Source organism: Dendrobium catenatum, unplaced genomic scaffold (assembly GCF_001605985.2).
Source record: "Dendrobium catenatum unplaced genomic scaffold, ASM160598v2 fragScaff_scaffold_1263, whole genome shotgun sequence".
In the NCBI taxonomy this organism is placed as follows: Eukaryota; Viridiplantae; Streptophyta; class Magnoliopsida; order Asparagales; family Orchidaceae; genus Dendrobium; species Dendrobium catenatum.
The window spans coordinates 852,158-985,997 of NW_021319725.1; the positions used below are offsets into that span (position 1 = coordinate 852,158).

A 133,840-nucleotide genomic window follows, 5' to 3' on the forward strand; every position below is an offset into this window, starting at 1 on the left:
AAACTTTACAAATACCCAAATTCAAATCCAAATTTCCAAAATCTCCAAACCCATTGCTGCTACTATATGCTAGATACACGTATTTCTATACATATCTGATTGACGACTAGCCTTAATCGAAAGTTCTCTCTCGTGATCGGGAGGGGTAATTAACTATAGGGGCTTGCGCCTATAGGAAACCAGAACTCAGATCATAAAGTCCTTGCAAATGAGGGCGAAATCTCTGGGTAGTGTCTTATCTACAAACCCATCTGCCTTCCAAAATTTACCCCGGAACTTAGTTCGTTAAAACTCCCTCGCCGAATAAGAAAAGCGAGTGGAGGCCGAGGCCGAATTTTCGGAGCCCACATAGACCTAAAAAGACTTGATTAGAAAATATTAGAAATGACATTTCTTTATTAGATTTAAATGAGAATATAACTTTTAATAGGGCACAATGGAGAAAAAGTATTCATGTAGCCGACAACATATAGTGGAATAAAGGCTTGTTGTTGTTGTTGTCTTTGAACATTCATTTATTGATACTATGTATGACTTTGTCCCACTTAGTTTAATCCATCTCTAATATTACTAAATCATAGACCCGATGAAAAAGAATTTTTTGAATAGTCTGCAAAGAATTCTTACAAGTAATTCAGAGATAAAGTAGCTTATTCTAGATAGATGACGGTGAATACCACCCCTTGTTTAATATTTTGGTCATAAAATATATGCACTCTGATTTGACGAACCTTTTCATGTTTGTGCTTCGGAATAGATGAGATGGAGCAAGTTGTTCCGGGTAGAGTATGGACAGATAAAATTGTTGCTTCCCTTGGGTTGTTTGATGTTATTGGCGGCTTCTCTTGGACTGTTGCAATTGCAAAACAAAATGCTAATATACCTTAAGATAGACAGGTTAATTTTTCTTTCCATAGATTGATTCATCTAGAATAATATATATATATATATATATATATATATATAACACAATTTGGACATTCTTGCTTCTCTGTGGGTATTTTTGTATTATTTTACAGCTTAGATAAAGTAGGGTGGAAATAACTGAGTCCTCTTTTGTTTGCTTCAAGATGTAGGAAACATGTGTAAAAAAAATGATGAATGCAATTGGAAAGCATGATTTCTTGTTTTTTGTTACTTAAACATTTTTAATTCTTGCACTATAAAAACATGTTCCGTAGTTTGCTTTCTATTTCTTTTTAAACATTTAATGACCATATTTGCTAAACATTCCTTTGTTTTTTTACTTTGTTCCGAATTAATAAAGTTATGTGCCTAACAATGATCTTTATGATTATACCATAAAATGACAATGTTATGTATTGCATTACACTTTCTAAACAGGTCAATTATTGTGTCCTTGCTGTAACCACCTAGCATTCAAGGGTTTTAAAACTCCAAAACCTAACTCATGGTCAGTCCATATGAGGCTTATACAAACAATAAAAGCCAAAAGAAAAATAAATTATTTATGAAATTGGTAACTTGATATAATTTTTTTATAACATATGACAAAATTAGTAACATGTTCTATAATTTTTTTGTTGGCTTTGTATATGAATTAGAGATTTATTGATTGAGTACCATTAATTTATAACATATGAAGCTTAAATGATTATTTTTCCTTCCAAATTCCATGGAGAGCAATTTATCATAAATGTTAATGGCTAACTTTAGCAATTGTATGCGTATAGATTGGTGCTATATATTTATGTAAATTTATTATTATCTTACGAGTACCTCGATAGTTGGTGGGTTTTCAATAAAAGTATGAAGAGTTTTATTAGGCATTTCGATTATGATTTCATCGTGGTTGATTTATGAAATTGTACAATGTATTATTATAATTAATGAATTTTGGGTTCCTATACTACGGCTTTTATTTTAGATATCTTCTAATCTAATACTTTTTTTGTCTTTAGTTGATAGCTGATAGTGGAATCAACTCATTACTGTGAAGTCTAGCTATTTGTTTGATGTTGTTGCATATGAATATGATCACTTTTTTTAGTTAACATAAAAAGCTAGAGTCATTCTGGTAATGATTTGCCCCTTGCAATAGACGAACTAAATATAATCTTGTATGTTATAACATGAATTGATAAATGGATCTTATTTATATATTTAGTTGATATAGAAAATTAATAATGATAGATTTCTTATATATTGAAGCGATCAATTCAAAAAAAAATATTGAAATGATCAATTCTTATGTATTAATCTTTTGTTATAAAGTAATATGTAATTTGGAGAAAATGATTTGTTTATTGAGATACTTTCATTTCTTAATTTTGCATGATCATTTTTACATGCTAATTGTGGAACTATTGCATAGTCTTTCTACTCTTTCCTCTGTTAATTGTGTAAGCATTTATTTATATTGTAATATAGAAGGAAGAAATCTATATTCTCTTTTTTTAAATATTTTGCCCTCGTTTGTTTTTATCAAAGTTAAATAATATATCATTTTTCGTTAATATAATTAGTTATTAGAATTACTTATAGGGATAAAATTAATAATTTTATCTTTTATCAGAGAAAATATAATTTAAATTTTGTAAATAGAAATTTGTTTTATTTGTGAGTTAGTTTTTTTCTATTTTGTAAAATAAATTACCTATTTTGTAAAAAATCTAATTATTCGATATAAAATTCTCTAATTAACTGACAATTATCTAAGCCCTTAAACTAAATTCTCACTTAGAATGCTATCGATTTTTTTTTCTTAAAAAATAAAAAGTTATGTCGTTCGAAAGCTGCAAGCATATTCTAATTTTTTAACACTCTTCATTAGCTGTTATGTTCATACTTGATCAAACATAGAGCCAAATCCAATGGCCAACACCTTTCAACAAAATTGGATTGATAGGAATGCAAATAACTTCATATCAAACTAAAACTTAAGAAAAAATTGCAAGTTGGTAAGATAAGAACAAGCCCAAGCAATAGACATTTCTTGGTGAGGAACACAAAATTGATAGAATTTGATGTTTATTGTTTATGTGAATTTATAATTATCTTATGAGTCCCTATTTTTGGAGGGTTTTCAATAAAGGTATAAAGAGTATTATTAGGCATTTAGATTTTGATTTCATCTTGGTTGATTTATGAAATTGTACTATTTTTGGTTCTAATAAATTTTGGATTCATGTATTATTGCTTTTATTTTAGATATCTTCTGATCTAATATCCTTTTTGTCTATAGCTTATACCTGATAGTGGAATCAACTCATTACTGTGAAGTCTAGTTGTTTGTTTGATGTTGTTGTATATGAATATGAACAATTTTTTTAGTTAACATAACAAAGTTTTAGTCATTTTGATAATGATTTGCCCCTTGCAAAAGAGAAATTGATGAGAGGATGGGCTTGTTTGTTATAACATGAATCGACAAATGGATCTTATTTATATGTTTAGTTGATATAGAAAATTAATAATGATAGATTTCTTATATATTTAAGTGATCAATTCTTATGTATCAATCTTTTGTTATAGAGTAATGTGTAATTTGGAGAAAATGATCTATTTATTGGGATACTTTCATTTCTTAATTTCGTATGATCATTATTACATGCCAATTGTGAAAATACTGAACAATCTTCTGACTCTTTCCTCGTTTAATTGTGTAAGAATATACTTATATTGTAATTGAAGGAAGAAATCTTATTATCATTTCTTTTCAATAAGTAACCCACATAGAGTCTTGGCAACATTGCTATGCCAGGTTTGGAGTGCAACGGCACTCCACTCTATGTCTCTAGTCTAACTGACAGCATAATAGCGTCAAAGTATAGTGTTGTGGCATTCCTCTTTCTGACTATCTCCAACCCAACTATACATCGTCGTAGTACTGTACAGAAAAAATAAAAAAAAAAGGGTACAAAACATCAAAACCCAAGCACATGGAGGACCCGTGCAACCCCTCAATGAGCTCAAACAACATAATTGAGGTCCAATACAGTAATATAACTTAATTTATCAACACAATCAAATTCTACACAAAGCTAAAAATTTGTTTTATTTTTGAGTTAGACTTTTCTATTTTGTAAAATAAATTACCCATTTTGTTAAAAAAATCTAATTATTTGATATTAAATGCTCTAATTAATTGATAATTATCTTATGCCCTATGCTAAATTCTCACTCATAATACTATCAAAAGTTTGTGTGTTCTTTTTTTCTTATTCCTTTAAAAAATAACAAGTTATGTCGTGGGAAAGCTACTAGCATATTTTAAATTTTCAACACTCATCATTAGTTGTAATGCTTATACTTGATCAAACATAGGGGCAAATCTGATGGATGACACCTTTCAACAAATTTGGATTGATAGGAATGCAAATAATTTTTAACTTCATATGAAACTTAAGAAAAAATCAACAAGTTGGTAATATAAAAACAAGCCTAAGCAATAGCCATTTGTTTCCTTATAGGACAAAACCCTTCTTTGATCTCTTCTTCCACAACCTAATCTTCCCTTAAAACAATGAATTCAATTCTAAACTAAATTCCTAATAATCCCATTATGTGCAATCATCCACTGCATATAAAGCCCCACCTCCACTTAGCTTACTCCTCCAAATTGTCCAAAGCAGAGCTTCAAAGTTCTATTCTCATGGCAATTTTTTCTTCTCTACTCTCCTGTTATATTCTTCTCAATCTCTTCTTCTTTTTTCTTCTAATAGAGAAGAAGTTTCTAGTATCAGCGCGAGAGCTTGCCGAAGAACACCATGTCATTGACGTCAAGTCACTGTTGCCGAGCAGCTTCTGCTCCATGCCTGATAAAAGTTTGGAGCATTTTAATAATTTCTTAATACCCTATTGGAGACTTTTTTTTATAAGTTAATTATAATAATAATAAATCATGCAACAATTATGATCATTTGATAGATATCACAAGCTTAAGCTCATTTTATAAATTAAATAAGCTTAATCTGTGATGCAAAAGCAAAAAAAAAAAAAAAACACACACACACAATTCGTACATTAATTAGTTGTTCCAATTATGACAGGCATGAGCTCTTCCAGGCTCAATGTGGTCCACCGGCACGGCCAGTGCTCATCTCGGGCGCGCCAGGACAAGCCGTCCCATGTGGAGCTCCTCCGTCAGGACCAAGCCCGCGTCGACTACATCCACTTTCAGGCCGCTAATGCTACCACTCGCCTCAACCCATTTGGAGGATCTCTTTTTGCAGGAGTTCCAGTAAGCCTCGGCAAAGCTCTTCGTACCAGCAACTATATCATCATAATAGGCTTCGGCACCCCAACAAAGTCCTTCTCAGTTGCGTTCGACACCGGTACTGATATCACTTGGACCCAATGTGTTCCATGCAGTAATTGTTACACCCAAAAAGACCCATTTTATGACCCAACCCAATCCTCCACCTTCACCGACATCTCATGCAACTCCGAATATTGTATCGATCTCAAAAAATTTGGTTGCTCCTCTACCTCCACCTGTCTATACCATCAAGAATATGATGACAATTCTTATAGTAATGGCTCCTTCATTCAAGACACTTTGACATTCTCCTCTGATACTATACATAACTTCCGCTTTGGCTGTGGACATAACAATAGTGGGCTTTTTGGACAAACAGATGGGTTATTAGGCCTAGGCCGAGGGGATGTTTCAATTATTTCCCAGACATCTCAATTATATGGCAAGATATTCTCATATTGTCTACCATCAGAGACCAACACAATTGGATATCTCGAACTAGGAAGCTCTGTCCCTGATGTGAAGTATACGCCGATGCTAACCAACCCAAGCCTGCCAACCTTCTACTTTCTCAAGCTCATTGCCATTTCTGTTGCGGGTGCAAGGCTCGCCCTTTCACCTACTATATTCAGCGGCCCCGGAACCATGTTGGACTCCGGCACAGTGATTAGCCGCCTGCCTCCCACAGCATACTCCGCCCTCCGTGATGCTTTCAAACAGTACATGACCAAATATCCGATGGCACCGCCACTATCAATCCTCGACACATGCTATAATATAACTAACTATGAGACAGTATATGTGCCATCGATTGCTTTGATCTTTGACGATGAAGTGACGGCAACTTTAGATTTTTCGGGGATTGTTTATACTAGCCGTAAATCTCGAATGTGCTTAGCCTTTGCTAAAAATGATGATGATAGTGAGGTTGTGATCATTGGTAATGTGCAGCAACGCAGGTTCAATATAGTCTATGATGTGGGGAACTTAAGAATTGGCTTTGGGGCTAATGGTTGTAGCTAGTGATGGATAAATCAAATTGAATAAGTTAAATGCAATGTATTGTCCTAGCTATAATGAATAGTTTTTGTCATGATGGTTATAAAATCAAAGTGTGTGGGACAATAAATGTAGTCATGAAAAAAAAAAAGTTCAAATGTATCCAAATTTTATGAAATAATTAAATATCAAATGAGTTGATGAAAACCATTAAGATGTGCTTAATTTCTTTATAATTAAGGGGGGATGATGACATTAATCGTTAGACGTTAGAATTATTAATATCAGAGGTAAAATGTAATCTTTCTGTGAAAAAAAGTTTATACTTAACACAAAAAATTTGGTCTGCACTTGCTCGATCCAAATCAAATCAAATCCAATGCACTCTTACTTCATCATCCTGTATGCACTAGTGGAGCCACGCTGGGGCACTAGGGCACGTGCCCCCACTAGCCCATTAGATTTTTTTTTTTCCAATGAAGAAATGGTAAGGTGGGCCTCTTACGCTTTACAGAAATAACAAAGTTTTTTAACATAAAAAATAAAATAGAGCTTTTTAGCATAAGAAAGAATAAAGACTCCCAATTATGATCAGTGTCAGACCCTTATAAAGTAAAATCATCACATTTTTTCTTCATCTTGGCCCTTTTGGTCCTCATTTTAGCTTCAATTTTCTTTTTTATTTTGTTTTATAAATGGAAGCATTTAAGGCTTGTGAGTTTTGTCAACCCATTGAGTTGTACAACTTAACACTTTCAAGCTTTGATGCAATCAAACTCATATTCCTTGAATATGGGGACATCTATGCCAATTTAGGTGAACTCACACGCAGTTCATATAGAGAGCCTTAGAATACAAGACCTCTGGTTGGAAGCTCCCAACCAATAAATCGATGAATTGCATAATGATGAATTATTTTATTTATATTTTTATAATTTTGAATATTTCTTTTTTTAAATATTGTGCTCCCACACGAAAAAAATTCTAGCTCCTGCACTACATCAATGCATCATGTATGCGCATGTACATCCATAAAAAAGTTATAATATCCATCTCAGGCTTCAATGAGTGGGTACAAAGGCATTGACATTGAAGGAAGTCCTTTCCAAAGTGTCTAATTGAAATTTTGCACTTCATCTGATTGGTGATAAAATTTGGTATGTTCCAAATGCATGAGCGGACAAAGGCTCTCACTCGAAATAATTTTTAAGTTTTGGTAATCTGATTGTGTTGATCAATTGCAGCGCTACAAGACGGACTGTACAATTTTCTCTCATTTTTCTCACGTCCATTGGAATTGTTTTACTTGATTTTCTCTTATATTTTTAGGGTGGAGACATTGAGAATAGTTAGGGCTGTCAATATTTGACCCGGCCCGAAAATCCGACCCGGACTCGACCCGAAAAATCCGGTTTGGATCCGACCCGTTTGAAAAACGGGTCGGGTTCGTATATTCGACCTGTTTGAAAAACGGGACGGGTTCGGGTTGACCCGACGGGTTGCCGGGTCAACCCAAAAACCCGTTTTTTTAAAAAAAATTGGATAAATGGCTCTGCCGAACCCCCCGAACCCGCGCTGCCGAACCTGAACCCGGGCTCGCTGTCGCGCTGCCAAACCCGTGCTCGTGCCGCGCTCGCCGCTCGCTGCCGCAGTGCCACTCCCGCGATCGCGCTGCCGAACCCGAAGTCCCGAACCCGAGCTCGCTGCCGCTAAGAATAGTGCTTGTGAGAAGAGAAGGAATAAGAAAGATTTGTAGTTATTTCTCCCAATTTTCAAAGTGGACTTATTGACAATTTTTTAGAATGATTTATTTAAATATATTAATTAAATATAAAATATTTATGAAATATTATATTAATTTAGATTTAATATATTAAATAATAAACTCTAATATTTACATAATATGCTTTAATTAATTATGCCCCCATAGTTCCACCTCATAATATGGGATTTTCAGTTACTTTAAAAGAAGGAAAGCTATATAAAAAATATATGGAAAATCTCACATATGATGTGGAACTAAACAACTAGTTGTGTCATATGTGTACAAGGAGGATTACTTTCAAGAGATTATTTTTTGGAAAAATTTTGTATACAACATTCAATTAAAATTGATACATTATATATAAAAGTATATGACAAAAATTAATAATAACTTATATTAAAATGGGATTTTAATAAAATTATTTTTATTATATCATCCGATTTGACCCCGGTTGAACCAGTCTAATCAGTTAAATCATGAACCTCTCCTTCTTTCGATTTATTGTTTGATCTGATTTTCACAAACTTTATACACACACAACCCTTAGCCTGGGAAGAATGATGGATTCAAATAATATGATGGTTATTAATGACAATAGAATTCTCAAAACTCTATGGGCAACCTAGTTATGAACAAGAACCAGAGGCTTGACGGGTTATTCACAGAGCTTCTCCGCTTCTCGGTGGAAATACAATGTGAACTATAGCTTCCCTAGACTTGCTCAGTGCCTGTTAGGGGTGTCAATTATTGACCCGACCCGATAACCTGACCCGAACCCCACCTAAAAAATCCGGGTTAGGGTCGACCCGTTTAACAAACAGGTCAGGTTCGGCATCGCCTCAGCTCGCCAGGACGCTGCCTGTGCTGGCAAGTCCTCTGTCCACGGTCCCGGTCCGGGTCCGCACCGCCTCAGCTCGCCAGGACGCTGCCTGTGCTGGCAAGTCCTCTGTCCGTCATGCAACATCGGAACATCCCATCACGGACTCACGCGAGTCAGTTGATACGGCGACGTCGAGTCCGCACCGACCGACGACGGCATTTCCCGTCACGAACTAGCACTCACCATAACACCCATTTTTGAATCAAACGGGTCGCGGGTCGGGTTGGGTCAACCTGGGAACCCGTGCGGGTCGGGTCCGGGTTTAATTTCTTGACCCACTTAGCTAAACGGGTCGGGTTCGGGTTGACCCATTTACACCCGGGTCAAGCCGGATTTGACCTCAACCCAACCCGTTGACCCGAATTGACACCTCTAATGCCCGTACACACTCATCTGGAAGTGGCAAAGGCAACCACACCAGGTTCTCGAAGGGGCATTATCCTACTCGATTTGCACAGAGGATCAATGCCCGTACACACTCATCTGGAAGTGGCAAAGGCAACCACATCCGTTTGTCCTGTTAAAAATTTTTCTGGTTTGGTTGTAAGGAACCATTACCTTATTTTATATTTCAAAGATTGTGTTTTTGAATTTTTTGATCAATTTTATACTTTTTTGCTAAAAAATAAATATACTTTTATATTAGTAAAACTTTCATCGCATAACTTTTTATATGTTATAAAGATAGAGATTATGAACATTTTGAATATTTATTCAAAAATTTTTGCCGGGTGATTTTAAAAAAGTAGCGGTTTTTATGTAGTCGAAAATTTTTTTGACATATAAAATAGTGTTTTAGTTCAATAAAAGCTTCATGAAATTATTATATATTATCCCTGGTAATTTGATTAATTTCTGAAAATGTGAATTTTTGCTTAGTAGGATTTTCTATTTCATGCAATTACTATATTTTGACACTTTCTGAATTAAGCTTAATTATGCTTTATTTAATACAATGCATTCAAAATGAATGTGGATATATAACTGAGTAATAGCTGGTCGTTATTACTGTTATAATATTGTGATAATAATATGTGTGTAAAAGATAAATAAAGACTATTTGACCTGTTGGTTGGAGACTGATTGATTTGTATAGGATGGTGAACCGACAAACTTTTTTAAAATATTATGATTTGGTTTTATCCTCTACTGATTCATGTGATATTGATTAGGACTTATAAGAAGATGATTACTGTATAGATAGATAAAGAGTGATGACTCTGTTTACTGAGCCAATATTTTATTGATATTTATATGATATTAAAAAAAAATCGTGATAGTCAACATTCTTACTTTTTTAGTGTGACATACTAATATACTAAATTGATACTGATCTAAAATAATTTGATAATATGTGTACACTCCTATATAATTTTATTACAGTGATATGATTTCAACAATCTGTATTGATTCTTTGATTTTACCGTTTTATGCATTTGATTTACTGACTTATTAATAGTATTGATACGACGATTATTATATAGATTTGACACCCATACTATTTTATTGGCTTCTTATTTCTATATTAATTCAATGATTATATGAATGCTACTGTTGTGGTTTGATTGTTGACATGTATATTGCTCTTTTATCATATTTTGAGTTAAATTATATAATTTGATTGTTTGTTGGGTTTGTGAGCTTATTATATATGATTAATATTTTCATGTCATGGTAGATGATCAAGAGTGTGAGATTGACCAGGATTCCTTATGTTCTATTTCTTTTTGTTTTAGTTATTCTTTTATATTCAGGAATAGTTATGATATGATTATGAAGATCCTAAGTAGAGTATATAATCTTTGAGAAATAAATACAGATGTATATATTGATATTCTGATTGATAATTTTTTTCTGCTAGTTATATTGATAAAATAAATTAGATAGCTCTCATTGTGTAAATTAAAAGATAAAAGAATAATTCTTCTAAATTATATTATGGGGCATCACATGCTGCTTGTAAGTTGAGAGGATGTGCTAGTGCTTGTTGGGCACGATTGCTGCAAATGAGACACGGAGAAGAGAAATGATGGGTTTGGAGTTGGAATAACATGTAATAGCTTTTGTGAGCTCATTTACTTCCCATTGATTTTGAGCAAATACTTTACCTAAAATATCAGCATTATGTGCAAGGGGCTCATTCTGTAAGTGAATATACAAAAGTATTCAACGGGTTGAGTGAGTGGAACAATCTCAATGAATCCCATAATCAAATTTTTCACAATATATTGGGGGCCTTAATGACATCATAAAGTATTTGAGCAATGATATTTCTCTATTCACGTTTTCATCTCCTTCCCATTCCCTTTATTCTTCTCTAGCTTTTTATAACCATGAGTACATTTAAAATTTATATCTTTTTTTTTTATAAACCCAAACCCTATGTATCGTATGCATATTGGCGGTCGTGTTAGTGATTAGGGGTGCTAGAATTGATTTAATTACACTTAGTATATCTTCCACTATAATAGTATATTCTAAATTATTTTACGATTTATTGAATTGAAAATTCAACAAAAAATAATTCCAACAAACCATAAAACATACACAAACCAAAGTTAAAAGTGAAAAATAAAATTCACTCATTAAATAAAAATAAAAGCATAGGAATATGTCAACATTAAAATAAACATTTATATACAAAATGACATACACAAATTACATAATAAATTTAAATAAAAATCATTTTCATGCAATGTTTTAAAGAACTCATACCCTTGTGCTTAACTCCTTTTAGGAAGGCAATTAGATTAAGAGGATTAATTATAAAAATAGTTAATTAAAACACACACCATAAACAACCAATCATTAATCAACTTTAACAACTAAAATACAACCTAAAATGAATTTCAAAAATGTCAAAGGCACTAAAACATAAATTTGAACATAAAATCCTCTTTATCTTTTAACAAACCAAATTAAATTTCATAGAAAACTTTAACTAATAGCAAGCATAGGATATCCCCAAGCCATACGGCCTACTACACACACCTAGATTTATTTGTTAGGGCACGAACTCTAGCTTTAAGTTAGGCTGATATTACTTTATGTTTCGTAGATGTGTTGATATGCATGTGATTGAGTGCTGGTTGAGTTTATTGTGATGGATGTTGTGACAATCATATTTTGATGTTTTTTCTTTGTGATATGTGATGGGCATATTAGACTACCTTAGGTTATGAACCATATGAATGTTTATTTCTAATCATATTTTCTGTATGTGGACATGCTTATGTAGGGTTATTATGAGGGGGCATATATTATTTATGATTTAAAGTCTAATCAAATTTTATGTAGGTGCTTCTGTTGCTTTTCCCCATAATTGTTAAAAGCATGACCAAGCTTATAGATTACTCGAAGATGAGCAAGTGATAATGTGATGTGATTTGAGATAATTTTTATATAAATTATTATGAGGGAGTTTAAAGTTTTTTTTTTTTTCAAATGTAATTCAAATAAAAGAGTTGTGAAACTCTTTAAAAAAATAGTTTGTTTATTGAATGATAAAGAAACCAAAAGCAAATAAACCTCTTTCCTACTTAAGATATTTCTTTCTTTTAAAAACCTTTCTGGTGGTTGATTGGTGATAGAAGACTATAAAACTAATAAACAAATTAGTTTACCTTTATAAAAAGACTTGCGTCATTCATAGGTTTAGAAATCTAGGCTATTATTAGTTGAGCCTGAACACTTTTACTTATTACATACCCTGAGTTGTATATTAAATGGCACTTGTCATATAGACTTTTGACATTATATTTTTTTTATTTTTTAATTGATTTGATAGATTGTTTATATTGGTTATGTAGTAGAAATTGCTGATTTTTTTCTTAGGTTTTTTAATTGCATGTGCATGTGCCTAAATTTCGATAAGGGTCTTAGGATTAATAAAAAGCTTTTTTGACTTGTGCTTTTAAAAAATAAAATTTAGGAATAAATAACATAGAAAAATAAACATTTTAAGAAAGTAAACCGGGGGTTGCCTGAAGTTGTATGCATATTAAAATATTTTTTCTATCCTTGTTTTAGACACTTTCCCGCCCGAGGGTAGAGTTCAGATAATCTGACCTATGAGGATGAGATGCTGAACTTGGGGAAGCCTAGTCTTCCAAAGAAAGTATATTTTTAAGCCTTTTTTTTTAATTCCAAGCATTCATAGTTGTCTGTCAGCTACAACATTAACAACTAATTCTACTCAGTGAGAATAACAATTACATGTGGTTTGTCTAAGACCTAGGAACATATTCATAACCATAAGGATGACCCAATTATTGTTCCTACATTGCTATTATATTAAATAATTCTTGTTTTCAACAACCTTCCCCTCAGGTGTCCTATCATCGAATTTACTCGTTCGATTCTCTCATAACTTACTAGTGTTCAAATTATCCTTTTTTTCAATGATCTTGTTGTGTTCAAAAAGAAGTTACTTACAATCGAGGTAGCTGCATTGATTTGTAAAAATATCTTTGAAGTTGCAGGAAAAATGATATCTTTAAAATTTATTTTCAGTAAGAAATTTTTTCTTTTTGGAAGCAGTGAGAAAGTCATCCCAATAGAAATCTAAATATAATACTTTTATTTGATATGGTGTGAAGCTTTCTTATATTTTAGCAGGAAGTGTTGGGTTGTTTAAAGGTTCTCTCCAACATTCTTTGTGAGATATGAGGATTCAAATAAATGCTATATCAAATTAGTCAGAATTGAATTGCTTCACAATATGAGTGTTGCTCTGTAGAATAGTAGGATGTAGACTTGGAACTATATAAAAAATTCATGCTCATGAAAAATAGCTAATATTGACTCGATCAATTTCCTACTATTTATTCCATTAGAAGATTTTATATTAATGTAATAAGCTATTTTTTATAAACTCTATGTAGACTTCTTGTGTACTTGGTAAATAAATGGAGTGGAGCCTTCTAAAACTGCCGTCATTTTTGGGCGCAATCCAGGTAGTGATGAGAGTAAATGCACTTTTCATAAGTTGCTTGCAAGCTCTTTTCTTTATTATATTTAGATACATTTTGCAAGCTCTTTATTTTATTAAGTTAAGATGTATTTTGCAGGTTAATTATCAAGTATTCTAGATGTTAAATTAATTGATGAGGTTATAAAGGTATGTTTGTTGGATTTTCCATTGCATTATCCTGTATAAACTGACAATTCTTAGAAATTAGAAAAACTAGATATATCTTAGGCTGCCATTCTTCTATTAGGGATGCTTCTTTGAACTGTGTCAGAAATGAAAGTGCCACTTGATATCTTTTTGGCATTCCCTACCTGGATATTCTGCCATCAAATTTTAAACCAAATAATATATCTTTTGGATAGAGAAACTACCCTTTGATCTTATCAAATAGTTCTGTTTCTGCTTTCTTCTTTTTTATTCAATCAAGTTGAAAATCCTGTTTGAAGCATGATACATCTTTAATGAGAGAATTTATGAAGTTATTGGGAACATGATCCTATATATTTATTCGAAATTCTAGAAAATCTTGTGCATGATACATCTTTAATTGATATAGAACTTTTTGAAATTAATGAAAAATAACAAAGGTGTAGGTAAGTTAAATCATGTGAATGCAAGTGGAATGTTGCTTACTTTCTGTCATAGCAGCTTCCATGAAGTACTATCCTTACGCCTAATCTTCTTTTTCTTATTTACATTTACTGAAGTCATTAAGCTCCAATTTATTTAATCACATTGTCTTTACTTACTTTTGCAATTGTTTGTTACTAAAGCATTGAATATCATGACTAAAAAAATTTTGCACTTTAATTTCTTAGAATTGGTTTATTAAATCTTCTCATTCAAATTGAGGTGTTTATGGCCAGTTGCCTAAACTAAATAATATCAAACTCATTGGCCTCTAAAGATTTCAATAATAATTATTAAGGTCCTTAGTTTGTTTTCGGGGTGGGATTTTAACATTATTACTAATGCTGCAGAAAAATTAGGAGGGTAACTTCCCAATATATTTGAAATGGATTATTTCAGTAGTTCTATTCTTGCTTGTGGTCCAACCGATATAGGGTTCTCTAGATCTCTTTATACTTGATCTAATAACAATATTTTGGATAGGCTTGACATAATCCTTTTCAACAATGAATGAATATCTCTTTTTCCTATTACCTCTATGGATCACTTTAGTAGAGCGGCCTCTGACCATGTTCCTTTATTAGCTAAAATTCATCATTCTCATTGTAATGGTTTTTACCCTTTTCGATTTGAAAATGTATGGCTGCAAGCTCCTGATTTTTTATATGTGGTCAAGGAGAATTGGATTGCCCTTTTAACTTATTTTCATGATAAGAATTATATGGTGTGTTTAGCCTTAAAGCTAAAAGGACTCGAGCAGTTTCTTAGACGATGAAATAAGAATAGATTTGTCAATATTTTTTATAATATTTTAAAAGTGGAAGAAGTAGTTACTAACCTTAAATAGTAATTCCATTAACCCTTCTCTTGATAATTGGGATATGTTGTGTAATGCTAAGACTAAGCTTATTAACTTGCAAAAAACTATGAAGAAATGTTACGGAGGCAAAAGGCTGCTTCTAAATAAATTTTTGAAGTTGAGAGGAACACCAAATACTTTCATTCTATTGTTACTAGGAAGGGAAACAAAACCATTATTAATAAAATTAAATGGATAATGCGAACTGGTGTGAGGACCAGGATGAGATTGGTGATTCGGTTGTTTCCTTTTTTTTCAATTACATGGGTCTTAGAAGGATGTTGAGCCTATTTCTTTTCCTTATTTCATTCCCTCTCTTATTTCTAATGATGATAACAATTTTCTTTCCAGATGTCCTGATGAGATAGAAATTTTCACTACCCTGATGGATATGAATATTGATTTTATTGTTGGGCTAGATGATTATACAACTTCGTTCTTTTGAAAATGTTGGCTTATTATTTAAGATGTTTGTAAAGCTTGTTATGCCTTTATTAATGATTTTTGTACCCCCTAAGTTTTTCTCTTACTTTTTATCTCTCTTAGTCCTAAGAAGATCTTTTTGGATTTTCTTTTGTAATTAGATGAGGATCTTTAACTTTAGAGGTTTCTATTATTTTGATTGTAGCTCTTTGAGCATTAGTGGGTTTTAAACCCCTCTAAGGACTTGTAATCTTTTTTTTATTATTAACACGTAATACTATTGTGGGATTTAACCCAAAAAAAAAAGGTGTTTATGACCAAAATTAATATGAATCATGCTAGCTAAGTAAACATCTTACCACACTTAAAGAATTTTATGTTGAAGAGGATAAGCTTTACAAGGAAGTTAATGTAATCTTCAGGTTTTATCTCTAAAAATAATAATTATTGTTATTATTTTATTTGCCTCTATAAATAATTATTGTTATTTGTTAAACTTTTTTATAAATTATTCTGAATCAATTTTAACTCATATTAATGTCTACAAATAGATGTTCTCTACCTTGATTGCCTTCCTATGTCTAATTATGAAATTGAATAATTTTTTTAAGATTCTATTGTTATTTTATACTTGGTTAAAATTTTTTTATCAAAAGTTTGAAAGCTTTTTTTTTTTGTTAAAGATATCAATTTCTTGCTAACTACATGTTATTTTTAAAAGAGTAGAAGTTTGGTTGTAGCTAATAGTGTTTAGGGGTTTACTCAGGCCCTATGATGCATAGACATGGACAGGACGACACAGATACGACACGACAAAGACACGGGACACATCAATTATTGAAAATATATGACACAAATATGGGTTGGACACGATATTATAATTTTTATGTTTTAAAAATAGTGTCTAAAGATTGAATAAGTATAATTTTAAAAATAATTTAGAATTAATAAGTCATTTAACTAGAATTTATGCTTAAAATGACTAATATTAGGATATCGAGAGTCGAACATCGATGTCATTTATCAGCCATCGAGAGATGAGATGACAATGCTGTCGAGAGTCAAGCATTGATGTTATGCTGTAAATATTGAGCGTCAATGTTAAAAGGGCGTTTATAGTCAGTGTTATGAGGATGCTGGTCGTTGATGTTGAGAAGACATTGGACAAAGATGAGATGTCAAGTTGTGGGTGTAGAATTTGCTAGCATCGAGCATCAATATAAAGACAGTGTCAGACTTTGATATGGAGATCATTTTGAAATGTTGATGTTGTAAAGACATTAGACATCAATGTTGAGATAACATCAGACATTATTATGGAATCAAAGTTGTAACCAACCAATGAGAAATGAAAATGAGAATATTTGATGCATGAGGTATTAAGTGCGGACGATTGATTTGATGTTGTGGATATATAGGAAATAAGAAATTTTGTTTTTTTTGTATTTTAAATAAGTAAAAAATTTTAAATACAATAAATTATATTTTTAAACAATTCAAAAAATATTTAAGATACGTATGTCGGACACGTGTGTCCAATTTGTATTTAATATAATTAATCAGACACATTTTTATGCGTCTGACACGTGTCAAAGGAGTGTCGAAAGCGTGTCGTGTCGGATACGTGTCGGACACTGCACGCCTCTTTGAGAAGTGTCGGTGCATCATAGCTCGGGGCTCACCTAAGGAATGCAATCATATTTCTTGGGCTTATATGACTCAAAAAGAATAGTTTGAAAATAAGAGTGAATAATATTAGGGACTATATCCTCTGCTACTAAATTTTAACTTCTATATTAGTAATCATTATAATAATCATCTTAAACTCCTTATTAAAAATAATTTATGCAAAAATTCGTTAGGGATGTTAGGTCCTTAAAAAGTAGCCAAGGCTAAACAAGAGAGCGGGTGAATTAGAATTTTTATAAAAAAAAAAAACTTTAAACAAAAGACCAACAAATATCATAAACCAAAATCACCACAGAAAAACAAGTGCGGAAAATAAAGTGCGGAAGCAATAAAAAAGAACACAAGAGTTTTATAGTGGTTCGGCCAACTCGACCTACGTCCACTCCTCAGAGGAGCCCTCCGAGTATTGCACTACAATCATGTCTCTCCTTTAGCCCCCACATCTAGGTGAAGAAGCCCTTACAAACACCTCCTTTTTGCCACCCCCGACAAGGCAGAGAACCCAACTCCTTTTGCTTCCTCCTGAAGCAGGTAGAGAACCTCGATCAATCGCTGAAGCTTAACTCTCCCAACCCCTCCAAGGACAAGAAACTCTAGTGGAAGAAGAAGTGGAACAATACTTGGAGCAACCCTTGTGAATCCCCTCACAAGCTCCCCCTCACAAGATCCTCTCTCTCTCTCTCTCTCTCTCTCTCTCTCTCTCTCTCTCTCTCTCTCTTTCTCTCTCTCTCTCTCTCTCTCCTTTAGGTTTTCTCAAGTCAAGATAGAAGCAAAAGATCTTCAAAAACGTTGGACAATAGCTCTTATCAAGAAGAGCTCAAAATAGCTCATTAATTGCAAGTTGCCGACCTTATCGTCCAGGACGATAATACTATCGTCATGTACGATCAGTTCAAATCATAGATCTTCGGCCAGAACACCGCTCTGAAAATGAACTGGGTGATTGAAAATTGGCCTGATCGTCCGAGCCAATCAGTTCAAATCAGAGGAAAATCATCCAGAGCATCACCCGAAATTTGAGTTGTCCGATCCAAATCGGCCAGAACATCGCCCGGAATTTGAGCTGGCCAATATTTATCATCCAGGAGTAACTAAAGGTTTTTGAATAGATCGTCCAGGACGATGTGATCATATCAATCATCCTTAATTACTTCCTTGATTGCTTGGTCAATTTACCCATAATTGTGTAATATCGTCCAGGCCGATCCAATATCGTCTAGGTCGATTTCCAAAAAATATAGAATACCTAAATTGATTATGACGGCTATTTCTTTCTGTTTTGAGCCTATCATCTTAGCCGATACAAGTATCGTCTAGGCCTATCGGCTAATGACGGCTGTCTTAACTCAGAAATCCTGATTAGAGTTTCTGTTTTGAACTCAATCGTTTAGGCCGATATTAATATCGTCCGGGACGATGTGAGTAAAAACAGAAATTCTAAATCACTCAAGTGTGTGTGTGTGTCAAGGGTTACTTAGTATTAGACACTTCCAACATTACAATTGACTCAAGAAAGAGAAAAGAAAAATTACAGACTGACTCAACTCTAATCTACCCAATCTTGAGCTGGCTCTGATTTCCGTCTGATCTTTGAGTCCTGAAATGTCAGTAGTAAAAGGCAGTCGAAGAGAAGAAAGAGTGTTTGCTAATCATCAAAATACAATCCATGAAACCGAATTTGCAACACTATGTTCATAGGCAATTCAGTTATATTCTTGTATGACAATATTGGATCTATATTATTTTCATGCATCAAATCATTAGAATATTTTGCAAAAACTTATTACAAGATTCATTCTTTATATGACTACTAGCCAATTCTGGGACAATAGTCTTTATACATGTTGACCTCTGTAGCACAGTTAAAAAAAAAAAAAGAGATGAATCATTACCTCTACGCAAATCCTACAGAAATCGTGACTCTTGCTACAGTATCAAGTTCCCCAGTCTGCAAATGGGCAAATTATTGCATCAGGTCACCTGACGGTTCGGATCTCTCTCTGTCTACAGTAAAGCGCAAGTGTGCTATAGTAACCTGCGCTTTACTGTAGACAGAGAGGATCCGAACGGATCTCTCCGTCAGGCGACCTGATGCAATAATTTGCCCTGCAAATGGCACCGAAGTGTTCTCATGCGTGCGAAGTGCTTGCCCCGATTGCTGCTCACGGTTGTCGTTAAACACCAGACGAACGAAACCGTCAAGCTTCTCTTCTTCTCTCACACACGTGAAAACCCAAAATGGCCACAACTCCATAGCCCTTCATGATCTTTCTCACGCTTCACAACTGCCGACCAAACCCAGGAAAGCTTCTAATAAATCCCTATCGTAGCCTCTCTTATCTCCATTGCCTCTCCTACTTTGGCATCCTACATGTGATTCCAACCCGAGCTACACGCCAAAACTTTCGGCTTCCTCCTCGACTGGAATCGCAATATCCGATCAAACCTCCTCCACTCCTCTCGATCTCGCCTGCTTCGATCGAAGCCCGACCCAAGCACTCATCTTCCCGTCTGCAGGCCGACTTCCACCTACAGTTTCCCTTAGCAAGCTTTATCCTTCCATCTTCAAAACTCGACCATGCCAGCCTTCTTACGCATGTAGTCACCGAGTCGAAGCATTATGCTACCAGATCTCGTCTTTATCCGTCACCCTCTCTTCCAATCCAGCCAGCTCCAACCCAGGTCTTTGCCTTCTTCTCACACAGTAACCAGAGACCGATCAACCTCGAGTCCTTACCAAATGAAGCCTTCGACTCCTCCCTCTTCTCTGACCCGCAACTTTATAGCCTTCAAACCAAGCTCACCTCCTCCACTTAGCCAAACCGCCACTTACAGCCATCTTCTTCTCTCTGTATTCTTATTAGTTTTAGCATTATTAATTATTATTATTATTACTAATTACTACTATTATTAACTATTATTATTATTATTATTATTATTATTATTATTATTATTATTATTATTATTATTATTATTATTATTATTATTATTATTATTATTATTATTATTATTATTATTATTATTATTATTATTATTATTATTATTATTATTATTATTATTATTATTATTATTATTATTATTATTATTATTATTATTATTATTATTATTATTATTATTATTATTATTATTGATACGTCATCACAAAATTAGTTTAACGCTCTCTCTCTTCGCTCGCCCTAGCCGCTCTGGCGATTTAGGGTTTCTTTGCTTCCGTTCGTTGCGTCCTTCGTTTCATCTGTTTTGTGAGTTATTCTCTAGCGATCTTTGAGTTTTGGCTTCGGCTGGTGATCTTTGCCCTTCTGGGCTCTTTTGGGATGGCCGGAATAGCGTCTTCCTCCTCCTGGGGGAAGATTTCTGAGCCTATTCCGCAAAAGAGCAAGGGATTTTTCAACCTCGTGGATGATTCTCCGACATCTCCTCCGAGATCTAGATCTTTCAAAGAGGTACTAGCCGGTAAAGCTTCAGCAGGTGATGATCTGCCTTCTCTCACTCAAACTACTTTTAATGGTGTTCCTGCGATCTTATTGTCGGATGAGGAAGTTTTGAAACTTGCATCTCCTTTCAAGTTCACTCTTGTCGGTAAATTTGGTCTTCGTAGACCTAATCTTGATGCTATTCGACAATTTTTTGCTTCTTTAAAACTTTCGGGATTTTATTCGGTCGGTTTGCTCGATTCAAGGCATGTTGCGATTCAATTATCGAATGATTTGGATTATAGTCGCATTTTCGCTAGGCGTTCGTATTTCATCTTCAACTGTCAAATGTGGATTTTAAAGTGGACGCCTTTTTTTGATATTAAAGAGGAATCTCCCATCGTTCCTGTTTGGATTTCTTTTCCTAACCTTCGTTTACATTTTTTCAATCAACAAGTTCTGCATGCATTAGGATCAATTTTTGGTAGACCTTTGCAAACGGATCAAGCCACTGCTTCTAGAACTAGACCTTCTGTAGCTCGTATTCTTGTTGAGATGGATATATATATATATGTTTCTTGGTAATGTACACAAAATTGATACAACTTGATGATTATTTTTTATATAAATTTATAATTATCATATGTGATCCTGGATAGTTGGTGGGTTTTCAATAAAGGTATGAATAATTTTATGAGGCATTTAGATTATGATTTCATTGCGGTTGATTTATAAAATTGCACTATTTATGGTTCTAATGAATTTTGGATTCCTATATTACTCCTTTTATTTTAGATATCTTCTGATCTAAAACCCTTTTTGTCTTTAGCTTATAGTTGATAGTGGACCAACTCATTACTGTGAAGTCTAGTTATTTGTTTTATGTTGTTGCATATGAATATGATCGATTTTTTTAGTTAACATAAAAAGTTGCAGTCATTATGGTAATGATTTGTCCCTTGCAAAAGAGGAACTGATGAGAGGATGGGCTTGTATCTATATGTTTAGTTGATATAGAAAATTAATAATGATATATTTCTTATATATTGAATTGATCAATTCTTATGTATTAATCTTTTGTTATGAAGTAATGTGTAATTTGGAGAAAATGATATGTTTATTGAGATACTTTCATTTCTAATTTCGTCTGATCATTATTACATGCCAATTGTGGAACTACTTAGTCGTCTTTTGACTCTTTCCTCTGTTAATTATGTAAGCACATACTTATACTACAATAGAAGGAAGAAATCTAATTATAATTTCTTTTCAATAAGGCCTCTGTCAAGTGTAAATTTTTATTACATTGTGTCTCATACAGTAGGATCGTTTCTTTTGTCTAAATTTTCTAATGCTATCTTGAATGTTTCCTTCCCAAATTGATTCAAGTAAAATGTCAATTCCCTGAATTGTAGTATTTGAGAATTTAATTAGCCCTGGCCCTCCTTCCTTTATTTCATAACGCATTATATTATGTCTATCCTTTTGATTATTAGAATTTGGACTATAGCTATTCTTTTTAGTGCAAATTCACTAATTTATAAGTTTTTTACTTGTCCAGCTAACTACTAGTACATAATACATATGTTCTCTGCAATATGTTCTTTTGTCACTTGCTTAAAGGAAAAGCCAATTTCCTTATTAATGAGCTTTCGATTTAAAATAGTAAGAAGATTATTTTTTATCCACTCTTTTGATCAAAGTTAAGAAAATTTAAGAAATCTATAAATCTATATTCTCTTTATTGAAATATTTTATCCTCATTTTTTCTGATCAAAGTTAAAAAACATATTATTTTTCACTAATGTAATTAATAATTAGAATTATTTAAAGGGATAAAATTAATAATTTTATCTTTTATCACAAAAAATATAATTTAAATTGTTATCATTTAATGCACGTACAATAAAACTAATTATCCATCTACGTAACAAACTCCATTTTTGTGAATTGCACTAAGTGTCATAACAATCTCTATTTATAATTAGCCTTTTCTCACATAAGTAGGCACATTTGTTTAAGTGAAATTTCGCTTCAAAAGATTCTGTTGGAAAAGTAACCCACACAACGTTTAGAAACAAGAAAGAGAAAATGCAGCGAAAAAAATTATGCCTTGATTTAATGTGGAATTTAAAAAAAAAAAAAACAAAAACTCAGAGCCACACAACACCAAAAAAATCTAGAGCGCTGAGACGCTCTACACATAATAGATAAAAATATAAAAACAAAACTAACCAAGGGGTGTACAATACTTCAAGTTAAATAAGAGAAACGAGAAATAAAATTGTCTAGTCCCACTTGCAACATTGATTTCACATGGATACTCTATGTGAACAGAATATCTCAAGTATGCTTAGCCTTCACTAAAAATAATGATGATAGTGAGATTGTGATTATTGGTAATATGCAACAATGCATGTTCAATGTAGTCTATGTTGTGGGAAACTTAAAAGTTGGCTTTGGGACTGATGGTTGTAGCTAGTGATGGATCGATCGAGTTGACTGGGTTAAATGCAATGTATTGATGTATCTAGAATGAATAGGTTTCGTCATGTTGGTTATAAAATCGGGGCGTGTGGGACAATAAATGTAGTCATGAAAAAAAAAGTTCAATTGTATCCAAACTTTATGAAATAATTAAATATCAAATAAATGCAACTTTATATGAGTTGATGAAAACTGTTAAGATATGCTTAATTTTTTTATAATTAAGGGGGAATTATGACATTAATTATTGGAGGTTAGAATTTTGATTATCAGAGGTAAAATATCATCTTCCTTTGCTGAAGAGCTTATATTTAAAAAGAATGAAGACTACTTGTTTTGATGATTTTTGTTCAGTGTCAGACCCTTACAAAGTAAAATCATCACATTTTTTTCTTTAACTTGACCCTTTTGGTTCTCATTTTGGCTTCAATGTTCTTTTTTGTTCTTCTCCGTAAATGGAGGCATTTAAGATTTATGAGTTTTGCCAACCTATTCACCTGTACAACTTAACACCTTAAAGCTTTGATGCAACCAATCACATATTCCTTAAATATAGAAACATTTAGGCTAATTTAGGCAAACTCACATATCAATTACTTACTCAACCTTTGAACACAAGTCCTCTGGTTGATAGTCAACTAACAGATCAATGAGAGTTGTGTAATGATCAATTATGTGATTTACATTTATATAAATATTATGCCCCCATTAAAAAATTTATGACTCCGCCACTATCTGCATGCATCATGTATGTGTATGTTTAACTATAATTATTATACAATTCTCAAACCTATGTTCATCCATAAAAAAGAAAAAAATCTAATCTCTAGCTCAGGCTTATGTGAGTGGGGTCAAAGGCATCAACATTGAAGCCCTTTCCAAAGTGTCTTAATGAAATTTTGCACTTCATCTAGTATTTGATCAGTGATATATTTTGATATCTTCCAAACAAATTAATCTTTTATAGTAAAATAAAGGGTCGAATTAAGGGGGCATGAGTAGACTATTGCTCTCACTTGAAATAATTTTTAAGTTTTTATATATCATATTATTTCAATTATATAAATAGAAATTTTATTAAAAAATTTTAATTTATGAACCCTCTAAAATTTTAGAATTTAAAATTATAAATAGTTATTGAAGAAATATTGATAAAAATTTTAAAATAATTAATTTGTGTGTCTGATTAAAAAAAATATGACTTTGCCACTATCAAAGAGAAACTCTATATCACCAATAAGCTCTTTGTGATATTGATTTTGAGCAATGTTATGATACCATGGCACTGATTTCATTCTTCGATGGACGTTTGCTCATCAAAGACTACTAAAACTAGGAACATGTTGTTGATACCTTTGTGTACACGGAGGTTGAACCGGACAAACGAGTGAAGTATGTTGCTTGTAAGTTGAGAGAAGGTGCTAGTGCTTGGTGGGCACTACAATTGTTGCAAATGAGACATAGAGAAGAGAAATGATGGATTTGGAGTTGGTATGAAATGAAATATATAGCTTTTGAGGGTTCATTTCCCCACTGTTTTTGAGCAAATTCTTTACTTAAAATATCAGCATTGTGTGTTAGGGGCTCATTCTGTAAATGAATATACATAAGAATTTTATAGATTTTTTTTTTAATTTTTTTTTTTTAACTCTACAGGTTGAGTGCATGGAACAATCTCAATGAATCTCATATTCAAATCATTGCACGATATATTGGGGGCCTAAATGACATCTTATATAACAAATTGGAGTTGAGCTTGGTGTGGTCATTATCTTAGGTTTTTAATTTGGCGTTGTAAGCCAAAATGCAACTCATTCGGCATTCAAAATCACTTAAGTCATCACCAGTTCACTGAATTAGCTGTGGAAGATAATGAATCCAATAACCACTGACTAAAATTTCTGCAGCTCTGCCACAACTAAATCACCCAACCATCCCAGCTGCAATTAATCAAGATAATAAACTAAACCCAAAACTTAGAGTGCAGACATGTTAAGCCCAATACACTAAAATGTTTTCAATGTTTTAAATTTGGGCATAAATTTAATGAGTTGAGTAGTTGCTGGAGGCAAAGGAAAGTGAAGAACAAGCTAACAATGACATTGACGGAAATGTGATATGGCTGGAGATGAAGTAGAAGATATATAGATACTAATTCTATTTAAAGATTCATTAAACTATTGTTGCAACAATTATTTTTCTCCCGGACAATATCATCTTCTAAGAGGCTTAAAATAACTTTTTGTTGGGTTCGAATTGGATAAGCGTGAGATTGCTGATGGCTTGATTTCTTCTTAGAGAGTTGCTTCTATTGCTTCAAATTCATCTTGAATGCTTTTGCTGGTCCTTTTTCTTTTCTGACAGATTCTCTATCTATTTACACTTGTAATTATTTCTTTTTAATGATACATTACAAGCTGGAGCTCTTTTCATTATGTTTTTTCTTTTAAAAAAACTTTCAATTTATATTGTGAAAAACTATAATCATTCAGAATTTTCATTGTCGTTTAGAAAGCATATGAATCATTTGAAATAGGCAAGAACACATTTAAAAGAACATTTTGGTTGTTAGGAAAACACTACAAGAAAAATGTCTATTTCCGACTAAATTTTCGACCGACCATAACTTGCCGGAAATAACAATGCGATTACCGGCGAATTTGATGATGGAAATATGCGCGATGTTTCTCGACGTTCTTCCTGCGGAAATTTTGTGGTAATTTTACCAGCAAAAATTCTACCATCAAATGACCCCAGTTTTAAGTTAGCTAGCAGTCTTTTCGGCAGAATATTCGCTGCACTTTACCTGCGAGAATGCCACCGGAATACCGTCTGCTTACTTAAAACTAGAGTCATTTGCTGGTGGAATTTTCTCAAGTAAAATTACGGTGAAAATTCTGCTGGAAATTAAATACCGTCGGAGAGGGCCCTACATCAGCGCTTTGCCCCCTACTATGTCTAATTAGGTGAATTTTCTCTGCTGCATCCATTCTCATGCAAAAACCCTCTCCCATTGGCCGTTCGATTTGACTTCTTCTAATCGGCCATTCGCAATGATTTTAATTTGTCCAACTTCCACTCCAAGGCCATTCATCCGCTCTCTCGTGCCCCCAGGGCCCCCGTTATAGCTCCGTTCCTGTTAATATTGTGTAATGCTAACCCTTAATGTAACATTCTTAAAGCTATTTGATCAAGTGCTATACTTGAAATTGTGTCCAAAGTTGCTAATACACATATTAATCAAATAAAATTTATAATAATTGATTCAGAAATAATGAATCATGGATGTAATTTATAATTAGATTAAGATAATCAATAATCTTGATAGAAAATTTTGTTTTATTTCATATCGACGTAATCATATAATACATGCCTTATGTATAGTATTTCTAACTGATCATCATGGAGCTTATACTTTTTTACTTTATAATAAATATCATAACAAAGTTTAAAAATAATAGGTATTATGATAAATATCACTTGACCTCTAAAATTTATAATAAGCTATCATAATATATATTTTGTATATCTAATATACTTTGGTGAGAGTGGAAAATTGCTGGGAAGTTCCCTGTTAAGTAACATTTTTATGATTATATGGAGAAAAATATTTGATTTATTTATATATAGGTCTTCATTGCTAAAGTTTGATATGGGTATTATAAATAAGAGCTAGAGAATGCTCGAAAATCACAAGCTGAAATGTAGATGCACCAAAGTTAAATATTGGAGCTGCAGAAAATGGGGGCAGTTTAGTAGAAAACAGCCAGCATTGACATATGAGAATGACGATATAGATTTTGACTAGATTATATGTGTTTAAATTTTATGTTGAGTATTTATTGTATAAGAACTGGACGTTTATTGTAGAGGTATTTGAACATTTGCTTTTAATTAAATGTGTAATTACTTTAGCATTAACATTCTAGTGAAATGCTGAAATGCAATTTTAGAAATGTTGAAATTAATTATTTTGATTGACTGTGAATGTAAATATGTTATGTTGTAAAATTATTGAGGTAAGGTGTTTTTTTTCTTACGGATTTCTGACGAATTTCTAACAAAAAAAATGTCAGAATGACGATATGCCAAGTTTGGTGATCTATTTATGGCCATCATTATGCGCCAAAATTACTGGTAGAATTTCAAAAATAGGTGTCACCAAAATTTATGGTAGCAGGTGTTGTCTGAATTTTTGGCGGTTGGTCATCGAACAATTGAACTGATATTACCAATGAAATTATGATGGATAGCTTCGTTGCCAATTCCAGAAGAAAAGTCTATCATAATTACCTACAGAATATTCGTAGGCAATTTGACTCAAAATGTGTCATTTTTCTGCCATGGTTATGTACAAAAATTCCTCGAAACACTGTTGGAAATTTTTATATCGGAAAGTTTCCGCTGTAGGCCACTTTCCGATGTGCGTTTCACTTGCAAAAAGAAACCCATTGGAAAGCTACTTTTCAGTGGATTTAGGACATTTTTGTGTGGTAAATGGTCACTGGAAATATGCATTTTTCCTGTAGTGAAAGGTAATATGTTGTGAATGAATCTACAAACAAATTGCCATGCATATATGAGGCTATCATCATCTACTGTAAGCAATTTCGACAGCTCGACTACAAAGGCATGAACCAGCATCAAGAGACTACTTCATATCTTCAATGGAGAAAATAGGAGCAATCAAGGGATTGAGATCACCCTACTCACTCACCTCAGTATTGTCAACATCAACCTCTTAATTACACTATTGAATACATTCATAGAAATATTTTCGCATACATCCACAATATCGACAAATCAGGTGATTAAAGATGGTAAGAGCTCGAATGATGATGGTTTCTACATAATATCATTTTTATCATTTTGAAGGACATTCATTAGAAAAATATTTCACTTGAATGAAGAAATTGAACACATGATTCCTCATAGATATTTGAGCTTGTACTTTCAAGACCAGTTTGACAATATCCACCCTCAAGATGGAGGGAATCATAAGAGCTAGGAATGAAGTCAATAGTGTTGTGAAAACTATTGTGAGATAATAAATATTGTTTATCATTTCGTTAGTTTTAGAAGAAACATCAAAAGATACTCAAATTATATTTGATGACTTTGGATTTGAAGTAATATGGTACACATATTAAGATTCTCTCATCATCTTAAATGGAATAGAGGTTCCTCCTACTTATAATATAAATGTTCTAATCGACAAATATAATTATGTGGACATAATAACCCTCATCAATCTTCGTTTGTCTTGAGAAGATCAGTGTTAAGCTTTATTCTCATATGTATAATATAGATAATTTTGAAGGTCAATCTACATTAACTCACACCATGATCACCCTGTTAGTCACCTTATAGGAACCATTTTTATAATCAATGCCTAATTCATGTTAGTAGATGTTGGGCAATCTACAATGCAATTTTCAATCATCTAGAGATCTCCATATTCATGAAATTTATATATATATTCCAATTAAAGTTTAAACTCTCTCAATTATAAGTTATATGAGAAATCATGGGAAATAAATCATAGGCTCGCTCCTATAAAATTTACACAAATATTTTAAAAGGTTTGGTTTGACTCTTTCATTCCCCTAATTAATTTGAGGGCAAAATGTCAAAGCTCAACTTTGATAGAGGTTTCCTCACTCACCTCTTTTTTTAACTTTTGTTTTTATTAGCCACACTCACCCAAGGAAGTAATGGGTAGAGGGACCAACATAAGAAGGGTAGACAAAACTATCGAAGTAATAAAATTTCTATATTTATTAAAGATGGAGAGATAGAGATTTATCCCCAACGGAGCCGCTATTTTTTTGTTTGAGTTTAAAAAAGAGGTTTGAAAAGTTATTTTTTTGGAAAAGTTATTTTTTTGGAAAAGTTGTTTTTTAAGAATTTTAGGTTTAAAATCAAACACAAAATTATGAGCAATATATCACCTCAGGAAGCAAAAATATCATTCACTAATGGGTTCAGATAACGAAACTGATGATAGTCAAATTCAGGAAAAAATTGCATATGACCATGAAGGGTCAAAATGATGTTATATTAGTATTTAACTATTATAATCTGGATGAAAGATCATTAATTTCATATTCAGTGTCATGATAACAAAGGATATATCTTCCCAAGGGAAAAAATATTGATTATTATCAATCGTCTGAATATGATGACAATGATTGTCGTTGATTTTAATTTTCCTAAAGGAAATTAATTGAGTTTTTAAAAAAATAATTTTAAAAATTGATCTGGGTTCTAAATCTCCTACGAGTGCAAGATCTCGTAGTTAATTACATCGTAAGAAACTAGAGTTTCTTTAGAAAACTCTCAATTAAAATAACGGATGGTTTTTTAAAAAAAGATTTTTAAGGAGTGATATCAAAGGAATTGAGGTTGGAAATCTAAACTGGGATTGGATCAAATTTGAATAATTATTTCTAGAGGTCAAAAGAGAAAAGATGGTAGGTATTTTGGGATTCTAAAATACTTCAGAAATATCGTGGCCTATCCTATATGTTGAGCTTTAAATTATGATTTGAAGAGAATTTTAATTTAAGTTGTTGATTTATTAGAATGGTGGGATTGTATTCCTGAAAGTTATGGACTTATGATTTTGAGTTCGTCCCGAATCCTAGATCTAAATTGGGCACTGTATAACAATAGCCTGAACCTAGCTACTGCAATACAAATATGGACTTACCTCGTCCTTTATTGGAGACCCAACTAACCACTTAGGTACTTTAAAACCATGAGTCTAATCTTTTTTATGAAGAATGTGTAAAATTGTTAATTAAATTTTTTAGGAGATGGGGTTGACACCTAGAGTAGATGATAATTGGTCATTTGACATATGTAGGGTAATTGATGCTTGAAAAAAATACAATTAAAATTTTTGACTCTTTTGATTTGTTTCTAATTCAATATATGATAATTGACTTGAATGCATGAAATATATATGAAGCAATTTTTTAAGAAGGCTTAAAAATAATTTTACCCTAGATATTGCACAACATCCCTTTGATAGAATAGCACCCTAATAGGTCAATTGGTCTGCGAGAACCCGTAGGCCGAAAGGTGCCTAATAAGGAGAAGAAAGTAATAATATGATGCATGCGACCTTCGAGGAGCCTGAGCTTATGCGAGTGTAACATTGATTTATTCTATATTTTACAGTAATCTGAACTTATGCATGCAACGCAGTGGCACTAAGGTCTATGGCGCCAACGCAGTGATATGAAATGCATGTAAGAACAAATAAAATGAATGAAATGATCTGCTAGATAGGACATATGAGATTGATACTTATATGATTAATGAGTCTAATGACTAATAACTAATAAGATTGATGTTGATAAGACTAATGATTAATGAGACATGACCGATGAGACTGATACTTAGTGGCTTAATCACAAGATTAATGAGATTGGTTCATGTTAGGATGACCCAAGGGTAAGTTGATACATGATATAAGAGACATGATATAAGATAAAAAAATACAAGATATGCAAGATACAAGATGTAAGACATAATATATGATACAATTCGTATGATTGATTGTTTGATTGAACGATGCCAGAAATATGACTGATGTGCAGTAAGAGTAGTATTGTGCAGATACCCATACATAGTGTATGACTGAGAACACATGACATGCAACACATTTGATCATAAGAAATGATGAGGCATATGATAGATCATTCCTCATTGGAATATGATTTCTTACTTGCATATGTTTCTATTTTGTCATTAATTTCAATTGTAGATTTTGATAACTTGCTGAACTTTGGTTATCATTATGTAATTATTATATATTTTTAGTTAAGGGTAAGGAATAAGTGAGGTTGATCTGGGCAGCAAATTCTAGTTTTTTTTTTTGTCCATGTTGATTCTTTCTGTGACCAAGATATATTCTCTGTAATGAGTTGTTTTGATTGAATATCATGACTATTATATATGTTATTTTTGGTTATGAATCAATGTATAAATATTGGACAAATAGTAATATATGTATATTTTCTACTGTCTTCTCTAGATGATATTGGTAGCTCTGGTTAATAAATTAGGAAAAAGAAAAATATACAAGTTTTTCCAATTTAGATTATGAGACATCACACCATGTCTATAAGATACCCTTGGAAGAAGTAACTTATGATTGTTGTCAAGAATCCTTTATTCATGTTAGGTCAGTATCTCTTATGTCTAAGTAGACTAGGGACTGACAATTCAAGACGACAGCATCATAAAATCTTGATTGAGTTTGTCATCATTCCTCCACCACCTGCTCTAAGTGAAAGGTGATAAATTTTCCTAAACATCAAATTTGAGAAGTAATTAATTATAAGAACTTACACCAATGAGTAACCTGATTGTAGATAATATATGTAAGACCCAACCAGGTATGCTTAAATTAACAGAAAATGATTTACTAAATGTCTACATCTTTGTAGAAATTCAAATAGATTAATATTAAATAGATGAAAAATGTCTGTTACATTAAAATTAACAGATAAAATGATTTATTAATTTAAGTCAAAGAGATAATTAGTTGTGTTTTTTATTCTGAATAGAAGCTTCGGTTTGTACATTTGCAGTTATGCAGTGGACCCATGTCCCCTATTTCATGCAAGCCAGAAATTCCGTATGCAAGAGTTCGGCACAGTGCCCAAAAATCACTGTAGCAGATTTCGGTATAGCTCCTTAGGGCTGTAAAGGAATTCACAGAATCTACTGTCATAGTTCAATATAGTGCCCGCGGCACTGTAGAGTCTTCGGCACAGTGGAATTTCTGTGAGAGTTTGGTAGCCGAGTGAGAGCAGTGACTGTAAGGGTTTGGAAGAGTAAGAAGCAAAGGAAAGTTTAGAGAAAAAGAAGAAGAAAAGTGAAATAAAAGTAGGAATGCTGAATGCAAGCTGAAGATCATATAATAGTACAGATTTTTTGGGTAAGTAAAATTATGTTTAATTGCAGCATAATTAGCAAGGAATTGTTTGGATATATTATTCACGTCTGCTGATTTCCACAGCAAGATTTGAGTGGAGAGAGTGGACTTGAAGTCAACAATTTCTATTAAAATAAAAGAAGAGAAATATAAGGGAAAGAACAAATTGACGTAAGTAATTTAGTTCTTTAATTATTTTAAAGAATTTTAATTAGAAAGGAAAATTTTTAAAGAAATATATATCAATCATAATTTTACGATTCATTAGATATATGTAGAAAAAAGGTTTTTGAATAGTTTATCAAAGGAAAAAGTTGTGTGTTGTAGAATTGGAAGAAGCAGTAATTAATCAAAGAGGTAAGTTAGACAATTATAAATTACAAAAGTAAATATCAAAATTTATTGATTCATACAATATCAGATGATTCATTTAAAAAGTTAATTGTGTTAAAATAATTCCAATTATGGAATATGAACATACATCTTTGTATGCATTTACAAGCAACTATGCATTCATATGCAAACTTGCAAGTGGAAATAAGATAAAGTATGTTTGTTTAAAGTAATGAAATTGAGCATACTCCAACTTCTTATGTATGAACAATCAATTGCATATATGTATCATTGAAGTTTAAAATAAGATTTCTGATAATAATTTAAAATCAGCTCATTAATGTAATGTTGCCAACAAATCCTGGTATGTGAGTATAGTAAGCGATAGACTCTTATAAAATTTTATACATGACAAGTCAAGTATGAATTACTATGTTATGAAATATATTGAATATCAAAAATTAGAAAAGATTGCTATAAAAATTATGTACAACTTATAATTACAGGTGGAGCGAAAGGGTCCCCATGTATGACACTGCATTGTAAGTGAGGCAAAGGGATCCCAGAGATGTTTTACCTGCATAGAAGGTGGAGCAAATGAGACCCCTAAATAAGCAAAAGGAACCTCTATGTAGTTCAATGACGATAATATCAAATTTACCTGGGTTCTATTAAATATTTTTATGAAAGTGTAGCCAAAACTTTTAATTGATATTTAATATAGACTTTAGAGGAAGTAAATGTTAATGTCAAATGTGATTTTATGATATTTTATAAATAATGTCAAGTTTGTTTTATTATAATTTCAATGTTATAAATTTAGTCATGCAATTTAACTGCTACTTAATTTGCAAAATTTATTTTGGCTCTTAGCTCACTAGTTCTTTTCATACTGATGGTTTTTATAGAAAAAGGAAAAGAAGATATCAATGCAAAATAAGTTGCAAGTTATTTCATTTTATATGCTAGTGTTTAGGTATGTTTGTAAGTCTGCAACTTAGGTATGTAGACAGTACAGTGGCGTACTCTTTTGAATTTCTTAGTGGCTCTATAAACCTTTATGTTAGGAAATTTAGATTTATTGGATGTTTCCGTTTATTTAGTAAAAGAAATAATGTTGGATGTTTTATGTAAATATTCAAATGATGAAAAGTATCTTATGTTTATGTTGAAAAATGTTATGTTTAACTATGTGATACTCTATAATAATGATAACGGGTATTATGAGATGTTACATTATAGTCCTCACAAAATATGTGCGAAATTTATGGATAATATCTTATTTTTAAATTAATTTATCTTCATAAAATTTAACCTGAAATAGAATCCATTAAAACTGTCAAACCCCTTAAGAAAATAAAGCTAAACTCTTAAATATTGAGAAACTTTATGGTGCAATTGTTGAAATTTTATCCGAAATTTTAAAGTTAAGTGTGTTCATTTAAGAGCACTCCTAAGATGGGTGATCTCCAGGGAATTTATACCAACAGGACAAAAACATGAGGTCTTGGCCAAAGTGAACAATATCTCAATGGCTCATAGTTTGGGATGTTACAATAACTCACTCGATACACAGAGGCACTGGCGCAAATTTTTTAAAACCATAAATTTCTTGTTTTATCTTCAATCAAGTCAGCCTTCTAAAAATTTGAATGGAACATATCTTTTAAAACTCTCCCGAAGCACGAAGAGATCGAGGCGCTGATTTTTTGGAGCTCACAATTTATAGTTATATTAAATTCAATTTGAGGGAGTTATCATCAAGCTGAAATGAATTAATTTTGATTTTTAAAATTAAAGAGATTATTGAGGGCATTCTGAGTTTCAGACATAATAAAAAACCCAAAATTAGATAACCTTGTCCCTAACCTTCCTGAATAATGCACCTAAACTAGGCCATCTTGAGCAACATGTGGCGCTTGGCATTGACAAAATCTTTAAGTAACAATCTAATAATGATGGATTTTTTGTTGCGATGACAACATGATCACAATGGTGCTAACAAAGCAAAGTTTCATAAAATAGATCACATAATTCCAAAAATTTCTATTGCAACTTTATTCAGATCTATCAAAATGGTATCAAAGAAAAAAAATTATGGAATTGTTCCTTCCCGAAAGGGAAGTTTCCCAAAAGGGAAGTTTGAAGACCACATCCTGTAAAGAGGCAAAGAGTAAGGGGCCACAACTTGAAGAAGTTCTAAATTAACTAGGATTGATTGGGCCCAATGAGGCCTCCCGCGCCAACAACCTCCTTGTGAGTGCAATCCTTACTAGCATTTGGTGCCAAGAAGGCTGTTCAATGGCCCATAACCAAGGGAACAAATATGTTGCTGATAGGTGGGTTCCTCCTGAACCGGCCCATCCACGGCCAATTCGTGTTAACAGGAGGCGGGCTAGTCCCACCTCCCCTATGGATGATGCCCACTATAGTGGGTCCCACTAGTCCAATTAAATTCAAAATTGAAAAGGAGGGGGCGGCTAGGGCTTGGGAGGGAAATTTGTTAAGAAAGTTATTGCATTAAATATCATGAGATGTTTTAGGTTTAGGTTATGCTTTGATTTGTTCTCTATTAGGGTTCTTTGGCGACTTGGGCTCTAGACTCTCTTATCTAGAGATTTGGGAGAGACGAACTTGTTTTCATTCTTGTTTGGCTTTGATTTTCCTATGCAATATATTGCTTTTGGGCTGATTTCACCCAAATTTTGCATTATTCTCATTGTTTTTCACCATTTGGAGATAGTTTTGCTTGCGAACTCAAGTATTACTCTTACGATTACTTGTGAACTCAAGTATTTCCTATAAAATTGGTATCAAAGCAAGTCTTGAGACCGTTCGTGGGTTGATTTTGGTGAATTCCAATTACTGATTTTTGGCCGAGAAAGGAGAAAGTTGTTGTTTTTGTAATACAAATTCAGAATTTTTGGATCTACAAAAATTCGGAACGAGATGGCGGCCAAGAAAGTAGATGCGCTTGAAGAAAGGCTTGATGGGGAGATGAACAAAATCAAGACAACGGTGGAGGAAAGGATTTCCTCCATGGAAGGACAAGTAGCCCTCCAGGACTTGATGAAAAAAATGTTGGAAATCCACAACCAAACGGCGGCTTTTGTGGCAAAAGGGGTGGATGGGAAAAGCACGAATTCTGAAATTCGTAGGGAGAAAGATAAGGTGAAAATCGTGGAAGGAGAAAGAAGAAGACCCAATCTGGAACCTGTCGAGAGGAAAGAAAAAGGAGGTGGATATGAGGAATGCCAAGAGGGATACTATGGCTATCGAGGTGCTAATTTTGAAAAAAGAAGAGGGGAATTTGAAGGGGGTTTGGGCTATGGCAGGGCAATGGAAGACCGGGAGACGTGGGGAGAGCCGAGCACTTGGGAGAGGGAGGCTACGGAAGAATAAGGGGAAATGGTGGAGATTAGAAGGTGAGGAAGCTGAAGATGCCCATATTTGAAGGGGAGATGTACTTCGCCGTCAATGGGTTGAAGGAGGAGAAGCTGACAGCGGCAAGCTTGTGCTTGGAAGGAAAGACACTGTCATGGTACCAGTGGAGAGACCATAGGAGACCTATCAGGACTTGGAAGGAATTCAAGGACTGCATAATAGAACATTTTCAAAACGACCAAGGAGGTGATTTTTATGAGCAATTCTTTGCTCTGATGTAGGAGGGATTAGCAACAAACTACCGGGAGCGGTTTACGCACCTAGCTAGTAGAGTGGAGTGATTATCAGATTGTATTGGAAGGGAATTTCATGAAGGGGTTGAAGGCAGAGATCCAAGCAGCAATGAAGGTTTTGATGCCTCGTGACTTGGGGGAGGCCATGAAGTTGATATAGCAGTTGAAAATCAATGAAATCTGAAGAGGGGAGCCAAGAGTAGCAGCACAGGGGGCACCTATTGGATGACGACCACCCATCTATCACCTAAAGGTCCTACAATAGGAGGAAGTCGGGAGACCACCCGGGAGAAGATAGTAGGAGGGAGTGGGGGAAATTTTAAGCGGCTGTCTGAGAAGGAGATGCAGGAGAAGAGGGCTAAGGTGTTGTGCTTCATGTGTGATGAGATGTATATACAAAGTATCGGTTCAATGACCAAACTCTTCAGGTTCTCACCATCTATGATGACAAGGAAATTGAGGAGGGAGGTAAGGGGGAGTTAGAGGAGGAGATGGAGGAGAAGCTACATTTGGATATGGGTGAGGTTTCCCTAAACTTGGTGGTAGGATTCACAAATAATCATACCATGAAAGTGAAGAGGGAGATAGAAAACAGGCATGTGGTGGTGCTAATTAAAAGTGGGGCTACCCACAATTTCATTTCCACTCAGGTCTTCGACCAATTAGGAGTGAAACTTGTGGATATAGATTGTTATGGGGTGATGATGCATGGGTACGGGGAAGGTGGAGAAAGGATAGGAGATATGTAGAGGAGTGCTACTGACCATCCAAGGGATTTAAGTGAGGTTAGAATTTCTTCCACTGGAGTTAGGAAGTACATATGCCATCCTGGGGATGAAATGGCTGCAGACCTTGGGAGACACAAAGGTTAACTAGGGAGCACTCACGATGGAGTTGATGGTGGATAGAAGGAAGGTGGTGATAAAGGGAGATGCATAGCTATCCAAATCCATGGTTTCTCTTAAAACTATGGCGAGGAATATACAGTTGGTGGGTGTAGGATATTTAGTAGAGCTGCATAATTTAGAGGAAGCTAGATTGGAAGAGGGATGGGACATACCCCTCTCCATACAATCGTTGATTAAGCAATTCCAAGAGATGTTTAAACCACCTTAGCGATTGCCACCATCGAGGGAACAGGAGAATGTCATCATTCTAAAGGAGGGTGTCTCACCCATCAATGTATGGCCCTATCACTACCCTCAGTTTCATAAGGATGAAATTGAAAAGTAGATTAGGTAGATGTTGGAGGAAAGAATCATCAGACCCAACGTTAGTCCCTTATATAACCCAGTTCTATTAGTGAAGAAGAAAGACGGTAGCTGATGATTTTTTGTGGACTACAGGGTGCTCAACAAGGAAACTATACCTGATAAGTTTCTCATACCAGATATTGACAAGCTATTAGATGAGTTGAGTGGATTAGTGATCTTCAACAAGATAGATCTAAAATCATGATACCATCATATCAGAATGAAGGAGGATGTGCCCAAAATTGCCTTCAGAACTCATGAGGAACACTATGAGTTACTGGTGATGCATTTTGGCCTCACTAATATCTCAGCCACTTTCCAAGCACTTATGACTAAGGATTTCAAACCTTATCTCACATGATTTATATTGGTATTTTTTGATGACATCCTAGTCTACAGCAGGGAAGAAGAGGAGCAATGAGAGCATTTGAAAAGGGTGTTAGAGTAACTATGGGAGAACCAACTGAGAGCCAACTTGAAGAAGTCCTGTTTCACACAAGCTAGTGTAGAGTATTTGGGCCATGTTGTATCAAAAAAGGGGTGGCAGTAGATCAGCCCAAAATTGAGGCAATGCTGAAATGGTCAATGCCTAAAAATCTGAAGGAGCTAACTACAGTGCCGATCCTAGCTTTGCCAGATTTCACTCAGATCTTTATAATGGAGGCAGACGCTTTGGGGTATAGACTGGGGGCAATACAGAATCGTCAACTCATTTTCTAATTCAGCTAGGTGTTGACTGCTATAGCCAGGCTGAAGTCAGTCTATGAGAGGGAGTTAATGGTCATCATTTTGGCCATCCAAAAGTAGCGAAACTACCTCCTAGGGAGGTTTTTCATTGTCAGGACCGATCAGCATAGCTTGAAATACTTGCCGGAACAACAGATGGTGATAGAAGAGCATCAGACGTGGTTGTCCAACTTGCAGGGGTATGATTTTGAAATTCAGTACAGGCTCATAGTGGAGAACAAGGCGGCAGATGCCTTGTCCAGATGCATGGGAGAGCTATAGAGGATGATAGTATCAATCCCAATGATGTTAGATTTATAGGCCATCAAAGAGGAGAGTTCTAGATTAAGGCCGACTTACTAAATGGAGAAAGTAGCCACCCAGGGTACTCACTGGAAGGGGAGAGACTTCTGTACCAAGGGAGGTTTGTAATGCCCAGGACATCAGTCCACATTCCACGCTTGCTTCAGCAGTTCCATGGAAGTGCAATTGGAGGTCATCCAGGGGTGCAGAAGACATACAGGAGGATTGCGGGGAAGATGTACTGGAAGGGGATGGATAAGGATGTGGTGGAGATTGTAGCCAGATGTGAAGTCTGTCAAAGGAATAAGTATTTGGATATGTCACCAAGAGGACTATTACAGTCGTTGACCTTACTAGGAGAAGTTTGGGAGGAGGTGTCTATGGACTTCATAGTTGGGTTGCCCCGTTCTAAGGGATTCACAACGATCTTGGTCATGGTGGATAGATTGAGTAAGTATGCTCATTTTATTCCACTACAACACCCGTACATGACAGTGACAGTAGCTTCCGCTTTCATCAGAGAGGTAGTCAAATTGCATTGAGTATAAGAGGCGATAGTATCAAATAAAGATAAGGTGTTTCTAACCCACTTTTGGAGGGTGCTATTCAGGTTACAGGGAATAGTTCTGAAGAGGAGCACCGCTTACCACCCACAGACGGATAGTCAAATGGAGGTGGTCAACAAGAGCTTGGAGACTTACCTAAGAAGCTTTGTGTCGGAGACACCTAAGCGATGAGCCAAGTGGCTATCATGAGCTGAGTAGTGATACAACACCTCTTTTCATTCTGCTTCTAAGATGACCCCATTCAATGTGTTGTATGAAAGGGATCCTCCTCATTTGGTGCACTTTGGGAGTAGTTGTACTTCAATTTCTTCAGTGGAGTACTTGAGGGAGAGGGATAGAGTGCTAGAGGAGTTGACGAGACATCTACTGAGAGCTCAACAGATTATGAAGAAACAAGCGGATGGGCATAGGAAGGACATCCAGTTAGAAGTGGCAAAGAGGTTGTTCTTGAAGCTCTGACCATACAGATAGAAGATAATCACTAATATGAGGAATGAGAAACTTGCTCCAAGGTACTTTGGACCATATGAAGTATTGGAGAAGATTAGAGCAATAGCATATCGGCTGAAACTACCATCAACGACAACTATACATCATAATTTTAATGTATCTAAGTTGAGAAAGGCCATTGGTGATTATACAACCAGCTCCGAGTTACCGGGGACACTTACTGAGAATTTATATGTGATTATGAAACACTTAGAGTTGATGGGGGGTTCGTCAGAAAGAAGATGAAACTAAGGAAGTGTTAATCAAGTGGAAGAACATTCCTGACAACGATGTCATATGAGAGCCAAACAAGATGGTGAAATATAAGTTTCCTTGTTTTCACCTTGAGGACATGGTGATTCTTTGGGAGGGAAATATTGATAGGTCGGCTCTTCCTGAATCGGCCCAATCGGCCTGTCCAGGGCTGATTCGTGTTTACAGGAGGCTGGCTAGTCTCGCCTCCCCTACGGATGCCACCCACTATAGTAGGTCCCACTATTCCAATTAAATTAAAATTTAAAAAGGAGGGGCGGCTAGGGCTTGGGAGGGAAATTTGTTAGGAAAGTTATTGTATTAAATATCATGAGATGTTTTTGGTTTAGGTTATGTTTTGATGTATTCTCTATTAGGGTTCTTTGGCGACTTGGGCTCTAGACTGATGCAGGACATATATGAAAATTTGATTTAGATAAAGAATTTGCATGCTTAATGAGTAGGAGCGAATTAATTAAAGCTTTGTGATGACTCAAACAAATAATTAAAACCAAAGAACGATAAACACAAGCTTAGGCCAAGTTACTTGTGAAAAAGTAAAAAACACATAAAAATCAATTTCTTAGACGTTGACAACAAAATGTGTTTCAACAAGAAATCTCTAATCTAACAATAAGAGTAGTGCTATGAAAGATCACTCACACAACTCCTAATAAATGCTAGGCTTTAGCGGAAAGAATTAACATCACTTTCCATTGGTCAATTAGAACTACAATTGAGAGCGAAAGATTAGGAAGAGAGACCACTCAAGTAAACATGACAAACGAAGCTCCGGTGTGGGGTTTATGTGCTTGAGAGGAAGTAGACAGGAACTAGCGGCTTATGGGGCAGTTGTTCAGCAACAAATTCCTATTGGAGTCTTTGGACAGCAGGTTAGAAGCCGAAGACAGATTCTGGCAGCACCCTACTAGGTTCGGCAAGCCTTGGACTACTCTTCTATTCTATTGGAGGCTTCGGATATCAGATTATGTCCTTTTAGGCTGCTAGATAGCAGTTCTCCTGAGTCTGAAATTCAAGATAGTAACCAGATCTTGGCCAAAATCCTGGAATCATTCTGGACAACAGCTGGTCTTCTCTTGAAAAGTAGGGGAACTAAGTCATAAAATTGAGGTTGAAAGACTATAGTCAAGTTATAGTGGTCGGAGAAACCTTAGTCGGGCTATTGTAGTTTGAGGATCATAGTCGCATGGTCAAAGGAGGTAAGAGGGGCTATAGTCGGGTGATGGAGGTCGAAGGGACTGTAGTCGACATGCTACAGAAATTGGAGGGATCGTGGTTCGGTGACTATGGTCAGAGGGACTATAGTAGTGTGACGGAGATCAAAAGGGACTATAATTGGTCAACGATTTTTAGAGGGATCGTAGTAACAAACGATTGCGATGGGAGGGATTATAATCAGGCAATGGAGGTCGGAGGGCCATAGTCGATTGGCAATTGTAGCCAAAGGGGTCGTAGTCATGCGATGGAGTTCAAAGGGATTGTAGTCGGGCAGCGGAGGTCAAAGGAACTGTAATCGGTAGGAGAAAAAGATCATAAGTACCATAATCAGGTTATTGAGGTCGAAGGGTTGTAGTTGGGTGATAGCGGTAAGAGGAACTTTAGTTTGCGAGAAACAGAGTTCGTAAGGATTATAGTTAGACGATAGAGGTCAGAGGGACTGTAATCGATGGGTGATAGAAATCAGAAGTAGCCAGTCAACGATGGTTGGAGGGACCTAGTCAGATAACTAAAGCAGAAGGAACTGTAATCATGTAATTGTGGTTAGAGGGGCCATAATTGAGGAGTAACTGCAATCGGAGGAATCATAATTAGACAAGGGGTTTGGAGGGACTATAGTCATACGAGAGAGGTTTGAGGGACCATAGTTGGGTGGCAATGGAGGCCGAAGGGACTATAGTCTGCAGGAAATAGAAGTCGAATGGATCATAGTCGTGCGATGGAGGTCGGAGGGACTGTAGTCAGGAGAGAGTGGTCGGAGAGAGCATAGTTTAGCGACGATGGTCGAAGGGACATTAGTCAGGTGAGCAATTATTGACATATAACCCACAATTAGACCCAGTCCCGCACGATCCTGTAACTCAATTCTCTCACGATCAAACAACTGTTCCCCACGCTCCCTTACGACACACAAAAACTTCCTCATATAGTATGAACAGGATTACCTGCAAATAGAAAGCTCCAAGCATTCAAACTATCACGCACAAAAAGAATTCCATAATTACATGGCTCTCACGATCTCTGTATGCTTGTCTCCTATCTGCCTCTCCATGTCAACTCAATCACATGCTCTAGTCCACCGACATAAGCCCATTTCCAAGCCCGAAGCCCTAGCCGGCCTTCAATCTTCTAATCGTGACCAAGCTAGACCCGCACAACCAACTCCAAGCCCCCTCTTCACTACCGGTTATACTCCTTCCTCCGAACCCATCTGCTCCATTCAATAAGCTGCCACTCCCGCCTTAGTACCCAACCATGACCTCAACCGAGTTGATATAAGGCTCGAAGCTTTGTAATTTTAGTATTATAGTTGTTGTGATTGCACTTCGCTGTATAAATCTTATTGTATGTTGTGTTATGGCTTATTCGATTTTAGTTCAAAGCTTTATTTGAACCTTTAAATGAATCTTGTTTGAATAATTTAAAATTTTACTCTTAGAATCTTACTTAAACCTTGTCCCAATTTTCATTTAAACCTAATTCAAACCTTTTTAGAAATATACTTAAATCTTGTTCAAATCATTTTCATTTTTGGGTAGAATTCTATAAGCAATCCATGAAGATTTATCCTAAAAAACTTCTGGCTATATATATTTTTTAAAAATAACATTGGGGATATTTGATTATTTATAGATATTACATGACATACAAAAATCAAATTTGGAGTCACATAAAGAACAAAAGAATTCGCAAGATATTAGGAACTGCATATAAAGCTACAAGAACAGAGCAGGTAAGATAATAGTTCCGCCAGCAGCCATAATGCTACGTGAGCCACATGGCCTACAACCACATAACTAGTAGAGTGGGCCGACGGCCCAACATCACTGCTTTTGTTTAAAAACTGGGGTGCCAAGTGCCGACAAAAAAAAATATGAAAATAATTACTATTGTGCCTCTTATAAAATGTCAAAATTTACATAAATGTTTATTATAAAAATTTTAATATTTCATTGTCAATAATAAACATCATAATTTTTTCTTCTAATATAAATTTAATGTGTGGGTTGCATTTTAGGTCGACTGAAATTTTCACTGGCCTAAAAACAGTGCTTCCTCGTCACAAATAAATAAATAAATAAATAAATTTACGATAACAAATTTTAGAACTAGAATCAAACAATTTAAAGATTAAAGTGAAAAATTCAACACAATCATAAAATAATAATATAACAATAATATATAAGAGTGATATATTTAATATATAGGCCAAGTGCCAACAAGCATAAAATCCTTGGCAAAATAGATTATTATAACATAATAATCTTAAGACAAATAAAATATAACTAAAAGGTGTGTACATCTAATATAAAATCCAAACATATCATTAACAATTTAATTAAATTTTTTTAAAAATTAATCATATTCTTTGTTTCCCTACTTATTCATTAACTATTGATGCAATAAAATAAAACTAAAAATTCACTCCATTCAATAATTTATGTATTGATTAAATAAACAATTTTAATATGATATTGAAACCCTTAAAAATCATAATTCAATTAAGATTCACATCATAAAAATAATTCAATTGTAATGAAATAATAATGAACATTAAAAAAAACAAAAAAAAATCACAAAATTAAAATAATAATCAATATAAAAATATAACTTCCCCCAAAAAATTTATAATCTCCCACTTCATGCTCAAATCAATCAATACCCAACAAAATACTCCAAATTATACAAAAATCAGAATTTCATACAGCTATAAGCTCCTCTACAGAAATGGGAAAATCAAATCTGCAGAGCCGACCGAAATAAAGCTTACAATTAGAAGCCATATGGCTACAGGAAGGATACGAGTCCAATGCTACAAGAACAACGATAGGAGTTTATGTCACTTGCGCTTTCCATGAAAATGGGGCCACAAAGATACGATATGGAACGATGCTGTAAAGGAGAATAATCTAGAGAGCTATGGCAATCATATTACCAAATCTGTATCCAAACTATTCGTTATCTTATCAAATTTCACCATAGATAAATTACAAAGGTCAATAGTAAACTAAAAACAATTTCTTGGTTCAGTTTTCCTTCTTCCTATACTGTTATCAGAGTTAGGTTGCGTAGATACGCTTCAACTGCACATCTCTGCAAGAGAGGAGAGAAATCTTTTTTATTATCTGTAACTTTAAGCGAGATAAGCAACTAAGGCTTCATTTCGGACGACTTTCTTGTTGCTTCTAAAAAATTGCTTTAAAAAGTAACAAAAAAGTCGTCTCAAACGAAACCTTACTGGCCTTACTGAACCAAAGTGAAGAGAATAAAGAATTTACATCAAGCACAACTAGCAGTAAAGCATAAAGAAGAAGTAGAAGAGAAGGCAGAGAAGAATGCAAATTCATGTAAATCAACAAAAAAAGGACTTCAGCTGATATTTTCAAGCTCTGAATAACGATGATGCTTCAAACAACTCAAATAAGTCTGTACTAATATGCTATACCTAAAAGATCATTCGGTAAGAACAGTTATTAGTTCTCAACTTCTCATATATTGATAAATTACAGGCGGCCAAAACAATATTTTTCCTCCTCTATTGCCAAAGAAAATCATTTGTGAGGCATAAAAAAGGGAAATTTCTATGAATCGAGCGTTAAATAGATTTGTGATCGTCTTAGAATTAGGAAGCATGAAATTCTTTTAGGTGAAAAATCAAGAGGGACAAACCACACGATCTAGGTTAGATAATAAACTTCACCGCGAGTTCATTTTACAAATAAAAGCTTTTCACTATCAAATCAGTCAGAGGGGCAAAATAAAAAGACATGATTGCGTAATGGTTATAACTGCAATGGGCACCAATTGGTGGTGATAACAGGCAATGGTGGACACGACGAGACATCAATCAATGTATGGTGTTGATTCAGGTTTCAAATAAAGTATTGGAATGCAACAATGTTGACAAATGCGAAGGCGATGACGATGGAGTACTAAAGGGTAGTGATAATGAAAGATAGACCGTGAAAGTTGCAATAAGCCCAAAGTGGCGGATACAACAGATTTAAGGACAATAGTTGCGGCAATTCAAAGGTAACAAGGTTGAAGGTGACAATAATATATAATTGATACGGCATCACAAAATTAGTTTGATTGGGCACGAATCTCGAGGCAAAAGCTAGCTGGAAACTTCAAAAATTAATTTTGGGAGCCCCCGAACTCCGATTTCAGCAAGCTTATAGTCAAATAGAGCGTCTCGGAAATACGAACCCAACGACACCAAGATCAACCCAATCCGAGCCCGAATAAGTCCGAATCAAGGGCTCAAAGCGCTGTTGGAAGGTTCAAACCGCAATTTGAGTTACCAAACGGTCTCCGATTTTGACGAGCTTATACTCGAATTGAACGGCTCGACGAGACGAATCCAACGAGCCCAAGATCGCCAAATTTCGACATCATTAAGGCCTTCAAATGCCCAACGAACGGTGCATGATCAAAGGACTCAATATCGGTTGTCCATTCAAAACACTCCTAATTCGCCCCGGATCTCACGCCTATTTACGGACTATGTCACTCTAGAAAAACTATAAATAAAGTCCTCATTCTACACCAAGGGGACTCAAGTGAAGAGAGAGAAGAAGAAGAGGAGAAAGGGGAAAAGGAGATTCCTCACCTCCTCGACCACCGTCGGAGCTCTTCCTGTAGCCTGAAGACGCCGGAACTCTGCAGGATTTTCAAGAAACACCAGGAATTCGCAGAACTTTGTAAAATTTCTGGGAGAAAAAATTGTATTCTGATTATCCCAACTTGTGGGACGAATCAGCCATTTGTAATCTACAAAAACACTAGTGAAACTTTACAACTGGGCGAGGCCCCATGGTTTTTTCCCTTTTTGGGTTTTCCACGTAAAAACTCTGGTGTTTACATTTTCTTTTCTGCTTGTGTGTTAAATTTACGTGCAACGCTCAGACGTGAATCTACAAACTCTACCGCCGCGTATTTTCTAACACGCAACAATAATCATTGCTTAAAATTGCACAATACTAGACATGCTTCAATACAATTTGAACTCAAATTTCATTGAGACACGGCTCTTGAAGTTTAGGCAAGGTTTAAAATTATGCAATTGAATATTGAGATGTTTTTTGTTCGTGAGACGAGATGTAAGACTTTAAAGTATTTTGAAACATAAGCCTAAAAAAAAGCACAAAGTGAAGATAAAGGTTAAAATAACCTAATAATATATTAAAAGTTAATACATTAATTATCTATTAAACTATGAAGTAACAAATTGGCATATATATGAAACAAAAAATTACACAATACATGAAGTAGTGAGCAATAAATTACGTGAAATAGAATTCAAATCAAAATATTATAAATAAAAATAATATTAAATATAGGAATTGCACAAAGGTATCATAGAACGTCATGTTCAACTCTAAATTCCTTCTTTCTCAGTCTCCCTGCCCATCCACATTTAATTCCTAAAAGAAACTAAAATATTTTGGCAACAACTCAGAAATCATCTGCACTAAATCTTTATTTGAGTTGTCGTCATAACAAATTGATCTCTCAACTACCTCATCCTATGGAGTTCAATGCCTCACAATACGCTTCTTCTTCATATATTTCAATCATCTTCCATGTTCATAAGTGTTTTTCATCAACATAAAGATAGATTAATACTCCAAAATTTTTAGAGCTGGTGGTAATGGTGGTGTGCGGCTTTCAAATGATCCTCAGCAGCGGCTATGACATAGGTGGTTGTGGCGAAGGCGATAAGATGGAGGTCAAGGCAATCGAGAGAATGTTGCTGCAGCTTAGGGGTGCATAAAGGCGTGATCTATTCGAGTCTTTAATTTAGGATTTAGATAATTTTAATATAAAAAATATATCACGCCAACGAGGCGAGGCGCACCTCAAAGTTGGCCTAAGCCAAGTTGAGGCACATGCCTCATAAAAAAAGCTCAAGGCATAAACATTAAAGCAATTTTCATTAGAATTACGCTGAGACGAGCCTCATATTGCGCAATTTTAAACAATGAGTTTAGGTGAAGCGTAAGCCTCACATCTTGAGAGGTGTGTCTTAAGGCACGTCTTGCCTCGTTTGCTTGAGATGTGCATCTCTTAGATTCAGGATTTTTTAATATAAATATTATTTAGATGTTAGCACAATAAATACCCATACTTTACCCTAACAACATAACACATGCACACAAGCCTAGAGGACCAAGATGTTCGTCCACTCCATCCAAGCACCTACAAACCTTCTTCAAGCTCACCGCCATCGGCCATCTCCAACGTCGACATCGCCACAACTACTATCCCATCATCCTAGCCAAGTTTGCCTCTTCCATAAGGATTCCATTCTTCAAACAAATTTTTTTTCTATCCAGTTATAATATCTAATTCCTAATTTTTTCCCTTGTGTCTATATAATTTCTTTACATTGTTAGGGTTTTTATTTCTTCGAATGTTCGCATGTTTTTAAATATGTTAGAATCAAAATTTGCATTCAAGGGGTTTGTAAGAAATTGTTAGAGGCAAGGAGAAATTCACTGCATGTCATAGAACGGACTTGGTGTCGACACATAGCATGCAAGTCAACTTTAGAGGAAGCAACATAACGTGTATTTATTTGAAGTGCAATTATTTGAGAAGGTTGTTGAAGGGGTTTTGCAAGGATGAAGGAACATATATTTGAAATAAAAAAAAAGTGGCATGAGTCCTAAAGTGCTAGAAGCAATAAAAAAGAAACCCATTCATATACGAGCAAGTTGACAATGTTGAAGCATCTAGCGCAATGATAGAGTTGACGTTAGCTCTTATTATGAGAGTTGATGTTGATACTTAACATTTAATATCTTGATTGAAATAAGATGTGGCCTCAAAATTCTAAATTTATAAGTTATGTCAATACTATTTTCTTTCAAATTTAGTTGAGTGGTTGATTAGTTTGATGATGACACTTAAGAGTTATAGCATTTTGTAGTAAACGTATTGCAACGTACTAGCCATTTGAATGTGAGCGTAACTGGAGCACATATAATCAAGTTCACATAAGAAGCAGAAATTATTTGACAACATTAAGGATAAACCCCTTGGTGTAAATCATTTACAACAAAAGATTGAATGATAGATATTTGAAAAAAAAAAAAGGTTTAAAAGATGATCGGGATCCCCTACTATTTGATGATATTCCATCATATGAAAAATGATTTGTGGATGATGATGATGAGATCACACTATCTAAATTGCAACAAGGCCTAAATGTTGATTTATTCAATAGAGATAGAAACAAGACAATTACATCTAACATAAGCTAATAATAATAATAGATAAAAAGAAAGGTATCTAAAAAATTTTAAGTATTTGAAGTTATCTTAAATTTTAATAAAGATGAGATAAGGGAGCTAGCTAGTCGTTATTATAATGACTCCAATAAAGACCCTTGAGTGAAAAAAGTGATGAGAACTTTTGATAACAGGCTATATTCATAGTATGATTATTGGATTTTTGGTAGTTGCTATCATGCTATGATGGACAATAAAAGTGAGGAAAAGAAACTTATTATACTAACCTAATACCTCACATTAATTTGATATATTATGTTACTTTTATTTTATACTTAATATTGATATAACTAGTTGATGTTTGCATTACACTCTTAGTGTTACACCACATTTCGACCCCCCCCCCCATTTCCACCCCCCCCCCCATACTCAATTTAGAGTGTAACAGAGAAGGAGAATCAGAACAGACTTCTTACTAATATCTATTTTAAAATATCTCTATCAGATCAAGGAGTAAGGAGTAGTCTATTCATAATATCTTAACATCTCAAGCTTTATACTTCATAAAAGGAAGCATACATAATATATTTTAAATAAAATATAATCTCAATTGAAATACAAAGTTTACTAAAAAATTTAAAATTTACTTACATACTCAAAAGTCTGTACAACTCCTCTGATACACCCAAAAATTTAATGCAAACAAAAGAGTATTCAATTGTCTTGACTACTACCCCACTGGCTTCTTCCCCTTGCCTGTAGTACAACCACTGCTAATGAACTATAGCTCAATCAAATACACAAATAATACATAATAAATCATAATGAACATATAGGCAATTAATGTAAAACATATGTAAATTTTCATCCTTGTAAATCACATTCTTGTTCTTATTCAATACATTTATACAAGTCATATGATGGCTATAGGCTTTTGCACTATTCCAACTTTCTAATTAAAGGTTGGGTCTGAATTCTAAACTTTTAGAATAAGAAATTATTCTCTCATTCAAGGTTGGGTATGAATTCCCAATTTTTAGAATTATAAATATAGGCTTACTTTGTCAGATCTTTCGTCTTTTCTTGTGAGGGCATATCCCCCATATATGACTTATTTCACTTTCCAATGTCATTCCAATTTAGCAATTATAAAATGTGCTAATGAAATCACTACTTAATGAATCAATAATTATATACTTAATCAAATGGGAATATGTCACGACCCGGCGCAGTTAGCTCGTAGATACGAGATTTCGAGACGAATCTAACAAAATTTATTTCGTCGAATTCCGACGACGTCGAAATTTCACTTAAGTTCGTCGCGGCGCATCGAGATGCGTGCGACGCACTCAAATGACGTATTTCGAGTTTTACAGAATAAATGTTATCTTAAACATAACAATTGTGAGGTTCTAAATATACAATTTTTTTTCATTTGGGTATCTCACCTCGTTTTCAAGAACAATTGGGTAAACTGATTCACCTAAAATACCCCGATTCCTTTTCCTTTTGTATATCACCTAAAGCATAAGTTTTTGACATTTATACATGCATTCAAATAAAATAAAATAAGCAATATAAAACTCTTACAAATTTATCTCAATTGAATTCCTCCTTATTCAACCCAAATTCTTTTCCTCCTGGAAATTCCCCTTAAGTCCTTCCTTTCCCTTTTTTCTTTAATACATTATTGATTTTTAGCACAAAGACATGAATTTCATCAACCAGATTGCTTCTTTTCTTGGTCTGTGTTTTTATTTCACTTTTAACATAAGAGATATGACAATTTCTGAGATGTTTAATATCAAAATCTAATATTTTTTCTAGTTCTCCAGTATAAGTCAGATTTTTCTATAGATGAATTTTATCGTGCGAAATTCTCCGATGGGAATCTGTAACCAATTTTCTTAGCAACGACACAAGAAAAACATGACATGTCAGATGGAAGAGCAAGTCTGTAAGCAACTTTTTCAATCCTTTCAATAATTTCAAAACGTCTTATATACCTAAGACTCAATTTGCCTCTTTGCCTAAATCTAGCTAGACCTTTCATAAGCCCAACCTTCAAAAATACAAAGTCACCTACTTCAAAATCAGCTGCTCTGTGCTTGTAGTCATAATACTTTTAAAGTTTTACTGATGATCCTAAGAAGCCTTCAATCTATCGATGATCAATCAGATTTTCTCTATTGCTCATCAAACAGCTCTAGACCTATTAGTTGTCTTTCCCCTACTTCAACCCAAGTTAAGGGAGTTTTGCACTTTCTACCATAAAGTGCTTCATATGATGCTATTTATATACATCATTGGTAACTGTTATTATAGGCAAATTCTATCAATGATATGTGATCTTCCTAGGTGCCTTTAAAATATAAAACACAATCTCAACAGATCTTCTAGTACCTGAATGACTCTTTCAGATTGACCATCAGTCTGAGGAAGTAAAGCTGTACTGAAGAGCAGAGTTGTGCCCAAGGTTTCATGAATGCTTTTACACAACCTAAAAGTGAATCTACCATCTCTATATGAAATGATAACTTTTGGAATATCATGCAATCTAACAATCTCTTTCACATATAGGCATGCCAATTTGTCTACTGAATTAGTTTGTTTAATAGGTAAAAAGTGAGCTGATTTTGTCAGTATATCAATAATCACTCAAATAATGTCATGTTCCTATCTAGATCAGGGAAATCTCATAACAAAATTCATTGTGATTTCTTTCTACTTCCACTTAGGGATAGGTAATGATTGCAGTAATCCACTAGGTCGCTGATGTTCAGCTTTCACAATTTGACATGTTTCACACTTAGCTGCATTTTCAGCAACGCCTTTCTTCATACTTGGCCACCAAAAAATTAATTTCAAGTCTTTATACATCTTGGTACTGCCTGGATGAATTGTATAACCTAAGTGATGAGCTTTCTACAAAATTTTTTTTCTTAATTCTGGATCACTAGGCACCCACAATTGAAATTTATGCATAAAGATTTCATTAATATCAATAGAAAGTTTTTATCTTTTTCCTAACTGAGCATCTTCCATCAATTTTGAATATTCACTACTAATCTTTTGAGATTCTTTGATATGATCTATTAAAGTTGGCTTTTCTATTATCTGATATAAGTCCTCCAATTGCAAATTGTTTATTTCCTTGATCAACTAAACCTCTTGAGTAATCACCAAATTCATCACTCCTATAGCTTTGCAACTCAAGGCATCAATCACAATGTTAGCTTTTCCAAGACAATACTAAATATCCACATTATAGTCCTTAATGAGTTCTAACCATCTTCTCTGTCACAGATTGAGTTCTTTTTGTGAAAATATGTATTTTAAGCTTTGATGATCAGTAAAAATTTCACATCTTACCCCATACAGATAATGCCTCCAAATCTTTAAAGCAAATACCATTGCAGCCAGTTCTAAATCGTGAGTAGGATAATTTCTTTCATGTGGTTTCAATTGTCTTGATGCATATGCAATCATCTTTTTGTTCTGCATTAGAACACATCTCAAACCCTTTCAAAAAAACAACACTATAAATCTGAAATCCTTATGTTCCTAAGGGAAGTATCAACACTTGTGTTGTAGTCATATGCATTTTTATACCTAAAAGCTCTACTCACATTCAGCAGTGCACTCAAATTTAACATCCTTCCTCACCAACTTAGATAATGGCATAGCAATTTGGGAGAATCCTTTAACAAATCTCCTGTAGTATCCACCCAACCCCAAGAAGCTATGAATCTTTACAACATTCTTTGGTGTAGGCCATTCCACCATTACTTTCACTTTTTTTGAGTCTATTGAAATTCCTTCGCCACTGATAATATACCCCAAGAAAGTAATACTTAATCAAAATTCAAATTTTGAATATTCTGTGTACAGCTGATTTTTCCTCAATGTGTCAAAAAACTATCCTTATATGTTCAGCATGCTTCTCATCAGTCTTTGAATATATCAGAATAGCATCAATGAAAATAATCACAAACTGATCGATATAGTGAAAGCTCGATTCATCGTATCCATAAAAATAGTACGAGTATTTGTTAATTCAAAATGCATGACTTTGAACTCATAATGACCATAATGGTCCCAAAAGTTGTCTTATTGACATCTATTTCTTTAACTCTCACTTGATGATATCAGGATCTTAAATCAATTTAGAAAAATAATGTGGCACCTGCTAATTGATCAAACAAGTCATCAATGCAGGGTAATGGATATTTGCTCTTAATAGTCACTTTATTCAACTCTTTATAGTTAATACACATTCTCATGAATCCATCTTTATTTTTAACAAAAAGTTTGGGTGCACTCCAGGATAAATGGCTAGCCCTGATAAATCCCTAATCAATCAATTCTTGTAACTGAGTTTTTAACTCCTACAATTCTTTTGGGGTCATTCTATAAGGAAATCTGTAAATTACTGATGTTCTTGGTTGTAGCTTTATGATAAATTCAACTTCTCTTTTAGGTGATAATCCAAGTAATTATTTAGGAAATACATCTAAAAATTTAGAGACAACTGAAACATTTTGCAATGCTTGAACATCTTTATTTAAGACCTTCAATTTAGCTAAGAATACTAACTCAACCCTCCTTAAATGTTTACTCATCTTCACTGCACTAACTAGAGATGATGTTGCATTCTTCTCACAGGAAAAATAGAAGGTATTCTCATTAAACTAAGTTTAATTTTTTTCTTCCAACATTCAACTGTAAAAAAATGTTTAACTAGACAATCCATTCCAAAAATAATATCAAAAGTTTTAATAGGTACTAAAATAAATTATGTCGGATATTTGTCACCCTGAATATCTAAATACATAAGACACATCCTATTGACAGATAAACTATCCCCCGTCAATATCATAACACATAAGGCAGGTGTAAAACATATAGACTCAACAGATAAATCGAAACATAATTCTTTAGAAATAAATGAATGAGATGAACCAAAATTAAAAAGAACTTTGTCAAATTTATTGGAAATCAAAAGTATACATGTAACCACCTCCTCTAAATCTTTGGCTTCATAAGGTGAAATAGCAAACACTCGAGCTTACACAGTTTGATTACCTTTAACATCTTATATTTCTCCTTCTAATTGAACTGGTAGTTTTCCTTACACTGTCGGCCTTCCCTGAAACTAAGGTTTTCTTGTCTGGTTACCTTCCAGATATCTCCTATGTTGTGCCTGCTCCTAATATCCTTGATATTCCTATGGTATGGCATTTGTTCTTCTCTCTTGAGGGCAATCCACCTTGCGATGACCCAACTCACCACATCTGAAACATCTTCCAGATCCCACCAAACACTAACAAGAATGCCTCTTCCCACACTGTTCACACAAGGGTTTTCCAAGCTAACACTGCTTCCGTTTATCATCAAACTTTGGCTTTTTGTTTCTGAATCGATCATCCTTTTCAAATATCTTCCTTTTTTCTTGGTTGTTGTTCCCAACTATACTTTAAAAATTTTCAACTCATTCTCAATCATTTTGGCTATTTCCACTTAAGACTAAGAATTCACTGATCAAAAGGTGTCAATGCTAATCTCAACTAATCCCTAAGACCTCTCAAAAATCTGTGGCACTTCTCCTTGGTGCTGACATAATAAAGTGCATAACGAGTTAAAGAAGTGAACTCAGCTTCATATTACAAAACTATTTTTGAACCCTGAGATAGATTGAAGAATTTGTTTTGCTGAGCTGGTCTGGCTAAAGGAGGAATGAACGTCTCTGAATACTCTCACAAAATCCTCCCACTGTTAGTGATAGGCATATGTCCAAATTTTTCTATGTTGTGCTTGCCACCATCTTTCTATTTCTCCTTCCAGAATGAATGTAGCCAATGATATCTTTCTATTTTCAGGATATCATATCATTTAGGATCTTCCCTATCACCAACAACCAGTCCTCAGCCACTGTTGGATCACTTGCACCATTGAATGCTAGCGATTTGAAAGACTGAAATAACTTTAAATGTCGATCTATTTCACTATCACTTTTAGATATGGATCCACTGCTCATAGTTGTCATTTTATCCGCCACTTGTGAGATCAGATGCACAATATCATGCAGTTTCTTAGACTTATTCTCATTATTCATTTCTGTTTCTGTATCTAGCATGAATAACTGGCCAGTCATTCTTTCTAGCAATTCCTTAGACATAATTATTTGTATGCATATATATAATTTATATAATATATGTACTCATTGTAATAAACATGATCATTTTAAAGCATTAAATAAGCTTATTATGGAAGTATACTTATTATATTAGAATGAATGCATAGTTCTTCTATTCAACTTTGATTCAACCTATAGCGTTGTATACATTATATTCATTTTATCTCATCCTACTTCATTATCTAAATCCAACTATGCTTTCATTTTATTTTTATTTAGGCTCTGATACCAATTTCTGTCACACCCTTCTTGACCCCTGAATAATCAATCTAGAGTGTAACAGAGAAAGATAATCTTAAAAGACTTCCTTCTTACTAATACCTATTCTGAAATATCTCTATCAGAATCAGGGAGTAAGGAGTATTCTATTCATTATTAAGCTTTATACTTCATAATAGGAAGCATATGTAATATACTTCAAATAAAATGCACATCTCAATTGAAATACATATGTAAATTTCCTTCATTGTCATAATAAATGCATAACACCACTTTTTTGTTCCTATTGAATATCTTTATACAAGTCATATACTCATATGATGGATATAGGTTTTTGCACCGTTCCAACTTTCTAATTCAGAATTTGGTTTGAATTCTCAACTTTTAGAAAAAGCTATTCTCCACTTTGTAACTTTAATGTTTTAGACAACATATTATAAAAATAACACTAATTTCCACTATTGTTACACTAACAAATCCCTACTCTCTGAGTCTCTCTCAGTCGTATGATCTCATCAAACCCCATGCATGCTTAGCAAAGTGATTCGGCTACAGTAATAGCAATAAAATAATAAAATAAATGATTGTTAATGATTATAATTTACTAGTTAATTAACTTAGTTTCAATTAACTACTACTGAAATTTTAACCAATTATATATATATATATATATATTGGTTATGATACTAATATATTGCTTCTTACATTCATTTTAATTGACAAAAAATTTTATAGTGAAACTTATGTCTTAAAAAATCTTGAGGCTTAGGTTTCATATCACATATGAGAAATAAATCAATAACCAATTGCGCAATTTTAAAATGTGTATCGAACCTAAGTATGGTGGTTGTAGTAAACCTTGAAGTGATGATAATGGCAAACATGAAGGTGGTCATAGAAGTAAGACCTAGGGTTATGGCTTCAATAAGGGGCGCAAACGAGTCGAGTCGAGCTTGAGTCAGGGGGTGTTCGAGTCAAGCTCAACTGTCAAATACCGAGCTCGAGCTCGACTCGTTCCAATGTAAACGAGATCGAGCCATTCATGAGCTGCATGTCGAGCCTCCCACGCCATTGTTTTAGCTTCATGCGTGCAGTTTTTTAAAAGCTAAAACTAGAGAGAGAGAAAGAGAGGGCGGTTTTTTAAAAATTAAAATTGCAGAGAGAGAGCGTGTGAGAGGGAGAGAGAGAGAGAGAGAGGGTGAGAGCAGCTTTTTTGGGTTTTGTTAGATAAAGTTATTAACATTTATTACTGTCAGAGAGAGGCAAACGAATGAGATTCACTTTGCTGGCGGGAATTTAAGTGTGATTTATACAGCATTTAGTACTAATTTTTTAAAATATTCATATTTAATAAATTTGAGCTGGCACGCAAGCTCTCGAGCCGAACCTAACGAAGCTCGAACTCGAGCCGTTTAGCAAATGAGCTCAAGTTTGAGCTCAAGCTCTACTCACGAGTTTGATAAGCTCGGCTCGCGAACCCATAAACGAGTCAAGCTCGAGCCGGCTCGGCTCACTTACACCCATAGCTTCAATAGACCTAGGGTAGCATGTGCAACTACAACAAATGTAACAGGTATGTAGGCCAAAATGTGGAAGCACCAACACGTCTAAAGGCAATGGATGCGAAGAACTTAGGGCATCAATCACAACAAGCATGGAGGTGGAGATAATGAAAAGGAACAAAAGTGGCAACAATAGTAACCTAAAGGCTGAGGAAGTAATGAACTTATGGGTAGCAGTAGGATTGAAGGCCACAATAGAAGCAAGCCTAAATGTGATGGTAGTGGAAACAACAAATATCATGGTATGAATGTGGAAGGATTGAAGATGATGATTAATAAAAACCTATAGACTACAATGGGCAAACCCATTCAAGAATCAATGTCATATTAGGAGGCATATATAGACTACAATCCCTCGAGTGGGATTGACATAAAAAGGAATGCCTTCAAACATAGTGATTAATAGTTGCAGGCATTTGCGCTAGATGCGGTAGATAACAACATGCATCAACTTTGCTAAACATCAACACACAATATTTTAGCAACAACAATGAGCATCAACACATCATGATGACAGATTGTTAGTTACACCTCCAAACAACAACATATCATTAGTGGGCGACAATAAATATTAACAATCTAAAAGGTTGTAAAGGGTTTCAAAATTGTAGGGAACTTCTAATAAACAAAATTGAGGGTCTATTCATAAACTTGAAAAAAAAACTTCCATATTTCAAACTTTATGCCAAATGAAATGAATGGAGATTGTAGTTATCAAATCACCTACAACCTAGTTCGTTGCCCTTCTTCGATCAATCCGATGTCAAATCGCCTGCCAAGCCCAGGCCGCCATCTTGTATTTCCCTTCACACCTTTGCTTTCAACTCTAACACCCTACTCACGACCTGACAATGTTTGCAACCCTCCCCCAAGCTGCAAACCACCCCTAATTGAACACCCTACCCATCAACCGCCAATAGATGTCTCCACAAGCCACCCTACAGCTTCCAAGCACCCACTCTTATTGTTCCCTCTCTCTTTTCTTCTCTACACTCTCTTTCTCACTCTCTCTATATATATACACATTCACTCTCCCTCAATCTCTCTATAAACATAGAGTGCCATCTCTCCCTCTCTCCTTCACCCTAACTCTCTATTTATCATTATTTATCTCTCTATATATTTCTCTCCTCTCACACACACACACAAACTCTCTCCCTAACCACCACTCTTCTATTCTCTCTCCCAAAGTAGAGAAAGAAATTTCTCTCTCCAATCACACTCCTCACTCTCTCACTCTCATTCTTCCTCTCTTAATATCTCCCCCCTCCCTCCCTCCATCTCCTCTCAATATCTCTCCACTTTCTCTCTATCATTTCTTTATCTCTCTAAAGAGAAAACAGAGAACCAAAAGAAATGAAGAAAAAAGCAAAAAAAAAGTAAAAAGGGGTTCAAAATTAGAAAAAAGGTGCTCTAGCCCTCATCACTGCCTCATGCACCAAGTTATAAACTCACAAACCCGTAAAAATCTCCAAAAACTTGTTGGTGATGCGCCCAACGTGACGAGCTGGCCTCTTATGATCTTTTCCTATTATGGGTCTTATTTGTTAACTCATTTAATTTATCGGGTTGGGATCGAGTCGACCCATCAACCCAAGATTGACCCAATTTCAACCCACTAGTAGCATAGTAAATCACATGTAATCGTTTTCACATATCACAGTTGTTCGTCTCACGCCTCCCAGTCCCTCTCAGTCTCAATGTGCAACTAGGTTTTCATTTTCCCATTCAAGTTTTTATCTTTCCCCTTTAAGTTTGTGCCTCAGCACACGATTCCTGTGACTACATCATATACACGAGCAACTGTTGCTTCACTTTGTCATTCGATAATGGATAGCTGACGATCCTTGCCTTGTTCTCCTTCGCCATCTTCATTCCTCTTGATACTTGGGTAAAAAAGATAAACTGTAAATTTGTAAATCTAGTTTTCTCATTTTTCTATTTTGAGATGATGATTTTGTTTCATTTTGACTTTGGATGTTATTGAAGGGATGATTTTGATTTTTCATTTAGGGTTGTGAACCCTAACCTTAGGCCAAATGGTGGTAAAAAGGGTTGAATTTTTTTTAATTGATGCCTCAACTCCTAAAATAACTTATTCACTCTTTCATTTACTAAAATTCTAGGTGAAAATAATTTGTATATAATATATACGTATTTATATATTATATATATTATAATATATATATATATATATTATATGACTAGTCATTTATTGATATACCAATCATATGGACAAATATTCTTGGATGCATGAGGAAATGTTAGGAAGCTGAGAATCCTTGATTTATTTTAGTTTAGGTACATTGAGAAATGGAGAATTCAAAGACGAATTTTACCAGTTAAGTGCAATGAGACTCCACTATTTTTTCTAAAGGGTGGGCTCCACCGGAAATATTGGCCCCGCCTCCCCGCATATGCGCACTGATTGTGTTGCTTTTGCTTTTTCTGTTGGCAAGGGAGTTTTTAACGGAATAAATCCCGGATGTAGTAATTTTGGGAAGGCAGATGCGGTTTTGTAATAAGACACTGACCAGAGATTTCGCCCTCATTTTGTGAGACTCTATTGATCGAGTTCTGGTTTCCTATAAGGACGCAAGCCCCTCTATAAGTTCTAATTACCCTCCCAATAATGGAGGAGAGAACTTTTCCGATAAGGCTAGTCGCTCGGATCACAATATGGGTTTGGGAAGAGTTGGAGTTTGGAGATTTGAGTATATTTAAAATTGAAAATTGCACCATCTTGCACTTAGGCAGGATGGTGTGAGGGAATGAGATGATAGAACCCGATCAATCCCATCCATTGGTTCGTCGTCCCGGGCCAATCGTGTGGTCCTGGTACCCTTAGTCAGAGGAGGTAAGTCGACCCACCTCCTGACAGAAGGATCCTTGTCGTGCAGCATGGGTTGCTTTCGTCCAATTGAACTTGTAACCTGGGTGAATATTATCTAATGGGTGGCACAAATTTGAATCCACCTTAGCTTACAGAGGGCTTTGTGCCCTATCAACTATATCCTATTGATTCATATCTCAAGGATTTGATGTCATTAAGGAGCGTATTGGCTCTGGCCATAACCGGTATTTTGTGGTGCCATTTGGTGGCAAAACCACTTGGTTCAGAGGGCCCCGGGTTATAACCGTTTATCATGCAGTGCCATTTGGCGGCAAAACCATCGGTTAGAGGACACGTACCACGTCCTTATTAGCATGAGATTGTTTGAGAATGGATCCTAGTGATATTTTCGATTAGGCATTTGGCTCTTTGTGAGCTGAAGTAGTTTGTAATTTTTCCGCCCTGGCAAACTTTTGCGGAGGGTGGATGGATTTTGATTTATGTGTTTGATGGATTGATTTTTTTATTTTAAATATCTTGGAGTTTGAGATTTTTGGAAGTTTGTGGGTATTTGAGTGGAGCTTGGATGACATTTGAAAAATGCCCGAAATTAACCCCTCCGGTTGAGATTTACATTCAACACGTCCATCATCGGGGTGTTTGGGGGCATTTCCACTTTCTAGATTGAACCTTGTCGACTTTGTCTACTGGTCGACAGAGGATAGGGTTTCGTAGGCTTTATTCCTTTGTTAGTGAATTCATATTGTTATAGACTTTGAAGGCCTAATATGAATGTATTAAAACAAATATTCTGGTCGTCACGGTCATGTATTTCTTTAAGAGTTTGAAACTTGTCGACTTCTATTGATCCGTATAGAAGGATCAGGTTCGAACTTGAATTTACTTATCGACCCGCGCAGCATTCCTATAAGTCACGTGTGTACCAATAAGACGCTCGCCGGGGCCTATGCGGGTGTTTGGGGGCATTTTATAATTATTAATCGGACATTGTCGACTCCAATTTATTTGCTTAGGAGGATAGAGTCCATATTTAATAACCCGCGCAGCGGCCCTAGACGTCACGTGTGTACCAATAACACGCTCGTCGGGGCCCATGCGGGTGTTGATTGTATACCCTCTTTTAGTGTACCTAAGTGTGTACAAACTATTGTGCATGTGCGAGAGTATTTTGGAATATTCGTGAAACGCCTTCTGTCCGCTTTCAAGAACGTCGCGGATCCGGTGGCGCAAAGTAGCAACTTCTGAATGGAGTTGTTCGCTGCTTCGTACAGGTAGACTGTCATACACTACTCGTTGTCTTCTGCAGGTGGATCGTAGTGTACCAACTAATCTTCTGCCTTTGGTTGTAGATGCCTGTATTTGTTGAAGCCCTTTTGGCATTTACTTGTAGATTGTGTGTGTAATAGATCTCCTACGGTAGCTCGTAGGAGCTCGCTTTTCATTCATCACAAATACCCCACATCTACCGCAATCATTTCAAATCATCAATTTGCATGATTGGGATGAACATTGTGAATCAATTATTGTACTCTATATGTAAGCTTCATCGTTCGTCAAAGGCATTCTATGAAATCATGTGGCATCCTCTATAACTTTCGTATCGCTTGTAAGCAATTTGTGTTTGTAGTTTCATTGTCCACTGCGAGTCATTGTTTATTTGCATGATATTTGAATAACTCAAACATTTTCTTAATTAGGATTTGTATTCAAATTAAAGTAATAATTCTTTATCATTCCATTGGAGATTTCTTGTATCAAGAGTATGGACGATACCATTTCCACTTCTTTCTTGCATTGGTTTGTACGGTGCTACATTCATTGAATGTGAATTGTTGGTATCCATGAGGCTCTACCATTATATCCAGTGTGTACCTCTTGCATTTAGACTCATAACTTCACTTTAAGCATGATATCAAGCTCCTTTATGCTTGGTTCCAACTCTACATTGCCAAGAGAATGGTTTTATATGTTTTGTTCATTCAAGTTCAAACGTCTTATGGTTCATTTGAATTCCTTGTGCTACGGTTCAACTTGAATTCTTATGGATCATTCAATTCATAGTTCATTGATATTACATGGTCCAAGTTCACTATCTTCAAGCTCACATGCACTTAAATTTGAGATAGGTTCATGCTCAATTCAAGTTCTTACTCTTTTCAATTGAGTTTGAGTTTAAACACATCCTTTGTAATCAAAGTACAATTTCTTTGCTTGAGTTCAACCATTCAAGTCAAGCTTGAATGAAGTTCTTTTGGTTGAGCTTTGATTCAAGTCCTCCTTGGTCAAGTTACAAGTCCCCATGATTGTTCAAATCATGATCAAATGTGGTTCAAATTATAGCATATCCTTTTGTATTTTTTTTTATTTAGACTCAAATTGAATTAAAGCTCTTTATGACATTTTCAAGTTCATGAGTCCCTCTCACTTGGTTCAAACCAAGTTCAAATGCATGTCCACAAGTCCTCTGTTGTTCTTGTAGAATTCAAAATGAGTCCTTGTTCATGTTCATTTCAATTAGAATTAAATTCATTTGGGTTCAAGTTCATTTAAGTAGATTGAATCAAGTCCACAAGTCCCAATTTGTTCAAGTCCTTGTCTTATTTCAGACAAAAATCCGACAGCCTACCGGCGTCTCCCCCGTTTAGGGGAAAAACCAAGAGGCCGCCTACCCACCACGTCAACAAAGACATGCACGGTTGGTGTTTGTGAGACACCGCGGCGGTGATTTTTTTATTTTTCTCACACCACGCCAACAAAGGCATGCATGGGGTTTTAAAGGTATTTTTTGAAAAAGCAGTTTGATTTCCCCCTGCTCTGAGGTACTTATAAGCGACCCCGCCTCGCCGTAGGTGACTCACCGGGGTCCCATCCCACCACGCGCAATAAAGGCGTGCATGGGGCGGTTTTCCGGTCCGCCACGAACATTGAAGTAGGGTTTTGAGTTGATTACCTGCCTCGTCGTAGGCGCCGCACCAGGGTCCCATCCCACCACGCGCAACAAAGACATGCATGGGCAGTTTTCTGATCTGCCGCTAACTTCGAGAGCGAGAATCTGAGTTTAGGGAGTTTCGTACCTTCACGGGGTTGTAGATGTTGGCACGTGGTTCGAGGGAAAACTCGCCTACCTTGTCGTAGGTGTCGCACCGGTATCCCTCCTACCACGCTCAACAAAGGCGTGCATAGGTGGTTTGCCGGCCAGACATGAACATCGAGGTAAGAGAGGATTTTTATTAATTATAATTAATTAAAATTAATAATAATTCATTATAATTTAAAAATAATTAATTATAATTATAATAATTAACCATATTTAATTATAAAATAATGATAATTAATTTAAATTAAAAGTTCTCTCTCTCTCTCTCTCTCTCTCTCTCTCTCTCTCTCTCTCTCTCTGTGTGTGTGTGTCTGGATCGGAAGGAGTAAGGGCGTCGGGATGGAGATCGGAGCTTTCGGCCGAGAGAGGAGAGGCGTTGGGTCGGGAGCAGATAGAGGGAAGAGCGGCTTGGAGGTTTGCGGGAGTATCGTGGGAGAGCGAATGGGAGAGAACTGAGTGTGTGGAGCAGCCCTGAAGGTGTCCGCTCGGTTGGCTTTTAAAGGCGTCAAAAATCAGCAGTCGAGGCTACCATTGTGGGATTCGCGGGGAAGCGACACGAACGGCACCGAATCGGCGCAATTTCGGCAAGATTTTGAGGATCCGACGGGTATGAGGTATGTATGCGGGATTTTCATTTTTGTTTCTTCTGGATTTTATGCAAAGGTCAACAATAGGCACATTTTTTTAAATAATCGAGTTTGTGAGTCGTGTCGGGTCAATCGAGTCAGGAACGGGAATGGTTTAAGTTCAAGATTTTGACCGTTAAGATAAATGGGTCACGTTGGTTCGATGCAGTTCATTTTCGAGTCGGACCCGAACTCGACCTAAAAACACGCTTTGACGCCCCAAATAACAACCTCATAAAGCATACTACCATCTCAAAAAGTGAGCCATAGCTTTGAAAAGTGTGTCGACACCTTGAGAAGAGAGTAATAGCCTCAAGAAGCATGTTATCACCCTGAGAAGCTTGCCACCGCATCGAGAAGAGTATAGTTACCAACAAAAATGCATCATCATTTTTTCTAAATAACAAAATTTAATAAATATTGTACATAAAAAAGCATGTGAATATATTATGTAAATGTATTGAAATACATGTAAATGCTTTGTGTGAGCGCACTGAAAAGTGCATAAATATCTTATAAGTGTGCGAACAAGCTATGTAAATACACTAAAATATTTGCAAGCACACAACATAAGCTCATAGAAAAAAGCACAAATACAATGAAAAAATGCATAGATGCTATGTAAACTCATTAAAAAATGTATCAACACATTCAAAGCACAAAAACACACTGCAAATGTATTTAAAAGCATGCAAGTGCACCGTGCAAATGCATCAAAAAACATGCATGTTACTTAAAAATAAATTAAATTTCTCGCATGTGCTCCTACAAATATGTTTAATGCTAGAACACAAAAATTGAGAATGTTGTGCAGAGTTAAAAGAGAGTTATATAAAATATAGTTTTTTTTTTTAAGTATATACTTGAATGCGCTCCAATCAATACATTGAATGTCAAAACACAGTATCCAAAAATGCTACAGGAATCAAAATATACAAGAACTTAAATTTGAAGTCAAATTCTCCCTCGTAAAAGATTGAAGTCGTGAAGACTTAAATTAATAAATGAATATAAAATCATGAAGTTTACAAAGAAATTTGATTTTTTACATTCACGTCGGGCTTCAAAAGACTCTTCGAAGGAAATTCGCTACAAAAATTCAAACACTTGATTTCAACTTTCGTATAACAATTCATGAAATTAATGGTTAAATCCAATCCTTTAGTGGAGGGCAAATAGATTCGATAAAGTTTTAATGAAAAAATATAATTATTTAAACCCTCCCGACAATAGCCGAGTTGAAAGAAAATCTCAATCGAAGGGAACTACATGAATTTAAAAATATAACTTCAAATTCTAAAAGATAATCATTTGGGGTTCAAATTCCAACAAATTTTAAAATTTAACATCTATCAAAATTTAAAGCATTTAAAGAAAAAATCTCTCTTCTACAACTTCAAATAAAATTGCACCCACCCTCATTTATTGGGGTGATATATTTATGAAAAACATTAGCTTACATGTTTAGTTAAAAATCTCACTAAGATTCATCATCAAATAATCTCCAGCTAATAAAGAACATGGAAAGTATCCTCTAAACGATGATTTTGCCAATGGCACCGAATATAAATGGTAATAACCGGAGTCATCTAACTAGGTGGTTTTGCCGCAAAGGCACCATAATATTACATTCATAATCAAAGTTCGTATGTTCCCCAATAGCTAACACCATTGGCATTGAGTAATGAATCATAAGGTATGCTTGATAATGCATAAAATTTTATTTAGCTAAAGTTGGCTCACACCAGTTGTAATAACTCGAAATTTCATAAAATAAATTAATTTGAAAATATGAAAATTTAATCTTCAATGCTGCAGCGCTGAGTTTGCGAGCGCGACAGTGATTTGTTCTCGATTCTACAATAATCTGAACTTATGCATGCAACGTAGTGGCACTATGGTTTATGTCGCCAACGCGGTGAAATGAAATGCATGTAAGAACAAACAAAATGAGATCTGCTAGATAAGACATATGGGATTGATGTTGATATGATTGAAGAGCCTGATGAATGATAACATATAAGATTGATGTTGATAAGACTAATGATTGCTGAGACATGACCAATGAGATCGGTACTTGGTGGGTTAATTACAATACTAATGAGACTGGTTCATGTTAGGATGGCCCAAGGATAAATAGATACATTATATAAGAAACAAAATACAAAATATACAAGATATAAGATATGGAAGATACAAGAATTGAGACATAATATATGATACAATTCATATGATTGATTGTTTGATTGAACGATACCAAAAATATGACTGATGTGCAGTAAGAGTAATATTGTGTAGTTACCAATACATAGTGTATGATTGAAAACACATGATATGCGACACATTTGATCAGGAGAAATGATAAGGAGGCATATGAAAGATCCGTCCTCATTGGAATATAATTTCTTACGTGCATATGTTTCTATTTTGTCATTAATTTTAATTGTAGATTTTGATAACATGCTGAATTTTGGTGCTCATTATGTAATTTTTTATATATTTTCAAGTAAGGGTAAGGAATCAGTGGAGTGAGGTTGATCTGGGCAGCAAATTCTAGTTTTATTTTTGTCCATGTTGATTCTTTCTGTGACCAAGATATATTCTTCGTAATTAGTTGTTTTGATTGAATATCATGACTATTGCATATGTTTTTTTTTTGTTATGAATCAATGTATAAATATTGGATAAATAGTAATATATGTATGTTTTCTACTTTCTCATTTTCTCTAGATGATATTAGTAGCTCTGGTTAATATATTAGAAAAAAAGATAAATATACAAGTCTTTTCAATTTAGATTATGAGACGTCACACCATGTCTATAAGATACCCTTGGTAGAAGTAACTTATGATTGCCGTCAAAAATCCTTTATTCATGTTAGGTCAGTATCTCTTATGTCTAAGTAGACTAGGGCTGACAATTCAGGACGACAAGATCATAAAATCTTGATTGAGTTTGTCATTATTCCTCCACAACCTGCTCTAAGTGAAAGGTGATAAATTTTCCTAAACATAAAATTTGCTACTACGATACGCTAGGTATTTAATCAGTATAGCCTTAATCAAAGGTGATCTCCCATTTTTGGGAGAAGTAATTAATTATAAGAGCTTACACCAATAAGTAACATGATTAAGATATTATAAGACAGACCCAAGCAGGTATGCTTAAATTAACAGATAAAATGATTTACTAAATGTCTACATCTTTATAGAAATTCAAATAGATTAAGGCCTCGTTTGATTCGGCGTAATTACGCCTTCTCCGTTTTGAATCGGGGAAAACAGTTGCAGTTTTAGGTTTGTTTAGACAGTTTTTGTAAAAATCATTTTTCTAAACCTCCGTTTATTTGCCGATCTGAAATGACATAATTTAAAGCTTATTCCTTTCTAATACCCGAGTTCCGAAACAAAAAAGTCGACTTTGCCCTCACCACGTTCGCACGTCCCCGAGCAGCCTTTACTTTCGCCTCCTCGAGAACGAATTTTTCCTTGTCATTTCTCCATTCCCTCCATCATTTCGGAAGCTATTCTCTCATTCCAACTTCAATCCTGCTCCATTGCAAGATTTTCGGCCTGCGACTGTTTCTATTCTCGGCAGTGAGGAGGTACGTTTTAGCTAACCTAGGTTGGATCGATCATCGCCTCCCTTTTTCTTTAATATTCTCATTCTACAATTACCTGCTCTTAAACATCTCACAACTGCTCTTAAAAGCTTCTACCGGTCAGATAGCAGAGTGTGCAATTGGGAGTTACAGAGCTAGTGATGATTCGTGCAACAGAGGAAGGTAAGTATTATTCTATTTGCTTTCAAATTTTTGTATGATGCATATTTTGTGGTGTTGAATTTATGTTTTCCGGGGAACTGGATGAATCTCGAAATAGGGAGAAGAGAAAAATGAATTACGTCAACATGGATGAATCATGGCTGCAAATTCAAAGTGAAATATCGACCTAGAGACGGAAATACTGCAGTCGCCTATTGTTTGCGGAAGACCTCAGAGATTAGTGATGCGGAAGGTTTATTGGAGTTTGGACTCGAGAAGTGGCCTCGTTAAAGTCCGGATATACTTAATTTAAATAAGAGGGTAATTTTGTCTTTTGTCATTAGTACATTGGAGCGGAGAATTGCGATTCAGCGAATCAACCAAACAACTTTCAGTTTTTTAAAATAAATTTCTTTAAAACTCGGTTTCTTCAATAACTGTTTTTTACCAACTTATAGAAAAGGAGGGTGGAAACCAAACGAGGCCTAATATTAAATAGATCAGCTTAATACTAAATGTCTGTTACATTAATACTAACAGATAAAATGATTTATTAATTTAAGTCAAATAGATAATTAGTTGTAATTTTATTCTGAATAGATGCTTCGTTTGGTACATTGGCAGTTATGCAGTGGGCCCATGTCCTCTATTTCACGCAAGCCAGAAATGCCGCAGGCAAGAGTTCAGCACAGTGCCCAAAAATCACTGTAGCAGATTTCGGTACAATTCCTCAGGGTTGTAAAGGAATTCATAGAATCTACTATAGCATAGTTCGGTACAGTGCCCGCGGCACTGTAGAGTCTTCGGCACAGTTAAATTTCTTTGAGAGTTTGGTAGCCGAGTGAGAGCAGTGACTGACAGGGTTTGGAAGAGTAAGAAGCAAAGGAAAGTTTAGAGAAAAACAAGAAGAAAAGTGAAATAAAAGGTGGAATGCTGAATGCAAACTGAAGATCATATAATAGTACGTATTTGGGTAAGTAAAATTATGTTTAATTGCAACATAATTAGCAAGGAATTGTTTGGATATATTATTCAAGTATGTTGATTTCCATAGCAAGATTTGAGAGCGGAGAGAGTGGACTTGCACTAAAGAATTTCTATTAAAATAAAAGAAGAGGAAATCAAGGGAAAGAACGAATTGAGGTAAGTAATTTAGTTCTTTAATTATTTTAAAGAATTTTAATCGGTAAGGAAAATTTCTAAAGAAGTATATACCAATCATAATTTTAGGATTCATTAGATATATGCAGAAAGAAGGTTTTGGAATAGTTTATCAAAGAAAAAGGTTGCGTGGTGTAGAATTGGAAGAAGCAGTTCATCAAAGAGGTAAGTTAGGTAATTATAAATTGCAAAAGTAAATATTAAATTTATTGATGCATACAATATCAGATGATTCATTTAGAAAGTTAATTGTGTTAAGATAATTCCAATTATGGAATATGAACACACAGCTTTGTATGCATTTACAAGCAACTACGCATCCATATGCAGACTTGCAAGTGGAAATAAGATAAAGCATGTTTGTTTAGAGTAATGAAATTGAGCATACTCCAAATTCTCATGTATGAACAATCATTTGCATATATGTATCATTGAAGTTTAAAATAAGATTTCTGATAATAATTTGAAAACAGCTCATTAATTTAATGTTGCCAACAAATCCTGATATGTGAGTTTAGTAAGCGATAGATTCTTATGGAATTTTGTACATGACGACTCAAGTATGAATTACTATGTTATGAAATATATTGAATATCAAAAATTAGAAAAGATTGGCTATAAAATGATGTACAACTTATATTTGCAGATTGGGCAAAATGTTCCCAATGTATGACACTCCATTGTAAGTGAGGCAAAAAAGACCCCAGAGATATGTTACCTTCATAGCAAATGGGGAAAATGGGTCCACTAAAAAAACAAAAAGGACATCTATGTAGTTCAATGGTGATAATGTCAAATTTACCGGGCTCTATTGAATATTTTTATAAAAGTGTAGTCAAATTTTTTAAAGATTAAAAATTGATATTCAATATAGACTTAAGAGGAAATAAAGGTTAATGTAAAATGTAATTTTATGATATTTCATAAATAATGTCAAGTTTATTTTATTATGATTTCAATGTTGTGAATTTAATCATGCAATTTAATTGCTATTTAATTTGCAAAACTTATTGAGCCTCATAGCTCACCAGTTCTTTTCATACTGATTGTTGTTACAGGAAAAGAAAAAGAAAAGGTTAATGCATAATAAGTTGCAAGTTATTTCATTCTATATGCTAGTGTTTAGCTATGTTTGTAAGTCTACAACTGAGATATGTAGACAGTTCAGTGGTGTACTCTTTTAAATTTTTAAGTGGCTCTATAAATCTTTATGTTGGAATTTTAGATTTATTGGATGCTTCAATTTATGTAGTAAAAGAAATGTTGTTAGATATATTATGTAAATATTCAAATGATGAAAAGTATTTTATGTTTATGTTGAAAAATGTTATTTTTTAATTGTGTGACACTCTTACTGATAAGGGGTATTATGGGGTATTACATTATAGTCCTCACAAAATAAGTGTGAAATTTATGGATAATATCTTATTTTAAACTAATATATCTTCATGAAATTTAACCTGAAACATAATCCATTAAAATTGCCAAACCCCTTAAGAAAATAAAGCTAAACTCTTAAATATCGAGAAATATTTTGGTGCAATTGTTGAAATTTTATCAGAAACTCCAAAGTTAAGCGTGTTCATATAAGAGCACTCATAAGATGGATCTCCTAGGAATTTATACCAACAGGACAAAAACATGAGGCCTCTTGGCCAAAGTAAACAATATCTCGATGGCTAAGAGTTTGGGATGTTACAAAAACTCACCCTATACACAAAGAGGTAGTGACGCGAATTTTTGGAAACCTACGTTGAACCGATACACCTATTTATGAAGGTGTGTTGTATCCAATACACTGATACACGGATACGCCTCCGATACTCCACCGATACATGTCGGATATGCCAAAGACGTATCTAATTAAAATACTATTTAATTTCAAAAGGACACGCGTATCCGATAAACGTGTCCGTTGAAAAACAAAAAGAAATCCGAAAAAAAAAATGCGTCGTATTTACTTCCGCGGCTGCGAGCAAAATTCTCTCATTTCCGAGATGGATTTGAGTCTCTTGATGATATAAGAATATTATAAATTACTAATCTTTCACTTGATGAGCCTGAATTAAAAGCTATGATATTTATTGAATATGATATAGAAGTTCAAAGAATAAACAATAAAGAAGCTAATCATATCATTCCTTCTATTGAATAGTTGAAACTTTGTGCTAGACAATTTATGTTTATGCTTTTGTTGTTGTACTAGACATTTAATGCTTACTTAATATTTTGATATTATAAGCTACAAGGCTACAAATGATGTTGTTGTCATTTTTTTTTTGTAATTTCAAATATTATGCTTTGATTGATTTCTTAATTTTTATGTATGATTTATAAATTATGATGCCATGTCCGCGCCGTACCCGTATCCGGCATTTTTAAGAATTGACGTGTCCCATATCCGTATCGTGTTGTATTCGTGTCGCCGTATCCGTATCAGTGCAATATAGTTGGAAACCATAGATTTCTTATTTTATCTTCAATCCAATCAGCCTTCTAAAAATTTGACTGGATTAAAACTCTCATGAAGCATGGAGAGATCGAGGCGCATAATTTTCGGAGCTCACAATTTATAGTTCTATTAAATTCAATTTGAGGGAGTTATCATCAAGCTGAAATAAATTAATTTTTATTTTGAGTTAATTAAAATTAAAGAGATTATTGAGGGAGTTCTGAGTTTAAGACAATAAAAAAACTCAAAATTGGACAATCTTGTCCGTAACCTTCCTCAATAATGCACCTAAACTAGGCCATCTTGAGCAACATGTAGCGTTTGGCATTGACAAAATCTTTAAGTAACAATCTAATAATAATGGATTTTTTGTTGTGATGACAACATGATCACAATGGTGCTAACAAAGCAAAGTTTCATAAAACAGATCACCGAGAATTAATTCCAAAAAATTCCGTTGCAGATTCATTCATATCTATCAAAATGTATCAAAGCAAAAATTTCTAGGGAATTGTTCCTTCCCGAAAGGGAAGTTTGAAGACCACATCCTGTAAAGAGGCGAAGAGTAAGGGGCCAGAATTTGAAGAAGTTCTAGATTAACTAGGATTGCTTGGACCTAATGAGGCCTCCCGCACCAACAACCTCCTTGCGAGTGCAATCCTTACTAGCATTTGGTGCCAAGAAGGCAGTTCAATGGCCCATAACCAAGGGAAAGGAATGTGATGCCCCTTCGCTTAAAAGGTTTTCAAAATTGACTTTTGCTAGCATTGAGGAAGAAGACAGTCCAATCCATATGAGGCTAATTCATATTGATTTGATAGATTCGTGCATCCGGGGATTTTGCTTGATGTTAGAAAGTTCATTTGAAGATCAGACAAATTAATTTAGGCTAATGTTCACTTAAATAAACTCAAAGTGGACCCGATCCAATCTTGTTTGAGAAACAAAAATAACAACACTTTGTGTCAAAGTTTATGTTTGATCAGATAGGGATTACAAGATCCTAACATTTAGAAAAACATGATGCAAAGTGTGTAGTCGCATAGCATGAGAAAATACAAACAAGTTAGATCCTGAAGATGCCTCTGTTCTTTTTTTCTGTTAAAACTGAAAAGATTATATAGATGGATTTCTTGCATGTTCGACTACAGCAACAGTTACTATGAAAAACTCCTAAAGACACCAAAAGAGAGAGCATAAGACACAGATTATATAAACAAGTAGCCTGATTCACCAATTTTAAACGATAAAACACAGAAGAATATAAAAAGATAGCTAATATCAGCTAACCAGTTAATATCATCTCTGTTAGGATTGTTTGAACAAGTGGTGTGCCAACATCTTGGAAACCCCTGAAGCAGATATGCTTTCGCATGCAAAGAGTCGCTGAAGCTTTGTGTCACACATTATCATGCTATTCCTGTGGTCCTGAATGAGTTTCAAAAAACAGAACTGTTACTAGAGGCTGAGAAATTGTTAAAAACAACATTAGCGATAGTGATAGCTACTGCCTTGCTTTTGTATGCTGGTTTTGGCATATCACAATAACCATTTACAGGCAAAGGGATACAATATAAAGGAATAGAGCTAGGATTGCTCACAAGATAAAATGTTCAAACTTTTCAGCAATACGTCAACCAATATTAGCTGCTTGGGGGAAAGATAGAAGGGAGGGAGGATAGAAAGTTTAGCGCTAAGTTTATTGCTCTTGAAAGATCATATAGCAGAGAGGTTTTAACAGAGAATCTAGCATATCTACAAAGCTTATTAATTTTCTTCAAAAGATAAGTTTCGCCCTTTGATCCAAGACAACTGCAACAACATGTAAAAGGAAAAGCCAAATTTGTAATTGGTCAATATAATTGGCCAATATAATTTACTTCGTAGGTACTATGTGCTGGAAAAATAATCGATGCTAATGTAGCTCTGAGATAGCAATGTACATGTGGTGTGGAAAAAAGAGAAAAACTGCTGCAGTAACTATAGATGTAAGAAACCATAAGTAAAACTTGGAGAAACACTCAAAGATGAGTACTGAAGACAATCTCAAGCCAATTTGATTCATCGAATTACTACAGAAAGAAAATAGTTACCGAATTTCATAGACACTAATCAATATAATTAGATTACTTGTAAAGAGGAATGGGGCTTGGTTGTGGCTAGAAGACTTAAAGGCATAAAAGCACTATAAAAAAAAGTCAACGAATTTAGAACACCATATGAAAAGGTAAAAGCATATCACAGCATAAACATATTGTTAGACCGGTCCACTGGACCGGTCTAGCCGGTCCGCACGGGACCGGCATTTCGCGAACAGATGCGGGATCTCCGCCTCCTGCGGAGATCGGGCGGCCCGTTTAGGGTTTTGAGAGGGAAATTTGAATGTAGGGACTGTTTAGGGATTTCCTTTTGATTTGTATGCATTAAATAGTGGGCTTTGCTAGGGTTAGGGCATCTGGAATTTGGCTGAAATTTGAGATCTCTTAGATTTAGGTTTTCTTCGGGCTCTAGTGGCATCTAGAGATTTGGGAGAGATCGATCCTCCTCTCGAATTAAGGATCAATTGTATCTTGCTATTTTCTGTTTTCCTTTCATCAAATAACACAAATTATCTACTATTTTCGTGGTTTTGTGCAGACTTTTGTGATGAATTATCGCTGTTTTCCAAAGATTGATAGGAAATACTTGAGATTTATAAGTGTTTCCTATCAAATTGCTATCAGAGCACGTCGATCGAAGGGGAAACAACGGCCGGAAGAGAAGTTGAAATTTTGGAGGGAGAACTTGGTCAATTCAAAGCAAATTTTGAGGAAAAGATGACTTATTTTCAAAGTCAGATTGAATCCGTCAATGAAAAGATGGAGGAAAAGTTCGCAGTGGTGGAAGACTTGTTGAAGAAATTGCTTGAAGTCAAAACCAAACCGGTGACATCCGAAGCAAAGGAAACTACCAGCGGCAATGGAAGAGATGGGAACCCTAACACGTCTAGGGGAAGGGAAAAGCCAGAAGTGGAGATCCTGGAGGGAGAAAGACGGAATGCCTCCTCTAGAACCACTTTCTAGGGAGGAGATGAGCATTGGCTACACAAGAAGGGGTGCTGAATTTGTAAGGTGAGGAGATGATTTTGATTGATGGGGTGCTGATTTTGAAAGAAGAAGATGGGATTTTGATGAAGGTTGGGTATGATCGCCGGAGGGAAGATAGTGACAATTGGGGAGCACCTCCGCTTCGAGGAATGGGAGGTTATGGAGGATTTAGGGGAAACAGATGTGACCCGAGGGTGAGGAAACTGAAGATGTCAATCTTTGAGGGGGAAGATGCACACGGGTAGATCTACAAGGTAAAAAGATATTTCGCCGTCAATAGGCTGACAGAGGAGAGATTGACGGCGGTGGGCCTATGTTTAGAAGGGAAGGCTTTGTCTTGGTATCAGTGGAGAGACATACGACGACCCATACGAAGTTGGAGAGAGTTCAAGGATTGTTTGGTAGAACGTTTCCGAACTGGCAAGGGAGGAGACTTCTACGAGCAGTTCTTTGCCTTGACACGGAAGGGCTCAGTGACGGAGTACCGGGAGATATTCGAATACCATGCTAGCCGATTGGACCGCCTTTCTGAGACTGTGCTAGAGGGAAACTTCATGAAAGGATTGACACCAGAGATCCGAGCAGCAGTTAGAGTAATGAGGCCTCGTGACTTGGGAGAGGCTATGGAGCTAACTCAATTAGTAGAAGATCAGAAGCACTTGGAAGGAGAGACGGGAGGTGGTAGCTCAGGAGGTTCGTACAAGATGACCACTACTTTATTGAAATCCAAGGAGCTAACACAGGATACTCTTCGAGGGACTTCGAAGGAAAAGACTGCATGAGGAAGACCTGGGGACAACTTCAAGAAGCTCACAGAGACATAATTACAGGAGAAGAGGGCAAAGGGGCTTTGTTTTCAATGTGACGAGAGGTATACACCGGGGCACAGGTGTAAGAACCGAACTATTCAGGTTCTTACCGTTTGTGATGAAGAAGGAATGGAGGGTGTCATCTTTCCACCTTGCGGACAAGGTGGATCTTTGGGAGGGGAGTATACAGTCTAGCCGGTCCGCAAGGGACCGGCATTTCATGAACAGACGCGGGATCTCTGCCTCCTGCGGAGATCGGGCGGCCCGACCGCCCAAGCGGAGTTTTTTAGGAATTTTTTGAGGGTTTTGAGAGGGAAATTTGAATGAAGGGACTGTTTAGGGATTTCCTTTTGATTTGTATGCATTAAATAGTGGGTTTTGCTAGGGTTAGGGCATCTGAAATTTGGCTGAAATTTGATATCTCTTTAGATTTAGGTTTTCTTTGGGCTCTAGCGGCGTCTAGAGATTTGGGAGAGATCGATCCTCCTCTCTAATTGAGGATCAATTGTATCTTGCTATTTTCTATTTTCCTTTCATCAAATAATATAAATTATCTACTGTTTTTGTGGTTTTGTGCGGACTTTTGTGAAGAATTCTCGCTGTTTTCCAAAGATTGATAGGAAATACTTGAGATCTATAAGTGTTTCCTATCACATATCTGATGTCAGAGTGCAATCAAGAAACCTGAAGGTGGAGTAACAAATCGGAACTAGAATTTGAATTTAAGACATGGTTGCAAGTTATCAAGTTACATGAATAACTAATTTCAATACTGCTTAAAGAGCTTTACCCTAATCAGAATAGTACAAACAAAGGGCATAATAACCTCTAGGTGGTTAGCCTCTATGTAATCCCAGACACGCTTCAATGCCTCAGACTGAAGTATCTCCCTTTCACCTGTTCCAAGAAATTCAGCTAGCCCATCAGAAATAACCAGAAGATACTGTCCACCTTGAGATTCTGGTTCAACACCCACTTCCCTATCACTTTTCTTTTGTCTTTTAGAGTCTGAACCAGGTTCTTCTGTAAAAATCCAAGAATTAGATTGTGATCACGAATTAAATGGATTGGTTTAGTAAACAAAAATTGAGAGTTACTAACTTGTATGTTCAAGTGGAATTATATGTTTAGCCAATAGTTTATTCATCTTGAACATGTCAGTGGAATCTGTTTCAAAAACTAGACGTAATTCATCATTACATATGATCTTCCTCTTATTATTAGGATCTTGCAGATTATTTCTTCGGATGTAAGCCCACAATTGCTTCACAATCTGACATAAAATATAACAGTACAATAGAAATTTTGGTTTGTCCCAGAAAACAAAGCATGCATTGCCATGGAATCTTGCTTCAAAGATTTAAAGAAATCTAATGGGTTAGTCAAATAAAGAACCTCAGTCCTTGCCATGGTTGGTTCACCAACAATGGTCTGCAGCTCAGGTGTAACTCCACAAACTTTGCTCAAACCACCTGGGCCACCTCGCCTTTTAGGTGCAGCAGGGGCACTGCAACCAAACCATGGAAGCATGATCAGGTTTAACATCAGAAAGCAAAGCATTCATTAACCTAAAAAGGCATAATTTACAAAAGGAAATGTTTCTCACATGAACCCACAATTCCTTGATTACAGCTATGCTTGCAATATTTGCCTTCTTGAGTGATAATAGAATGTTTTTGACAAATGAAAGAGGGAACAAAAAATTCCTTATAAAACTCATCTTAGACATATACTACTCCAAAATGATAAAATGTCTACTATAGTTCTTTTACCTTTCCCCGTCTTTTATCCATCTCTAACAACAATGGCAAAATATTAGGCAAGTACCCCAAGCTAGATAACCCGTGCAATTCAACACCCACCTCCTCCCTCCCCACTTTACATCCCTGGCTAAAAGAAGGCGGTGGGACAAGAAATCCAAATTAATTATAGGATTGTATCTTGATCAATACTAGTGAAAATGCAGATTACTCCCCGGCTCTCCCAACAAAAAATATATGGAAGTCTGACTAAAGGTGGAGCCCGATGCTGGCATAAGGGCCTAGGCGGAAAAGGGGGAGGCCAAAGCACCTTGCACGCCTCCTAGACTGCTACCATCACTAATGCATTGCCAAGATGAGCACCTTGCCTTGAGGTACAACACGATGCAGTAAGTCTTGCCTTAAAAAGGACAGAATATTGGTAATACTTCACATCTGAAAGATGAGCTAGGCTTTTACTATGATAATTTTATATGAGTGATGATGTGAAAAGAGAATCAAGAGTTGGGTAAATAAAAATGCACACCAGGAAACAAGTTCGAGAAATATATGGGCAATAATTTCAACTTTTTGCGTGGAAAATATTGCGAAAGAAGACAAGGACATAATGAAGTGATGGATGGTTACAACTTACAAATCAAATGATGAAGATACGGTAGATAATAGTTAGGGTGAGATTATAGAGAAACAATGCATGCCACAAGGTTTAGTTTAAATGTGCCTTCTATGTTCATTTTTTAGGACAACTGATTTAGCAAGATTTTAAGAATTTTGACATGCAATCAAACTTAAAAATATGTTTCACCTAACATAATAATAAAGTGGTGCTGCGAGGAGATGACAGCCTGTGCATAATCATGATTTCACTCAAAATCATGGTCAAGGTGATACATGGAGCAGGGTTGGACTACTAGATAGCTACAGAGCCTGGAGGAGGTCTGAGAATCAAAGCCGGTCGAGATCCCTGATTGTGTACAACAATTTTTACAATAGTTATTTGAGGACTTTCAACAACCTAACGAACTACTGTCTCCCAAAAAGTATGAGCACACCATTACTTTGAAGTATGGAACATTTCCTATAAGTATCAGACCATAACGGTACCCAAAGATTCAGAAGGATGAGATAGAAAAGCTCATCATAGAGATGCTTGAGGCAGGATTTATCAAGACCAGTGTGAGCCCTTTTTCCAGCCCCATGTTACAGGTAAAAAATAAAGACGGTAGTTGGAGGTTTTGCGTGGATTACAGAGCCATAAATAAAGAAATTATGTTGGACAAGTTTTCTATCCCTGTAATCAATGAGTTGTTGGATGAGCAGTTTGGAGCGATCATTTTTTTAAAGAGTGACCTAAAGTCAGGGTACCACCCAATCAAAATGAAGTCAGGGGGTGTGCACAAGACAGCTTTTAGGACTCATAAGAGTCACTACAAGTTTTTGATGATGTCTTTCGGCCTTACCAACACCCTAGCCACTTTTCATTCACTCATGAACCGGGTTTTCCAACCCTAACTTAAAAAGTTCATCTTGGTATTTTTTATGACATTTTGATCTAGAATCGTATCGAGGCAGAGCATGCGGGTCACCTAAGGACTTGCTAGAGATTGAGGGAGCACCAATTATATGCCAACCTAAAGAAATGTACTTTTGCACAGACACAAGTGGGGTACTTGAGATATTTGGTGAGCAAAGCAGGGGTAGCAACATACTAGTCCAATGGATTGGCCTTAACCTAAGAACCTGAGGGAGTAGAGAGGGTTCTTAGGCTTCATTAGGTACTATCGTAAGTTTGTGCGAGGGTGTGACACAGTAACATGGTCACTGACTGAGCAGCTAAAAAAGGATAGTTTCAATTGAGGGGAAGCTGAGAGAGGATTTTGAGCAGTTGAAGAAAGCCATGACCAACGTGCCATTGTTAGCACCTCCTGACTTCAGCAAGCCATTTGTGGTGGAGACAGATGCATCAAGATACGGATTGGGGATAGTGCTCATGCAGGATCATCGGCTCATTGCTTATTTCAGTTAGGTGATAGCTACAAGTGTGAGGCTCAAATCTGTATACGAGCATAAGTTGATGGCGATTGTCTTAGCCATCCAAAAGTAACAACCCTATTTATTGGGACAATATTTTATCTTCGGGACAGATCGGAGGAGTGTGAAGATTCTATTGTAACAAAGAATGGTGACTGAGGAGCATCAGAGGTGGTTGTCCAAGTTATTAGGATATGGCTTCGAGATTCGGTATCGCCCAAGATCGGAGAATAATACCACAGATGCACTATCATGGAAGATGGATGAGCCACAATGAACAGCTTTATCAGTACATATGGTCCTAGATTAGGAAGCTTTGAAATATGAAAGTGGAGAGGACGAAGGGATTAAAGAAGATCAGAGCCGACTTGCTGCAAAACCTAGACTGCCATCCCGGTTACACACTAAGAGGAGCCCAACTGCCACATCATGGGAGATTTGTTTTACCAAGGGAGTCTAGATACATCCCTAAGCTATTGCAGGAGTTTCATGGCAGGCAGTTGAAGGACATTCAGGAGCTTATAAAACTTATAGCTAGCTGTCAGCATAATTATACTGGGTAGGGATACGCTATGATATAGAGGACTGGGTAGCAAGATGTGATATGTGTCAGAGGCACGAGTACTTAGCCATGATACCAATAAGGTTACTCTAGCCTCTAGTTCTATTGGAGAGCGTATGGGAGGAGGTGACGATGGATTTCATTGAGGGGTTGTCACGTTCGAAGGGATTTTCTGTGATACTAATAGTAGTGGATCGTCTGAGAAAATACAGACACTTCATCCCTCTGAAGACCCTTACACTGTGATCTATGTGGCTGTTGTTTTCATAGGAGAAGTGATGCGCTTGAATGGACTCCCAAAATCCAATGTATCAGATAAAGATAAAGTGTTTATTAGCCGCTTCTGAAAGGAGTTGTTTTGTTTACATGGGACAATCCTAAAGAGAAGGTGAGCATTTCATCCCCAGATAGATGGCCAGATAGATATGATCAACAAAAGTGTAGAGACCTATTTGAGATGTTTTGTATCGGATACTCCAAAGAGTTGGGCAAAGTGGTTCGCTTGGGCCGAATATTGATATAACACCTCGTACCATTCAACAGTGCCAACTGCCCCTTTTAGAATCCTTTATAGGAGAGATCCACTTCATTTGATTCATTATGAAAATAGCACTACATCGGTATCCAGTGTAGATTAGACTTAGAGGAGAGAGACAGGGAATTATCTGATCAAAAAAGGAAGATTGAGGAGCACAAGAGGGAAGTGCACTTTGAGCCAGGAGACATGGTTTACTTAAAAACTGAGACCCTACAACCAGAAGACACTAGCCAGAAGGATGAATGAGAAATTGTCCCCACAATATTTTGGTCCTTATGAGATTTTAGAATGCATTCGAGCAATGGTCTATCAATTAAGGCTACCACCATCTTCAACATTGCACCCAATATTTCATGTCTCAAAGCTAAGAAGGGCAATAGGAGATCACACACCATCTTCACTACCCCCAACTTTGATAGAAGACATGGAAGTCATTTTGGAACCCCTGGAAGTAGAAGGGGTGCGTCCAGGAGAGATAGGAGCACAAGAGATACTCATCAAGTGGAAAGATTTGTTAGAGTACGAAGCCACATGGGAGCCATAAGAGATGATCAAAAAATAATTCTTATCCTTTCATCTTGAGGACAAGGTGCATCTTCAGGATTACAGTAGAAGGATGGGGCGAAGAGGGGAGCAGCTCGGTTCAACAAGAACCAAACCAACCCAGGTGCTAGGTGCAACCAGAGGAGGTTTTGGCCCTCCTTATGGGACTCAGGAAAAATGTAATTTAATATGCAAGAAGGAATAAAGGGAGAGATAATTACGAAGGTTTTAATTAAATTTGATAGAGAATTATTTAGGGAAAGAGATCCAAATTGAATTTAAATTGGAGAAGGAGCCATTTAGGGAAGGAAGTTGATTTAGGAGAAAATTAGAAGAGCCTATTAAGACCTAACTATGTTGTTAATTCATTATTATGCAATTCATTTATGTTGTATCTTTTTCTTTGTAAGTTTTCTAGCGGCGTCTAGAGCTTACGGGAAAGCTGATCTGCCTCTCAAATAGTAGATTAATTGTATCATTCATTATTGTTTAAGTATTAATAAAAAATCAATCTCTATCTTCAAATTCCTATAGTTTTCTACTTGTTGCCTTGTTGTTTTTACTTCCAAAACGCATAAACATGTTTAGAATACAATAAATGAACTTCAACTTCAACATTTACCACTGAAATGTTTCTATATAAATGTAATACCCGAATGGACCGATTCAACAGAGTCGGTCCAGTATCAATTTCAGCGGACAACTATGAAGGAAACAACGAATCAAGCAAGCGGGCTAGGGCGAAGCGAAGCTAACAATGGTGAGCAAAGAGTGATTGATGTGACTTCTTGAGAAAACTTAGAAGGAGAGAAAGAGAAGAGTTCGGGTGACGAAGAAGAATATTTTACGTGTAAGAGGAGTTTGTATTTTTTTTACCACAAATAGGTGAGTAGTTCATTGTTTTTTTATTGTTCTAGGTGAAGGAGAAAGATAGAGAGAAGAGGGCGGAGGGAGAGCGGTTATGGAGAAAGAGAGACAGAGAGAATTGTTGTGATATTAAAGTATTTTTCACATAATTCAAGAAAACAAGTTTAGAATACAATATGTGAACTTCAACTTCAACATTTAGCATTGAAATGCTTCTGTAATAATGTAACCTGAATGGACTGATTCAACCGAACTGGTCCAGCGTCAATTTCAACAGGCGAGTGTGAAGGAAACAACGATCGAAAAGCGGCTAAGGAGAAGCAAAGCAAACAATCATGAGCACAGAGTGATCAACGCAACTTCTTGCATGGGTAAATGACCGATTTCATTCAACTTTGAGAGAAAACTCACAAGGAGAGATAAAAGAGTTTGGGTGAGGAAGAAGAATATTATATGTTTAAGAGGAGTTTGTATTTTTATTACCATATAGGTGAGTAGTTCATTGTATTTTTATTCTTCTATGTGAAGGAGAATGTTGGAGAAAGACTAGTTCCTGGAATATTTTATGCAATATGATCAGAAATATATAAACGAAAGAGGAAGAGTAAGAATTTTTTTTTTTTTTTGAGAGAAGGAATTTTTTTTATTTCTTCAAGGGTTCCCACATCAATGACGGATGTGGGCAAAGAAGCTAGTATATGAAATTAAAATTAGGATAGAAACTAGTAATATAGGTTCCCTTACAAGAAAATTAATGGAATTAATAAGTATTATGATTCATAGGAAGTTAAATATTGTGTATTCATGAAACTAAATGTGTTGGAAAGAAGGCTAAGGAAATTGATAATTTATGTTTTAAACTTTAGTATTCGGGTTAGAGTTGTACTAGAAATGGTGTAAGTGTGATAATAGATAAGAGTTTGAAAGATAATGTTATAAAAATTAACAGAATTAGAGGTAGAATTATAGCTTTAAAGATTGTTGTTGGTGAGCACAGAGTGATCGACGCGACTTCTTGCATGGGTAAATGATCGATTTCATTCAACTTTGGGAGAAAACTCACAAGGAGAGAGAAAAGAGTTTGGGTGAAGAAGAAGAATATTATATGTTTAAGAGGAGCTTGTATTTTTATTACTATATAGGTGAGTAGTTCATTGTATTTTTATTCTTCTATGTGAAGGAGAAAGTTGGAGTCGTACTAGAAATGATGTAGGTGTGATTATAAATTAGAGTTTGAAGGATAATGTTATAAAAATTAGCAAAATTGTAGATAGAATTATAGCTTTAAAGATTGTTGTTGATGCTAAGATTGTTAATATTATAAGTCTTTATGCTCCTCAAGTATGTTTAGATATGAGTTCAAAATTAAATTTTTTTAAAGATTTAGAAGAATTAAAACAAAAGATACCTCTTGAAGAAAGAGTTTTTATTGGAAGAGATTTAAATGGCCATGTTGGTAGAGAGGAAGATGATTTTAAAAGCATTCATAGTTGTCATGAGTTTGGAACGACAAATAAAGATAGCAAGACCATATTAGATTTTTGTTTAGCTTATGATTTTTTAATTGCTAATATTTTTTTAAGAAAAGAAATAAGCATATCATCACTTATAAAAATGGATATAATACAACTCAGATTGACTATTTTCGTATAAGAAAATTAGATCGTTTAGATTGCAAAGATTATAAAGCTATTCCGAGTGAAAATTTATGTACCCAACATCATTTAATAGTTTTTGACTTTAAGATAAAAGGGCAGAAAATAAAACAATATTCTAGGATCAGATTGGGGCATTTTAAGAATATTAACAAAAATATTTTTAGAGTAAGATTTTGTTTGTGCATGAGGATGTTAATGCTATGTGGGAAAAAGTAGCAAGTGATAATAAGAATATTGCAAAAGATGTGATTGAGTTTCAAAGAAAAAACCTCCTAATAGTAAAAATAGTTGGTGGTGGAATCCAATTGTACAAGATAAGATTAAAAATAAGAAAATTTGTTATAAAATTGGTTTAATTGTAAAAGCTCTGATAATTGGGAAAGATATAAAGAGGCACGTAAGGAATTTAAGAAAGCAATATACGATGCAAAGACCTTAGCTTTTAGTGATTTATATAATAAATTAGATACTAAGGAGGGAGAAAGATATATGTATAAGGTAGCCAAATAAAGAGATATAAGTAATAAGGATTTAATTCAGGTGCAGTGTATTAAGGATAAAGATTAAAAAGTGCTTTTCTTATAAAATGATATTCAACAAAGGTGGATGAGATATTTTGCTGAACTTTTTAAAGAAGAATGTAAAAATACGAATGATTGTAGTGACCTTAGCACCCTGAATGAAAATAAAGATTTCTATTTTTATCAGCATATTAATAAAACTGAAGTTAGATAGGCTATAAAAAAAATGAAGTGTGGAAAAGATGTTGGACCTGATGATATTCAAATAGAGGTGTGAAAATGCTTAGGAGATGAAGGAATTTCTTGACTTACTAAACTTTTTAATACTGTTTTGAAGACTAAAAATATGTCAGATGAGTGGAGAATGAGTGTGTTAATTTCTATTTTTAAGAATAAAGGAGATGCACAAATTTGTGTGAATTATAAAGGAATTAAGTTAATATGTCATACTTTAAAACTATGGGAGTGAGTTATGGAGTTTAAGTTGTGGCGTGATACTAATGTTTCTCAAAATCAATTTGGATTCATGCCGGGTATGTCGACTATGGAAGTCATAAATTTATTAAGAGGTTTGATGGAGAAATATAGAGAAAATAAGGAGGATCTACATATGATATTTATTGATTTAGAAAAAGCATATGATAAAGCTCCAAGAGAAGTGCTGTGGAGAGTTCTTGAAAAGCAAGGAGTTAATAACGCTTATATTCAAATCATTAAAGATATGTTTGCAGGAGCTATTACTTGTGTTCAAACACAAGGTGGTTTGACCAAGTATTTTCCTATTTCGGTTGGGTTACATCAAGGATCAGCCTTAAGCCCATATTTTTTTGCTTTAGTCATGGATGTTCTCACTAGACATTTGCAAGAGAATGTACCTTGGTGTATGCTTTTAGCTGATGATATTCTTCTTGTTGATAAGACTAGAAAGGGAGTTGAAGGTAAACTTGAATTATGGAGGTCAACTTTATAGTCTAAAGGTTTTCGCTTGAGTAGATCTAAAACGAAATATATGGAGTGTAATTTTAGTAGTAATAGACCTAGTGATGGGATTGTGACTTTGGGCGATCAAGTCATTAATAAGAGTACACGTTTTAGATATCTTGGATTTATTGTTTAGAGTAATGGTGAAATAGATGGGGATACTATCAGTATAAATCAAGTTTGATGGTTGAATTGGAGGAATGCATCGGGCTTGTCGTGTGATAAAAAAGTACCCCTCAAACTTAAGGGAAAATTCTATAAGATGGTGGTGAGACCTGCAATGATTTATGGTGTCGAATGTTGACCATTAAAAGAGAAACATAATACTAAGTTAAGTGTGGCAGAGATGAGGATGCTCAGGTGGATGAGTGGCTTTACCCTTAAAGATAGGATACGAAATGAGCATATACGTGAAAAGGTTGGAGTAGCTCCAGTAGAAGATAAGATTAGAGAGATTCGCCTTAGATGGTTTGGTCACATAAAACGGCGGCCTTCCGATAACCCGGCTAGGAAAGTAGAGGTATTAGATTTAACTTATGTTAAGAAATGTAGAGGCAGACCTAAAAATACTTGGTTATAAAATATTAGAAATATCTTTCTCTATTAGATTTAAACGAGAATTTGACTTTTAATAAGACGCAATGGAGAAAAAGGATTCATGTAGCCGACCCCACGTAGTGGGACAAAGGCTTCATGTTGTTGTTGTTGTAGAGAGAAGGAAATTATGATTGCTAATTTTGTTAAAGCAATTTGTTACTTTTATTCAACAGGAAGGAAGAAATAATAGACCACATCTATACAATTTCAACTAAAAAAGGAAGAAGAAAATTCGAGATAAATGATTCAAGTTATTTAAGTTAAATTTTCGACCGATTTCATGGAATATTTTATGCAATATTATCAGAAACATAATTAGTTAATTTAGCAGAGTTTGACACATTCGACATTGTCGTTGATGACACTTTATGTGTTCAATGATAATTAGACAACACTTAAAATCTTCAGAACTTGGTGTAACAATATGTAATGCAAATAAATGTTATTTTAAAGCACTTAAAGAATTTAATTGTTGAGTTGGGACAAAATATAGAAATTAAGCTAAGATTTTCAAAGCAAAGTTAGATAAGATTTAAATATGTTAAATAATATTTAATTTGAAGTAATTAAAATATGGCCCTAAAATAGTTATGTGAATTTACATAATTGTGTTCTTAATTTTGGGTGTTATACTAAGGAGGGTTATTTAAGAACTAAAGGAATTTGGAAGGGTTCCAACACACGAAAAGAAGTGAAGTAGGTGATTACATTTACTTTATAGCAATTATATTTTTGTTTTGTTTCAATGCAATTATCTGATATTGTATCATATATGTAGACATGTTGAATTTTCAAGAAACTAACATACGTTAAATTAAGGAAAACTAAATAAACATAGTTATAATATGATATTTATGTAAATGTGAAAACTACTTATTTAGATTGATATGAATATGAAAAGGAAATGAAAGAAATATAATAAACAGCAATATGAAAATTAAAAAAAAAATGTTGAAATGGAAAAAATAAATATATGCAAATACAAGAGTTCACCCCCTTATAGTATTGGTTGGAGACACAACGTACATGTGCACGATAAATGAAGAAAATGATTGTATCTTTGTTGGTAAAAAATTTAGACAATGCTCATATAATAAATGAATAATTAAAACAGTAAATTAAAAAAAAAATAGATTGTGAAGAACATTTTATCAATGAATAAATTACAGTATTTACATCTATATTAAATATGTATATGTATGTTATATTAAAAGTACAATATAAATTAATATGACTATTTATATGCATTTGCTACTGCTATACTATAAACTATAATTGACTACTGAGTTTGTTATTGAAAACTCTAATTATTAAATTAAAATTTTTCAGATAAATGCTCTATTAATTAAATGGTTGATTGTGAAGATTTCGTGTATAGAAGAAGAGGTTCAATTGGCAGTGTTTTATCGCATGTTTAGACTAAAAATTATTTTAGTGGCTCTTCAGTTACATTTGAATATTAGTTTATTGAATAATTATTGTTATTGAAAGAACTCTAATATCCGTTCGACTATCTATTCTTGCCTCATTAACTTGAGTTTCCGAGTTTGGCCATGAGAACCTATCATGTTTTAAAATACGCCCATTTGCAATCAACATACACAATATACAATAATAATAGTAACAAAAAATTATCTAAAAATGTCAAAGAAACCACCAAGCATTAATTCATAATGTTAATCTAAAAAGCATTAATTCATTAGTTGGAGGCAACAAATGTCCCTTCATCGGGAAGAATATAAACACTATTGACACTACAAATGCATGATGGAGGGCTTTATACTTTGTAACCCTTTAACTGTTCATTGGACCTGCCTACCTCCTGCCACTTTCATATTCTATATCATATTGCTTGTAACTTGCCATGCTCAATCATGCATTTAATTTTTCCTTGCAAACTGTTCCATATAAGATGGTTGAAAAATGTTTTAAATATTACATCTGCAACATTAATTTAGAAGGATCTTTCTCCTCACATTCACTCTCATGTATATCCTGCTAAAACTCTAGGATCAGCAATCATCTTATAATTCTTTATTTTTCAGCCTTCTGTGTCCAAGTAAATAGCACTATAAATGTCACAAAAAAACGCCCAGCAATCCTGGTGCAAAAATATAAATTTTTGACCAAGCTGCCACCACTTATGCCACATTTCCATGTTTGCAAATAAAACCTAAGAAGAAAAGCAACAGCTATTTAAAAAAAAAAAAGGCAAGATTTTTTAATAATCCATTAATTGCGTTTAGATGATGCTATCTAACAATCAATATGAAATAACAGAACTTCCTACAACATTAGTTTGGTTTGATTAACATAAAAAGAGAAAGGGACATGATTTTCTAGGGGGGAGTTAATCTCGAGTTCACATTAGGAGAGGAGACACGTGATTCTGTGATTGATCCACTTAGGGGTGTAAACAAGTCGAATCGAGGTTGAGCTTGATTAATTAATCAAGTTCAAGGTTAATTCTACAAGTTTGGGCTAGCTTGTTTAAAATGAAAGTGAGAAAATAATTATAATTCAAGCAATTATTTTAATAAAACTATAAAAAGAATGAGAAACTAAAAGATAAATAATAATGAACCGGTTAATATAAGAAAATGATAAATAATTTTTAATTGTTTCTAATAGCTTTATAGTTGAATTTCTGAGTAAATTTTCTATTAATATTTTTTAAACGAAAGAGCTTGTCAGCTAATGAGTCGAGTCAAGAGTAGCTGAAGCTTGGTTCATTAGCTCATCAAGCTAAGCTCAAGCTCGCTCACGAGACGGCTTGACTCACTTACAACCCCAGATCCATTTTATGATTTGAAGATTAAACGTTAGTTTGCCTTGTCAAAAACTGAAAGCGTTCATGAAACATAGATGCTTATAAGGAGGATACATTTTGATAACCACTGATGGGGGTTTTTTAATAACAAAAAAAATCACACCCAGTTTCTTAGTATTGTTATACTTGTTTAGACTTGACTTAGCAGGAGCTTCATGCATTGGTGCTTCTCAAATACTTAAAAAATGGATAGTGATGGAGTTGAAGGTGCAAAATAATTTAAATTCATAGGTTATTACCAACTTTCTTTCCTTTATTTTTAAGTAAAATAAACCCATAGAGACCACTCTTTTATTTCATTGAAAAAGGAATAGTTTAATCCTAATTTGTTTTTTTCATATGTTTTAATAAATAACAATGCATAGACCGCTGATTTATAAGTTTTTTAATACTTCTACATGAATGAATCATTCATTAGTCATAACATAATATCTGCAACAAACACAATAACAGCACAGATATTTAAACAGCCTTGCCATTTAGTTAGTTAAAGCATAACTGTACTAAACTTAGCATCCATGTAATGACAAACTTCTTCATGGGTTCTCTATATACCTAATTTCACATAATGAATTACAATTTTAGCAACTACTACTCATCATTAAGCTTCATAAATTCTCTATATTAAATTTTAAACTTTAAAAATAAATAATAATATAATAAACAATTAATATAATAATATAATATTGTAATAAAAATTAACAATAGCACAGATATTTAAAAAGTCTTGCCATTTAATTAATATTTAAATGAAATAACAAAATAATTTAATTAATAATGAATTACAATTTTAGCAACTACCACTCATCATTAAGCTTCTTAAATTCTCTCCATTAAATGGAGCATTGGAAATGTACCAAAACCAACAAAAAAACAAATGAAGCTTCAATGTTACTATCCAATTGTCACCTTTATTTGACACTCTTTTAATCATACCAAAATTAAGGCATGTTTTAGCAAAAAATAATCTATCTCCTTTCACTAAAACCATGTTCTTTAATCCTAAACAGAAAATTGAAAGCATTGTGCAAGTCACCGTAAATCTCACACCTACCATCAACAAAAAGGAGAAGCGAAATAAAATCAGGTTCACACACTTGATACAACTGAACGGCTTCCTAGACAACAACAAATCTGTCATTTTCTACGCAAACTATAGCTTAAATATCAGTTTTGAAATTACCATTTATATATGTTATCAAGCCAAACAGCTAACATTATCTAAAACATAACAAACAATCCCCCATCTCCATGAATTTCCATTTCTCCGCTTAACCTTTTTCACATAAACTAAAAATATCAAACATCCGAAAAGTGCTTAAAAACGATTAGAAGAAAAAGGTAAGAAAACATAAAAGCTTACCGTACCCCCTGAACCTCAATTTTAAACCCATCCATAAATAAAATCGAGAGATGCTGGCCTAAAGGTCAACTAAGTCACGACATCATAATTCCATGGGTAAACTCACCTTCCACGTAGCCAGATCAAGGCTTACACGCAAACCAGAAAACAGGAACAACAATAATAACATAAACAAAAAACCTAGCAACCCGTTGTTTTTTTCAATCCCAAATGTTTTTGCTGCAATGGCCCAATGCCCCAGTCTAAAATCCTTCTTGCTTGAAAACTACTTATAGCATTCCGAATCAAGCCCCAGTAACCAAAGAACGCCCGCCAACATCAAAAAAGGGGGCAAAAAAACCCTAATTTCAAACCAACGGATAAAGATCATTAAGAACATAAACAATATACCTTTCTTTAGGAGAAGCGACCGGAGCCCGCGCAGGAGCAGGATCAGGCGCCGCCGTCGTCGCCGGATTATACTGGTGGTGAGTGAGATGCTCCTGGTGCGTTGCGGCTACTAGCGCCATGGGAGCGGTGAAACGGAAGGAAGGAACATTTGGCTGCCGTGGGATGTGGTCGAACAGACAGGACGCAGCAGGAATCTGTGTGAAATGGCTGCTGTCGGCCGCATCGATGACGGAGGAAGATGTTGGAACTTGAGGGAAATGAGGACCAAGGAGGATATAGATCTGTTCATTGATAAAAGAGGCTTTGCTGGAGAGATCCATTCCGAGCTTGGCTTCGAGCTGGCGGATGAAGTTTTCAAGGGAAGTGATAGAAGCGGCGCCGCCCTCACGGACAAGAGACTCTACACAGTTGGCGAGTACCTGGTCGGAAACCATGGTAGCCAGAGGACATCTAACGACCAGCTAGCTCAAGAAGATCTAGAGGGACGTAGGGGTCAAAAAGAGGGAAAAGCGAGGAAATTAAATTGATCTTCTTCCCCGCCTTCAACCTCTTCCCAGTCTCTCTCCCTCTCTCTCTCTCTCTCTCCCGTCTGTTCTCTCTCCTCTTCTCTATTAAATAGGTCATTAAGATAACGAAAATACACCCGTTACACACGAGAATCAGATAAGCAAAGCCAGCAGTACCTCCGTACTCTGTTGTTGAATGTGTTTGAAATTTGAGATTTTTTTTTAACCCAATTACACTTAGGGCATCTCCAACCGAACGGCAAATACTTGTTTGCCGTTCTTGCTTTGCTCCAACCGATCGTCATTTTTGACGCCATTTGATTGCGGATGAACAGTGCGACGCCAATATTGGCGTCGCACTATTTATCTGCGCCATTTTTTTCTCTCTACCGAACAGGTTGGGAAGAAAGGCGCGAAAGAAAACGACTGTTTTAGCAGCAAAATGGCGTTGAATTGGAGATGAAACACGGCATTTTTTTATTTCCCTGCATTTTTGCGTGAAAAATGACATTTTTCGGTTGGAGATGCCCTTAGTTTGTTCATTGCCAATTTTGATTATCAACCAAGAAGTTTTATATTTAAATTTTATGTATTTGAGGCGTGTGTGAGTTTATCTTTATTGATCTAAATATCCACCAAAAAAATGTTGAGACTTTTTTTAAAATATATATATAATAAAATTAATTTGGATAAGAAAACTCTGAAATTTGAAGAGGAGCTAGAATCTTATATAAATAAACTTTTGAGCAAGAAGTTGATCTAGCCAAAATACTTGTTTATCATCGGCAATTACCGTTGGCAATTTATGATTCTGCGATAAAATTTCAAAGCACTAATTTTTCAAGTTAAAAAAGTATGTTTGATTATCTAGCTTTATAAACTCCATTCGCACTTTAAACTCTAAATCTAAAATAACATTAGACTTTGAATTATCAGCTTCAAACATTGATTAAACTTATTTTGATCTTGGTCAAAATATGTTAAGGTCATTATTGAATATATGTGAAGCTTATTTGAATCTTATGCATATTCATGAATAATGTTTGAACAATAATATTATGGTACAATTAAAGTTTTAAAATATTGTTATGCACGATGTTCTAGTAATTTGGTTATTAAAAATGTGCATTTTGAATTTGTAGGATTTGCCTATCCTTATAAAAAATTATATAATTATGAAATGGGCTCAATCATATTTTAATTGTTGAAATATGATGCAATATGCATTTATATGATTGAATCGGGTAATATCGAATAGTTTTGCATGTTAGGAGATATAACTGACTACAATCATTTTAGATTTTGTCTGTGGCCGGGAATATGAATCTGAAAAATTCTGAAAAATGTATATGTTGGAAGTTACAATGGGTCAGAATCCTTTGAGATTATATCTAAAAGAGAAAAAAAACTTATTATGAGCCAGAATCCTTTGAGATTATATCTAAGTCTAGAGAAATTTAATAAGAACTATTTTATTATATGAATTTATATTTTCATTACATGCTCATTTTTATTATTTGAATTTTGAATATGGAGCTTTTATTATTTTGCTAAGTACAATGATTTATTATACTGCTTTTAACTGCATTTAAGTAATATGAAAATATTTTATAAAAGAATCTTTTAAAAATTTAGATCGGTGTTTGTGGCCTATTGAGTTGTTGTAGCTCATTGTGATTTTGTTTCTGATTTTTAGGATATGAAAAAAGAAATGAGCCGATTGATTTGTAGTTCATGATCTGATCGGAGTTGTTAGGTATTTCTTTTATTAATTTTTGTATAGTCATGACTAAATTATTATTCAACTCTATAGCCTCTATTTGTAGTCATATATTATAGTATAAATATATTTTGATGAAATGAAAGCAATTTTGTGGATGAGTTTATTTTCAGTACATGAATGTTTTAGTAGCTATGCATTCTATTATTTAAAATTTAAATTGGAAGAAGAATTCTGAAATATTTTTGAAGTTAGATCTTGGGATTAGCCTGTCACAACTCAATATGAGGACATGTCTCATTAGTTGATATTGTCGGGTTGGGTTGTGATAGGAGAGATTGTAGTCGGCATGTAGTGAAGTTCTGAAGGATCGTAGTTGACATGCGATAATAATTTGAGGGACTGAAGTCGGTGGGCGACTGAGGGACCATAGTTAGCGGCCTGGCGGAGGGACCGTAGTCAGCGGACTACGGAGGTCCCTCCGCTAGCAGGCGACAGTGGTTTAAAGGACCGTAGTTAGTATACTACGGAGGTCGAAGGGAACGTAGTCGGTGAGCCATTGAAGATCATAGGGGCTGTAGTTGATGGGTGATGGAGGTCGGAGGGACCATAGTGTATAGGTGACAGTGGTTTGAGTGACTGTAGTTAACGGGCGACGAAGGTCATAGGGACCATAGTTGGCTGGCTGTCGGAGGTCAAAGGGAGGTCCATAGTCGACAGGCAGGGAAGGTTGGAGGGACTATAGTTCATAAGATATGGAAAGCCATAGGAACCGTACTCGGCGGTCGATTGAGATTGGAAGTATCATCATTGAAGTTACCGTAGTTAGAGGGACAATAATTGGCGGGCAACGGTGGGCGGATGGGCAGTGGTCCGATATTGGTCCAAGGAATTAAGTTCGTCAGTGGTGGTGTCTAGAACTCTAGGATCCTTGAAGCCTCAGAGCTCTCTCATATCTCCAGCAAAAAGTCCCTTCATGAAGAGAGCATGAGCCTATTTATAGATTTTTTTTTAGTGGTATGCTCGGTAAATTTGGAGAAGATCCATGCCAAATTTGGAGTGCTCCATTCGACAACTCATATCGATTACCCTGATCATATAATTATATTTATTCATACATTTAAGTGCCTTAATGATGTCTAAATTAAGAAATCTTAGGCTCATTGGATTCGTCTCATCGAGCCACCCAATTTGACTATAAAGCATGCCAATTTGGAGATCATTTGGTTATCTAATTTATGTTTTGAAGTTTTAAATATGCTTTAGCCCCTTGATTCGGACTAGACCGATTTTGTTGTCATTTAGTTTGTATCACTGAGGCATTCAATTTGACTATAAATTTGCATAAATCGAAGTTCATATGGTCCCAAATTTCAATATGAAAGTTGTCAACTCATATATGCTTTAGGATTTGTGTCTGATTAAGGTAAATTTTGGTGATGTATCAAGGAAAGCAATTCAACTATGTGGTGTACATTTATATTGTGATTATTTAGTAGTATCAAGTTTTTATCTATTACATTAAAGCTTTTGTAATTGTACTCTTCTTGTTGCTATAAGAATATTATAAATATTCTAATGTAGTATGGAAATTCGCATTGTAATTTTATAGATGTTATGTTTTTCATTGTGATGAGTTGCAGTTATTAGATAATATTATGTCGTGTCTAACATCGTCGAATCTTTTTGCTAACCTCATTTGAACTATAGGTGAACCAATCCTCAAATCAAAACATATGATCAAAAAGGATTCTAATAATATTCAAAGAAGGCTAAAAATTTTCTCTTGTATGATCTAAACTTTGATCAAAGCTTTCAAATCATATTTGAAGTGTAATCTAACCATCTTTATTGTGGTCTAAAAAGAACTTTTTGAGATACTTTCATAAGAAACAAGCAGTGTGCATATTTCATCAATTTGAGTATTAGAGGGCATATAAAGCTAAATTTAAATTTTTTTACAGCTTTTTAATGTAATTTTTTAATAAAAAATACTTAATAATAGGAATATATATATATAGGATTTTTTTTTTTTTTGGATTTTTTATTAGAACTTATGGAAGATATTTTCTTGAAAATATTATGGCTGCACTATGCATCTTAGATATTGTTTAGAACGACTTTTTTATTGCTTCTTAAAATAATTTTTGTACAAAAATTAAAAATTTTGACTAAAAAACTATTTTAAGAAGCAGTAACAAAGTAGTCCCAAACGAAACTTATGATTTCGTTTGGGACGGTAGTTTCTTAAAGTAGTTTTTTAGTATAAAAATTAAAATTTATATATTAAAAAGATATTTTAAAAAACAGTAAAAAAGGCGTCCCAAACAAAGTCTTAGATTTCGTTTGGAATATCTTTCTTACTACTCTCAATAAAATTAAATTTTATTTTGAAAGTATTAGTTTTTTTATTTAAAAAATCAAACTTCAGATTTACTAAACCCTAAAATAAATGAAAAATATTTTTCATTTTTTAAGTTTAAAAACTCTCTTAAAAAATAAATCTATCTTTTAATTTTTAATAAAATATCTCAAATTTTAAATTACAGAATACATGCAATAAAATTAAAATAATTCTGTCATATTTACGATTGTGACTTTTGCTCTCTTGTAGATTCATGAGGTCTTGATACGATTTTTTTTATATATATATTAGTGACAAAATAACTTACAGAGCTACCGGAAATTTGTTTCTAAACCTTTACATTTGTACTTCAAGATGCATATGTTGTTATGATATAATATATAATCCTAATGATAAAAGGAATTTTAAAGGTTTATTTGTGACAACATTTTTAAAGCTATTTTGAACTAAATTTTTTGTACTAAACCTATTTTATAAAGTAGTAAGAAAGTTGTCCCTGACTTTGTTTGGAATAATTTTCTTATTATTTATTTAAAGCAGCTTTCTGATACAAAATTTTTCTAAAATCAGAGAAAAAATAGTGGTTAAAAAAAGATGAAGCCTAAGGCTTGGGACAGCTTTCTAATACAGAAATTACTAATTCGGAAAAAATTATGTTAAAATATTTCTTTAGAAAATAATAAAAAAATCGTCATAAATGAAGCGTAAATTAAGAATTCAAAATCTATGACATATGAATTAGATGAAATATTTCTCTATAACAAGCTGATGATTTGGTACACCAATACATGTTGGCTTGTTTTTCACTCTTAATCCAACCAAAAATAAATAATACAAAAAATAACAAAAAAAAATGACAGTGAGAGAGCATAAATTAGAATTATGTTGCTATGAAATAATTTAATAATTTATTCATTCATTGCAAAGCCTGATTTGGATGGTTGTTAAACCTACCAACTTGTACTCCACCAAAAACTGGCCTCTTGTGATTGTCATTATTGAGTGTTATCTTTGTGATTAAATTTATTCTTCATAAATTATTTTGAAAATTTCTATCTAACAATCTATGAGAATATTCCAAGAAAAAATATTAATTAATCGAGTTCGAGTAAGCTCATTACTATAAAAGAGAGAAAATAATTTTGATTTAAATAATTAATATAATAACATGATTAAAAGAATAAGAAATAGGAAGAAAAACAATAAAGAATAAGGTTTTGTTTGAGACGGCTTTTATAATACTTCTTAAAGCAATTTTTTCGTACAAAAATTTTAATTTTTTAACTAAAAGCTCCTTAAAAAATCTGTCAAAAAGCCGTCCCAAACTAAGGCTTTGTTTGAGAAGACTTTTTTACTGATTCTTAAAACAGCTTTCTAGTACAAAATTTAAAATTTTTGTACTCATAAACTACTTTAAGAAGCATTAAAAACCGTACAAAACAAAGCCTATGTCTTTGACTTCGTTTGGGACGGCTTTTTTATTGCTTTCTAAAACGGAGTTTTAATACAAAATTTTTAATTTTGTACTAAAACTCTGTTTTAGAAAGCATTAAAAAGTCTTATTCTCATTCTCATGCTACCTTTTGTGGCTAAAGCAGTCAAAATCAGTGGATATTTTTATGTTGACTTTTGAAAATTTCATTAATTAATAGTCCCTTTGAAAATATCAAAATCTACCAAACTATTTTTAGACATACACGTTATGTGACTTGCGTCCTTAAAAGATTTCGTCCAACTGTTAATCAAATCACATCATGTGTTAAAAGCTAAGTTTTGCCGACAACCCCAATAGGGCTCAATTGAATGTTCCCATCTCTTTTATCAATGGTGCGTCGTTAGAAAACATATTATGTTCTCAATATTAAACTCCGATTTCAATGAACTTAAAGTTCAACGAAGCATCTTGATTAATTAAATATGATTATATCAAAAGTAGTCTCCCATCCAACTCAATTTGAGCCCAAATAAAAAATTAAGGCTTTGTTTTACATAGCTTTCTTATTGTTTTATAAAATGGCTTTTTATTATAAATATTTATAATTCAAGAAACTTTTGCACTAAAACTTGCTTTAGTAAGTTAGGAGTGAGAAAGTTGTCCCAAACGTAACATAAATGACCTATAATTATTGCACGCTTATACTCAGTTTGATCGTGTTTTATTCAAATGAGACCCATATTACTCAATTATAAGGTTATTAAGCTACTTAAATACCAAAATAATAGTTGATATATCCTAAAAAAATTATCTTGATCGGGCATGAATCTCGAGGCAAAATCAACCCGGAAATTTTAAAAATTAAATTCGGGATCACATGAACTCCGATTTCAGCAAACTTACAGTCAAACTGAGCGTTTCGAAAATACAAACCCAACGACACCAAATTCAACTCAATCCGAGCCCAACTGAGTCCAAATCAAGGACCCGAAACACTGTTGGAAAGTTCAAACCATAATTCGAGTTATAAAACGATTTCCAAATATGACGTTCTTATATTCGAATCGAGCGGCTCGACGAGACGAATGCAACGAGCTCAAGATCACCGAATTCCGACATCATTAAAACCTTCAAATCTCAGACGAATGGTGCACGATCAAGGGATTCAATATCGGCCGTCCATTCGACCACTCCCTATTTACCCCTGATCTCACACCTATTTACAAGCAATGCCACTCCATAAAATCTATAAATAGACCCCTCATTTCTCATGAGAGGGGACCCAAGTTAGAAGCAAGAAGAAAAGAAGAAGAGAAAAAGATGAGAATGATTGGAGGGAAGAAACTCCTCCACAACCACCGACGGAATTCGGCCTGACGCCCGAGTGACGTCGAAATTCTGACGGACGCCCAAGTGACGCCAGAATTCTTCCCAACACCCATGAAACGCCAGAATTCAACCTGAAGCTCAAGTTACACTAGAATTCCGCCCGATCTCCGAGTGACGCTTGAACTCTACCTGACATTGTATCTTGATTTTAATCCAGAAGTGATTCATTATAATCTGATCGTCCTAAATTTTAAGGACGAGTTAGTCTCTTGTATTCAAAGCAAACAATAGTGAAACTCTTTCAACTGGGCGTGGCCCCATAGTTTTTCCTCTTTCAGGGTTTTCCACATAAAAATCCTAGTGTTATTATTTCTCATCTGTTTGTGTGCTATATATTTGTACAAAGCTGAGACGAAAATATTCTAATTCTATTACAGCGTATATTCCAGTCCATAACAATAGTTTATGATCGAAGAAATCAATATGTGATGTATGTTGGAGTGTTTCTTATATTTCAATATTTAGATTTATCAAAATGATTCTCTAAAAAATTATAAATAGACTCACATTATTTATATGAAAGAAATATTAACTTGAGATTAGAGAGAGCTAGTAGATCTAAAGAACTCTAGAGATTTACAACATTCAACTCTAATGATTGTCGGCAACAATCACCATCTTCCCTCACATGTCTGCCATGATTATCTTTGCTCGTCCACCACTATCTAACCACGATCGCCTGACCATCATAGTCCATTTACCATCTTCCAATTGTTATCGTTTGATTCCTATCATCTAACTACTGTTACTCATCAACTATCATCTGATCGTTGTCGCTACATGATTATCATCATCTTGACTGACATTACTTTGCCACCAATGTTTGATTGCCAACATCCAAATGACATTATCACCATGCAATACTTCTTCAACATTCTCAACTACTATAGTTGATTGAGCTATTGTTCTAACCATTCTAATCACATCTTCTCCTAAGGGGAAGAGCATTTTTTTATAATATATATTTACCTACTAAATCATTTAATCCACTAAAGAAAATTCAGCTGTTACCGGCGGCCTTGATCGGCGGTTATATGGTCGTCGGTAATAACGGTGGTTTGACCGGCGGTTTGGCTGCCGGTTATTGCCGGCGGCCTAACCGGTGGTTATTTAAGTTTAGGCCGCCGGAACTAGCAGTGGTCATCTAACCGCCGGATGAACCGTCGTACCTTAATATTACTGGCGGTATATCGGCGACTAAAACCGCTGATTGACGCCGCTGGTAATATCTTTCAACCGCCGGTAATATACCGGCGGTTTACCAACGAAGCCCGGCGGTTATCCGATAACATACTGGATGTGTGTACCGCCGGTGTAACCGTCAGCGGTGACCGCCGGGTAACAGCCGGTGTTTTACCGGCGGTGTACCGACGCTTGACGGCGGTTGTTCGACCGCACGCCGGCCGCTGGAACCGTCGGCATGCCGTCGGTAAGGAGACCGCCGGTTAGCCATCGGTAAAATTGTTGGCGGCTCAACGGCCGGAACACCGTTGGTACTATAACCGGCGGTATAAGCCGCCGGAACGCCGTCAACGAAAAAAACCGCTGGAAAAAGACCGCCGGCAATGGTTTCCTACGCCATTTTTACCAGCGGCTTGAGAACCGCCGACAAGCCGCCGGTATTTTTGAAAACCGCCGGAAAAAACCACCAATAATAGCTAAATTTCCTGTAGTTATCTAGGCCAGGTATCATGACTTCTCTCATTTTTTTAGTTTTTTATATAAAAATTTTAGTGTCTCATTTTTTTTACTCGCGTATACAAAATCTTTGTGCAAAGCTACAATGTAAAACTATATCTCCATCATTATAAATTTTCTAGTTCACAACAATTACAATGGCATCAAGATTTATATGAAAGAGTGGTGCCACGTTTTAAGTGAAATAAGAGCTAAATTTTAAATATCATAATAGTACATTTAAAAAAGAAATTAGGTGTTTGAATTGATGTATTTTCATTTATTAATTTATATACTACTAGACATAATTTGGACTTTTGATATGCCTAAGTACTTTTTTTGCTTCTTAAAACAATTTTTTTAGTACAAATTTTTTTAACTAAGTTGTTTTAGAAAGAAATAAGAAAGATGTTCCAAACGAAGCCTTAGTGAGTATATCTATGTTATATTTTGCCCTTCAACTTTGATTTATTGCACGTCAACTTCTTTAACAGTTTATGTACATAGCTAACTATATTTGTATAGTCATAAAATGAAAGTTATTATTCTTTACGAAGTGAATTATGCTTTGATTACCACACAAAAAAAAAATGATGTTCTCTCATATTAAATTTAATTCCACTAGAAACCTATTAAACAAAATCATCTACTCATTAGCTTTAATGGTTGATGTAAGCTCAACTTCTATGATTGATAATGCAAATATCTTCTATATTTGTGACATTCAATTGTTGATAGTGTTTGCCTAAAATATCTTCCATACTTGAAGCTCGTTGAGGTCTCTTAACTTTTGCTAAGAGTGTTGACGTTAAGCCAATATTAATTATTTTGTGATGTTTCTTCTCTCAATATTAGTAGGGTGTCAAATGGGTTATTTATGATGTTAGATTCTTGGGAGGAGACTTGAGCTTCTTGGAAGAGAGAGAGAGAGACATGAAAAGGGAGAGCTGCTTTATTCATTCATCTTGAGCCTTTTATTCATCATCCTCCAATGCCTATATATTGGCTTAAATACTAGTGTAATGTCATGCAAAAACAAACTGAATCAATTCATAACAGTCTTTATCTTGATCCAATTTTATAATTAAAGATCAAAGAACCTCTGATTCATAAGAACCCACACTTGCTGCAATCCGATCGGCTACTTGCACTAACTCCATGATCAAACCCACCAAACAAAATAACCTATGGTTCACAAGAACGCATGTCTTGCACTACCCAGGCCCTACGCGCATCCTGCTTCCATCCCGTGCACTATGTTCCTGTATGTCGGTGCCCAACATGCGACCTGTCCGACCATACTGCACACAAGTCCAACCCTACTTCTATGCGAAAACCTGTGACCATAAGCCCTCACACGAGTGTTCGCCCTGCGCCTGCAGGTGTCTGCCCTACCCGTGCTCACGATCTCTTCATGCATGCGTGAAGTCGCACGTCCAGCTCGAGCGGCCTAGCCCAGCTCTTGATCCAGCGGCGCATTTCACCTACGCTCATTACTCACAGCCCAGCAGCGATCCCAATGCCCATACAACCCGGCTCCGCTCTCCCTTTGCTCTTGTTCTATCCCAAATGAACTGCTAGCTCCTTCGAGTCAAATTGTGTTCCCGTGCAGACTCGAAGTCCACCTGCGATTCTGACTGCCCAGAGCCTACATTCCTTGCACGAACCCTCTACACGTCCACCTTCTATGAACATGACATCGGATCATAATGCAAATGCAAACATTAGTCCATGCTCGAGCCAGCTTCTGTGAGCTATGCTCTAAACACCCTCTCTAGTCTCTCATCCACCTCACGCGAACAATCTTGTTTGAACGTAGTAACCTTCTTGCCGCGGTGTGCGACATCGACAGCCTGACCGCCTCCTCTTTTTGATTACAAGAAACAACTTCCTCCTCCTTTAATCACCTCCACAAGGCCCTATTATGTGGTATCACTTGTTATGATTATTGGGAGGAAGCTTGAGCTTCTTGGAAGAGATAGAGAGGATGCATGAGAGGCATAGAAAGGGAGAGCTGCTTGCCTGCTTTATTCATTCATATTGAGTCTTGTATACATCATCCTACAATGCATATATATAGACTTTAATACAATTGTGATGTCATGCAGGAACAGAATAACATAAAACAAGATCAATTCATAATATTTGTTCATTTAGGCTTCTTTTAGTATGGCTTTCTTACTATTGTACTAGAAAGGCTGTTTTAAGAAGCAGACATATAGTAGTCCCAAACAAAACCTTAATCCCATTTATGTTGACCCTCTAAAACCCATTTTGGGCATAAGTTAGCCCAAATCTATTTTTTAATGGGCTTCAATTGGTTACTCATTAAGGCTCATTTAGGCTAAAAATGTTGTATTAGTAAATATTAATATATAAATGAGCTTAGTGATTGTCAAATCAAAATCGAATTGAGTAAATTGAGGCTTCATTTTAAACATATTTTTCAATATTTTTTAATTGATTTTTTTGTATAAAAATTTCTTGAATTAAAAAAATTTGTACTAGAAAATAGCTTTAGAAAACAGTGAGAAAGTTATCTCAATCGAAGACTTAGACTATTTTTAAATTTAATATTTTAGTAATTATTTTATTAAAAAATACATTTTAGATTATTATCTTAAAATTTTGGCCGAAGAACTAATTGTAATGACTTCATTGGAGTGAATTACAATCAAGAACAACCATTCTTAGCCAAGTAAAAACGGTGACAACACAAGCTCCATCATTCTTTATTGAGTAAATAATATACTAAAAATTTATTCTCGCTCATTAAAAACTCCAACTGATCTCACCAAGTAACTCCATTAATATGACATATAGATAAGAATTAGAATATAATCTACGTAACAGTACATGGCTACATGCATGCATCAACAGTAATTAATTCCATCATACAGATCAGAGGCCAGCCGCTTCCCTCTCCACCACCATCTTAAGAAAGCTTCCTTCTTCCACCACCATCTGCACCGGCAAGAACCCTATCCCCGCCGCCACTGCGAGCAAAACCTCCTTCATCTCCGCCCTAAAATCCTCCAAGTCCACATTTCCATCTCCATCCTTGTCGAACCTCTCGAAAATGCCGCGGTACAGTTCAACAAGCTCTTCGTGGTTCATCTCTGGGCCGTCGATGCCGAAGTGGACTTCGAGCACCCGCATGCTCATCAGCTCCTTGGCCATCTCCATGAAAGACAGCAGGCCGTCGTGGTTGGTGTCAAGGTTCGCGAAGCGACAGTCGATAGATGCGTTGAAGGCCAGCTCGTCGGCGACGAACTGTCGGATGGTTTCGCCGTCCAAGATCTCCACGCTCATTGCAGAACAATGGTGGTTAAGAATTGAGTACGTTGTAGGGATTAGAAGAGAAGAATGTTTGGTTTGGTGGAAGAAGAGTTGCGTAAGGTTGTATTTATAGAAAGGATTGGCCTGCGGTTTTTGTATGTGGTTTGGCGCCAAATATGCATTCAGGTTTCTTTGGCTTAGAAATTGACGCAGATTGTAATTCACATTGAACGCGTGGGACCACATCCAGCCCATTTCCTGATTTAAATTTTATTTGTTTATTTTGAAATAAATATAATATAAATTTTGATTTTTTTTTATTTATCTCAAAGTCAATTTAATATTTTGAAGATTTATTATAACCCCTCTAATAATTTGTGCATTACATTTGACATAAAAAAAAATGTTCCTTCACATAATAGAGGATCACGTAAATTCAGCTGCTTTTTTAAGAAGTCAACTTAAACATTGTTTGCAGAGGCATTGTTCAAAGTGATGTTGAAGAGCTTGGCCTCTATTGTCCATTCAAACACAAGAGATTGTAACTTCTCAAATATTGATATACCATCATGCGGGGGTGGATAAAAGAAAAACTTATGATCTTTTTTATGTAGGTTCCAATCAATATCAATAAAATACACCGTTAAGCAAATAAACCTTTCAATGTTTATAGACATACATACGTTTGCTGTTAGTCAAATTTTGCTAGTGCACTTAGATAACTGTGATCATATATGAGTTTTTTTTTTTTAATAATTTCGTACAATCATTCCATGCAGTATTCCTAGAAAATAGTTGTAAGTCTCAACGAAGATACGACAAAAGTACTAAAACACCAACCCATTCAACACATTAGAAGGATAAAATCATGCATAATGATATATAATATAAATAAATAGTGAAAATCTGCTAAATCAAACTTACCATCAGCCACAAAAATAGATGAGTTAGAGTTGATTTGTAGTATAAGCTGGCCCATGTCCTGCAAATCTCTTCTCTTGCAATTTTGCAAGTGACGCCATAAATTATCAATGTCATTTTTGCTATCACGTAGATATTGTGCACCACATTTTTTACATCTACACATTTGTTTATCATCTTTAATATTAGACGTACAACATCTCAAAAAGACCTCAAATTGATGAAGTCATCATTCTACGCTTCTTAAGAATTTCTAAACCATCATTACATGCATCATTAGATGGCTCTATCAAATTATCACCACTATGCACTTGCTCAATCTCATCAACAAAATTATCAGGAATGATGTTTGAATCCTCCATCTAGCCAGCCAAAATATGATACATGCAGTAAATAAATTTGACAAATAATTTTAAACGGTTTGACCCTAACCCAAAAAATTCAGATCGTGTTTGTATCGGTTTGCATATTGTGTTAATTTTTGACACCCCTAACGAGCAATAGTGATCATCTTAATTGTTTTCTTGATGTAAGTAGAGACCAATTTACAAATAAGGTATGCGTCGGACATTTAATTTCGAAGACCATCTTTGACAAATGACAAGCATCGGTCAATGATTCTTTAGTCATTATTATTTCTAATTTTTAAGCTATATCCCCCTTTTTTAACGTGACTTAACAAATACATTAAGATTTCAGAAAGAACTTAAAAATAACTTGCCGACAAAGAAACGTTGTCGAATGGGTAAGTTAGTCAAAATCAGTGGATTTCCTTATTTTGACGTGTTGAATTACTTTATTTTTTTTATTTTTTATTTTTTTGGCGAGGAAGCATTATTTTTAGGTCAGTAAAAATTTCGGTCGACCTAGCATGCAACCCACATTAATTTACACGAATCAATACTTAAAACTTTCACTGCTTGCTAAAAAATTTGAACCAGCATTTTTATATGTCCTTTGAAATTCCGTCAAATAATATATATAATAATACGTTGGGAAATGCTTCTTACGTACACCCACCCAAACCAATTACAAGTTTAGTTCAGATTTCTGTCAAAAAAATCATTTTAATGATATCAATAGAGGCAAAGTACATAATCATCCCTAATAAATCTGCCATTCAAAATGATAACAGTAAGGTTAGAAAAATTACAATTCCAAATATATTCAATAATAATAATATATTATAATTATTATTATAATAAATTATTACTAAAATATAAATTCTAATACATTTCTAAAAATAAATAAGTTTAATAACTCTAGTTTAATTTATATTATTTGGCTGAACAAAGAATTTGTACAAAATACAAATATTCATTAATTTAACCCATATATGATTTAATTGAGATGAATATACTATAAATTTTAAATATATTTTTTTTATTATATTTATTTTAAAATTATGGTAAGTATTGCACATATGAGTATGCTTAAGTGGATGAGTGATTTTACACTAGAAATAAAATAATAAAGGAGTATATATGTGAAAAGTTTGGACTAGCTTCAATGACAGATAAGATTTGAGAGAGCATCCTTAAATGATTTGGTCACGTAAAACACAACCTTCCAATGGAGAAATTATTATGTGCAGAATCCAAACGGAAAGAATAGTCCGGTCTGTAAGTGTACACATTGTACATAAATAGTGCGTGATACATATTATGTATAAATTTGTACACAATGCGTATATATACCCACATATTCGGATAGTTCTTTCCATCCGGACTCCGCACGGAACACTTTCTCCTTCCAATGACCTAATGGGAGGGTAGATGCATTAAATCCGACCTATGTTAATAAAGTGAGGGGGTAACCTAAAAAGACTTAATTAGAAAGTAGTACAAGTGACTTTTTTTATTAGATTTAAATGAGAATTTTATTCTTAATGGGGCAAAATGATCAAGGAAAAAAATCATATATTCGATCTCATATAATAATGTGATAAAGATTTATTATTGTTGCTATTATATTATATTTATTTTAAAATTTATTCTAATTTAAACTTCAATAAAAAAAATATATTGAGTGGGATTCTCTCTATAAATTATAATGGTAGTTTAAAAGTGCTTAATTATGTTACACTATGGGCCGCTGGCTGGGTAGGACAATTGGTTGGGAATTTTGGCTCTTCTTCTGGTTTTTGACTTATGGTCGCAAACATGGGGTGGAGTTGCTCCTTTGTACCTTTCGTCGTACCTTCCCATAGAGATCTAGAACGGGGTTGCAGACCATTCAGCTGGGCTGCAGTCAAATTTGTAATAGGTGTAACGTGTTTGGAACTAGTAAGGCTTTTTTTTTTTTTTTTTTAAAGGAAAATATCGCTCACAGTCGCGGGGAAGAAGGAGGCGGCGGAAACCCTAGCAGAGCAAAAAAGACCATCGCGCGACTGAAAGCAAAAAAATGATTTTTTTGATTGAATAATTTTTAATAGTAAGGCTATGTTGAAATAGGATTTTAATTTTAGTGTTTATAAGAAAAAGTATTAATAGATGATAAATAAATGAAATGAAATGTAAAAGGGAAAGACACCCTAAATATTTTAAGATTGTGTGAACATCTCATATTGATAGCCTAGGTCACTGAAAATTGTCTTCATATGGCACAAATCTCGAGATATATCTCAGTTAAACTTTTTAAAAATTAAAATTGGGATCATTCATGCTCTAATTTCAACAAACTTATAGTCAAATTATAAATCTCAAGGAGAAGAATCCAACGACACCCAAATTAAAAGGATTCGAGCCCAAATGGGTCAAAACCAAGGGACCGAAGCGTATTTGGAAGGTTCAAAGCATTACTTAGATGATCAAATTATCTCCATATATGACATGCTTATAGTCGAATGGAGCGGCTCAACGAGACAAATCAAATGAGCTAAAGACTGCTTAATTCTAACATCATTAAGGCTCTTAAATGCTTGAAAAATGCTTCATAGTCGACATAATCAGTACGAGACATCCGATGGATCACTTTGAACTTGCCCTTGAAAAATGCTTGTATTTTTCTGCTCTCTCTCTTCAACTATCTATTTGTGCACTGAATATCATTGTTAGAATAAAAAATTTACTCACTCTATCCCTATAAATATACTAGCCCACAACACATTAATTTGTTAATGAGTTGAAATCAATATTTTTAAAAGAGGGACTATTATTAGAACTTGTGCTGGTTGAAATAAATTTCTTAACGTGAGTCAATGAATATTATTAAAGATGTTTGTTTATATAAATTAAAAAAAGATATTAATATAATGTAATTAAATTGAAGCATGAGAGATGCATGTGTTGGTGGTACGAGGAGTTTTTAAATGTTAAAGCTGCTATCATACGACGAGTGTTAGAAAGCAATTAGTGGCGTATGTTGGAAATTAGGGAACCGAGGACGATAAACTTGATTTTTCGTCTTGATCATATGGGAGATTGGATGATTAGGAAGATGATCATTAAATATTGATAGTCGACGGCCATACATGTGGATTATTGGCAAGGATGGGGTGACAATAGACATTCGAATGAAAATATAAAAGGGAGAGATTGAGAAGAAGAACATTGGTTTCAAATAAACATCAATATTTAGCAGACATCAATTGATGATCGATGAAGTGAATCGAAAGTCAAAACGATGGTTGGTGTTTAGCTTGATAGTTGTCTTGATATAAAAAAATATATGACGATTAAGAAATCAAATGCCAATTGTCGATGGATGTTGATCTTTAATAAGTATTGAGTCATATTGATGTGAAAAGTTTGAATACAAGCATAATAAGAAATCTTTCAAAATATCATCTAAAATGTGTGGTTATAATCAAAACAAAACTCTCATTGAGATAATTATGATGAGTTTATTATGATACTAAAATGTTTAAAAAGCATGAAATATTAGGACCTATTCAAGCAGTTCAATGGAGCATACTTGTTTTTAATAAGACAACAGCATTTCTCTTCTTAAAAATCTATAAATTGATCATATTTTCTACATTTCATGAGAATATTTTTAACGGAGAGCTCTACTCATATCGATCTCCCTGTGTGGAATAGCCATCACTTGATGCCAAAAATTGACTAATACCAATGCTTGCTATCTTAAGAAGCCATTACGCAACAATAGATATTGGTTCTAACCCCTACCATCACCCACCACTTAATGCTAACCATCAAATAACACCAACACTTTCTATTTTTTTATCGTTCAACATCTATATTATTAATTTCTAACATTTGTCTACTCATTCACATAATCTCCCCTCATGTCAAGAGTTAATTATTCTCCGACCAATGTCGTGGCTTGACCATGCATGTCCAATCAATTCTGCCCAACTACCATCCTATCATAGATGTAGGACTATAGTCCTCTAACGACATTCACTCGGCTAAAATCCTCTGATCAATATCACTCGATTATAGTCCTTCGAGCACCATCGTCTAGCCACGATCATTACAGTATTGTCACGCAACTATTGATCTCCAACCAACATCACCTGACTAATAGTTCTCCAACTTTCATTGCCTGATTATGGCCCTATAAGGCTATAACCATAATTGCTCTAATATGGTCATCAAACTGTCATCACATGACTACGTTCATTCGATCACCATCTTTCGATTATGGTCGTTCAACCACTTGCACTTGACTATTGGCCTTTAACCATCTTCGCCATGCAACATTGAAACCCGCTGACTTCATTATTTCACATCGTCAACAATGTTAGTATATGCCACCACTCATAAAATTTATACAAATCATCAATGCCAAACATTGATTTTGAACTTCATCATTAAGAATTATACTAGATTTATTTGGTCTCTCATCTCTTTTTCTCAAGGAAATATGACCAAACAAACAGTTAAAAATCTCTTGAAGATACTCCCATGCCACACGAGTCTTCCAACTTTATTCATTCTATACATCTTCTGTCCACTATATTGTACAAATATATTTCCCAATTGTGAATAAGAAAATCATATATAATAGATAATAAATACCATTGGAATCATTTTAATTGTCCTGCACTTTTTCCTGTTTTCTAATTTTTTTATATAAAAATTTTAGTGTCTCTTACAACTTATTTTTATCCATATATGTACCCAATCTTCATAAAATATTAAGACAATAAATTCTCTAACTCCAAATAAAATACTAAAAAAAAGTTATTTTTCTGCATTTATTTCATGAATAGTTCTTCGATACAAAGAACCGTCTTCTGCTTGTAATGCCAGAAATCGGTTAGTAAAATGTTGAAATGCAGAATATTTTTTTTAACACTTGTAAAATTTTCTTTTTTTTAGCATTTTGCAGCTATATTGCAGAAATCCAAGCAGCTCCTCAATGCAAAAGAAAGAATGGTGTACTGTAAGAAACCTTTTCCAACAAAAATCGACTGAAGAATGTTAAAAGTTTCTTTAACTTCATTCAGAACGAATTTACTTGTTGAAAGAATGCCTATAAGGCTATAACAAGACCTCTGGAGCACGTTCAAAGATACACATTTCTTCACAAAATGAAAGAAAAAGGAAAGAGAAGGAATTTCCATTTTTGATAGTGATTTTTTGAGCCATTGCCATCATGTGGCCGCCTAGTTAAGGCCTCCTTTGTTTCTCTGTAATTTCTCCGTCTGTGATTTGAATCTGTGAAAAAGGATTGTTTTGCTGTTTTGTAACACCGCTTCTTCAAATAATTTCCGGTGAACCTCCGTATTTCCGCCGATTTGAGGAGAAATTTTTTTCTCCATTTGCCGTTCAGAAAACTCAGCTAAAAATGAAAAAAATAGAGCCGGAGAATCAACCGAGGCCTAAGACTTCTGCATTAGAGGTTGGCGGTTTGAATCTCATGAGGGTCATATTTTATATTCTTTATAAGTAGAAATTTCTGTGGGCTTTTTCGTTAGGTCAGTGATTGCGGGCTTTTTATTTGGGCCAGTGGAGGCCTATGCCCCAGGGCCCCCATTATAACTCAACTAATGGGGTTGAGTATTATCATTACATGAATTTGATGCGAGTTAATAGTTCTTTCTTACATCGAATTCTCCACATCATCAAATAACAAAGTCACTAAGGGCATTGATAACTTCAAAAAGCAATCACATAGGAGGAATCACTTTAACAAGCATTTCAATTCTCAATAGAATTGTGATCTATAAATGCCTTGATGACCACTTATAATTCTCTTATCATTATTTTAATTATTAATACTTATGAATCAAATTTATTGGCTAATTACACAGCTCTTCTTGGCTTTTTGGTTTAGAGCTTAGGCTTCCAACTAAGAGGTGTTGGGTTCGAGTATTTGTGTATGTGAATTTGTCTTAAATGTCCTAAATGTCACAAAAAAAACTTATTGGCTAATTGTACTGCTAATTATGTTAAAAAGAGAGCAATCAGATTTTTTTTTTTTTTTTGAGAATATATATAAGTAGGTAACTTGCCTTGATCACATATTACATATAGTATTTATGTTATTTCTGTTTGAAAGCACGGTCAATGGAACTTCCTAGCTCATGAATATTTTTTTTCATGAAGCACTAAATCAATTATATTAAAAAAACACCCACTTGGCCATTATGAATAGATCCGACATTCTTGCTCCATATGTTCATCAATAATATCCTCTCTCTCTCTCTCTCTCTCTCTCTCTCTCTCTTAGTTATGTATTATTGTATTGTATGAACATGAATTGAAACATAAATAATTCTACCGCCTGACATGCAGCTTTCATTCAATAATAAAATTAAAATAAATTAAAGGCCACATTTATTTCTTTGTATGTGTGGGCACTCTACAATTTTTCTTTTTTGAACGGGATACCTACTGCTGCCACCTTTGAAGTTCGAAGGAGTCTTTTGGCGGCATAACTAGTCCCTCAGTGCGCTAGCGGCAACCAACCTATTAGATGTCGGACCCGCACTTTTTTTTCTCCCCACTGAAGGGGTTGCGCCGAATGGGAGAGGAATCAAACCACGCTGGATAAGCTGAGGGAATAGTTAAAAAGCAATAAAAAAGTCGTTTCAAACGAAGCCTTAGGCTTGGTTTGAGACAACTTTCTTATTGCTTATTGAAACAATTTTTTAGTATAAAATTTTAAATTTTTTATTAAAAAACTACTTTAAGAAACACTAGAAAGTGATCTAAAAAAAGCCTTAGGCTTCATTTAGAGCAGCTTTCTTACTACTACTTAAAGCAATTTTTTAGTACAAAAAATAAATAAAAATTACTTTAAGAAGCAGTAATAAAGCCATAGAAAACGAAATATTAATCTATTATACATCATTGGTCTCAACAAAGTGCATGAAATTATCTTATATTTATTATTCTCTTTGAAAAATAATGTTTCATGTTTCACAATTTAAGATAAGGATATTATTATTTTTCTATAATGTAAAAGATAAGAGCATAGCCCACCTATTATTCTTGTGTCTATACTCATCCTCAATTTCAAATAAAACTCCCCCTTAGGCATTATTCTATAATGGATTGTCTTTTTTAATTTTCTCCTTCGGTAGAGCACTTCTAATCTCCATTTGGGATCTAAATAGCTATTGGCGTTGGTCTTTTTCATGCATATTTTTTAAATGATTTGAAAGAAAAAAACTCCATAATCTTTATCCTAAGTATAAAGTTTTTAAATCTCTCCTCCCCCCTCGTCTTCTTTTTTGGCATCTTTGTCTACATGCAACTTACTCATTTTTCCACTTCGGCTTATTTATGACATAGAACTAGGGGTGTCAATTCGGATCAGCGGATTAGTTTCGGGTCGAACCCGGAACAGCGGAACTAATCCGGCATTATTCGGGTCAACCCGAACCCGACCCGTCAGGTTTCTGGACCCGAATCCGACCGATTCGGGTCCGGGTCAACCCGACCCGACACGAATGACCCGCAGTTGACCTAACTTTCGGGTCAAAATTGGGTCAATATTCGATTTTCGGGTCAAAATCGGGTCAATCTCGGATTTTCGGGTCAAAAATGAGTTTTCGTGTCACTTTTGGGGTCAATTTCGGGTTGCTGGGTCAACCCAAATCCGACCCGATTTTTAAAACGGGTTGATTTGTTCAATCCGAATCCGGATTTTTTCGGGTCGGGTTCGGGTCGTGTCAAAAATTAACACCCCTACGTAGAACCCTCCCAAATATTCAAGAAATTAATAAAAATATGGAGCCCATCTTAATTTATTGGTTGCAAGCTTGGGCTATTCAGGAAGAGATAAAACTAAGTTGGATTAATTCATCCAAAAATCTCACCAAAAATTAATAATAATAATAATAATATATATAATAATAATAATAAGATAAAATGTTATTAAAAAAAAAAATAGCCAAGTGGGTAGCACCAAAATATTATCCCTTTCCTTGTCGAGCTGGAACTTGTCAGTTTTCTGCTGGATAAATGCAACTTACCCAAAAACAGAAAGAGTTGGATCGATGAAATTTTAAAAAGCTGCGCCCCGTGACAAGGGAAAGCTGATTCATGATAACAACAAATTTTTTTTTGGGACGTTTAGGCCATTTAAGATAAACTCACACATTACACATGGACTCGAACCTTGGACCTCTTAGTTAGAAGCCTAAGCTTTCAACCAATAGGCCAAGGAGAGTTGTGTGATAACAACAAATTTAAGGCCTCACCTTTTTTTTTTTTTGTGACGAGGAAGTACTGTTCTTAGGCCACTGAAAATCTCGATTGACCTAGCATGCAACCCACACCAATATACACGGGCCAACACTTAAGACTTTCACTGCTTGCCAAGGGATTCGAACTAGGGACCTAGACTTTGCCCAGCCGATTTTTCATCACCCGGACACAAGGGCGGAACCATTTGCCCCCCCCTAAAAATTTTAAAATACTATGGTTTTTAGATAATTGCCCCCAACAGGTCGAACCCCGCCAGAAGACACTGCCCCCTTGAATCCCTGACATATATGTCTTATAAGTTTGCCCCCCCTGAAAATTAGGGCTGGTTCCGCCCCTGCCCGGACAAGCAGCGGTGGGTAAGGCCTCACATATCGCTGCCTCTGTCTACTAAACTATTAATACTTTGAAACGGTTTACCAAAAAGATTCAATAAAAAAACAAAAAAGTTTGTACAGATGTCAAAACCCCCCACAACAAAAAACGGATCTGTAAATAAAGACCACGTTCTCAAGAGATTTTTTTCAGACTTTTGAGCCAATTATGTAAGGGTAGAACCCAAATTCAAAACTTCCAACCTATAAATCAAAATGAGCTGGAGTTCGTCCTTTCTGTTATTTGTCTTTGCCATCAATATAATTTATCCCTCGTTTATAATAAGGGAAATGTGGGCCCTTATAAATGTTTTTTTTTTGATAAATAATAAAAAAAAAATGTCCTTTACTATAGTAGGTGGTTTCTCTAGGTTCCTCCTAAGGATTAGTTACACCACCAAATGCTCCTTTTAGAGTAATAGGGAGTAGATATTCCGTTTCGAAAAATAAAAAAGAACAAAGATATAAAGATATTAATAAATATAGTATATTTTTTATAAATTTATGTATTTAATATTTAAATATTAATTTTCAACAATATATCATTTAAAGTTTTTAAAATGAATGAAAAAAAATATGTTTTATCTTATAAAAGTCAATAATAGTGATATATATATATATATATAACCATTAGATGTATAAATATGAAAAAATCATATCATAAATATGTATATAATTCCTCAAATTATAATTTATTTATTTCAAATATAATATTTTAAAATAAAAGGAAATGGCATCATATATGAGTATAAATGCCAACGAATAGAAAGGAGAATTCTAAAACTTAGCTACAACAAGTCTAGTTTTCTACTTCTAACTTCTTTTTCCTTTCTTGACTTCAATTGTTTTGCAGCAGGCCAGCATCTCAACATCTAAGGTCCTGTTATATTAACTTCATCATCTTCCTGCGTGCCAGATTTCCAGGCAATCAAGATATTTGCTTGTTTCATTTTAATTTCTTCTCTCTAAAACTCAGTTAGAAGAAGATTTCTGTCATCATTTAGTTTGCAAGTAGGCATGGATCAATAGTCATTTTATTCTACTTTCATGACTAAAATTTTAGATACATGACTGTCTCATTCTTCTTTCTGATTGTTCTCCACTGAATTCTGGCCACTTTGATTCAGTGAACTCATTTAGGTAAAATTTAAGGGGCTGCTTGGTAGCACCTAGGATTTAATTTAGTAGGATTTCATAAATTCTCTAAATTCGGATTTCAAAAATTCGGAAGAGTCTAAATCCTGAAAATTGTTTGCTAACATTCATGATAAATCTTATTAAATCCCATGTGATTGTTTGACCATAGAGCGGATTTAACGAGCGGGCTCTTCCTCTCTAGCAAATGGATTTCGTAAATCCGGCAAAAATCAGAATTTCGGAAATCGATTCAGGATTTAGCACAAAAAGGCGGAATTTTCTATCTACCGCGGCTTTCATTTGCCATAAGATTTGGTTTTGCATTTTAGGTCGTTTGGCTGGATTTCGCTCAAATCTGACCTAAATCCTGCTACCCAAACAGCCGCTAAGGTTTTTGAAGTATTCGCTTCCAATTATCATGGCAAGAATCATAAGCAACAGTAGAGTAATAGAGCACAGACTATTGAAAAAACTAGCTATGTTTTCATATTCTGTAGGAAACTAATTATCCTATAATGTTTTGAAAATAACAAATAGAAATTTGGAGTTTGAAGTGTTAAGAAGCAGAAAAAAAACTTGTTATCTTGTAGGCCGGATTTGCTAATCCCCTTATAAGGTGCCGCATCTGCAAGCCTTTAAGATATTATATGTTTCTTTAGCTTCTTTAATTATTTGATTGATAGAAAATAGTCGTCATTAACGTGTGATTTATTATATAGGTGATGAATATGGCTCAAATTAATTTCTTTGAATTGCTACCTATTTTTAAGCTTTTAAATTGCGATAATATTGACCCAATGAAAAAAAGATTAATATTGAAGATTTTGAAAATTATTTTAAGAGATCAGTACTTGATATCTAAAAGGATAAATTTAAGAAATTCTATAAATATGAAAAATATAATACACAACGTATAATTTTTTATTTTGTTTTTGTCAAATTTAGAGAAGACGACACTTTTATTAATGTTTGCATGTACATATTTTACCTAATTAGTTGTCTTATGAGTTAAGACCAATATCTTTGTATCGCTTTGAACGTAATTAATATGCAGATTGTGTGTGTGAGCTCTCTCAAGCGGAGCTTCTAGCCATGAATTTTGAGCAAGTTTTTCAAATGCTGGGAGGTGGAGGACAGACCAGCTATGCTAAAAACTCCCAGCTCCAAGTATGTATGCCTTTTGATTTGTCAGCTACCTACTTTAATATGTTTTCTCATATCAATCCTATTATGGAGAAATTATTCTGTGCGGACCTCGGACGCAACTTTACGTCCAGATGCCGTAGTACCGTGGGGTACCGAGCATCGGTATTGGTACCGAGTACTGAGCTGTGGTACAGTAAAAAAGTGACGTGATTATTTTTTGTTAGTCTCTGGATATTGATCGGTGTCCGCACAGAATAATTTTTCCGTATTATGACACTCTAGAGTTTCAGCACATGACCATAGAAAGTGGTGTTTTACTGTGTTTTTTATTTTATTTTTATTACTTTTATATAAAATTGAAAAAAATCATTATATTTGAAGGATTTATGTTATTTAATAATTATCTTCAAATACATCCAATTCAATCAAATGATGAAATCTGATTATTTTAGAAAAAATCTTTCTCTCTCAGCAACAAAATTAATGGCATTGGCTTTATCAAATCATGATAATATCATTAATAAGAACTGTATTTAATGAACTAATAAGATATTGCTGAGTTTAAATAATTTCTTGTGATTGATAGGAGAAAGCAGTAATCAGGATAAAGCCATTAGTGGAAGAATCCATAAAACAAATATGCAAAACCCTTCCAGAAAAGCTTGTTGTGGCCGACCTCGGTTGCTCCTCTGGTCCCAACACATTACTTGTGCTCACTCAGATTTTAAATGCCGTCTATGAGTACAGCACTCAGTCAAGCCAACAAAAGCCCGAGATCCAATACTTTCTTAATGATCTTCCTAATAATGACTTCAACAATATTTTTCAATTATCTGTGCAATATGAGATGAGAATTAGAGAGGAGAAAGGGGATGATTATGTGCCATTCTATGTTGTTGGATTGCCTGGTTCGTTCTACAAGAGATTGTTTCCTTCAAAAAGTGTCAACATTTTTTACTCTTCCTATAGCCTCCATTGGCTATCTCAGGTTTGTCAATATCTAATATCTTCTCTCTCTCAGAGATTATTACGTTCGGAGATCGGACACAGAGAATCGTCCGATTTTGTCTTTGTAAAGCACAATGATGAACAGGGATAAAAACGGATGATACTGTATGTCTGGTCTACTCACGTAATAATATTTTCCCTCTATCTCACATCATTTATATATTGTTTGATCTCATAACAAAAGAATTTGAATAAATTGTAACGGCTAAAATTTATATTGTCAACGTATATATTATGTTAGGTACCTAAAGGGCTGGAAGAAGAAGGCTATCATTTGAATGAAAAAGAGATATATATCAATAAAGGAAGCTCCACTACAGTGGCTAATTTATATTTGAAGCAATTTAAGAGAGATTTCTCGGATTTCCTTAAATCACGTTCTAAAGAACTTATTTTTGGAGGAAGGATGATTTTATCATTTTTGGGAAGGGCAGATTGGCAATCTATTGGAGGATTGTTGTATACATGGGGACTGATTGCTGAGGCTCTAAAAGCTATGGTTCTTGAGGTATGCATGTATTTTTTTCATTTTTTTCTCAAAATAAATACCTTAAGAAAAAATTATATAGCTTTATTTACAATCTTTGAATGTTTGGAGTTTGAATATAAACTTATAAAATGTTTTAGAGTTTCATATTCTTATTTTTTTCCTTCATTTCCTCATATATATAAAAAGTTATAAGTGATATTATACTTCATTTATCATTAATAAAATATTTGGAAAAGTTTTATATACTCTAGTCTTCAAGCAACACTTATTATAATCCTCTTATCATTATTTTTATTAATATTATTTAGAAATCACGCTTATGGTTTGATTATACTAATAATTATGTAATTAAGAGAGCAAAAGATTTTTTTTTTCTTTTTTTTTAATTTGGCATTATATATTTATAGGAAACATGTCCTACATTAATTGGTCTCATATTACATACTATCTATATTATTTCTAATAGAAAGTAAGGTTAATGGAGCTCCTTAGTTCATTATTATTTATGTCGATCATGAAGTGCTTAACCAATTAAAAAAAAAAAAAAAAACCTTAACCTTTACGTATAGGTCATACATTCTTCCTGCATGAGTTCATTTATATATATTATCCTCTATTGAATGTGTAGGTTGGGGAATATATCAGACTAAATGCTTTCAACTAACCGTTTCTTAGAACTTTAATTGTGGAAGTAAGATCTACCATTAAGATAGAAGGATCATTATTCTATCTTCATCAAGCAACAATGTTTTTTGTTGATTTATGATCTTTTTGATGAATTAACTTATAATCATATGGCATATAAAAATTTGAGTGGAAAAAGATATAGCGATCTATCTCAACAATAATAGAGCATCTACTTGTGTTACCTGCTATAAATTTTGCGTCAGTAGAGTAAGTACTTCATGTATTTACTTTGGACAAAAAATTCAGCACACAAATTAAAAGTAAAAAAAAAAAAATCAAATACTATTTTTTTTGCATGTAAACCCTGGATAGGCCAGGACAAAATTACGAGGTTCGACTCAGTTGAAATATACATTATATAATAGTTGATGCAAGAATTCACAAATTTTCACAATTAAAGAATATGAGATTATTTGAGAACAAATATCTATTTTTTCTTATAAGGGACAGATGTTACCACCTTTGATATTTTTGGGTTTACCTTGTCAAGATGTTTAGTTCGACTATAAGTTTTCTGAAATAATAGTTCAGATGATTATGAATACAAGACCCCATAATAAATCACATATCCTACTATAAAAAATATGTTGATGACCCCATTAAGATTAGATTTCTTGATAATCATCCAGGATCTATATAGGCTATCTATTGGGCATTTTCAAGTGATTACATGTTCATTCTTAGCATTTTTTCTATGTTTAGAAGCGGAACCAGCCCAAAATTTTAGGGGGGGGGGCAAACTTATAAGGCATATATGTCGGGGGTTCAAGGGGGCAACGCCCCTGGAACAAATTTTAGTTCAAAAAATATTTTATGAATTCAATGATGAATTCTCTTTACTATTTGTTAGGGGCAATTACCTAAAGACCATAGTATTTTAAATTTTTTTAAGGCGGGCAATTGGCTAAAAACCCTTGTAATAAAGACTAAAAAATGAATTAAAAGAGATAAATTACTTAAAAAATCATATAATCAATTTAAAAAAAAAAATTTGAGGGGGGGCAATTGCCCCCCCTAACTACCAAGGGGTTCCGCCCCTGAGTCCTCATGTTATTAATTCCAGTTAGTATCAATCACTCCATCAAGTACAGCTCAAATATTTTTTCTTTCTCCATTGGAGAGGTGGGCCATTTAGAATTTGAATCACCTATATTATGGCTAACGTGTACTTAGATTATATTTTTGGAAAATATGATGAATTTATGGTTATTTGTGCCAAAAGTAAAAAAACAAAAAAAACCTATTCACATAAATGATTGTGTTTATAGAGTACCTCACTGCACAAAATTCTTCCTTATAATGCTATATTTTGAATGTAGGGACTTGTGGAAGAGGATAAGCTTAATGCCTTTAACCTACCATTTTATTCACCATCAATGGAGGAAGTGATATCTGTTATCAACATGGAAGGATCATTTCAACTCGAGCAAGTGCAAACTTTTGATTCAAATTGGGATCCTTTTGATGAATCAAATGATACTTTTGTGGAAGACAAAAGGTTGAGCGGAAAAAATGTTTCGAATTATATAAGATCAATAGTAGAACCTCTGATCACATCTCATTTTGGAGATGAGATTATAGAGGATTTGTTCTCTCGTTATGCACAGAATATTGCAAGGCATATGTCTGCTGGGAAGCCAAAGTATTTGGTTTTTATCCTTTTTATGAAGTTAAAAGATGAAGAGCAAGCAGTTTGTGGAGGAGAATAGATATAAAAGATGTAAGTAAGTGAGAATGATATGATTGGCAATCTTATGACTTTATAGTTGAACAAAATAATATTTATAAACTCTCGCTAAAATTATATAGAATATTTTATTTGAAATTTAGAGTTATGCAGCTCCTCTCAATTTGTTGGTTGATATGGTTTTTGTTATGAACAATTTTTTTTTTTAATTTGAATCTTAGGTATGTGATTTGTATGTGAATTTATCTTAATTGATCTAAATATTTTTTAAAAAAATTTAGATTTTTAAAAATGATTTTCTACGGTTTCATAATTACTTGGATTATTTTTAGTCGAATAAAGCTCAAGAGTCTAAAACACTTGTAAAAAAGGCAGTTCAAGTGGGATTTAGAAAATTATAAAAATCATAATTTCCGAATTTACTAAATCTTGATGGTGTTAAAAATTTTAAATTATTTGGCTAAAAATATGTTAAATTAGAGCAAATCTTGTGAGGCTGTTTAGCAACATAACTTAGGATTTAAAATAATTAATTTTGTAAAAAAAAACTCAAAGTTAGTTTGTATTTTAAATTTAATCTGCATTTTAGGCATGGGGTACTTATTTATTCCAATATTATTGATTGTCATTACGTTACAATTATAAATAATATTATTATAAGCTAATATAATTATCAAATAGTTTAATTAATAAATTGATTAATTTAATATGTTTTTGGTTACTAATTATAGAAATAATAATCTAATTAATTACTGAATTATTATTTTAAATAACTAAATTAAAATTATTGTTTACACAACTAATTATTTCATTGATTAGTTAAAATCATTATCTATTTTAAATCGCTATTTATATTATTACTTGAAAATTGCTTTTAAAAAATAAAAATAAAAAATATAAGAATTTTTATTACTGCTTGGTAGATAAATTGAGTTGGTAGAGTATGTGATTTACGTCTAAGCTTTGTCCAAAAATTTATCACTCACAAATAAAAATAGTAAAAAAAAAAACTATGCTGAAAATTGAAAATAGAAAAAATCATGGGGTCTATCCAAGTTGAAAAATCCATATGTATTAAGTAATATAAGATTTTTTTTTCTTCAGTATTGAATAAGATGGGATTAAACAAACATTTTATTTTACCTTAGAAAGAGAGGTACAATTAATATTCAACAACATAACTTAATTTCTTCAATAGGGATGACATATTATAGAAAGCATATGTTCAAAAACGGACAAATGTACCCAATAGTAGGGTTAAATCATTTTAGTAATCTAAAGATGTTTGCAATTTTTGATACTGATCATTGGTGGTGTTGGTAGTTTTTGGTGACAATAAATAGTGATAGTTGTCAAATGCGATGACTAGAAATACAATTAAGCTCTCGTTCTCTCTATTGTTTTTTTCCCTCTCATGTGGAGAATGATCTATATTTATAGGCTTTTTTGAATATGCATTTTGATAATTTGAATTAGAATATAAACCTATTCATTTTATAACTCATATTAATTCTCTTGATCTTGATTTTTAATTATTCATCATTTATGTGCTATAATATAGTCAGAATTGAGTGATTTTGGGTTTGTTTTATTCACTTATTGAGCTTCACGATTCAACAATAAGCATGTCTAGTATAGAGAACATTTGGTCATTCAATTAATGCTCAGAAGCTTCTAAATATATTTGAAGCTCTTAATCTGATCTCATTTAGACTTGAGTTAGATCGATTTTGTTGTTGTTGGATTCGTCCTATCGAGATGATAGATTTGTTGAGATTATTATTTGGATAATCTCAATTTTAATTTTAAAAAATTTAAATTTAATTATTTCTTGTGATTTGTGTCTGTCAAGTTAATTTTTTTTACTTATATATAAATAAAAAAACTTTAGTTACAAAATAAGTTTTATTTATTTATATAACATTGTAATATTATTAATTTATTATATATATATATATCCTTCAAAATAATATTGCTTGTCTTATCCGGCTGGTACTTGTCAGTATTGAATTGCTTTAAGTTTAAAAAGTCATTGCTCGTGACATGGAAGGCTGCATTCAAATGAAAAATAGCTAAATATATGAAGCTGCATGAGCTGAAAAATAAAATAAAATAAAAAAATTGAGGCCATTCAACAATTAGTAGTTAATACACAACTCTCTTTGGCCTATTGGTTGAGAGCTTAGGCTTCCAACTAAGAGGTCTAAAGTTCGAGTCTATGTGTATGCGTTGTGTGTGTGAGTTTGCCTTAATTGGCCTAAATGTCCCAAAAAAAAACAATTAGTAGTTAATACTTTGAAACGACTTCCGAGATCTGAAAGAAAATTTAAAGCCCAATAATGTAGAGATTAGCTTTCGTCCTTTCTGTGATCTGTCTTTGCCATCACTACAAAATTTAATAGGGGCATGCCGCATGTGAGCTCTTACTTATTTTTCTAATGTTAAATAATAATTATAAAAATAAATTACATAGATAACAGATATTTCTCATAAACTAAAATATATATTATTTAATCTTTATAATTTAATTATATATATGTTAGTGATATTTTTAAATATTAAATATACAAATATTAAGATACGCATTTAAATATTTAAATTAATAATTATTATGTTTGGCCCTCATATTAATATCATAATTCTGCATGTTAGATTTCCAACCAATTTATTATAAATTTATCAATTCTAATCATATCAATTAAATCATATTTATTATATATTTGTATCTTAATTGATTATTAATTCATAAAATTATAAACTAACAAAATAAAAAAAAATCTTATTTAGCTCCTAATCTTTAAATAAAGATTTATGTTTAGGAGTTTTAAGCTAATTAAACAAAGTCACAAACTCATATTATCATATAGATTGTTTTTTTTTTCTTTATATAGTCATATAAATATCACATATACGAAAAATTATTCTGTGCAGAGTTAGGACGAGAAGAATCGTCCGAACATATGAGTGTACATAATGTATACAGAGATATATGACACACATTATATACACTATGTATATAATTTGTGTAAACTTACCACCCAAATAATTCTTTCAGTTCAGCCTCAGTACAGAATAATTTCTAAACATAAACAAAGCTAGAACTGGGAATTCTTCATTGGTAGTATTTTAAATAAAGATTTAAATATGAATCATCTCTGCTGGTTAATTGGTTCTCCTTAGCGTTAGAATAAGAAGAGTTGGGAGAGCGGTAGGCATAATTATTCTCTGCCATTGCCTGCCTATCTTCTTCTTTTTGGTCTTTGTCTATGCTCTTCCTAGCGCCTTAGGCCTGTAGGGCTTGCTTTTCCTCATCGTTCTTCCGCTCGACGTCTCGAGATCCCCTTCGGCCGGCTGCCCTTCGTGCTTAGGCGGAAGACGGTACAATAAGTGAGTTTTATCAAGTTGAACGTTTAGCCATGAATATGGAGCATATTTTTCACATGGTGGGAGGTGCTGGAGAGAACAGCTATGCTAACAACTCCAGGCTTCAAGTATGTGTGCCTTTTGACTTAACAGCTACTAGCTTTTCTATACCCGATATGCTGTACCCTTGTAGTATTAACCCTACTAACATTGTTTACAGCTTCAACTAAGGGATTCATTATTTTGTGCGGACACCGAAGGCCATTCAGGGATCAACCAGAATGTGTTACGTCATCTCTGTGCTCGGTACCACGGCTCGGTACCACTCGATATTGACAAAATGGTACATTCTGATTGATCTTCGAACATCGTTATGTATTCGGTCTCCGCACATAATAATTTCTCCAACTAAAGACCATTTGGTTGCTTGTCGATTGAATGACGGAATAAAAAAAATAAATTGTGTTGTTTTTAAAACATTTTTATGTTGCAGGAACCAAATGATATATACTTAGGCTTGTGTTCTTAGCCTGATATATATTGTTAATATGAATAAAAAATCACAATTTGATAGGAAAAATTACTATTTGTTAAACAATTTTTCATGGTTGGTAGGGGAAGGCAATCTTGAAGACAAAGCCATTCGTGGAAGAAGCCATAAAAGAAATATTGAAAAGCCTCCCAGAAAAAATTGTTGTTGCTGACTTGGGATGCTCCTCTGGTCCTAACGCATTACGTATGCTCTCTGAAGTCATCAATTTTGTTGATCAGCATTGCCGTCAGTTAAGCCAACAGAAACCTGAGATCCAATTCTTTCTGAATGATCTTCCTAGCAATGACTTTAACAATCTTTTCCAATTATCAATGCTCTATGAGCAGAAGATTAGAGAAGAGAAAGGGGATGACTATGTGCCATTCTATGTTGTCGGATTACCAGGTTCATTCTATGGGAGGTTATTTCCTTCAAAGAGCGTGCATTTTTTTCACTCCTCCTATTGCCTCATGTGGCTATCTCAGGTATGTCAATATATATATTCTCCATAAATTTCATTTAGCCACTATATCTATATTTTCTTTTTTAAAAAATAGATGTAAATATTGGATTTTGGTGGCTATATGTGTACTCAGTACTCACTAAGGATTTGTTTGGGACGGCTTTCTTACTGCTTATCAAATCAGCTTTTTAGTACAATTTTTTCTTGCTGCTTCTCATGGCAGCATTTTTAGTACAAAAATTCAATTTTTTGTATCAAAAAGCTGTTTTGAGAATCATTAAGCCGTCCCAAACGAAGCCTAATGCTTGACAGATTTTTTTATTAGTTCATTCTATAAAAAAATAAAAAAATGTTGTATAAAGGCTAACATCTAAGGCAATATATATTGTTAAGTAATATATCAATCATAAAATTTTATTCATATGATTTGCGCTAAGTGTATTTTGCTTCCCTAAATAAACATAAATTTATGTTTTAGGTACCAAAAGGGCTCGAGGGAGAAAAAGGTTATCAATTAAATGGCACAGACATTTATATCAGTAAAGAAAGCTCTTCTATAGTATCTCAGTTGTATTTAGAACATTTCGAAAGTGATTTCTTAGAATTCCTTAAATCACGTTCAAAATCTCATTTATTTTTGGGGACTTCTTGCAGATGCTCTAAAGGAATTAGTTTCTGAGGTAAATTCATATTTTCTCAGTTTTTTGCTTTAATTAAAGATCTTATTTTAATTTCCTTAAAAAAATATCATAACTTCGCTTGAAACATTTACATGATTGGACTTATAGTGAAAAATATTAAAAACTTTGGAGTGATCATATCAATGAGATTTATGTTGTTTCATCCTACTATATTTTACTTATAAATATTATATGTTCTCTCAAGTTGTTCATACACAACTTGAACATATGTATATTATCAATCTCCAAGCATCATTGAAAACCTATATATAATTAGGGCGGTCAAAATCGGGTCACAGGTCAGGTTCGGGTCTAACTCGGAATTGACCTGGCACTGTTCGACACGATCCATTTTACAAACAGGTCGATTTTTCAAACCCGAACCCTACCCGCTTCAGATATGTTTTACTAATTTTTTTAATTTAATTCAATTTATTTAAACCTAAATCAATTAATATAAGATTTACTTCAATCAATTTAAATTAAATCAAGCTTAACTCAATTTGGGCAACATGACTTCAATTTTCGGACCCAAACTCTAAACCTAATCCCTGAACTCTAAACCCTATTCTATTGACACTACATAATAATTGAAACTTATTAAATGATTGTACACTTAATTATTGTACTTTCAAAAGAATAAAGAGTGAACTTCTTTTGAGAATATAAATTATTAATAGACCTTTGCTATATGTTGTCTAGTATGTCTATTATTTCTCCATGGAATGTATGTTGAATTTACTAGCTAGCTAGCTCATGGTTATTTGTGCCAAAAAAAAAACCCTAAGCAAATATAAACCGCCACTTAATCCATTATTTAGCATGGATCTCAATACATGATTGTGCTTATGGATTGATTTTTTTATAATACTCTCTGTTTAATGTAGGGGCTTGTGGAAGTGGATAAATTGAATGCCTTTAACTTACCATTTTATACACCATTAATGGAGGAGGTGAAATCTACAATCAATATGGAAGGATCATTTCATCTTGACCAACTACAAACTTTTGAGTCAAATTGGGATCCTTTTGATGAATCAAATGATAATTTTGTGGTGGATAAAAGTTTAAGTGGAAAAAATGTAGCAAAATACACGAGAGCTATTTTGGAGCCTCTACTTGCATCTCATTTTGGAAATGACATTATGGAGGATTTATTCTCGCGTTATGCAAAGAATATTGCAAGGCACATGTCTGCTGGGAAGCCAAAGTTTTTGGTTTTCGTTCTTTTTTTGAGGTTAAAAGATGAATAGCAAGCAATTTGTGGAGGAGAATATATAGATATATGCACGCCATAGGTAAGAATTGTGTATCTAATCTTCCCATGTCCTACTCATTCTTAGAATTGTTTTATTTTCTAGAGCTTAATTATATAATAAATAGCATCAACAAATTTTTATTTGGCAAATTAAGGACTTTTGATTTGCATGGACGAGAGCTCAACTGTGATAAGACCAAAACAAATAAATATTTTAGGTGTTATTATAACACCAAATCACAAATCTGCTTTTGATTTGCATGGTAGGCAATAGAGGTTAGAAGGTCTATAAGTTGAGCGAAGATGGTCGGAGGGACCTTAGTTGGTGGGAGGGACTGTAGTCGGTGGGCAACAGATGCTCGAAGGTCCTTAGTCGAACGACAGTGGTTGGAGAGATTTTATTTTGCGAGTGGTGGTGGTAGGAAGGAATATTATAGTCGAGCGACTGTGGTAGGAGGGATTGGAGATGACGACATCGATAGTCGGAGGGATCATAGTCAACGATGATGATTAGAGGGATCATAGTCGGCGGGCGATGGAGGTGGGAATGATCGGAGTCGGGCAATGATGATCTAAAGGATCGTAGTTGGCGTGTGACGGAGGAAGAATGATAACTCTATTATTTTTTCTCCTTATTCGAAAGTTCCTCAAGTTAATTCTTATAATTGCATATTTATCTTGAGTTTTTGTGAGCTTTATGTGATGACAAACCTCTAGGGCGAAGCCTGATGTTTGACTTAGCTTTATGAGATGACAAACATGATAAAATAAGTTTTGCTATTTTTTTATTTTATTTGTTGTTTGACTTTAGCCTAAGATCATTACTACCGTAGATAAAACAAAGAAGCAAAATATTGGAGTCTTCGGCTTCATTTGGGATGATTTTCTCATTGCTTTTTAAAGCAGTTTTTTAGTACAAAATTTAAATTTTTTTACTAAAAAATTGCTTTAAGAAGCAGCAAGAAAGTTGTCACAAACAATGCCTTAATCTATGATGAAATTAAGGGAGAAGACCTCCATCATTTTATTTAGTGTCAACATATGTGCACAAAATAAGCTTATAAAAGAATCTTAAAAAAAAAAGTTGATCTATCAAAAACCGCTTTCCAATACCATTTATTTAGCATCATGTGTAAGAATAACACCTATCATCATCAACTAACATTTACAAGAATCTATCATCTTCCAGCATGCAACAATCCTCTCACTTTCTAATTTATATTGCCTATGTTCCAAAAGATGTTTCTTGTTTCTATTAATATATCAAATTTATTAGAAAAGATTTAGTTTTAGTCACAATCCCAAGCACTCTATCATATAGCCGTATTGATCGCTTTGATGGTAATCATTTTATCGAGCATTTGCATATCTTAACAATAATAGAATCCAATGACCTTGGACTTATTATATTTGTCTCGTTAAGATGTTCGATATGATTATAACTTTATAAGCATGTTACAATTGAATGTCATTAGGTATATCAGTTATTATTTAAAAAATTTCAAATATAATTCAAGTGCTTGACTTCTGCTCATCTAGATCCATTTGATCATTTTTAGTGTCCATAGGATTGTTTCGTTGACAGATTCAGTTTGACTATAAATTTGCTGAAATAAGAATTAAGATGATTATAATTAATTTAATTCTATTTTTTTTAATTTAAATAGTATCTCAAGATTTATATCAAACATGTGAATTTATATGATTAATTTATTTATATCTAATTTATATGATTAATGCTTCGTTTGGTGAGAAATTATTCTGTGCGGAGACTAGACACAGAATGTCGTCCAGAGACTAACCAGAATGTGTCACGTTAGCGGTACCGAGCAGTACCGAGCCGTGGTACCGAGCGAAGGGGTGACGTGACACATTCTAGTAGATCTCCGGACGGCGTTCAGCATTCGCACAGAATAATTAATCTCGTTTGGGACTGCTTTCTCCGTGCTTCTCAAAGCAATTTTCTAGTACAAAATTTTTAATTTTCTTACTATAAAGATACTTTTAAGTAGTAAAAAATCTGCCTTAAAGGAAGTCTAAATATTTTTAATTTTTATTTAACGTATAGCATAATTAATTCAAGTTTTAAATTAATAAATTAAAAAAAATGTTCAAAACTTTAACCTATAAGCAAATGTATTATGTAAGACAAGCTAGCGTATCAGAAATTGAATTTCTTACCATCCAATCGATAAGAAAAGATATACGCAAAAAGTAAGAATAGCTCATGGGAACCAAAGCGGAGTTGGTGAAGGAGGGCGGTATTTTCATCTCTGCGCCTCTCTATTTCTAGAATGAATGTCTCATTCTCTTTGGTTTTTGCCTAGGGTTTGCTTTTCCTCATCGCGTTGCTGCTTCGGCTTCGCGTGGTGTAGGGTTTTGAAAGAGTCGCTTACTGAAGCTTCTCCGCTTCTTCGACGAAGTCGTTGTTCCTGTCGGATAGGAAGTCATGACGGGTGCACACCGCGAAGGTAACGATATTTCTCCGCGCGTTTCTTCGGTTAAATCCCCAAATCCGCCAAACTATCGGATTTACTAAATCCAGGATTTAGGAAAAAGGTGAAAACGGCGTGAAACGAGGATTTAACTTACCCTGCGATTTGGGCAGACATTTGTTTACGTTTGGAAAGATTTAACTTAAGTTTGACGGAGATAATTTGATGTTGTTTTGAACATAACCATGTAGATTTTTGAAGTTTTCTCTGGAGGACCTTATAGCCATGAATATGGAGAAGATTTTTCACATGGTGGGAGGTGATGGAGAAACCAACTATGCTAAGAACTCCAGGCTTCTAGTATATAAACCATAAGAGCATCTCCAATGGAACGACACTGTTTGTCATATTTCCATTGCTCCAACCGAGCGGTAATTCTTAAGTCATTTCATCGCTGATGAATAGTATTGGCGTTGCACTGTTCATCTTTGCCATTTTTTGTCTCTATCTAACTTGCCGAAGAAACACGTGAAAGAAGAGAACGACCCATAGCTGTCAATGGCGCAAAATAACGCGCGCCATGGCGCACGGCGCGGCGCGGCGCACCTACGGCGCCATGTTCATGGCGAGGCGCATGTGTTTAAAATAGCGCGCGCTATTTGCGCCACATGTGAGCCATGGCACATTGCGCACGGTGCAAAATAGCGCGCCAAATTGTTTTTAAATTTCCGTATCCTTATGAATATTTTTTATATTTAAAAATATATCTATATTTTAAGATAAACGACTATTCATTGTCCTAATTTTACGAAAGATTTTCTGTTTGCTGCATCCGCCGAACACATCCCGCAGTCCCTAAGTCATAACTTATATATGTTATGGCTGTCTTTTATTATTATGATAGCTTGTCTTTCATTTTTAATAATATTTCATATTCATGCCTATAATTTTATATTTTTTATATAGCTTGCTCCATGTTCAAAACAGCGCGCGCCGTGCCGTGTGCTATGCGCCATGGCTCCAAATGGACCTTTGCGCCATGGTGCGCCATTCGCCGTTAACAGGTATGGAACGACCGTTACGAGGCAAAATGGAGTTCAATTAGAGATAAATCATGGCATTTTGGAGTGAAAAATGAGATTTTCGGTTGGAGATGCCTTAAGAGAAATACGAAAACCTTCCAGAAAAACTCTTAGTGGTGACTTGGGATGCTCGTCTGGTCCCAACTAGGGGTGCAACCGAGTCAAGACTAACGCCAAACAGGAAGTCGGCATCACAAGGATTATTCCACTGGCACCAATCCGCTTTCTTACTTAGGCATGCCTATTTCTATCGGTAGAACTAAAGTTTTTGATTTTTCTCCTTTGATAGACAAAATCATAAACCTCCTTTTGGGTTAAAAGGCTTCTTTGCTCTCTTTTGCAGGCAGATCTCAATACATCAATTTATCATTGCAAACACGTTGGCTTATTGGATTCGAGACATGATTTTACCTAAATCTACTACCAAAGCTATTGGGAAGCTATGCTCCAAATTTTTATATTCCGGCAACACCAACTCCAAGAGGCTACACCTCATTTTGTGGGCTACCACTTGTAAGCCCTTATCCAAAGGTAGTCTGGGTATTCCTTCTCTTCAGGCGACTAGGTTTCTATGAGATTATTTATAGATGTTACAATAATTCATCTCTCCATTTTAGTTGGATTAAGGCTACATATACTTCGCCTTGGAGACCTCTTCCATTGCCACTGACTTCTGGAAATCTATTAGCGTCACTGCCTCCATGGTTAAAAAGAATTTCAAATTTCATAATAACTCTAACAGTCCTATTGCTATCCTGTGGGATCATTTGGTGCTCGAGGGAACAATAGCAGATAAATTTCAAGCTACCTCTCAGTTTTCTTTTCGCAGTGGGAAAGCTAGGCTCCGGGACTAGATGATCAACTCCTCTTGGTCTATCCCTGAGGCTGTAAGTCCTAATATTAGAGAATATGCTGCTTCTACTGACATCTCCTCCAACTCCTCCATTCATATAAGTTGGAACAACATATAATACTAGGTCTACAAACAATTTTATGCAGAATTTTTTGTTGGCGATGCTAACATGGATTGCACTCCTGCATTTGGCACATAAACATTCTTTAAGATTTTCACTATTATTAGTGTAAATCTGTTATATTAAAACATTGTATGTCGTGGCATGATATCATTGGCTGCTTATTTAAGCTTTGCCTATATATATGTCCTTGAGACCAGCTGTACATGATTATCAAAGAATACATTTTCTAATTCCTTCTTCCTCTATACGTTTCTTTCTCTGGTCTCTGTCTTCTTCATGGTATCAAGAGCGGGTTCTTTCCGGCCATGATCATGGCGAACTCCGTTTGCTCGCATCTAAGCGAGAACATGGAACCAGTGCCTCAGGAAGAAGCTGTCATCTCCCCCAATCTCAAATTCATGGTCTCCAATATCAAAAATCTAGTTCCGATTCAGCTAAATCTTGAGAACTACTCGATTTGAAAATCACAAATCCTGAAAATCTTCCGCGCCAAAGCTTTTGATAAGTATCTTGATCCCTCTTTCCCTATTCCCTCCCAAACGTTTCAAGATCCTCAAGGTTCGACTGCTCTGAATCCTGCCTTCAACCTCTGGAGTTTTACCGATCAAAACCTATCCGCCTCTCTCTGCTCCACAATTTCATCGACTATTCTTCCATACATAGTAAATCTCAACTCCACCTTCGCTATATGGTCCGTTCTTGAAAGCCGTTTTCAGCCCACAAATCGTTCAAAAGTTATTCAACTTAAGAACACTCTTCATAACATATCTCTCAAAAACATGTCCATGACCCAATACCTAAGCGAAATTAAGGTCCTCGTCGATCAAATTGCTGTCGCCGGTTCTACAGTCGATAACGAGGACATCATCTTATACATCTTGAACGGCTTACCATCTTCGTATCAATCCTTTAAAGCTGCTATACGCACCATGATAAATCCAATCAGTCTTGATCAATTTTATCCTCTATTACTTAGTGAGGAGATTAACATTGCTTCGGATACAATCAAGAATCAATCTCTTCCCGATCCAAATGTTGCCTTGTATTCCTACCGCGGTCGCGGCAAACATACTCGCGGCAAGAACAATACAGCTCCAGGCAATACCAACCGACATTATGCTCAGTCCTCTACGGTTTGCCAAATGTCTCAAGAAGGGACATTCCGCCTCTGAGTGCTGGCATCGTCTCAACACAAATTATGTTCCAGCTGCATCAAATCAGCACAACAGAGCACTTGTAGCTACTTCAGACAATTCCAACACTAATTGGTATCTCGACTCTGGTGCGACATCACATATAACCAACTCTCTTGAAAATATGACAATATCAATACCTTATCAAGGTTTAGATAGCATCATCATCGGCGATGGTCGACCAGTCAGCATAGCCAATTCAGGGGCTGGGTTACTACCAACCCCAGCTCGTAAGCTGCATTTATCCAAAATTCTTCATACACCGTCACTGTATTTTAATCTTCTTTATATTTCAAAACTCACAAAAGATAACGATATTTCTATCACGTTTAATCCCTCTGGCTTTGTTTTTAAGGATTTGATGACGCAGCGAGTTCTTCTTCACGGACCGTTGCCAAATGTCTCAACGGGCTTTATTCCAACACTAATTACGTGTTCGGTCATTTGGATGGCCGAGCCTGTGATGCCACACGATGTCGTTGTTCTTGGCAATTGCAATTCACATCTCAAAATAACTGATAGCTTAAATTCTTGTCAAATTTCAAAATGTCACAAACTTGTTTTTGATAACATTTCTATTCGCCAAACTAGTTTGCTTACGCTTATTCATTCTGATATTTGGGGTCCGTCCCCCATTAACTCTGTTCAAGGGTACCGATACTACGTCTTATTTGATTTTTCGAGATTTTCTTGGATTTTTCCAATGCGAAATAAATATGATGTATTTGAAAATTTTCAAGATTTTAAACAACATGTTGAAAATTACACCTCCAAATCCATCAAAATACTTCGCACTGATGGCGGCACTGAATTCCTCAATCACTCGTTCAAGAATTACCTTAAAAAGCACGACATCCTTCACCAAATCTCCTGCCCCTACACACCGGAGCAAAACGACGTCGCCGAACGCAAGCATATGAACATAGTAGAAACATCTCGTGCACTCCTCCACACGGCATCCATTCCGTATTGTCACTGGCCTGAAGCATTAATAACTGCAGTTTATCTAATTAATAGGATGCCATCCCTCAACACTAAAAATATATCCCCATTCGAACTATTCCATCAAATCAAACCTACCTACAATCATCTTAGAACATTCGGCTGTGAATGTTATCCTCTTATTCCTTCTCATACTCATCACAAGCTGCAACCAAAATCCAATTCCTGTGTCTTTCTTGTGTATTCCGATCAATACAAAGGTTATAAATGCCTTGATCTTTCAAACAACAAAATTTTTATTTCTCGGCATGTTACTTTTCAAGAAAATCTGTTTCCGTTTCAGAAATTCTCCTCCTCTCCTCAACCAAGTCAATCAGACATACCTCCCATGTTTCTTCAACCTATTTCCAACCAACCAAAAACTGCACTCAACTAGCCGCACACCTCTTCCAGTGACCTCAGGCCTTCAGCCAAACCCACTGAACAAAACTCAACTCGTTCATCTCATACAAGTACAGAAAATCAAACAAACTCTATGGCAATACCCACGACAGATCCCATTATACCTCAACACCACATGCTCACTAGATCTAAAACAGGACATCTTAAGCCGACCACTCCTTTTAATCTCGTTCATACTGACACTTTACCTGACCCAGCTACAACTCCCACAACCAATATTGAGGCAAGCAAGCACCAAGAATGGAGGCACGCAATGTCCATGGAATTTCTTGCCTTGCAGGAACAAGGTACATGGAGTCTGATTCCTCCACCACCGAACGATTCTATATTGGGTTGTAAGTGGACTTATCAGATCAAAACTCACTCGAATGGTACTGTTGCCAAGTATAAAGCTCGCCTTGTTGCTCAAGGAAACCACCAAGAATATGGACTGGATTACCTAGAAACATTCAGTCCCGTCGCGAAACTACCTACCATTCGAATCCTGCTTACTGTCGCTCTGAACAAAAACTGGCAAGTTAGTCAGTTGGACGTGGCTACTGCCTTTTTACATGGTAATCTCTCTGAAACTGTTTATATGACCCAACTTAAAGGCTTTGAAGACACTTCACACCCAGACTATGTTTGTCACCTTCACAAAGCTATCTACGGTCTGAAGCAAGCAACGAGACAATGGTATAACACTTTCACTTCGTACTTAATTTCCATTGGCTTTACTCATAGCAATGCTGACTCTTCTTTACTCATTTTACGTCAAAACAAAGTTGAAACACATATTCTTATATATGTAGATGACATACTTATTACTGGTAATAGTACATAGTTCATATCTACCATCATTACCAAGCTTAGTCTGAAATTCAAAATGAAAATCTGGGAAACGTGCATGACTTTCTTGGTATCAGGATAGACTATGCAAATCACTCCTATTTTCTATCTCAAAAGAAATATGCTTTGTCCATTTTACAAACAGCACAGTTAACTGAATGTAACTATCTAGCCAACCCTACATGTACAAAAATTTCACCCAAACTTGCTGATGATCCGATACTTGCTGATCCAAAACTATTCAGACGCATTACGGTGCTCTACAGTATCTTACTCTAATGCGTCCGGACATTGCATACAGCGTAAATCAACTGTCTCAAAACATGCACGAGCTGCTTCCTCAACATAAATACATGCTCAAACGACTACTTCATTACATCAAATGTACTATAGATTATGACATTCCCATTACTAAATCTAATTTGATTTTGCAATCCTTTTTCGATGTAGATTGGGCAGGTGATCCCGTATCACGGAAGTCCACATCGGGGTTTTGCTCCTTTCTTGGCAATTCCATCATTTCATGGACTGTTAAAAAGCAACACACAATCGCTCGGTCCTCAACGGAGTCAGAATACAGAGCTTTAGCAGCACTCACTTCCGACGTCATTTGGCTTCGTAGACTTCTTCATGATTTCGGCATTCCTCATGATCAACCTACCGACATACATTGTGACAACACTTCGGCAATTGCATTAGCCAATAATCCAGTCTTCCATGCCCGTACTAAGCATATTGAGATAGATCAAAAATTTATAAGAGATCACATTCAGAACAAGCATATCTGCCTCTGCTTGTTACCAATCAGCATGATTGACCAAACCGCTGACATATTAACCAAATCACTATCAACACCTCAATTTGTAAAATTAAGAAACAAACTAACGGTAATTAAGCACCCGTCAGCTTGAAGGGGCGTATTAGTGTAAATATATTATATTAAAACATTGTCTGTCGGGGCATGATATCATTGGCTGCTTATTTAAGCTTTGCCTATATATATATCCTTGAGACCAGCTCTACATGATTATCAAAGAATACATTTTCTAATTCCTTCTTCCTCTATACGTTTCTTTCTCTGGTCTCTGTCTTCTTCAGGTATACACCTAGATGGCATTGAGGGGAGGTTTGAAAATGGTTGATGAACTTATTAAAAGAAATATTCTTGTCCAAGATAAGCGCTGCATTCTTTGTTATGGCGCTAATGAGATGCTATCCCACTTACTGTTTGAATGTATCTACTCCTTTTATGTTCTCAAAAGGATCATACCTATCTTCCAACCTTTTTTCTTAAGACCCAATGTCATTCAAGCCCTCCTCCATCGGACCATCTTGGAGGTCTACCTGTCCCAAGAAATTTTATACGAGCTCTCCTCCTCTCCCTCAACGCAACTGTGTATTACCTTGGGACTGAGAGGAATAGTAGACGGTTCAATTCTGCTGTTTTGAGCTCTGGTTCTCTTGTTTAGAAGATTCTTAGAGCTATCTTTCTTAAAATTGTCACTTGGAAGAATGGTGACATTTTGTTGGAAAGGCTAAAGCATTTTCATGCTTCGAATCAGTGTTTGAATCTGAGAGGGCTCTTTGATTTTTTCTGACAAGTACTGCTGGAGGCTATTCTGTTTTTGCATCTTAACCATGGGACAATTATCTTAGCTGCTGTTGCGACTTGTTGCCCCCGCTGTTCTCTTGCTGCCATTTTTTGGGCCTGGGCGATGATAAAGCCAGCATTTCTCTCCCTTTTGAAAGGTCTTTCGACACCATGGGAGTGGTTGAACCGGTGCCATATGATATCCTCTGTTTTTCTAAGTCCAGGCTAACAGGCTCATTCCTGTCAATTTTTGGTCCCTGGGTTTTCTAGATTTTCTGTCTTTGTTCTCCGAGCTTTTTTAGTTGCAGTTTTTTTTTTTTCTTTTTCTTTTTTACCGGTATACTTGTTTTACTTTGATCATCAATAGATAGGGTTAAGCCTTCAATTAAAAAAAAAAAAAAAAAGCTAAATGAAGCTGCCTGCCTGAGCTGGAGTTTTTTTTTTTTTGAGGCCACATTGAACAATTAATAGTTAATACTTTGAACTTCTTGTATTTCAAAGAGATTAGCTTTCGTCCTATCTGTGATCTGTCTTTGCCAGCACTACAATACTTAATTTTTAATAATCTTTCATTTAATAGGGGCATGCGAGCTCTAACGTGTTTTTTTAATGTTAAATAATAAATTATAAAAAATAATTTACTTAAATAACATATAATTCTTGTAAACTAAAATATATAATATTTAAATCTTTATAAATTAATTATACATTATATTTTATTTAAATGTATTAAAATTATATATATATATATATATATATATA

The 133,840-nt window shown here is 34.5% G+C and overlaps 5 protein-coding genes across 9 annotated transcripts; 3 read left to right on the plus strand and 2 right to left on the minus strand.

Moving 5' to 3' along the window:
• Positions 1-5,014: 5,014 nt before the first annotated feature.
• Positions 5,015-6,244, plus strand: LOC110106404 (aspartyl protease family protein At5g10770-like). The gene has a single exon (XM_020836310.1). The coding sequence runs from the start codon at positions 5,015-5,017 to the stop codon at positions 6,242-6,244; it is 1,230 nt and encodes a 409-aa protein (XP_020691969.1).
• Positions 6,245-43,765: 37,521 nt separating this feature from the next.
• On the minus strand, positions 43,766-89,433 carry LOC110106126. Of its 4 annotated transcripts, none has more exons than XR_003702343.1 (7): positions 88,828-89,433; positions 75,582-75,693; positions 75,288-75,459; positions 74,977-75,209; positions 71,582-71,719; positions 49,013-49,117; positions 43,766-44,219 (listed from the first exon to the last, which is right to left on the minus strand). XR_003702343.1 is itself a non-coding variant. In XM_020835892.2 (6 exons), the coding sequence occupies exons 1-5, from the start codon at positions 89,259-89,261 to the stop codon at positions 71,600-71,602; spliced, it is 1,071 nt and encodes a 356-aa protein (XP_020691551.1). In that variant the 5' UTR covers positions 89,262-89,432; the 3' UTR covers positions 43,766-44,219; positions 71,582-71,599. The 4 variants fall into 4 exon arrangements, 2 of the variants coding, with proteins under 2 accessions (XP_020691551.1, XP_020691558.1); XR_003702344.1 differs by having other exon boundaries at positions 49,013-49,131; XM_020835892.2 differs by lacking the exon at positions 49,013-49,117 and having other exon boundaries at positions 88,828-89,432.
• Positions 89,434-100,820: 11,387 nt separating this feature from the next.
• Positions 100,821-101,231, minus strand: LOC110106041. Its single transcript, XM_020835768.2, has one exon. It carries the CDS (start codon positions 101,229-101,231, stop codon positions 100,821-100,823), a length of 411 nt encoding a protein of 136 aa, XP_020691427.1.
• A 10,654-nt stretch (positions 101,232-111,885) lies between these two features.
• LOC110106485 (anthranilate O-methyltransferase 1) lies at positions 111,886-117,375 on the plus strand. Of its 2 annotated transcripts, none has more exons than XM_020836419.2 (5): positions 111,886-111,994; positions 113,309-113,421; positions 113,987-114,388; positions 114,650-114,916; positions 116,905-117,375. In XM_020836419.2, the coding sequence occupies exons 2-5, from the start codon at positions 113,347-113,349 to the stop codon at positions 117,292-117,294; spliced, it is 1,134 nt and encodes a 377-aa protein (XP_020692078.1). In that variant the 5' UTR covers positions 111,886-111,994; positions 113,309-113,346; the 3' UTR covers positions 117,295-117,375. The 2 variants fall into 2 exon arrangements, with proteins under 2 accessions (XP_020692078.1, XP_028555188.1); XM_028699355.1 differs by lacking the exon at positions 111,886-111,994 and adding an exon at positions 112,069-112,145.
• A 3,313-nt stretch (positions 117,376-120,688) lies between these two features.
• LOC110106498 (anthranilate O-methyltransferase 1-like) lies at positions 120,689-123,563 on the plus strand. The gene is given in 5 exon segments (XM_020836436.2): positions 120,689-120,763; positions 121,251-121,652; positions 122,109-122,254; positions 122,256-122,310; positions 123,198-123,563. Coding segments are annotated over 5 exon segments (1,044 nt in total).
• Positions 123,564-133,840: the final 10,277 nt, after the last annotated feature.

Coding starts and splice junctions, on each gene's coding strand:
- LOC110106404 (XM_020836310.1), top strand. CDS start 5,015: ATGAGCTCTTCCAGGCTCAATGTGGTCCACCGGCACGGCCAGTGCTCA.
- LOC110106126 (XM_020835892.2), bottom strand. CDS start 89,261: ATGGTTTCCGACCAGGTACTCGCCAACTGTGTAGAGTCTCTTGTCCGT. Junction 75,694..88,827: donor GTCGCTTCTCCTAAAGAAAG/GTATATTGTTTA, acceptor GTTTGGTTGCAG/TGCCCCTGCTGCACCTAAAA. Junction 71,720..74,976: donor TTTGTACTATTCTGATTAGG/GTAAAGCTCTTT, acceptor AAACTCATTCAG/GACCACAGGAATAGCATGAT.
- LOC110106041 (XM_020835768.2), bottom strand. CDS start 101,231: ATGAGCGTGGAGATCTTGGACGGCGAAACCATCCGACAGTTCGTCGCC.
- LOC110106485 (XM_020836419.2), top strand. CDS start 113,347: ATGAATTTTGAGCAAGTTTTTCAAATGCTGGGAGGTGGAGGACAGACC. Junction 114,389..114,649: donor GCCTCCATTGGCTATCTCAG/GTTTGTCAATAT, acceptor ATATTATGTTAG/GTACCTAAAGGGCTGGAAGA. Junction 114,917..116,904: donor TAAAAGCTATGGTTCTTGAG/GTATGCATGTAT, acceptor TTTTGAATGTAG/GGACTTGTGGAAGAGGATAA.